Genomic DNA, 133990 nt, shown 5'->3' with positions numbered 1-133990 from the left:
TATGTATGTATGTATGTATGTATGTATGTATGTATGTATGTATGTATGTATGTATGTATGTATGTATGTATGTATGTATGTATGTATGTATGTCACAGTGTAGCATTACAACCAGCCAGCATGTATGTATGTATGTATGTATGTATGTATGTATGTATGTATGTATGTATGTATGTATGTATGTATGTATCACAGTGTAGCATTACAACCAGCCAGCGATGTATGTATGTATGTATGTATGTATGTATGTATGTATGTATGTATGTATGTATGTATGTATGTATGTATGCATGTATGTCACAGTGTAGCATTACAACCAGCCAGTATGCATGCATGTATGCATGTATGTATGTATGTATGTCACAGTGTAGCATTACAACCAGCCAGTATGTATGTATGTATGTCACAGTGTAGCATTACAACCAGCCAGTATGTATGTATGTCACAGTGTAGCATTACAACCAGCCAGTATGTATGTATGTATGTATGTATGTATGTGTCACAGTGTAGCATTACAACCAGCCAGTATGTATGTATGTATGTATGTATGTATGTATGTATGTATGTATGTATGTATGTATGTATGTGTCACAGTGTAGCATTACAACCAGCCAGTATGTATGTATGTCACAGTGTAGCATTACAACCAGCCAGTATGTATGTATGTATGTATGTATGTATGTATGTATGTATGTATGTATGTATGTATGTATGTATGTATGTATGTATGTATGTATGTATGTATGTATGTATGTATGTATGTATGTGTCACAGTGTAGCATTACAACCAGCCAGTATGTATGTATGTATGTATGTGTCACAGTGTAGCATTACAACCAGCCAGTATGTATGTATGTATGTATGTATGTATGTATGTATGTCACAGTGTAGCATTACAACCAGCCAGTATGTATGTATGTCACAGTGTAGCATTACAACCAGCCAGTATGTATGTATGTCACGTGTATGTATGTATGTATGTATGTATGTATGTATGTATGTATGTATGTATGTGTCACAGTGTAGCATTACAACCAGCCAGTATGTATGTATGTGTCACAGTGTAGCATTACAACCAGCCAGTATGTATGTATGTCACAGTGTAGCATTACAACCAGCCAGTATGTATGTATGTATGTATGTATGTATGTATGTATGTGTCACAGTGTAGCATTACAACCAGCCAGTATGTATGTATGTGTCACAGTGTAGCATTACAACCAGCCAGTATGTATGTATGTCACAGTGTAGCATTACAACCAGCCAGTATGTATGTATGTATGTATGTATGTGTCACAGTGTAGCATTACAACCAGCCAGTATGTATGTATGTGTCACAGTGTAGCATTACAACCAGCCAGTATGTATGTATGTATGTATGTATGTATGTATGTATGTATGTATGTATGTATGTATGTATGTATGTATGTATGTATGTATGTATGTCACAGTGTAGCATTACAACCAGCCAGTATGCATGTATGCATGCATGTATGTATGCATGCATGTATGTATGTATGTATGTCACAGTGTAGCATTACAACCAGCCAGTATGTATGTATGTATGTATGTAACAGTGTAGCATTACAACCAGCCAGTATGCATGCATGCATGATGTATGTCACAGTGTAGCATTACAACCAGCCAGCCAGCCAGCCAGCCAGCATGCATGCATGCATGCATGCATGCATGTATGTCACAGTGTAGCATTACAACCAGCCAGTATGTATGTATGTCACAGTGTAGCATTACAACCAGCCAGTATGTATGTATGTATGTATGTATGTGTGTCACAGTGTAGCATTACAACCAGCCAGTATGTATGTGTCACAGTGTAGCATTACAACCAGCCAGTATGTATGTATGTATGTCACAGTGTAGCATTACAACCAGCCAGTATGTATGTATGTATGTATGTATGTGTCACAGTGTAGCATTACAACCAGCCAGTATGTATGTATGTATGTATGTGTCACAGTGTAGCATTACAACCAGCCAGCCAGCCAGCATGCATGCATGCATGCATGCATGCATGCATGTATGTATGTATGTATGTATGTATGTATGTCACAGTGTAGCATTACAACCAGCCAGTATGCATGTATGTATGTATGTATGTCACAGTGTAGCATTACAACCAGCCAGTATGTATGTATGTATGTCACAGTGTAGCATTACAACCAGCCAGTATGTATGTATGTCACAGTGTAGCATTACAACCAGCCAGTATGTATGTATGTATGTATGTATGTATGTATGTATGTATGTATGTATGTATGTATGTATGTATGTATGTATGTATGTATGTACAAGCATGCCATGTATGTATGTATGTATGTGTCACAGTGTATGTATGTAAATAGTATGTATGTATGTATGTATGTATGTATGTATGTATGTATGTATGTATGTATGTATGTATGTGTCACAGTGTAGCATTACAACCAGCCAGTATGTATGTATGTCACAGTGTAGCATTACAACCAGCCAGTATGTATGTATGTATGTATGTATGTATGTATGTATGTATGTATGTATGTATGTATGTATGTATGTATGTATGTATGTGTCACAGTGTAGCATTACAACCAGCCAGTATGTATGTATGTATGTATGTGTCACAGTGTAGCATTACAACCAGCCAGTATGTATGTATGTATGTATGTATGTATGTATGTATGTATGTATGTCACAGTGTAGCATTACAACCAGCCAGTATGTATGTATGTCACAGTGTAGCATTACAACCAGCCAGTATGTATGTATGTATGTATGTATGTATGTATGTATGTGTCACAGTGTAGCATTACAACCAGCCAGTATGTATGTATGTGTCACAGTGTAGCATTACAACCAGCCAGTATGTATGTATGTCACAGTGTAGCATTACAACCAGCCAGTATGTATGTATGTATGTATGTATGTATGTATGTATGTATGTATGTGTGGCACAGTGTAGCATTACAACCAGCCAGTATGTATGTATGTGTCACAGTGTAGCATTACAACCAGCCAGTATGTATGTATGTATGTATGTATGTATGTATGTATGTATGTATGTATGTATGTATGTATGTATGTCACAGTGTAGCATTACAACCAGCCAGTATGCATGTATGTATGCATGTATGTATGTATGTATGTATGTATGTCACAGTGTAGCATTACAACCAGCCAGTATGTATGTATGTATGTATGTAACAGTGTAGCATTACAACCAGCCAGTATGCATGCATGCATGTATGTCACAGTGTAGCATTACAACCAGCCAGCCAGCCAGCATGCATGCATGCATGTATGTCACAGTGTAGCATTACAACCAGCCAGTATGTATGTATGTCACAGTGTAGCATTACAACCAGCCAGTATGTATGTATGTATGTATGTATGTATGTATGTATGTATGTATGTATGTATGTATGTCACAGTGTAGCATTACAACCAGCCAGTATGTATGTATGTATGTATGTATGTATGTGTCACAGTGTAGCATTACAACCAGCCAGTATGTATGTATGTATGTCACAGTGTAGCATGTACGAACCAGCCAGTATGTATGTATGTCACAGTGTAGCATTACAACCAGCCAGTATGTATGTATGTATGTATGTATGTATGTATGTATGTATGTATGTATGTATGTATGTATGTATGTATGTATGTATGTGTCACAGTGTAGCATTACAACCAGCCAGTATGTGATGTATGTTGTGCACAGTGTAGCATTACAACCAGCCAGTATGTATGTATGTATGTATGTATGTATGTATGTATGTATGTATGTATGTATGTATGTATGTATGTATGTATGTGTCACAGTGTAGCATTACAACCAGCCAGTATGTATGTATGTATGTATGTATGTATGTATGTATGTATGTATGTATGTATGTATGTATGTATGTATGTATGTATGTATGTATGTATGTATGTATGTATGTATGTGTCACAGTGTAGCATTACAACCAGCCAGTATGTATGTATGTATGTATGTATGTATGTATGTATGTATGTATGTATGTATGTCAGTGTAGCATTACAACCAGCCTATGTATGTATGTATGTATGTATGTATGTATGTCACAGTGTAGCATTACAACCAGCCAGTATGTATGTATGTATGTATGTATGTGTCACAGTGTAGCATTACAACCAGCCAGTATGTATGTATGTGTCACAGTGTAGCATTACAACCAGCCAGTATGTATGTATGTATGTATGTATGTATGTATGTATGTATGTATGTATGTATGTATGTATGTATGTATGTATGTATGTATGTATGTATGTATGTATGTGTCACAGTGTAGCATTACAACCAGCCAGTATGCATGTATGCATGCATGTATGTATGCATGCATGTATGTATGTATGTGTCACAGTGTAGCATTACAACCAGCCAGTATGTATGTATGTATGTATGTAACAGTGTAGCATTACAACCAGCCAGTATGCATGCATGCATGTATGTCACAGTGTAGCATTACAACCAGCCAGCCAGCCAGCCAGCCAGCATGCATGCATGCATGCATGCATGTATGTCACAGTGTAGCATTACAACCAGCCAGTATGTATGTATGTCACAGTGTAGCATTACAACCAGCCAGTATGTATGTATGTATGTATGTATGTATGTCACAGTGTAGCATGTACAACCAGCCAGTATGTATGTGTCACAGTGTAGCATTACAACCAGCCAGTATGTATGTATGTATGTCACAGTGTAGCATTACAACCAGCCAGTATGTATGTATGTATGTATGTATGTCACAGTGTAGCATTACAACCAGCCAGTATGTATGTATGTATGTATGTAGTGTATGTATGTATGTAGTATGAGTAGTATGTATGTATGTATGTCACAGTGTAGCATTACAACCAGCCAGTATGCATGTATGTATGTATGTATGTCACAGTGTAGCATTACAACCAGCCAGTATGTATGTATGTATGTCACAGTGTAGCATTACAACCAGCCAGTATGTATGTATGTGTCACAGTGTAGCATTACAACCAGCCAGTATGTATGTATGTATGTATGTATGTATGTATGTATGTATGTATGTATGTATGTATGTATGTATGTATGTATGTAGTATGTATGTATGTATGTATGTATGTCACAGTGTAGCATTACAACCAGCCAGTATGTATGTATGTATGTATGTATGTATGTATGTATGTAGCATGTAGTAAGCCAGTGTAGCATTACCCAGCCAGTATGTATGTATGTCACAGTGTAGCATTACAACCAGCCAGTATGTATGTATGTATGTATGTATGTATGTATGTATGTATGTATGTATGTATGTATGTATGTATGTATGTATGTGCACAGTGTAGCATTACAACCAGCCAGTATGTATGTATGTGTCACAGTGTAGCATTACAACCAGCCAGTATGTATGTATGTATGTATGTATGTATGTATGTATGTATGTATGTATGTATGTATGTATGTATGTATGTATGTATGTATGTATGTATGTATGTATGTATGTCACAGTGTAGCATTACAACCAGCCAGTATGTATGTATGTCACAGTGTAGCATTACAACCAGCCAGTATGTATGTATGTATGTATGTATGTATGTATGTATGTATGTATGTATGTATGTGTCACAGTGTAGCATTACAACCAGCCAGTATGTATGTATGTGTCACAGTGTAGCATTACAACCAGCCAGTATGTATGTATGTCACAGTGTAGCATTACAACCAGCCAGTATGTATGTATGTATGTATGTATGTATGTATGTATGTATGTATGTCACAGTGTAGCATTACAACCAGCCAGTATGTATGTATGTGTCACAGTGTAGCATTACAACCAGCCAGTATGTATGTATGTATGTATGTATGTATGTATGTATGTATGTATGTATGTATGTATGTATGTCACAGTGTAGCATTACAACCAGCCAGTATGCATGTATGTATGCATGTATGTATGTATGTATGTATGTATGTCACAGTGTAGCATTACAACCAGCCAGTATGTATGTATGCATGTATGTCACAGTGTAGCATTACAACCAGCCAGTATGCATGCATGCATGTATGTCACAGTGTAGCATTACAACCAGCCAGCCAGCATGTATGTATGTCACAGTGTAGCATTACAACCAGCCAGTATGTATGTATGTATGTATGTATGTATGTATGTATGTATGTATGTATGCATGTATGTCACAGTGTAGCATTACAACCAGCCAGTATGTATGTATGTATGTATGTATGTGTCACAGTGTAGCATTACAACCAGCCAGTATGTATGTATGTATGTATGATGTGTCACAGTGTAGCATTACAACCAGCCAGTATGTATGTATGTCACAGTGTAGCATTACAACCAGCCAGTATGTATGTATGTATGTATGTATGTATGTATGTATGTATGTATGTATGTATGTATGTATGTATGTATGTATGTATGTATGTATGTATGTATGTATGTATGTCACAGTGTAGCATTACAACCAGCCAGTATGTATGTATGTATGTATGTATGTGTCACAGTGTAGCATTACAACCAGCCAGTATGTATGTATGTATGTATGTATGTATGTATGTATGTATGTATGTATGTATGTATGTATGTATGTATGTGTCACAGTGTAGCATTACAACCAGCCAGTATGTATGTATGTATGTATGTATGTATGTATGTATGTATGTATGTATGTATGTATGTATGTATGTATGTATGTATGTATGTATGTATGTATGTATGTATGTATGTGTCACAGTGTAGCATTACAACCAGCCAGTATGCATGTATGCATGTATGTATGTGATGTATGTATGTATGTCACAGTGTAGCATTACAACCAGCCAGTATGTATGTATGTATGTATGTATGTATGTGTCACAGTGTAGCATTACAACCAGCCAGTATGTATGTATGTATGTATGTATGTATGTCACAGTGTAGCATTACAACCAGCCAGTATGTATGTATGTATGTGTCACAGTGTAGCATTACAACCAGCCAGTATGTATGTATGTATGTATGTATGTATGTATGTATGTATGTATGTATGTATGTATGTATGTATGTATGTATGTATGTATGTGTCACAGTGTAGCATTACAACCAGCCAGTATGTATGTATGTATGTCACAGTGTAGCATTACAACCAGCCAGTATGTATGTATGTCACAGTGTAGCATTACAACCAGCCAGTATGTATGTATGTATGTAGTCACAGTGTAGCATTACAACCAGCCAGTATGTATGTATGTCACAGTGTAGCATTACAACCAGCCAGTATGTATGTATGTATGTATGTATGTATGTATGTATGTATGTATGTATGTATGTATGTACAACCAGCCAGTATGTATGTATGTATGTATGTATGTATGTATGTGTCACAGTGTAGCATTACAACCAGCCAGTATGTATGTATGTATGTATGTATGTATCACAGTGTAGCATTACAACCAGCCAGTATGTATGTATGTATGTATGTATGTATGTATGTATGTATGTATGTATGTATGTATGTATGTATGTATGTATGTATGTATGTATGTATGTATGTACAGTGTAGCATTACAACCAGCCAGTATGCATGCATGTATGCATGTATGCATGTATGTATGTATGTCACAGTGTAGCATTACAACCAGCCAGTATGTATGTATGTATGTCACAGTGTAGCATTACAACCAGCCAGTATGTATGTATGTATGTCACAGTGTAGCATTACAACCAGCCAGTATGTATGTATGTCACAGTGTAGCATTACAACCAGCCAGTATGTATGTATGTATGTATAGTATGGTATGTGTGCACAGTGTAGCATTACAACCAGCCAGTATGTATGTATGTGTCACAGTGTAGCATTACAACCAGCCAGTATGTATGTATGTATGTATGTATGTATGTATGTATGTCACAGTGTAGCATTACAACCAGCCAGTATGTATGTATGTCACAGTGTAGCATTACAACCAGCCAGTATGTATGTATGTATGTATGTATGTATGTATGTATGTATGTATGTGTGTCACAGTGTAGCATTACAACCAGCCAGTATGTATGTATGTGTCACAGTGTAGCATTACAACCAGCCAGTATGTATGTATGTATGTATGTATGTATGTATGTGTCACAGTGTAGCATTACAACCAGCCAGTATGTATGTATGTGTCACAGTGTAGCATTACAACCAGCCAGTATGTATGTATGTATGTATGTATGTATGTATGTCACAGTGTAGCATTACAACCAGCCAGTATGTATGTATGTCACAGTGTAGCATTACAACCAGCCAGTATGTATGTATGTATGTATGTATGTATGTATGTATGTATGTATGTATGTATGTATGTATGTGTCACAGTGTAGCATTACAACCAGCCAGTATGTATGTATGTGTCACAGTGTAGCATTACAACCAGCCAGTATGTATGTATGTATGTATGTATGTATGTATGTATGTATGTATGTATGTATGTATGTATGTATGTATGTATGCATGCATGCATGTATGTATGTATGTATGTCACAGTGTAGCATTACAACCAGCCAGTATGCATGTATGCATGTATGTATGTATGTATGTATGTCACAGTGTAGCATTACAACCAGCCAGTATGTATGTATGTATGCATGTATGTCACAGTGTAGCATTACAACCAGCCAGTATGCATGCATGCATGTATGTCACAGTGTAGCATTACAACCAGCCAGCCAGCATGTATGTATGTCACAGTGTAGCATTACAACCAGCATGTATGTATGTATGTATGTATGTATGTGTGTATGTGATGTATGATGTGTCACAGTGTAGCATTACAACCAGCCAGTATGTATGTATGTATGTCACAGTGTAGCATTACAACCAGCCAGTATGTGATGTGATGTCACAGTGTAGCATTACAACCAGCCAGTATGTATGTATGTATGTATGTATGTATGTATGTATGTGAGTGTAGTGTATGTATGTGATGTGTGCACAGTGTAGCATTACAACCAGCCAGTATGTATGTATGTCACAGTGTAGCATTACAACCAGCCAGTATGTATGTATGTCACAGTGTAGCATTACAACCAGCCAGTATGTATGTATGTATGTATGTATGTATGTATGTATGTATGTATGTATGTATGTATGTATGTGTGCACAGTGTAGCATTACAACCAGCCAGTATGTATGTATGTGTCACAGTGTAGCATTACAACCAGCCAGTATGTATGTATGTATGTATGTATGTATGTATGTATGTATGTATGTATGTATGTATGTATGTATGTATGTATGTCACAGTGTAGCATTACAACCAGCCAGTATGTATGTATGTATGTATGTATGTATGTATGTATGTATGTATGTCACAGTGTAGCATGTACAACCAGCCAGTATGTATGTATGTATGTATGTACGTGTAGCATGTACCCTCCGTATGTATGTATGTATGTATGTCACAGTGTAGCATTACAACCAGCCAGTATGCATGCATGCATGCATGTATGTCACAGTGTAGCATTACAACCAGCCAGTATGTATGTATGTCACAGTGTAGCATTACAACCAGCCAGTATGTATGTATGTATGTATGTATGTATGTATGTATGTATGTATGTATGTATGTATGTATGTATGTATGTAGTGTAGCTGTATGTATGTATGTATGTCACAGTGTAGCATTACAACCAGCCAGTATGTATGTATGTATGTATGTATGTATGTATGTGTCACAGTGTAGCATTACAACCAGCCAGTATGTATGTATGTATGTATGTCACAGTGTAGCATTACAACCAGCCAGTATGTATGTATGTATGTATGTATGTATGTATGTATGTATGTATGTATGTATGTATGTATGTATGTATGTATGTATGTATGTATGTATGTATGTCACAGTGTAGCATTACAACCAGCCAGTATGTATGTATGTATGTATGTATGTGTCACAGTGTAGCATTACAACCAGCCAGTATGTATGTATGTATGTCACAGTGTAGCATTACAACCAGCCAGTATGTATGTATGTCACAGTGTAGCATTACAACCAGCCAGTATGTATGTATGTATGTATGCATGTGTCACAGTGTAGCATTACAACCAGCCAGTATGTATGTATGTATGTATGCATGTGTCACAGTGTAGCATTACAACCAGCCAGTATGTATGTATGTCACAGTGTAGCATTACAACCAGCCAGTATGTATGTATGTATGTATGTATGTATGTATGTATGTATGTATGTATGTATGTATGTATGTATGTATGTATGTATGTGTCACAGTGTAGCATTACAACCAGCCAGTATGTATGTATGTATGTATGTATGTGTCACAGTGTAGCATTACAACCAGCCAGTATGTATGTATGTCACAGTGTAGCATTACAACCAGCCAGTATGTATGTATGTATGTATGTATGTATGTGTCACAGTGTAGCATTACAACCAGCCAGTATGTATGTATGTATGTATGTATGTATGTGTCACAGTGTAGCATTACAACCAGCCAGTATGTATGTATGTGTCACAGTGTAGCATTACAACCAGCCAGTATGTATGTATGTATGTATGTATGTATGTATGTATGTATGTATGTATGTATGTATGTATGTATGTATGTATGTATGTGTCACAGTGTAGCATTACAACCAGCCAGTATGTATGTATGTATGTATGTATGTGTCACAGTGTAGCATTACAACCAGCCAGTATGTATGTATGTCACAGTGTAGCATTACAACCAGCCAGTATGTATGTATGTATGTATGTATGTATGTGTCACAGTGTAGCATTACAACCAGCCAGTATGTATGTATGTATGTATGTATGTATGTATGTGTCACAGTGTAGCATTACAACCAGCCAGTATGTATGTATGTGTCACAGTGTAGCATTACAACCAGCCAGTATGTATGTATGTATGTATGTATGTATGTATGTATGTATGTATGTATGTATGTATGTATGTATGTATGTATGTATGTATGTATGTAACAGTGTAGCATTACAACCAGCCAGTATGCATGCATGTATGCATGTATGCATGTATGTATGTATGTCACAGTGTAGCATTACAACCAGCCAGTATGTATGTATGTATGTCACAGTGTAGCATTACAACCAGCCAGTATGTATGTATGTATGTCACAGTGTAGCATTACAACCAGCCAGTATGTATGTATGTCACAGTGTAGCATTACAACCAGCCAGTATGTATGTATGTATGTATGTATGTATGTATGTATGTATGTGTCACAGTGTAGCATTACAACCAGCCAGTATGTATGTATGTGTCACAGTGTAGCATTACAACCAGCCAGTATGTATGTATGTATGTATGTATGTATGTATGTATGTCACAGTGTAGCATTACAACCAGCCAGTATGTATGTATGTCACAGTGTAGCATTACAACCAGCCAGTATGTATGTATGTATGTATGTATGTATGTATGTATGTATGTATGTGTGTCACAGTGTAGCATTACAACCAGCCAGTATGTATGTATGTGTCACAGTGTAGCATTACAACCAGCCAGTATGTATGTATGTATGTATGTATGTATGTATGTGTCACAGTGTAGCATTACAACCAGCCAGTATGTATGTATGTGTCACAGTGTAGCATTACAACCAGCCAGTATGTATGTATGTATGTATGTATGTATGTATGTCACAGTGTAGCATTACAACCAGCCAGTATGTATGTATGTCACAGTGTAGCATTACAACCAGCCAGTATGTATGTATGTATGTATGTATGTATGTATGTATGTATGTATGTATGTATGTATGTATGTATGTATGTATGTATGTATGTATGTATGTATGTATGTGTGTCACAGTGTAGCATTACAACCAGCCAGTATGTATGTATGTGTCACAGTGTAGCATTACAACCAGCCAGTATGTATGTATGTATGTATGTATGTATGTATGTATGTATGTATGTATGTATGTATGTATGTATGTATGCATGCATGCATGTATGTATGTATGTATGTCACAGTGTAGCATTACAACCAGCCAGTATGCATGTATGCATGTATGTATGTATGTATGTATGTCACAGTGTAGCATTACAACCAGCCAGTATGTATGTATGTATGCATGTATGTCACAGTGTAGCATTACAACCAGCCAGTATGCATGCATGCATGTATGTCACAGTGTAGCATTACAACCAGCCAGCCAGCATGTATGTATGTCACAGTGTAGCATTACAACCAGCAGTATGTATGTATGTATGTATGTATGTATGTATGTATGTATGTATGTATGTATGCTATGTAGTCACAGTGTAGCATTACAACCAGCCAGTATGTATGTATGTGTCACAGTGTAGCATTACAACCAGCCAGTATGTATGTATGTCACAGTGTAGCATTACAACCAGCCAGTATGTATGTCATGTCATGTATGTCATGTCATGTATGTATGTATGTATGTATGTATGTATGTATGTATGTATGTATGTATGTCACAGTGTAGCATTACAACCAGCCAGTATGTATGTATGTATGTATGTATGTATGTATGTATGTATGTATGTATGTATGTATGTATGTATGTGTCACAGTGTAGCATTACAACCAGCCAGTATGTATGTATGTATGTATGTATGTATGTATGTATGTATGTATGTATGTATGTATGTATGTATGTATGTATGTATGTATGTCACAGTGTAGCATTACAACCAGCCAGTATGTATGTATGTATGTATGCATGCATGTATGTATGTCACAGTGTAGCATTACAACCAGCCAGTATGTATGTATGTATGTATGTATGTATGTATGTATGTATGTATGTATGTATGTATGTATGTATGTATGTATGTATGTATGTATGTATGTATGTCACAGTGTAGCATTACAACTAGCCAGTACGTATGTATGTCTCAGTGTAGCATTACAACTAGCCAGTATGTATGTCAGTGTCACTCGTGCTTACATAACACTGCAGCCTCAGACACTCTCCGCTCCCTTTTACACGCTCACTGCGTGTCCCACTCACACATTCTCTGATACTTGCTCTTCCACATTTTTTTTTTTTTTTACAGGCACAAACACTAATGCATGTAAACACTAACTCTGCCATACTCCAAGACCTAAAACGTGCTTTTTAGTCCACCAGCCACTGCAGATTAAAAAAAAAAAATCTACCATCCACTCAGATTTTTTTTTACCAGCCGGTGTTGTTTTTGCTAAAATTACATGAACACCAAACAACTGATGAGCATGTTTTGTAATGTTTCTAAAACAAAATGTAAGAAGTGGTATTGTTCAATTCCTTTCCTTTTTATGACCAAAGTCTTTTAACGAAAATATCGCAGATGAGAAAACATTTCACCTGCCCCTTTAGGGCGGGTGGTTACCGTGGTAATGTGATGCGAGTCATGTTTTGTGCCTGTGAGATTGAGTCCGACTAGTATCCGTGTTGCTTCTCTTCCCTAGCAGTTGAAACTCAACATAGCTTGTGAACAGATAAATGTAAATAGCCAAGAAACAAGGACAAAGTCTCACTTCAGTAGACTTTCATCTCAAGTAAATTAGACCAACTGTTATGCCTGTGCACAGCCCCCAGCCAGGCAGTGTTGCAGTACGACACAGAAATACTTTGAAAACAGCTACTGCAGCATTTATTCTGCTAGAAATGTGATAATACTTCACTATTTTTATTCACAAATACGAGTGAAATGCTCACACTGTGGAGCCCTGACCACCCACCCACCAATGTGGCTGGTGAAATAGACATCTTACCCGCGGGTATTCATTTTAGGCCCTGCTTACTCACTTGCTCCCCCCCCCCCCCCCCCAATTACACACAGCCTTTCTTTGCATCCAGTGTGAAAGAGTGCAACACAAGCAAACCACACAGTTGAGTAGAGTATGGGAGAATATACTGGCTCAGAGACAGTGCTTGAAGAAAGGGTTTCTTAAGGTGCTGACTAACAGTTGGTGTTTCCAAAGAAAGACCATCCTTTCTCCTTTCACTACTGAGAATTTGTGCGTTAAGAGCTCGCAGACCCACTCCCAACTCAGTCATCCTACTAACCCACACAGTTAGAAACCAAATATGTGCAGTTTGAAAGCAATTTCCTGCAATTCTACCCATTTTTCCATGGCAAAGAGGCCCAATGATTGTTTTGGATTTTTACATCCTCCCTGACTGTATAGTTTGGCCCGTTTATTAGGTACACCACCCAGTTCTCAAAAATGGTTCGTTCTAACAGACATTGAGTCACGTGGCAGACAGGCATCGAGGCATTCAGTTACTGTTGGATTGAACGTTAGAATAGGCACTTTGAGCATGGTATGATCGTTGGTGCCAGGCTCGCCGGATCCAGTACCTCAGAAACGGCTGCCCTCCTGGCTTTTCACGCACGACGGTGTCTAGGGTTTATCGAGAATCAAAAAAAAAAAACATCCAATCAGCAGAAGTCCTGTGGCCGAAAAACAGCTCGTTGATGAAAGGTCGAAGGAGAATGGCAAGAATCGTGCAAGCGAACAGGCGGGCCACAAAGAGCCACATAACCACGCAGTACAACAGTGGTGTGCAGATCAGCATCTTGGAGCGTAGAACTTGTTGAGGATGGGGTATTGCAGCAGATGATCACACCGGGTTCCGCTCCTATCAGCTAAAAACAAGAAGCGGATCCAGTGGGCACGCGTTCACCACTGGCCAATTGAGGAGTGGAAAAACATTGCCTGGAACATGACAGCGAGTTCAGTTTACTTGAGTGGCCTGCACAATCCCCAGATGGAACGGGCTGTTCGCAGCATGAATGTACCGCCGTTCAATCCGCAGCAACTGTGTGATGCCATCGCGTCAGCATGGACCAACATCACTGGAATGTTCCCGACACCTTGTAGAATGCCCCGAAGAATACAGGCTGTCTGGAGGCAAAGAAGGGTCCGACAGAGCATTAGATGGTTGTACTTAATCAATTGGTTGGTAAGTGTGTCGCTTAAGTTTACTCTGAAACATTACCATCCAGAAAATTACTTGTATTTATTTTATCAGTGGCGGCAGCGATTTAGCAGCAGTGGCTCGCCTTTGCTAAATTAATATAGTGGAATCACAACATTAACACACACATCCAAAATCTCCCACCAATGTCCATGTCCATTAAGCCGAACTGTCAGTGACTAGCACAATGCATTACATGTCATGTTTTTATAATGACTAACTGAGCCTTGGGCTTCAACAACACTCTGCCCACACTAGCAAAGGTCAGCGAGCACACACACAAATTCACACCACACACAAACCTGCCAAAAGGACTCACGGCAAACACCAACAGTGCAACCATCTTGCTAGCTGCTACAATATTTTACATTGTATTTGATTCCTTGTAAAAGAGACCTTGGTCTCAATGGTGACTCCCTGTTAAAACAAAGGTAAAATAAATGCAATCAATAATTCCATAGGTATGCATGTTAAGAGCACATCACATGCTGGGTAAGCTACACTGTAGTCCAATGGCACAACAAGGGTCGTGCAGCCCTCTGCATAGGCTACAACATGAACCTCTATGCTGAAATTCAGACGTAATGGATTGATTGGCAGTTTGACAAATTATGGCATTTATTAGTTGTAAACCGTTGTCATCAGCTTTATCAACATGCTTGTGAGAATTCTGACAGTTTAGAAGCAAAACACATTTCTGAGGGCCCCAGATGTTGTACTGGTACTAAGTGTGATAATAGTTGCTACAGGTAAGTTCACTACGTACTACTGGTACTAGTTTATATATGCACGAGTTGCTACTAAATACTACTGGTAACCATTGTGCTATGGGTAACACTAGTTAACATTGGCTCGCAAAACTACCTCCAACTTCCTTCATACTGGACACAGAAACATAAAAATGGTATCCATGAGTTCATCTGACTCTGGGGAAGTAGATAAGGGGCCTCATTGAGTTTGGTGGAGGGTGTAACACAGCCAACTAGTCCACATGTTATCCCCACGCCAGAGACCGGAGTTCACTTCCTGGTCCCTCATTCATTCATTGAATATATATATATATGCGCGTGTATATGCGCGTGTGTGTGTGGGCCAGTGATATATATCTATCTATCACTGGCCTACACATAATGTCAAAGGCACCTATTGGTAGATGGGTAAAAATAAAGCAGATATTGAATATCCCTTTGAGCATGGAGAAGTTAATAATGCATCTCATAACATTTTTATATGGAAATAGCTGTTCTATCACTCAGCCTAAAGTAGCAGCCAATGTTAGGCTTGACATTAACCTGTTTATCCAGGAGGTGACTGACAATGTTGTTGTGTTTGATGGAAGAAACCACTTTACAAAATAAAATACATTATTCCCATACCATTACTACAGAGAATCAGACAAATGATGCTACCCTCTGCCTATTGGCTACTTAGCTTATTCAAGCAAGTCTCAAAATTCAACACTGCCCCTTTAAGACAAAAATAAGCTATTTACCTACTCGCTTTTCAAAGATGTCTTCACTCCCCTATTCCTGATTCCAAATGATCTGTACCTGGCCTAGTAACTCACTAACTAGTAAAGGATATGAACTAAATGTGCACACATGGCTACATGCTGCTCTCACTTTGATCTCAACACAAACACATCTACTCATGACCACAGCTGTAAACACAGTCCAGTTCAAAGTAAATGGCACAGAACCATATTTGGCAATGGCCTACTTGCATATAGGCCTACTGCAGCGCTGTTTGGTTATAGGCAGAGTCCTGTGTAATAGAATCCTGTTATTGCCACCAAAGGTGCTTCTACAAAGTATTGAATCAGGGGTGTAAATACTTATGTAAATTAGATATTTCTGCATTTCATTTTCAATACATTTGCAAAAATGTCTAAAAACATGTTTTCAATTTGTCATTATGGGCTATTATGTGTAGATGGCTGAGACAATAAAACAAAAAGATTTAATCCATTTTGAATTCAGGCTGTAACAACAAAATGTGGAATAAGTCAAGGGGTATGAATACTTTCTGAAGGCACTGAATATAAAACATTTTTGGGAGAAAAAAAAAGTGAGCATGATTGTTAAGGGGGGGCTCACCTGGAAGTCAGCGCAAGCGTTGCCGATCTGGTTGACGTTGGGCAGGGAGCCTCCATAGTACTGGGCCCTGGTCTGGGTCTGACGTAGCTGTTGGATCTTCTGGAACTGCACCTGTTGGTCAACAACAAAACAACATTGCAGTCAGTAACCAAGGAGCCACAGGGGAAGGAGGAGCAGGATTTATTAGAGGGATGTCCAATAGCAGTCCTGCCTGGAGGTGTGCAGTACAGGCTTCTACAACAGTGTCGTGTCTTTGGCATCATTAAAACGGAAGACATGTTTATCAAATAACTCTGTAATTATTATTATGCGATTAAACTGATTAATCGTGTAACTGTAATTAACTAGGAGGTCGGGGCACCAAGGAAAATATTCAGATTACAAAGTTATAATTTTCCTAATATAACTTTCAGATATCATCATATCTGATCTCTGAGTCTTCTGATTTAATGACGTATTCTTTACCTCACGTCAATCTCATTTCAAACGTCGTAAATTGTTGGCTATCTGCACGAACCCAGTCTTCACTATGAGTCATCCATACATCAATTGTCTTAAAATCCTTTATTTACTAAACAATTCACAGATTTCTGGCTCTCACAGACCTGTAACTTCTTCTTTAAGAGGCTCCTCTGTCCTCCACTCGTTACCTGTATTAATGGCACCTGTTTGAACTTGTTATCAGTATAAAAGACACCTGTCCACAACCTCAAACAGTCACACTCCAAACTCCACTATGGCCAAGACCAAAGAGCTGTCAAAGGACACCAGAAATAAAATTGTAGACCTGCACCAGGCTGGGAAGACTGAATCTGCAATAGGTAAGCAGCTTGGTTTGAAGAAATCAACTGTGGGAGCAATTATTAGGAAATGGAAGACATACAAGACCACTGATAATCTTTGGAGGGAGTTGAAAGTCCGTGTTGCCTAGCGACAGCCCTAAAACATCACTGCTCTAGAGGAGATCTGCATGGAGGAATGGGCCAAAATACCAGCAACAGTGTGTGAAAACCTTGTGAAGACTTACAGAAAACGTTTGACCTATGTCATTGCCAACAAAGGGTATATAACAAAGTATTGAGATAAACTTTTGTTATTGACCAAATACTTATTTTCCACCATAATTTGCAAATAAATTCATTACAAATCCTACAATGTGATTTTCTGGATTTTTTTCCCTCATTTTGTCTGTCATAGATGACGTGTACCTATGATGAAAATTACAGTCCTCTCTCATCTTTTTAAGTGGGAGAACTTGCACTATTGGTGGCTGACTAAATACTTTTTTCCCCCCACTGTATGTATGTATGTATGTATGTATGTATGTATGTATGTTTACGGTCTTCGCATTCAATGATACCGAATTCCTAGCTGCAGACTAGTAATTAATATCAAAGACTTGTTATTATTCAGTCCGTTTCAATAGTCTAAGAGTTTAACCACGTGGTATGGTTAAAGTTCAGAACGAGGAATGCATGGTCAAACCTTGGCCCTCTCTTCGAGGTAAGCTGGTCTGGTGATAGAAAATCTGGGTGGGGTTTACATTCGGAACACAGAAAAGGCTGGCGTCATGACGCCAGGTCCTGTCTGTGTCCCTGGGGGCGTGCCGATGACATGTAAGTCTCACCTACCAGCTTCAGTTTGAAGTAATTACGTTAGCTGTGTAGTTGGTTAGCTCCTATGAACAGTGCCCTGACGAGAGAGCACATTTTCTATGGCAGGCAAAAATCACACATCATTAGCTCATTGTTATGAATGTATCCAAAACATCTTAAACAAATGCAATTGCAGCTACTTTGCTGTTATTTTAGCTGCACTGTTTGAGCTGACTGTGTTAGCCGTAGTTTGCTAGCTAGCAAGGGATAAGAGCGTTGCCAGCCAGGACGGACAACTGGGTCGGGTCCATAGACATAGAACAAAAATATTTAACGTATGGGTCGCGTCTCTGGCAACCAAACCGATAGAGTCAACAACCAGCTGGCTTGGCTAGCAACCATAGATGTCAGAACTACGCCTATATTTTCGTTGAGTGATGAAAGTAGCCTATGAATAAATGTATCAAAATAACATTTAAAAACATTTATGGTAACCCGTTGTAGAAAAGCTATTGTACACTTGAGGTTGTGCAAAACAACTTTTTTTACTCTGCTCCGCCCTGTACCTACGACCACAGCACAGCCGTGCTAAAAAAAAGTTGTTTAGCATGCCCTCTGGAGTACAACCGCTTTATTTTGCTCCAGCCCAGCATTGACTCCTCTCCTACATGATTAAGATTTGCCAATGGTCACCCCTGGGCTATAATTGTATCCATTACAATGCCGGTCAACACAGCACCTGCATGGGCAGAGCATGGGGATAATAAGGGCAAGATATGGACAAGACAGCAAGAGTGACAGAAAGTTGTACATCAGAAAAATAAGACGTAATGGAAGTTGTTGCTGGTTTAGTTTATTGGCTCAAATCAAAACATTGCCTTGAATGTTGGCTGTATGGTTCATATAATACTATCAATTTCTTATTTAACTTCTTTGGAATAGCTGGCAGTATTTTCACGGCCGGATAAAAAAACGTACCCGATTTAATCTGGTTACTACTCCTGCCCAGAAACTAAAATATGCATATAATTAGTAGATTTGGATAGAAAACACTCTAAAGTTGCTAAAACTGTTTGAATGGTGTCTAACAGAACTCATATGGCAGGCCAAAACCTGAGAAGATTCCATACAGGAGGTGCCCTGTCTGACAATTTGTTGTCCTTCTGTTGCATCTCTATCAAAAATACAGCATCTGTGCTGTAACGTGACATTTTCTAAGGCTTCCATTGGCTCTCTAAAGCCGCCAGAAAGTGGAATGGGGTGTCTGCTGTCTCTGGGCGAAGAACAGCAGGAGAATTTGTGAGGTCAGCCTGGGGACAGTGACACTGGAGATGCACGGTCACGAGACTTCTCCATTTTTTTCTTTCAGCCTTTGAATGAATACAACGTTGCCCGGTTGGAATATTATCGCCATTCTACGAGAAAAATAGCATAAAAATTGATTTTAAACAGCGTTTGACATGCTTCTAAGTACGGTAATGGAATATTTTGAATTTATTTGTCACGAAATGCGCTCGCGCGTCACCCTTCGGATAGTGACCTGAACGCACAAACAAAATGGAGCTATTTGAATATAACTATGGATTATTTGGAACCAAAACAACATTTGTTGTTGAAGTAGAAGTCCTGGGAGTGCATTCTGACGAAGAACAGCAAAGGTTATCCAATTTTTCTAATAGTAATTCTGAGTTTAGGTTGTCCCAAACTTGGTGGGTGTCAAAATAGCTAGCCGTGATGGCCGAGCTATGTACTCAGAATATTGCAAAATGTGCTTTCGTCGAAAAGCTATTTTAAAATCTGACACCGCGATTGCATAAAGGAGTTCTGTATCTATAATTCTTAAAATAATTATGTATTTTGTGAACGTTTATCGTGAGTAATTTAGTAAATTCACCGGAAGTTTGCGGTGGGCATGCTAGTTCTGAACATCACATGCTAATGTAAAAAGCTGGTTTTTGATATAAATATGAACTTGATTGAACAAAACATGCATGTATTGTATAACATAATGTCCTAGGTGTGTCATCTGATGAAGATCATCAAAGGTTAGTGCTGCATTTAGCTGTGGTTTGGGTTTATGTGACATATATGCTTGCTTGGAAAATGGCTGTGTGATTATTTGTGTCTATGTACTCTCCTAACATAATCTAATGTTTTGCTTTCGCTGTAAAGCCTTTTTGAAATCGGACAATGTGGTTAGATTAACGAGAGTCTTATCTTTAAAATAGTTGATTGTTTGAGAAAATTGAATTGTGGTATTTTAGTTGGTTTTGTATTTCGCGCCGTGCGATGCCATTGGCTGTTGGCTAGGGGTTCCGCAGGCGGAACGGGGTTCCGATAGCGGAACGTCTGTCCTCAACAGGTTAACCTCTATGGGACCGGCGGGACAAATTCGTCCCACCTACGTAACAGCCAGTTGAATCCTGTGGCGCGATTTTCAAAACCTTTGAAATGCTATTACTTCAATTTCTCAAACATATGACTATTTTACAGCTATTTAAAGACAAGACTCTCGTTAATCTAACCACACTGTCCGATTTCAAAAAGGCTTTACAACGAAAGCAAAACATTAGATTATGTCAGCAGAGTACACAGCCAGAAATAATCAGACACCCATTTTTCAAGCTAGCATATAATGTCACAAAAACCCAGAAGACAGCTAAATGCAGCAATAACCTTTGATGATCTTCATCAGATGACACACCTAGGACATTATGTTATACAAAACATGCATTTTTTGTTCAATCAAGTTCATATTTATATCAAAAAACAGCTTTTTACATTAGCATGTGACGTTCAGAAAAAGCATACCCCCCGCAAACTTCCGGGGAATTTACTAACAATTTACTAAATTACTCACGATAAACGTTCACAAAAAGCATAACAATTATTTTAAGAATTATAGATACATTACTCCTCTATGCAATATTCTGAGTAGATAGCCCGGCATCACAGGGCTAGCTATTTAGACACCCGGCAAGTTTAGCCTTCACCAAAATCCCATTTACTATAACAAAAATGGTCTTACCTTTCCTGTTCTTCGTCAGAATGCACTCCCAGGACTGCTACTTCAATAACAAATGTTGGTTTGGTCCAAAATAATCCATCGTTATATCCGAATAGCGGCGTTTTGTTCGTGCGTCCCAGACACTATCCGAAATAGTAAATAACGGTCGCGCGCATGGCGCATTTCGTGACAAAAAAATTCTAAATATTCCATTACCGTACTTCGAAGCATGTCAACCGCTGTTTAAAATAAATTTTTATGCCATTATTCTCGTAAAAAAGCGATAATATTCCGACCGGGAATCTGCAATTAGCTAAACAGCCGAAGGAAAATGTCGAATCGGGCACGCGCCTAATTCCATTGTCCTCTGATGGGTCACTTGGAAAAGGCGATAATGTGTTTCAGCCTGAGGCTGCCTCGTCATCGTTCAGGTTTTTCCCGGGCTCTGAGAGCCTATTGGAGCCCTAGGAAATGTCACGTTACAGCTAAGATCCTGACTCTTCAATACACAGAAGCAAGAACAACAACACCTTGTCAGACAGGCCACTTCCTGCATGAAACCTTCTCAGGTTTTTGCCTGCCATAGGAGTTCTGTTATACTCACAGACACCATTCAAACAGTTTTAGAAACTTTAGGGTGTTTTCTATCCAAAGCCAATAATTATATGCATATTCTAGTTACTGGGCAGGAGTCGTAACCAGATTTAAATCGGGTACGTTTTTTATCCGGATGTGAAAATACTGCCCCCTAGCCCAAAGAAGTTAAGGAAATGACAGAAATCCATTGGGTTTTAGACAAACAATACTAAGGTTAAGCTTTTGCTCATGGGTGTGGGGAGGTGTGTCATTTCTGTCCAATGACGTAGTCTGGTTTCTCGAGAATACATCTGTCCATTAAAGGGAACCGCCAGAAGCAAACGTTTTGTAACCTATCCATTCACCAATTCATAGAAAGGAGTCTGGTATAACAGACTGTCTCCACACCGGGGCCCGTATCCATAGTGTCTCAGAGTAGGAGTGGTGATAATGAATTAGAGTAGGCTATATGGACAGATCCTAGAGCAGCACTCCTACTCTGAGACACTTTGTGGATACAGACCCTGTGCTCCTCCAACACAGGACCAACTCAGGGACCACACAGAGCATGGTTTGTTCGGCTAAGGTAAACAGTTCCAATTATCAATTCTGATCAGGAAAAGGCAAATCCGTGGGGCGTTTCTTCCTCACACTAACCAAAGGACAAAATTTGAATCTCAAAGACTGACCTCATATGATGCAATCAATGGGTTTAGACAGAAGAGGAACTCTCAGAGAAGAGAGGACAGTAAAAGAGTTGACAAGGAGCTAAGCTAGGTTTAATTTAACACTATACAGCCTCAGGGACATTCAGGAGACCTTTAGCTCTTGTTGTGATTAAATGTCATTCAGATTTAACACGTGGCTCGTGCTCCAGGGAAAGCTGTTTTCTCTCTGTGTCTGACAAGCCGGCAACATCCTGCAGGTGTAAGATGAGCCAATGTCTGTCTACAAAGTGAGAGAGAACGCCATTGATGTTGGACTAAGGCTGAGCGATATGGCTAAAAATCAGATGGACACCAGTCTCAACGTCAACAGTGAAGAGGCAACTCCGGGATGCTGGCCTTCTAGGCAGAGTTGCAAAGAAAAAGCCATACCTCAGACTGGCCAATAAAAAGATTAAGATGGGCAAAAGAACACAGACACTGGACAGAGGAACTCTGCCTAGAAGGCCAGCATCCCGGAATCGCCTCTTCACTGTTGACGTTCAGACTAGTGTTTTGCGGGTACTATTTAATGAAGCTGCCAGTTGAGGACTTGTGAGGTGTCGGTTTCTCAAACTAGACACTAATGTACTTGTCCTATTGCTCAGTTGTGCACCGGGGCCTCCAATCCTCTTTCTATTCTGGTTAGAGCCCATTTGCGCTGTTCTGTGAAGGGAGTAGTACACAGCGTTGTACGAGATCTTCAGTTTCTTGATAATTTCTCGCATGGAATAGCCTTCATTTCTCAGAACCTGTAATAGAACCCACAAATGCTGATGCTCCAGATACTCAACTAGTCTAAAGGACAGTTTTAGTGCTTCTTTAAATCAGAACAGTATTCAGCTGTGCTAACATAATTGCAAAAGGGTTTTCTAATGATCAATTAGTCTTTTAAAATTATAAACTTGGATTAGCTAACAGAACGTGCCATTGGAACACAGGAGTGATGGTTGCTGATAATGGGCCTCTGTACGCCTACGTAGATAATCCATAAAAAAATCTGCCGTTTCCAGCTACAATTTCCAACATTAAGTCTACACTGTATTTCTGATCAATTTGATTTTAATGGATAAAAATAAAAATGCTTTTCTTTCAAAAACAAGGACATTTCTAAGTGACTCCAAACTTCTGAATGGTAGTGTGTACACACACACACACCCGACAGAGATTAACGTTCTCTAAATAAAGCTTTGTTCCACAATTTAAGGTCAAAACACCCCATTTCAAAACAGTCAGGAATAATCTAATGAATTCAGGGCTTGTAAAATTATACCTTGGCTAAAAATATGACTTCCACAACCATAAAGACCTACTAATAATTTCATAATTTTATCAAAATAGTTTCACCTGCATTTTTTTGCAATTATCATTGATCTGGCTTTCAAGTCTATGAAAATGCAATTTCGTTAGAAATTTTACCGGAATATGCACATTCAGCAATCGTGCCCAACTTCTTGTAGCCGTCATTATAAAATATTAACACAGGTCTCATAAACAATCACTCAAGCCCACCTTATAGTGGGTAGCCAGCTAATCTTTATATTTCAAGTTTAGCCAACTTGGGTGTATTTGCTTGCTAACATGGTATAACAGTTGAACTGCTTTGAATACACCCTCCTGTCCATCTCCACCTGTTTGTACAAACTGTTCACTTTGTTTAGATATTGAAATAAAGTGGCCTACCGGGATAAGATGCTTATTACAAAGAATCAGAAGGAGTTGCCAATTTCTTATAAAAATTAGGTTTGGGTGATATATCGTTTATATGGTATATTTCTAAATACCGACAGTATGATTTTCTAAACTTTTTGGGTTTTGTTTTTTGGGTTGGGGGCATCCCCCTATCACGGGAGCGTCGCACTACGCCACTGCTTATAACCATAATAAATCTAAGACGTGTCAAACAAATGACATCCAGCTCAGGACTCCAGGTAAGCATTTGGTTTGCTAACTTGCTAGCCCAGTGGCTAGATGTCAAGATCAAGTGTCCTGGTTACAGCAGAGACATACAACCCTCTCCTGGATCAAGATCCCTGTTACCTAAATTGTTTTGTGTGTGGTTGTTGAAATAGCACCCCTTGTGTGCACATTCAGTAATACCGTATAGCCCAGTATGGTACAGACACGGAATGAACATCTGGATACCACCCAACCCTATTATAAATCAGTATTTGTATGCTCACTGCACATTTATTAAAACACAGACCAGACAGCTAGCACATAAGTCTGTTGCTAAAATGCTGCTAGCTGTATTTGGTACCACAATGCTGCATTAGATTTTCCAAAATCATGTTTATTGATAGATACTCTCATGTTAGTAGGGTCTGCTCTATTCTACATTTTGGGAGTTGAGACTTAAAAAAAGTATGGTTAGAAAAGTTCATTATTTAACTGTACGACGTTTCTAAGCGTTTCAGTGTCCATTTGACCGATTCTGTTGGACCAAACCTCAAATGCAAAAAGAGAGTTTAAACTGCTTGTTGTAAGTGAAGAAGAAGTGTTCTTTAGTCTTTGTTGTTTAGAGTGTCAAGGGGGCCTGTATAGAAGTGGGAAAGTGCACAGTGAACACAGAAGGAGACAAGACCAAAAAGACAGTCATAAAAATTGGAGAGAATTTTTTTTACCTTGAATCTTGCGATATAAGCATTTGGAACATCGCACTAAACATACATTGAAATTAATTTGATATATCGCCCAGCCCTATGTTGGACTGAGCATTTAAAAACCACAATCTCTGTTCTGAATCCAACATCCCCTAAAGATCAACCTCGAGAGGGAATTTCCCTTTAATGCATAGCAATCTCATTGCCAAATCCAAAACTCCCTCTTTTTCCCAGCTTCCCAGATAGGAAGCCTACCTAACATGGCATAGCCTAACTTGGCATAGACCACACCTTAATATAAAAACAACCTATCACAAGACCGAGACCGTACCGCCAAAGACAAAACGCAGGACCATTTCAAATACTCCCAGCCAATCGGGTAAAACAGTGCTTAACGAATGGTGTTTTGGAGGACGGGATAATGCAACAAGACAACACCAAAATACATCCATCATAAACACAACACACATTCCAGCGCCTCAGAGTATCCAAAAATAGTATTCATAAAAAAGGTAGAGGGACAAAATGTCAAAGACCTTGCGGTGACATCAATCCCACGGGTTAAAAGAGGAAATCCAGGCGATTTCCACAACAACTCATAGGAGGGCCTTCGTGACAAACTGCAGATTAACAACATAGGAGAAGCAGATAGCTCTGCAGACCATGAAGCACCGGTGTAAACCTTTTTCACAAAGCAGGAAGACACTTTGCTAGTTTACTTTCCTAAAGAGTGTGCAACAACAACAACTTCCTAAAGACATGAACACTTTGCTTTCAGTAGAAACAGAAAAATCTGTAGAAGACTACATGTAGGCTACCCTATGCATTTATCCACATTAGCTGGCAAACTCCTTGACCATTCAGTGAAACAGCCTAGGTCTACTACGCACAATGGTGGGAAAGCAGTTTACTCTCAGGTGAAAACAGACTAGTGAGGTGCAAAATTAAAATAAAATTAAAATAATTGCTAATTACATATTGAGATATTATTTGACAATATCGCAATATGATTTTTGCACAAGTTGGCTGGACCTGCACCAAAACATTTCCTTCGTTGCTCGTTCTCCATATTTTTTTTTAAAAGGATCTAATTTGTTTTAAGTACTTAATTCCATGACTGATCAAAACTTGTTGTTTTCTCGTCCCTCTGCAGGAGCAATATGTTTGGAAAATCAAACTGCAATTGTTTGGCTCTGTACTCTAGTACTTTGGACTTGAAATGATAAACGATGTTAAAGTGCAGACATCTTTCATTTGAGGGTATTTTCACCATATCGGGTGAAGCGTTTAGAAAATTAAAGCACTTTTTGTACATAGTCCCCCTATTTTAGGTGACCAAAAGTATCGTGACAAATTCACTTATATGTGTATTAAATCTGGTCCCATATTCGTAGCACACAATGACTTGATCAAGTTTGTCACAAAAAAAATGTGGATGCATTTGCTGTTTGTTTTGGTTGTGTTTCAGATTATTTTGTGCCTAATAGAAATGAATAGTAAATAAAGTATTGTGTAATTTTGGAGTCACTTTTATTGTAAATAAGAATAGAAGTGCTGGAGTACAGAGCCAAAACAAAAAAATGTGTCACAGTCCCAACACTTTTGGAGCTCACTGTATAGAATTGCAATTCATATCGGCACCAACATTTCTCGACAATATCGTATTGTGAGGTCCCTGGCAATTCCCAGCCCTGAAACAGACCCAAACACAGATGTTGAAACGGTGAGTTTTAATTACAGCCGTTTTCTGGCAGCGTCTCATGGACTCCGACAACTGCAACCCACTCACTGGGCCTCGGTCTCTCATGGGTCATCAACAGTTCATACCTTACAAGCAACATCACTCAGAGTAGCCTCCAACCCACATCAAACTCTGGCCTCATAAAAGAAGACATTGTGAAGCGATGGTATGAAAATAACGCGAATGGAACCTTTACATTTTTTCCCAGGAGATCATGTTAGTGTTCTTGAGTGTGCGTGTGTACAGAGTGCCTTCACATTTCAGAAGGCAGAAAATGAATCAAATCAAGAGATTTCAATTCAGCTTGTGATTGCGTGGAGGTGGGCATTCTTAATACCTGCCTTTGACCTTGTTCATTAGGGCACAAAACGTTTTGAAATGCTTTTCAACAGAAAATGAGAGCGTTTCTTTTTTTGACAAGTACAGTTAATACCTCCCTGTTTAATTCAGTTCTCTCCTGTTTGGTGCCTAATGAATGCAACCGTTGTCAGCTCCCAATCCACAGTAGAGGATAAATGTAACTGAAGGGTGGAAGAGGAGAGAATGAATGAGATGTTATTGATATTCTCCACATCTGAAGTAGGTCAATATGGACATTAGGAGTAATGTTTAACAGGTCACAGACAACAAGCCAGTTAGACGTCTATAGAAGCATTGGTTTAGCCAAGTCACTAATTGGGATGTAAACAAATTTGGGCACAAAATTGGCGAGAAATAAGCATTATGTGCGTATGGTACGTTTCTGGGATCTTTTATTTCAGCTCATGAAACAAACAGTTTACATGCATTTATAATTTGTTGCAGTATATATTTGTTTCTTGATGAATGCAGTGAGGGAAAAAAGTATTTGATCCCCTGCTGATTTTGTACGTTTGCCCACTGACAAAGAAATGATCAGTCTATAATTTTAATGGTAGGTTTATTTGAACAGTGAGAGACAGAATAACAACAAAGAAATCCAGAAAAGGTCCCCCTGCTCAAGAAAGCACATATACATGCCCGTCTGAAGTTTGCCAATGCACATCTGAATGATTCAGAGGACAACTGGGTGAAAGTGTTGTGGTCAGATGAGACCAAAATGGAGCTCTTTGGCATCAACTCAACTCGCCGTGTTTGGAGGAGGAGGAATGCTGCCTATGACCCCAAGAACACCATCCCACCGTCAAACATGGAGGTGGAAACATTATGCTTTGGGGGTGTTTTTCTGCTAAGGGGACAGGACAACTTCACCGCATCAAAGGGACGATGGACGGGGCCATGTACCGTCAAATCTTGGGTGAGAACCTCCTTCCCTCAGCCAGGGCATTGAAAATGGGTCGTGGATGGGTATTCCAGCATGACAATGACCCAAAACACACTGCCAAGGCAACAAAGGAGTGGCTCAAGAAGAAGCACATTAAGGTCCAGTCTCCAGACCATAATCCCATAGAAAATCTGTGGAGGGAGCTGAAGGTTCGAGTGGCCAAACGTCAGCCTCGAAACCTTAATGACTTGGAGAAGATCTGCAAAGAGGAGTGGGACAAAAATCCCTCCTGAGATGTGTGCAAACCTGGTGGCCAACTACAAGAAACGTCTGACCTCCGATTGCCAACAAGGGTTTTGCCACCAAGTACTAAGTCATGTTTTGCAGAGGGGTCAAATACTTATTTCTCTCATTAAAATGCAAATCATTTTGACGTGTTTTTCTGGATTTTTTTGTTGTTGTTCTGTTTCTCACTGTTCAAATAAACCTACCATTAAAATTGGACTGATCATTTCTTTGTCAGTGGGCAAACGTACAAAATTAGCAGGGGATCAAATACTTTTTTCCCCCTCACTATATATGCTTCATGAGCGGAGTTCAATTGTCGTACCCAATCAGAACCCAAAATATAAGCTTGTTTTAATCCTTTGTTTGGGACAGTTTTAGGTTGTTGATTTTGGTCACTATCAATGAGCATTTCTCCTTTGCCAAGGTAATCCATCCACCTGTTAATTTCTCTACCAGAAGTCGCCTCCAATGTTGTTAGAGAATTTGGCAGTACGTTCAACCGGACGCACAACTGCAAACCATGTGTAACCATGCCAGCTCAGGACCTCCACATTCGGCTTATTCACCTGTGGGATCGTCTGAGACCAACCACCCTCACAGCTGATGAAACTGAGGAGTATTTCCTGTCTGTAATAAAACCCTTTTGTAGGGAAAAAAAGAATTACTATTGGCTGGGCCTGGCTCCCAAGTGGGTGGGCCTATGACCTTCCAGGCCCACCCATGGCCCAGTCATGGCCCAGTCATGTGAAATCCATAGATTAGGGGCTAATTAATTTATTTCAATTGACTGATTTCCTTACATGAACTGTAACTAAGTAAAATCGTTGTTGCGTTTATATTTTTGTATATACACAGTACATTCGGAAAGTATTCAGACCCCTTCACTTTTCCACATCGTTACATCCTTATTATACAATGGATTTAATTTAATCAATCAATCTACACACAATAGCCCATAATGATGAAGTGAAAACAGTTTAGACATTTTTGCAAATGTATTCAAAATAAAACACTCAAATACCTTATTTACATAAGTATTCAGACCCTTTGCTATGAGACTCAAAATTGAGCTCAGGTGCTTCCTGTTTCCATTGATCATCCTTGCGATGTTTCTACAACTTGGAGTCCACCTGTTGTAAATTCAATTGATTGGACATGATTTGGAAAGGCACACACCTGCCTATATATGGTCCCACAGTTGACCGTGCATGTCAGAGTAAAAACCAAGCCATGAAGACAAAGGAATTGTCCATAGAGCTCAGAGACTGGATTGTGTCGAGGCACAGATCTGGGGAAGGTTACCAAAAACTGTGCCGCATTGAAGGTCCCCAAGAACACAGTCGCCTCCATCATTCTTAAATGGAAGAAGTTTGGAACCACCAACACTCTTCCTAGAGCTGAGCAATCGGGAGAGAAGGGCCTTGGTCGGGGAGGTGACCAAGAGCCTTATGGTTGCTCTGGAGTTCCTCTGTGGAGATGGGGACACCTTCCAGAAGGACAATCATCTCTGCAGCACTCCACCAATCAGGCCTTTATGGTAGAGTGGCCGGACAGAAGCCACTCCTCAATAAAAGGCACATGACAGTCCAAAAGGTAACTAAAGGATTCTCAGATCATTAGAAACAAGGTTCTCTGGTCTGATGAAACCAAGATCAGATGTTATGCTTGGCATTCAGGTAGAGGAAGCCTGGCACCATCCCTACGGTGAAGCATGGTGGTGGCAGCATCATGCTGTGGGGAAGTTTTTCAGCAGCAGGGACTGGGAGATTAGTCAGGATTGAGGGTAAGATGAACAGAGCAAAGTACAGAAAGATCCTTGATGAAGTCCTGAGCGTTCTGGAGCAGGTTATCCGACGGGCTAAGGTTCACCTTCCAACAAGACAACACAGGAGTGGCTTCAGGAAAAGTCTCTGAATGTCCTTGAGTGGCCCAGCAAGAGCACCGACTTCAACCCAATCAAACATCTCTGGAGAGACCTGAAAATAGCTGTGCTGCGATGCTCCCCATCCAACCTGACAGAGCTTGAGAGGATCTGCAGAAAGGAACAGGAGAAACTCCCAAAATACAGGTGTGCCAAGCTTGTAGCGTTATACCCAAGAAGACTGTTGAAGCACCTTTGGCAGCATTTACAAAGTACCGAGTAAAGGGTCTGAATACTTATGTAAATGTGATATTTCTGTTTATTTTTTTATAAACTAGCAACATTTTCTAGCAACATTTTCTCTTTGTCATTAGGGTATTGTGTGTAGATCACATCAAAATCGCAATATTGACATGTGCAATATCCACATCACAAGAGACTTATATCGCATGCAATATTCTGAAACACATCTTAGCCACTTGCAACATTTGCTATAGTTTACTCCATTTTTTTTCTCCTCTAGCAGCTGCATCCAACACACACCAAGTGCCTCCCATAGACATTAAAAACAGTAGATGGTGATAGGAATAAGTGGATGACGTCAGCGCTATGGAAACTCCCGATGGCGCATTAAGCCGGAAGTATTTGAATTTGAAGTGCCTTAATTCTTAATGACAAAAAAATAAATAAATCATTTTTGTTGGTAAGTGAAAGTGGCCGTAACGAGCAAAGTATTATTTTCATCCTGCCTGAGAGACACGTGCATGAGGGCGCGAGCATCCTCGTAGCCTGCCGTGATTGTCTGTCAGCACGTGGTCCTGTGTCACAAAATGTAGTAGTCAGAATGGATCACTATTTAATTAAAATATCCTGATTTGTAGCGAACTTTATAACAATTCACCATTGGGACTTGATCAAAATAAAACACATTTTAGAGCACAAAAACAGGCGCCTAAATTCTTCTGGTTTGGCCATTCTGGCGATCGTAATTAACATAGGCTTTCTAGGGCAGACCAGGGCTTTTGGCACCGCTAGGTTGCTATGCAGTAGCCAACCAGCAGAGCTAATGACTTCACCCGCCAGACTGTACACTGGGGACCTTGCGCCGCCCCTGTCACTTAACTGGCACAGTTCCTCATCCTCGCTGTTAGATTCACTATAAGTTTGCTTGCTGTTCTGTTAGGTCAATGCAGTCAACCGATTGTTCCACACTAGAGGTCGACCGATTTAAATCAGCATGGCCGATTAATTAAGGCCGATTTCAAGTTTGTAAAACAATTGGTAATCAGCATTTTTGGACGCAGATTATATTGCATTCCATGAGGAAACTGCGCGGCAGGCTGACCACCTGTTACGCGAGTGCAGCAAGGAGCCAAGGTATGTTGCTAGCTAGCATTAAACGTATCTTATAAAAAAAAAAAATATCAATCTTCACATAATCACTAGTTAACTAACATGGTTGATGATATTACTAGGTTAACTAGCTTGTCCTGCGTTGCATATAATCAATGCGGTGCCTGTTAATTTATCATCGAATCACAGCCTACTTCACCAAACGGGATATGATTTAACAAAAGCGCATTCGCGAAAAAAAAGCACAATCGTTGCACGAATGTACCAAACCATAAACATCAATGCCTTTCTTAAAGTCAATACACAAAAGTATATTTTTTTAAAACCTGCATATTTAGTTAAAATAAATTCATGTTAGCAGGCAAGATTAACTAGGGTAATTGTGTCACTTCTCTTGCATTCATTGGGTATATGCAACAGTTTTGGCTGCCTCACTTGTTGCGAACTCATTTTCCATAATTATGACATAACATTGAAGTTTGTGCAATGTAACAGCAATATTTAGACTTACCATGCGTTCTTTAAAATACGGAACAGATCTGTATTTCACTGAAAGATTAAAACGTTTTGATTTACAAATTATAGTTTCTTGGTTTGACCATATTAATGACCAAAGCCTCATATTTCTGTGTTTATTATATTAGAATTAAGTCTATGATTCGATAGAGCAGTCTGACTGGTGGTAGGCAGCAGCAGGCTTGTGAGCATTCATTCAAACTTTTCTGTGTTTGCCAGCAGCTCTTAGCAATGCTTGAATCACAGCGCTGTTTATGACTTCAAGCCTATCAACTCGAGATTAGGCAGGCAATACTAAAGTGCCTATTAGAACATCCAATAGTCAAAAGGTATATGAAATACAAATGGTATTGAGAGAAATAGTCAACGAGTCATAATTCCTATAATAACTACAACCTAAAACTTCTTAACTGGGAATATTGAGGAACTGGGAACATTGAACAACCAGCTTTCATATGTTCTGAGCAAGGAACTTAAAAAATGATTAAAAAAAAAAAACATTGCACTTTTACTTTCTTCTCCAACACTGTGTTTTTGCATTATTCATTTGAGAGTAAATAGATTTTATTTATGTATTATATTAAGTTAAAATAAGTGTTCATTGTTCATTCAGTACTGTTGTAATTGTCATTATTACAAATAAAAAAAAAAATATATATATATATATATATATAAAATTTAAAAGCCTTTTTTTAGTCATCCAATAATCGGTATCGGCGTTGAAAAATCATAATCGGTCGACCTCTATTCCAAACTAAAACAAAGTTGCTTTCCACTCTGCTTCTTAATATAAATCATTTTACTTCTAGGATTCCAAAAGTTATACCAAGTGTTATGACCTTTGTCAAAACACAATATTTGGTAAAGAACTACATTTAAAAAATATAAATCACTATTGGATTTCTCCCATATCGTGCAGCCCTAATACACATCATTAAAGTCTAAATGAATGTAGCAACTGCAAGAAATGCTACCCTTGTAGAGTCCATCTGGGTGGAGTTGTGAGAAGATTGACTAAGTCCCTAAGAGTGTCTCTACATAGCAGCTGTGGTGCTAGTTGTTTGGTATTAAAATAGTCTCAGAAGTAGTCGGCAACAAGAAAAACATGACATTGGATGCAAAGCTGGTACATTTCAAGTGAATCAGACACACAAGAAGTTTCCTTCCTAGCTAGCTGGATACACATGGTGAACTTGTTATGAGTAGTTAGCAGATGAGGCGGGGCTGGTATGTCTACACATGGTTCCTAGCAAGCTTTGGCCATTCATTTTATTTTACACACACACATTAAAACACAGTCATGGTAAGTGCAATTAAAACCTCACAAATCACCCAGAAAAACAGTTACATTTCTCAACAAATAAGTCCCCAATACAAGGATGCCCTTGTCCTCTTTATAGTCAACCTGCCAACCTCCAACGGTTGCAGGCAACCAACACTGAGCAAAACCAGGCATGAGTCACCCAACGCCCCCAATAACTGTGCCTTTTTACTCCATTAAGATACATGCAGGAGATAAAGCCCTTGAGGGCTCAATTGAAGATAAGAGCAGCATGACTGTGTGTGTGTCCCACTGTAAAGCAATGTGAGAGTTGCTATTTCACAATAGAGGGGATTGATTTGAGACCTTGATGCAGCCTAACACAGTACACTGGGCTTGGGTGTTTTAGAATGCAATTGTCCCCACAAATGAGAAGGACTGCCCAATTTACCCTAGCTACATTAACATTAGTAGCTGTAAGTTGCTTTAGATAAGAGCGTCTGCTAAATGACTCAAATGTAAATTTAATAAACAGTTAAATGGATGAGATCGGCACATAATTAGCGGTTTGGGTCCCATTCAGTGCAGAAAAGTCAGGCCCGAAGATCTCACTTCTCGGTATAAATTTTTTTTTAAACAACAACAGTTTAGACAAATTCTTATGATTAGAAATCAACTTACAAATCAGGGAGTGAATATTCAAATGGATGATTACAGGGGAATGTAGTTAAGCCACAGTTTATTGTGCAGGCAAAATTAAAGGCGCCATTACAATTGCCATCTATACATCATATGACAACAACACATTGCTGCTAGTGATGACTCATAGAAGAATATGCAGCAGCTGGCTGGTTATTAACCAATCATTTCATTCAAAAAATAGGCAGACAAGTGCAAGAGTGGGTGGTGCAGAAAGCATGTTCACTGGTGATGTTTCTGTTCATATCACACACACAGCAGTGATCAATGCTGACCTGTGTCTAATTAGTGAGTGTGAACTGTCAGCCACTAGTCACCCATCGATTGATAGCCCCCTGTTTAGGCTAAATATATTTCCAAACAACCCTGATGAATTTAACTTTGATTTAAGGATTATCCTTGTTGTAAGTATTAAAAACCTTATTGTTAACTACAGTCATTGTAGTTATATAGTAAACAATAACCACTGGCTTTTTTTTTTTTTTTAAAGCTAGTCTTATTTCGAAGTAACCTGCCTAACCATAACCTCAATGAATTGTGACACTGGTTTGACAGGTGCCCCGCTGCTTGACAGCAGAGAGCATTCACACCCTGCTGGCTTGCCTGTCCAACTTCTTTGATCAAACCAAACATGGCATTCCTATCTAGCTTGAGACCACTCATGCACTAATAAATCACACTTAATAATTCGATATTTATAGACAGGGATCTGCTTACCCTTGAGACAGTGAGATCTGTCATCAGCTGATCGAAGGCCCGCGTCTCCTCTGCTTGTTTCTGGTTGTGCAGCGCTATCTTTTCGCTGAACTTCCTGGGGTTTGAGCCACCCGAGCCCGGGGATCCGGACATGGTGTGGGCCGCACAGTTTCAAAACTTTACTTAAAAAATGTAAAGCGAGTGCTTGGGGCACAAATATCGATAGTGTGGTTTTGATTGTCAGTCCACTTTGAACGAATCCATCAGTGCTGCTTCAAATCGTCGCGTTGGCAAATCTTCGGTGCTACCTAACGTTAGCTTGATAGCCACATAAGTTAACAATAGTGAACAGTTCAGCTGACAAGTGTTTGTAAACAATCAAATTCCAAAATATGTGTTTACGGTGCCAGCAAGTAACGCTTACCGAAGTTATTGAGTTTTATACATCCCAACGTATTGTCAATGCATGTGAAAACATTTACATTTGTAAATAGTTAGCTAAACTAATAACAAGCCAACAACTTGTTTGAAAGCCAACAACTTGTTTGAAACTCAATCAGTAGCTAGTTATGCTAACTAGCTAGTGTGAGAGAGTACCAGTGCTAGCTAGCTACCTGTCACTTCCATTTTCTTCATTAACAATTTAGCTTAAAATAGTAACGTTATTTGAGGACGTATCCAACAATGCATTGTCAAGTGAGGCAATACGCGTAGCTAAATACCTAATAAGTACTTCAACCTCTTCAAAGCTATCAAAACTGTCATTTTATGCAGCGTGTAAAAATGTTCATCGATAGAAATTACAGCTACGCAACTAGCTCGTACAGTAGCTACCGCGTAATGCGACACGAACAACAGAGAAGCGCAACTAACGTTAGTTTACAAATCTTTAGCTATCTAAAACCATTTTTGCTACGTTGCCCTCGGCAGTTAGTTTGAATTACGCCCAAATATAGTTGTTAGCAATGTTTTCATTAGCGAATACTTCCCTTGTGGAGAAGATTTCGAAATGTCATTTCAACAAGTGTCGGAAAGATCTTACAGTAGCAGCGCGAGCGTTATCCAAATCAGCATGTAACATAATCCACTCTCTCGATCTCAAAAACATTGCTTTCGATTCTGGTCCTCTGATTTGGCAGACAGGCAGGTCGACTGTAACAGTTAGAACTATTTTTTTTTACGGGCTATATTTAGTTAGCATGTAAACATTAATATCCATGCGGCAAAGTCGAGCTTCCTCTCTTGTCTCCTCCTGTTGCATATCGCTCCATAGTTTGTCGGCTCTCGTTGGTGAGATCCCTTTCCCCACTGATCCTGCCACATAAAAAAAAACAGCTTGAAACTGTCAAAAAAAACCTTACCGGTTATGTCCACAGGAGGGCAATGAAGAACTCTTAAAGGGGATGTGTACCTGGCCACATTATCCAACTGAATATGGCAGCATGGAAACACTTCAAAGGAATCCTTTTCACTGCAGCCAATAACAAGTTTCCATTCCGTTTTTATGCGAGTTAAGTCATACAGTATAAATACAAAGTCAAGACAGCTGTGATAGAAACAGCCAACAGAAAAAGCCAACAGATAAATTGTTTGTTGACCTGGTGGGATCTTTTTGTTTCGATAAAATAAATGATAAAAGAAATGTCGGTCAAGCACCTTTATGTGCAAACATTTAAATAATAACCATCATATCGAAGTAAACTTGGAGTCACATGATGATATGGTGTGTGGTCCTCCCACTACTACTCAGGAAACCATGTAGTTTATTAGGCTACAGATGAAATAAATTATGAAGTTCACAGGGTGGTGAAAGTGCACGATGATGAGCTTGATGCTTCTTTCCACTAATTATCGAGGGTTTTATTCTGAAGATATGATTGATGCTTAACTGCCATTTGACAAATACAAATATTCTCGTTCTTATCCATAATCTTATCACGTAGACTAGCCTACCCGCAATGTATCTGTGAGCTGTTGGCTAGAGCACATGTGCCAAGACCACAGTTTTTGTGACAAAACTATTGGTAGAGATGAAAATGCACTGGATACACAATGAACTTTAGATTTTTATTCGGGACATGAAAACTTAAGCGAAAAAGTACATTTTGTGTGCACTACATCATCACACACTGATTTTTATCCGCAAGAAGTCAGATTTTCTTTATGCAGATTTTAAAATATTTGTATGAAAATCTGCCCTCAATTGGATGGAAACCTAGTTCAATAGTAGAGATGGTTGCCAAACTGAGATTATTTGACACTGGGGATCACTTGATACACTGAAATATGACTGTAACCACTTCTGAATATAACCTAGGAATGAAAATATAGCCTTAGTCTGAAAAAGTGTTTTTGCTTCATTATGTACATCATTTAATCATAGCATCCACTAAGATAAGAAACTGCATATTACATCATTTTGTGTATTTGAAACCATGGGGAACATGTTGCTATTTCTGTTGGTGTTTTGCTTGTGACACCTAGGCCAGGATTTAATCAGATCAGCCTGTCAACAATGGGCCTTTTAAAAGCAATGTTACCATGTTCACATTCTAGGTAAACTCTGCAGATATTTTCATCTCAATTGGAAATAGCATTTAAATAATAATACAAATTAGGTGGGTGCTTATATTTGTCCAACTTCCGGCCTAGCCTTTATCATACGGTTGTTCAGCCTCATTATTTAGTGAACTGAATGGTAATTGACCTGGATACAAATGTCTACTAAATAAATGGAAACATTTAAGTGCTCATAACAATCATAAATATGTATTTTACCACAGTGGAATACACGTGAAAGTAAATTAGCTTGATTTATTCAGTTTCTTAAATTGTACTTTTCATTCTCAAACCTATCCAATCATCCATGGACATACAGTACTAGGACCTGCTGGCTAGTGTCCACATGGATAAAAAAATATTGAATATAAAAGACATCATACAATGCAAATGAAATTATACTGACATTCTGCAAAACAATACATTTTAACTAATAGGACCAGTTTCCCAGACACAGATTAGGTTAATCCTGAATCTCTATTGAAAATATTTTTCAGTCCAGGACTAGGCTGGATCTGGTTTTGGGAAACCTTCCTTTAAAGTTATTTTACTATTCATAAATAGTGTGCATAATAAATGTGTATTTCACAATTTATAAAACATTCATGTATATTCATGTGTAAGCATTCTAAGCATTTAATCATTTAAAAAGCATCTTAATGTTTTAAAGTGTCACCATTTTTTTATAAGTCACAGGTAATCTCACAAAATATTGCTTGTGTATGATATAAAAGTGAAATAAATGACATTGCATTATTAAAGCTTTATTAGTTTTAAAACATGTAAAACATTCTATGGACTATGGGCAAAACATAGCACAGAAAGAGCCTAGGCTCCTAGATAACTATATCCTGGTTAGGCCCAGTGTAAATTAACCTGTGTACCCTTGTATTGAAGTTAAAAAAAACAAACATTTCAAATCATTTATGACAGGGCAGTACTGTATATAACGATTTCCAGTCTTCTGAAATGGAGCCGATTGTCATAAGGATTCTGTGCCGAGACGGTTTGTTTAGTGCACAGTGAGTGACATCTACTGGAACCTAAAGCATCGCTCTTCATTGTTATATAACACTGCACTCTAGACTGGAGTGTATGAACGGTTTCCTTTAGAGTGGTGAACGGAGTAAAATCAACTGAAGTCACCGTATTTTCAATTAATAGTGAATGTGTACTAAAGCGCTACGAAACGTGATTTGTTCTAAGACAACTATGCTCCTTAAAAGGAAAATAAAAGAAAGTAATGTTAACGCTACTTGGAGGACTGACAACACAAAGAATAAATAAGGACAGTTTTCGTTTATAAATTTATTTAACACAAAGCATGATAACACATCTTTTCTACATTGATTGTTCAGTTTAGTCTACTCTTGAAAGGCTATTTCCTATGCCAATAGTGGATTTGCAAGTTTCTTAAAGCTATACTGTATGACAAAATTGCTTGTGTGATGTCATCAACATGCAACTGTTGAACTGTGTTTCAAATAACTGGAAAACAAGCACCTGACACAGACAAATCCATATCTTATACCTTTGACAGTCTTACAGTAACATAGTAACACAAAACGCAACAAGCACTCTGGATCCTGACGAAGATACACTTGGAGCATCCAGCAGGCTTCCGGTGGATTTTTCCTTGGCGAATAAGGCACATACCGTACGGTGAATATTCCATCTCAATAAGGCACATAATGAATACATATACTTAAAGTAGTGCGGAAGAGGGGGAAACCGAGCTAAGGTAAGACAGCATAGAGCCAAGGCCCTCTGTTAGATGTTCTGTTCCCAACAGTGTCTGTAGCCCCCTCTCATCTTTCCCTCCCTCTCCCCGTCTCATCCATCTATTTTCCGTAAAACTTCTTGTTGAGCAGGAAGATGAGCAGGTTGACATTGATGGTGGCCCTGTCGAAGAGCTTCATCACAGCCACACCCTCGTACTGCAGCTGCAGGAGGTCCTGGGAGAGAGAAGAGAAGGAAGAGATGGAGGGAAGAGTAAGAGAGAGATGGAGAGGGGGGAGAGGGAGGGAGAGGCAGGAAGAGGAGCAGAGAAAGGAGAGAGCGAGGGAGATGAGGAGAAATGGAGAAGGAATCATTCGAAAAAGTATTAAAGACAGAAATATCATCAACAAAACATAAAATCCCATTTGACCACCACCTTTCTCACATCCCAGCATCACTGTACATCCTTCATTAATATATGTATACCTGGTATTCCAACTGTAACGTCTCCAAGTGCACTCCCATGAACTTGGCCTTCACATCGAACACTCCAACCGCCTCCGACGGAGAGATCTCAAAGATAACGTTCTTAAACCTGTGTGTGGGGGAGGGGGATGTCACACAATGTACACTACCAGCTATATGACATACAGTACATTGAGTTTGGTGTGGTCTCTGAACAGGTGCCCACTCAGTTAGGGTTTGTGTGTACGCCACTATGCAGGTATGGGAATTATACGGGCAGGTACAAATTATGGGTAGAGTAGGCTACGGCCACACAGACTAAATCTTGTAGGTTGTCGACTTTCAAAAGATCAACCCAGGTCAACTACTATCATTCATCAACAGATGACTCCCATTAAAATAAATACTGTCTCAAACCAGATGTTTCAGACACAAATGATCTGTGTGTAGCCACAGACTAGAGTACATCATGTTTAGGTTCTTTAACGGCTTGGATACCGAACAACTGTAAACTGGATCTGATGTCTCGGTGCAGTCGATTGTATGACTTAAAATGTTTACGTGAAAGTGTTTTATTTTGACTGATCAGATTTGTCGTTGATAGCCTTGGATTGATTGGTTGATTGATTAAAATAGGACAGAAAGGGGCACAGCTCCCCTCACACATTGAGCTAAAACATTAACCTTTGCCTAAAACTAAGGATTTGTGTGATGTCATGAGATGTATCCATGTTACATATATATCCCATACAGCTAACATTCAAGACAACATTTGGTAAACAATTATTAACTAAACATCCAAGGTGTATCTTTAACTTACTGGTTTGTCTGCAGGTCTTCCAAGGTCTATCTTTAACTTACTGGTTTGTCTGCAGGTCTTCCAAGGTCTATCTTTAACTTACTGGTTTGTCTGCAGGTCTTCCAAGGTCTATCTTTAACTTACTGGTTTGTCTGCAGGTCTTCCAAGGTCTATCTTTAACTTACTGGTTTGTCTGCAGGTCTTCCAAGGTCTATCTTTAACTTACTGGTTTGTCTGCAGGTCTTCAATCTCGATCAGCACACCCTTCTCATGGAGGCGAGCGGCGGTGTACTTCTGAGACACCTGTTTACTCTTCTTGGCCTTGGTGTCACCTGGCTTCTTTGACAGCCTGAGGAGGGAGGGAGAGAAGATAGTGTTATGGACACTGTCACACATCGTAACAGAGGAAATAGCAGTCCATGTAATGATGTTCCCTCAACCTGAGTTACAGTTGCCTTCTGCTAGAAACTTAACATTTCGGTAGTTCCATTCCATTTCAGGGTCGTGTTCACTAGGCATGGAATTAAAACTTAATAAAAAATGGAGAGGTACTTCCTAGACTTGTCCAATAACAAACGCTTGTTACGTTTTTCAACGTGTGTCCTAATGAACACAACCCAGATGTAAAAAGTATGACGATGGCTCCACCCAGCCCTCAAATAGGTTCAAACCCTTGACGTCTGCAGTGCAAGTTTCCCCGTCTATCTTATTCACTTACACCCTGCACCCTACAACAGTTCTGTAATAACAATTCAGAGTTGAGCTCTTGATCCTTTATTCTACTGACACACAAAACATCCTCCAGCAACACTGGGATTCCAACCTGCATCCCTCCGGTCACCGGCCCACCTCTCAAACCTGGAGGCTAGCGTCTTCCCTCTGGTATGAAGAGAAAGGCCACTCACTTTCCCTTGTTGCTGGCCAGGTTGTCCATGCAGGTCTTGATGTACTGATTGTAGTAGTCAATCTGGACGTTGTAGAAGGCGGTCTTAGAGTTGAGGGCGGTGTTGGTCTGTTGGAGCTTCACCAGCTCCGCCTTCCTCCGCTGCCGATACCGCCGCTGGTTTCGGATGTCCTGGAACACACACACACACACGTTATATTTAATGTGGCACATCCACAATAACACGTATACTATAAGTACCACACACACATCACGTGACAGACACAGAAACACTGACACTCTCTCACACAGTACCATGGCGATGACATTGATGAGATCCTGGAAGTGGTTCAAGGGGTGGACACACACACACAGCTTCAACTAGCGAGCTGTACAGTACCTTGGCGATGTCGTTGATGAGGTCCTGGTAGCGGTTCTCAGGGTGCACCTTGCCCAGCTCTGCCAGGCGCTGCAGGTTGCTCCTGATCTTGTCCTTCTTGCCCTGCAGCGTCAGGCTGTCATCCACCACCGGCTTGGCCTGCTTCATCTTCTCCGGGGTTTTGGCATCACGGATGGCCCGCCGCTGCATAGCACGCTGGTACTCCACATCCTGGAGGGAAAACAGGGGTGGTGTCATGTGTTGCTGTGGCGTGAAGATTCCCCAAGGCACAGATCTAGGATCAGCTTCCCTTCACCCAATTCTAACCTAAATAGTGGGGAAAATGCTAAACTGACTCAAGATCAGCATCTTGGAGGCAACTTCACCCTTTTCTGTCACTCTGCATAAATCATAGTTGAATAAAGCCAAGCAAAAGTGATCACTCCCGAACCCAGAGGAAGTCCTACTCAGTTGACAACTTTAAACTGGTGCATGCTATCAGTCTTTGTTATGTGCCCTCTCTGCTTTATTTAACTCTATGGCACAACCATATAATCAAAAACAAAGATAAAGTGTTAGTGTGTGAGCTGCTAACTAACATTACAGGTTTGCATCCTTCCCTCGCCCTCAATTCAAATACATTTATTTGCATGGGAAACATACAGTGGATATAAAAAGTCTACACACCCCTGTTAAAATGCCAGGTTTTTGTGACGTAAAATAATGAGACAAAGATAAATCATGTCAGAACTTTTTCCACCTTTAATGTGACCTACAACGTGAACAATTCAATTGAAAAACAAACTGAAATCTTTGAGAAAAAAACAAAAAAACCTCAATAACCTGGTTGCATAAGTGTGCTCACCCTTAAACTAATACTTTGTTGAAGCACCTTTTGATTTTATTACAGCACTCAGTCTTTTTGGGTAGGAGTCTATTAGCATGGCACATCTTGATGTGGCAATATTTGCCCACTCTTCTTTGCAAAAGCGCTCCAAATCTGTCAGATTGCGAGGACATCTCCTGTGCACAGCCCTCTTCAGATCACCCCAGAGATTTTCAATTGGATTCAGGTCTGGGCTCTGGCTGGGCCATTCCAAAACGTTAATCTTCTTCTGGTGAAGCCATGCTTTCATGGATTTGGATGTGTGCTTTGGGTCGTTGTCGTGCTGAAAACTTCCTCTTCATCTTCAGCTTTCTAACGGACGCCTGAAGGTTTTGTGCCAAAATTGCCTGGTATTTGGAACTGTTCATAATTCCCCCACCCTGACTAAGGCCCCGGTTCCAGCTGAAGAAAAACAGCCCCAAAGCCTGATGCTGCCACCACCATGCTTCACTGTGGGTATGGTGTTCTTTGGGTGATGTGCAGTGTTGTTTTTGAGCCAAACATACCTTTTGGAATTATGGCCATAAAGTTCAACCTTGGTTTCATCAGACCATAACACATTTTCCCACGTGCTTTTGGGGGACTTGATGTTTGTTTTTGCAAACTTCAGCTGGACTTGGATGTTTTTCATTGTAAGAAAAGGCTTCCGTCTTGCCACCCTACCCCATAGCCCATTCATATGAAGAATACGGGAGATTGTTGTCACATGTAGCACACAGCCAGTACTTGCCAGAAATTCCTGCAGTTCCTTTAATGTTGCTGTAGGCCTCTTGGAAGCATCCCTGACCAGTTTTCTTATCGTCTTTTCATAAATTTTGGAGGGACGTCCAGTTCTTGGTAATGTCTCTGTGGTGCCATATTTTCTCCACTTGATGATGACTGTCTTCACTGTGTTCCATGGTATATGTAATGCTTTGGAAATTCTTTTGTACCCTTCTCCTGACTGATATCTTTCAACAATGAGATCCCTCTGATGCTTTGGAAGCTCTCTGCGGACCATGGCTTTTGCTCTGAGATGCAACTAAGAAAATGTCAGGAAAATCCTACTAGAACAGCTGAACTTCATTTGTGATTAATCAGAGTCACTTTAAATGATGGTAGGTGTGTAATGACTTCTATTTAACATGAGTTTGAATATGATTGGTTCATTCTGAACACAGCCACATCCCCAGTTATAAGAGGGTGTGCACACTTATGCAACCAGGTTATTGTAAGGTTTTTATTTTTCATTTTTCCCCCTCGAAGATTTCAGTTTGTTTTTCAATTGAATTGTTCACATTGTAGGTCACATTAACAGTAGAAAAAGTTCTGACATGATTTATCTTTGTCTCATTCTTTTACATCACAAAAACCTGGCATTTTAACAGGGGTGTGTAGACTTTTTATATCCACTGTATGTTTACATTGCCAAACCAAATGAAATAGATAAACAATCCGAAATGAACAGTAAACATTACACACAAGTTAAAAGAATAGAGACAATTCAAATGTTATTATGGCTATGTACAGTGTTGTAAAAATTAGCAAATAGTTGAAGTACAAAAGGGAAAATAAATAAACATAGTAAATATGGGTTGTATTTACAAATGGTGTTTGTGCCTCACTGGTTACTCTTTTCTTGTGGCAACAGGTCACAAATCTTACTACTGTGATTGCACACGGTGGTATTTCACCAAATAGATATGGGAGTTTATCAAAATTTGATTTGTTTTCAAATTCTTTGTGGATCTGTGTAATCTGAGGCAAATATGTGTCTCTAATATGGTCATACATTTGGAAGGAGGTTAGGAAGTGCAGCTCAGTTTCCACCTAGTTTTGCAGTGGTGGAAAAAGTACCCAATTGGTAGTTAGTCTTGTCCCATCGCTGCAACTCCCGTACGGACTCGGGAGAGGCAAAGGTCGAGAGCCATGTGTCCTCCGAAACACGGCCCTGCCAAGCCGCACTGCTTCTTGACACACTGCTCGATTAACCCGATGTGTCGAAGGAAACACTGTACAACTGGCGATCGTGTCAGCGTGCATGCGCCCGGCCCGCCACAGGAGTCACTAGAGCGCGATGGGACAAGGACATCCAGGCCAAACCCTCCCCTAACCCAGACGACGCTGGGCCAATTGTGCGTCGCATCATGGGCCTTGCGGTTGCAGCCAGCTGCGACACAGCCTGGGATCGAACCCATATCTGTAGTGACGCCTCAAGCCTTGCAGTGCCTTACACCGCTGCGCCACTCGGGAGGCGCCTAAAGCCTTTTTGAAATCAACAAAGCATGAAGACTTTGCCTTTGTTTTGTTTCTTTGTCAATTAGAGTGTGCAGGGTACGAAAATTAGGCGCACAAGTATCATACCCCAAGACATGCTAACCTCTCACCATTACAATAACAGGGGGTATGATATTTAAGCCGCTTACCTTTTCACTCATCATTATTCATTCGGGACTATCCGTAATCATGGTAGCATCCACATTAATGTAAAGTGTTTAGAAACACTCTATTCTTATTTACAATAAAGCGACTTAAATTATTTACCATTAATTTCTATTGGGCACAAAATAATCATAAACACAACCAAAACAGCAAATGCATCCAACAAGGTTGTAGAGTCCCAAGCTTGATTTTATCATCGCATGCTAGGAATATGGGACCAAACACTAACGTTTTGACTACTTTAATAGGTCCCCTAAAAATGGGGGGACTATGTACAAAAAAAAGCGCTGTAATTTGGATGAAAATACCCTCAAATTAAAAGCTGACAGTAAGTACTTTAACCTCAGTCATTGTATCATTTCAAATCCAAAGAGCTGGAGTAAAGAGCCAAAACAACAACAAAATGTGTCACTGTCAATGTACTGTTTAGGCGTTAAGTTTCCACCTTCACTATTGCACTGAAACGTTTTGTCCAGGTCTCCCTCTCCCTCCTCAGTGTCTCACCTGTTCAGGACTGGCAGCACCTTCCAGAATCTCAGTGAGAGTTTCTCCAGGTTGGAACCGGATCACGTCCACGATCAGCCGCTTGGTGCTGGAGAGAGAAAGACAGGGGGAAAGAGACATAGGAGCTATTCTAGGGCGTCGAGACAACAGTAGGGGTTTTTAGCTGCTAGACTGTTAGCGTAACTTTTAGCCGGTGTGAGCAGAGCGAAAGCCACTTTATGCTATGGTTCTTGGGTGTGAGCTGTGAGTCGAAATCTTGAAAATACAACCAGAGCGGAAAAACATTTGAGCAGCGTGAGCCTCCCGCGGAGCCGGCACTCACGCCCAGGTTTCATTGAAATTAATTGGAGCGTCTCACGCTCTGCAAAGGTTACGCCTCTGGTGTAGCAGGCCAGAAAGAGGAGGTTCAGCTGGGAACGCACAAACAACTGAGGAGTCTGGGAACTAAATTTGGCCTCCTTTTGAACACCTTGGATCAAATTGCTTAAAAAATCTGTCCTCTCCTTCATCTGCAATGATTGGAAATGAAACTTGGCAGGTGAAAACAATATGGTGGCATCTCATCATTAGGCTGGCTTACACCTGGTCAGTTCTTTCAAATAAGAGCAGTCGAGAAGGCAAAGAGAGGACCGATTTAGACAATTGAGAAAGAGCACTAAGGAAGTGTGTATTTTTTATTGTATACAAATATTACTCTTACTTAAGCAGTAGAGTCCTGGCATCCATCTCGGCATTGGCCTCTCCGGGGACGTCAAACTTGTTGGCAAGGGTGAGGGACACCTCCGTCTTCCCCATCGTCTCCCTGTTGGGGTCCCCTGGAGGGAGGGGGTTCTCACCTGGAGGGAGAACGGGGGACAGTTAGGGGTTAGGAAGTTGGGATTCTACAGTGGACGTGAATGACACATGAAATTGTGGGGAGGGTGGAAGGAAGCTCTAAGAGGGGAGACCGATAACAGGCGAGACATTTAGGAGACTATGGTTTCTTCACTGATGGGGTAGAACAGAGCAGATACACCACAGACACATGAAACATTTAATAGGCCTGTTCCTTTCTCATCTTGCCCCTCTACATTTTACATGTATGAATATATGAACAGCATACTTTTGTCTACGGTACTGACCGATGGGGAACTCTATGGAATATCTACGGTACTGACCGATGGGGGACTCTATGGAATATCTACGGTACTGACCGATGGGGGACTCTATGGAATATCTACGGTACTGACCGATGGGGGACTCTATGGAATATCTACGGTACTGACCGATGGGGGACTCTATGGAATATCTACGGTACTGACTGATGGGGGACTCTATGGAATATCTACGGTACTGACCGATGGGGGACTCTATGGAATATCTACGGTACTGACCGATGAGGGACTATGGAATATCTACGGTACTGACAGATGAGGGACTATAGAATATCTACGGTACTGACCGATGAGGGACTATAGAATATCTACGGTACTGACCGATGAGGGACTATAGAATATCTACGGTACTGACCGATGAGGGACTCTATGGTGGGCACCTCTCCCAGGTCCTCCAGCAGCTCGTGGATGGGGTCGTTGTGCTCCGAGGCGATGGCATCCTGGTGGTCCAACAGCAGCTGGTGGTCCAACATTACAATGTGAAAATCTTTATTGTCCACACAATGTGGACATTTGCCTTTGGCTTCATATGGGAGAAAACACTAAAAACACATTATCCCTCTGTGGTACTGGCTATGAGAAAATACACTAGTACTTAGTCACAAATTGTACAAAAATGACTCCACATATAATTTGGGTTTTTCACAACAGAGAAAAAGTAAACTCACTGAGATAAGTGTGTAAGAGAGTACTCATTTTTATTTGGGCAGAAACAAGCATGTCTTCCTGTGTGTGTGACTGACCGTGTGCGTGTGTGTGACTGACCGTGTGCGTGTGTGTGTGTGTGACTGACCGTGTGCGTGTGGGGGGCGCCGTGTGCGTGTGTGTGTGTGGACTGACCGTGTGCGTGTTGATGACCTCCCCTATAGAGATGTAGATGACAGGTTTCTGAAGTGTGACCAGGTCAGAGTACTGATCCACGTTGAACTTGTCCTCCAATGACGGGACGTCACACGCCGCCAAGAAGAAACGCCTGCGGCGGGACAACAGAGATACAAGGAGGGTAAGAAGCTATGCACATGCCCCGCCCACCTCAGGACACCCTCTTACCAGCCATTATTTCCATGTTTAAGTTGGGTGTAAATTCACGCATCACAATTTTTGGTGGACGATTTATTTAAAAAAAGAGAAGCAATGCATATTCTACCTCATGCTTGTACAAAGCACATTTTCATGTTGTTTTTATGATCCTGTAAATGTCTTCTGACCCGTCAAACACGCGCCAGTCCCCGTCAAACACGCGCCAGTCCCCGTCAAACACGCGCCAGTCCCCGTCAAACACGCGCCAGTCCCCGTCAAACACGCGCCAGTCCCCGTCAAACACGCGCCAGTCCCCGTCAAACACGCGCCAGTCCCCGTCAAACACGCGCCAGTCCCCGTCAAACACGCGCCAGTCCCCGTCAAACACGCGCCAGTCCCCGTGTCAAACACGCGCCAGTCCCCGTCAAACACGCGCCAGTCCCCGTCAAACACGCGCCAGTCCCCGTCAAACACGCGCCAGTCCCCGTCAAACACGCGCCAGTCCCCGTCAAACACGCGCCAGTCCCCGTCAAACACGCGCCAGTCCCCGTCAAAGGATCAACAATGGCACGTGTTTTTTGATCTGCATCCATTTCAATGTTGATGCTTAGATGGGGATTAAACGCATCAAGATAATATTTATGGCACAAGACAGAGGTAAAAGTGATAAATGTTTTCCATTTGAACATTTTCCATAGCATGCCCTAATGAACACGACCCATAAAGAATGTCCTCTACTGCACCTGAACTTCTGGTAGGAGCTGCTGAGGTACTCGTTGATGGGGTTGAGGTGGGCGTTGTCCCCCAAGAACATCTTATTGGATGCGGCGTGCTGCAGCATCTTGGCGATGGAGCCCAGGTTCCGCCGTTGGTCTGTGGTCAGCTGACCTCCGGCCGACAGGTCGATGATGTCGAAGGCATCGGGCGCCACGATGGCCGGATTCATGTAGCGGTAGTACAGCAGGTTACCCACGATCTGAACACACACACACCCCCGTTAGATACAGTACCTCCTGTAGGCATCACAGGCAACACCAAGCCTGGCAAGGGACACCAATGAACAGGGTTTTACTGTTGCTGTGTCCCAGTAGTCTTGGAACACTTTTCTTTATAGCCAATACATTATAGCCACTAATCTTGGACTTGAAAAAGTTAAGTAATGTTCAGAGATTCAAACTTAGTAGTCAGGGAGAAAAGGAGACGAGGGAAGTTTGCAGCGAAGAGGAAGGAAGGTTTTTAACAGAATTGGTATGCAGCCTGGGTGTTTGTAGAGGGGGGACTGTCTCACCTCGTCTCAGCAGGACTACAGAAAAACATGTTCCAACAGAGGTGAGAAGACAAGGGAGGAGAGCATAGCTGTAGAAAGGGGAGGAAGAGAGAAGGAGAACAAGGGAGAGAGGAGAGATGGAGTTAAGGAGAGGGAAGAGGAGAAAGAAGGAAACCACATTCAGTAAAAGAGTGATACCAAGTCAAGCTCACCAGGATAACAGTGCAAGTAGCACAGTAGAGCAGAGCACAGTAGAGCAGAGCACAGTAGAGCAGAGTTCTAGTAGTACAGTATAACAGTTGACTGTGGTATAAGAATGATAGAATGACACCTTTAGAAGCTCATCCTCTGTAGCGTCGGGGAACTTCTCATGGAGTGTGTCCTTCAGCACCTTGGAGGTGAAACGCATCCCATACCTGACACACACAAAGACCAATTTCTTTCCTTTTCTAGAATGTATTTAGAACTGGTTTATTCCCTATATAAGTGACCCCATCTCATAGAAGTGATAAGCGTATAACCCACAGTAGCTGGTCATGTTCTGTAGAGCAGGGATGAAAAACAGAGTCACTCAGGCTACATTAATGTCTGCTGCTTCTCCTTTACAACATTTAAAACTATCAATTCATGTCACAGATTCCAGGTCTAAATCACCTGTTGATAAAAAGGCAAGGTTGAGAACTAGTGGATGTGGCCCTCGAGGGCCGTAGTAGTTTGGACCGAGCCCTATTAGAGAGCAGCATGGAAATATAAATGACTATATATAAATGACGTTCAGTGACAGGTGGACAGGCAGCCATATTGAGTGTAGCCATGAGTGTTCCAATCAAATCACTGTGGTCTGAAGGGCTCTGTCACTTCTCGTAATTCCATTGAGAACAGAGCTAGAGACACTTACGGGATTTTGTCCACAGAGACAATGATAGCGGACAGGAACTTGTCTGTGACCATCCTCATGTTCTTGATGGACGCTTCCAGACGAGTGCGCACCTCCTCGTGACTCATAGCCTGCTCTGGTGTTACCTCATAGGGTAGTTTACTGTTGGAGAAGAGAGGGGGAGGAGAGGCAAGAGGTGGTACAGAAAGGGGGGAGGGAAAGAGCGAGAGAAAGGTATACAGTCATACAATTTCACTCAGAAATTGTTACGACAGCTCTAATACTTTCCATCTTTGAACAGTTGACGCCAAACTCCAACTCCTCTCTGACAGTCTCCTTAGAACTCCATTACCCAGACTCCTCCTCCTCTCACCTGGCCTCTCCAGTTTGTGTCTCCATCTGGTTGACCCAGCTCTTGTAGATGTCCACCGGGTCAGTCTTGATGTTCAGCGTCTTGTCGTCCATGATTTCCTTGACGACAGGTGCCAGGATCTGACGCAGTGCATTCTGGCCTCGGGCGCCGCGGTTGAAGCTCACCACCATCTTGATGACCGTGGGGTTGCCCGTGACGATCTCCTGGATCTGGTCCACTTTGGATCTGAGAACACAAGGTTAGGAACATGGTGAGACACTGCTAGACTGTATAAGTGTTTGTGTGGCTCAGTTGGTAGAGCATAGCGCTTCGTCGCCAAGGCTCATGTGTTCGAATCCCGCTAGGGCTACCTATATGAAATATGCATGACTAAGTGGCATATGCTATGTGGTTCAATCCCTGAATGCTGATTGGCTGACAGCCGTGGTATATCAGACCGTATACCACGGGTATGACAAAACACTTATTTTTACTGCTGTAATTACATTGGTAACCAGTTTATAATAGCAATATAGCACCACGGGGGTTTGTGGTATATGGCCAATATACCATGGCTAAGGGCTGTATCCAGGCACTCCACGTTGCGTCATGCGTAAGAACAACCCTTAGCCGTGGTATATTGGCCATATACCACACCTCCTCAGGCCTTATTGATGAATCCCATTGTTTCAAGTATTAGCTCCTCACTTGATCTCCTCCTGCAGGGCAGTCTTGAAGAGTTTGAGCAGCAGGTACTCCTCTCTCTGGTTGGAGGCGTAGTTATACAGGGTGAAGATCACAGAGTCCATGAACTTAGTGGACTTATTCTGGGGCATCTGGAAGATCAGCTTGGCCAGGTAGGTGGGGTTGGTCTGCCGGGAGGACAGAAAGGAAACAAGTTAACTACGGTTAGATTGGATGTTTTCCTGTTCCGTTTGTATAGTCTGTCTAGCTTACTGTCACCTACAGTATTTTATGTTTCTCAACTGTTTGCGAGTGGGATTCTCTTTGCAGTACAGCTTTGCTAACTGTTTGAGGAGATGGATAGATGTGCGTTGACACACAGTATCTACAGTACCTGCAGCAGGTAGAAGAGATACTGATAGGCCTCCAGCTTGAGCCTCTTCTCCTTGCTCAGAGCCTTCAGGCCTCCTCTCTGTTTGTTCATCATCATCAGGTTGGACAGCTCGCCCTTGTTCTTCTTGGTCAGCTTGTTGCTGTGGGACACCACCTCCTGCAGGGTGATCTTGTTCTTGACCAGCAGGCCGATCTTGATGTCCATCAGGTTCAGGTCATTCTCCAGCTGCTGGTTGGAGCGGATGTTGGTGATCACCTCCTCCCGGAGCCTCATCAAGTCCAGCTCTTCCTGGAAGTCCTGGTCGCTGTGGTCCAGGAGGTGGACGAACTTGCGCACCACCGCCATGGGAGGGTCGTCAGCATTGACTGTGTGAGAGAGACAGTGAGAGAGACAGTGAGAGAGAGAGAGGGATTCAGTCAGGATGGAGTCGTATGTGGCAGAAAGAACAGCTGGGAGATGAGACTCCGTACAGAGAGAAGACGGTGAAAAGAGAAAGCCAGTGGTGAGTGAGGGTTCTCATCATCATCATCATCATACTACTCACTGAGTGTCTTGTAGTCATCTCTGGCTTTGTTGGCTCTGATGAACGCCTGGATCTTCACCACATCATTGATCTGCCAGAACAGAGCAAACAGCAGTCACTTCACTGATCAAGAACATGACTGTGTCCCAAATGGCACCCCATTCATTCCCTTAATAGGGCTCTGGTCAGAAGTAGTGCACTATATAGGGAATAGGGTGCTATTTGGGACGCAAGACATATGTAAAGAGAAACATTACGTTGGTAATCTGCAGTTAGTCGGACATTTAATATGTCCCAAATGGCACCCAAATTGTGTCAGGCGAGGATTAAAGAGTTAGATGTGACGTCATACAGTGATTACAGAAGACTAGAGAACAGACAGCCCTGGGCACACCATATAACTACAACTCACCTCAATCAATCACATTTATATAGCGCTTTTTACTAAATTGACAGCGTGCTTCGCTGTTACCTGGGCTAGAGTCAAGTAGTAGCATAGTAACAAGGCAACATTCCCTGGGAGCAGGAAACCTCGACAGGAACCAGACTCTACAAGCTACTGGACCGTCTAGATTTTATTGTTTTTCGTCAAAGATTCATACTCATTTTACATACATACCTTCTTTTCTTTAACTTAGAAATTGCACTGTTGGTTAGAGCCTGTAAGTAAGCATTTCACTATAAGATCTACACCTGTTGTATTCGGCGCGCGTGACAAATAAACTGATTTGATTTATAGTAATTCACCCTCAAACTCAACTCTGGACCTGGAAGCCAGTTCCACTGCGTTTTTTCATTGTTCCCCTCTAATCAGGGACTGATTTAGACCTGGGACACCAGGTGGGTCGAATTAATTATCAGGTAGAACAGAAAATCAGCAGGCTCCAGATCTCGTAGGGTAACAGTTGAGTACCCCTGATATATCAAATGGTTAACATTTGTTCAACCTGGGATTCAAACTACCCACTACTAATACGCTACTAATACATTCAAATGACGTGCGTATCTTGTAAAATAAGGGTTAACTAAATAAATCAACTCACATGGTCCTTGAAGTGCTTCAGGCGGTCTCTGTACTTCTTGCGAGCTTGGTGCATCCTCACCATCGACTGGATCTAAAAAATAACAAAACTAGGTCAATACTAAAAAAAGCTCTGAAGTTCACCAAAAACCTCAGACTTAAAGGAAAAGCAGCACAGCCTCATGTTCATTAAGGCCCAAAAGAGAAGAAAGTGGACTAAAACCGGGAGGGACAACCTGGACTTGTCCAATAAGAAAAGGACTTGTTTATTTTGCAAAGCGTTTTAGAACGCTGCATGCCCCAATGAACAGGACCCACCAATCAAGGTCATGTATTATTGTTTTATTATAAAGAGGGCGACACGTACAGTAGGTGGAGACCTTACCTTTACAGCATCCTCGCTGTGGTCATTCAGGTACTCCTTCCTCTTTATATACACCTTCCTCTGCTTGTAGCCTCTAAAATGAGCCTGTAAGATAGACAGACAAATATACAGGAGCAGTGTTAAGAAGCACAGGAGCATTTTTAGGGCCAGATTCACAGACAGTTTGAGTCCTAGACAAAAATCATGCTCAATGGAGAATCACCATTGAAAGTGCTCTAAAACAAGGCTTAATCTGGGTCTGGGAAACTGGCCCTTAAAGTTCAACATGGCAATAAAGTGGTAGAATGTTTTCTTTAAAATGTCAGCTGATCCACTTGGCCCAAAACCTTCAGTGTTTGCAGAACTGGATAGATGTACAGTTGAAGGCTTAGGGCTAAGGGAATGATTTGAGACTGGCTGTGTAGCACTGGGGTTGTATAGGTTCTATCACATCCAGACATGATTTTTATTTATCCTTTATTTAACTAGGCAAGTCAGTTAAGAACAAATTCTCATTTACAATGATGGCCTAGGAACAGTGGGTTAACTGCCTTGTTCAGGGGCAGAATTACAGATTTTAACCTCGTCAGCTCGGGGATTTGATCGAGCAACTTTTTGGTTACTAGCCCAAGCTCTACCTGCCGCCCCTGGAGTCCCATAGGCATACAGAATTTGGAGTCCCATAGGCATACAGCATTTGGAGTCCCATAGGCATACAGAATTTGGAGTCCCATAGGCATACAGAATTTGGAGTCCCATAGGCATACAGAATTTGGAGTCCCATAGACCGTCATTGTAAATAAGAATTTGTTCTCAACTGACTTGCCTAGTTAAATAAAGGTCACATTTAAAATATCTATATATTTTTAAAGTGTGTACTGTGAAATGTGTAATGTCTATGGGTGAATCTCAATTGTATTTCCTTGATTGCTCGCGCCCCCTCGCCACCTCCTCAAAGCGCATTGGAGGAGAAGATCCGAGGGGAGGAATCTCAAGTCTTCTGCTCCAATGGACTTTGAGAAGGAGATGAGGAGAAAGGATGTGTGGAATCAAGGAAATATTGAGATTCACTCCATGTCCAAAGGGAAGAGTTTGACCTCTGACCTGTATGGTGGTAATGGCTGGGTCCTGGGATTTCAGGAAGTCTTTTCTCTCCTTCAGGCCTTTCCTCACCAGGTAGCCACGGCATCCGGCCTGCAGCTTGGCAATCAGGCTCTCATTGGCCAGCCACAGCTGCTCCCGGTTGTAGGTGGTGGTCACCCCAGAAACCACAGACTGATTGACAACACAGAGAGCCAGTCACACACAGGCCCACTTACATAATGACATACTGGCAGTGGAAGGTGTGTATGTTTTTAGCAAAAGAGATGGGAGTTAAGTGAGAATGCTAAAGGAAAATCTCACTCAAATGGCAAATTGACCAAATCGTACAGATACCAAGAAAGTAGTCTGTATGGACCATGACAGTATTCACACTTGGGATCATTGCACTTAACTACTATTGATATTATTGAATGATTTATATTAAAGTCTGAGTTGTGCACAGTGATCAACTACACATTCGCCCGCATGAGCATAAACAATGTTAAGACTTGAGGTTGTCCGCTTAGCTACAGATGAGTTTAGCATTAGCATTTTGTTTAAAAACAATGGGAGTGGTAGGAGGAGCGCTGTTAGCATGCTCCAAAAAGCTAAATCACTACACCACCACAGTACTGCGGCCTGTTCAGAAGGGTGCAGCGTTACAGACCGTCCACACAGACATGCATTTTGTAGAACAGATGAGTCTCATGTAAGAGGGAACCATGCATGTTCTATTCATTACAATTCTATCTGCAAGGTTCTGAATGTTTCACCTCAATGAATACAGCCAGAGAGGAAGAGGCAAAGCCCTGTATGGTGTAGGGTGAAATCCCTAGACACGGTCAGTCTTACATTTTCCCCACTAATGGTTGACGTTACGATTTGGGCAGGAGGAACTGATCCTAGCTCTGAATACAGGGGAAACTTCACCCCCAGGGTGCCCGGTCTCCATCTTAGTCTACCTGGATGTCCTCCTTGTTGAGCTGGGTGTTGTTCTGGAGGAAGTCTGCAGGTTCAGTCCAGGAGCCCTCTCCTGTCTTCAGGTTGTAGTAGTAGTGGTGTCCTCCCTTCACCCAGTGCTTCATCCAGTTACTGCCATTGTCACCTGGAGCATCAACACAGAGACAGGACATATTTCTCACCAATTTATTTACACACTGTACATCTTGATATATCTAGCTCCATCCATCTGTCAGTCAAGGAACCATGGATACCTTGTCTGTTGTACTAAAGCAAGTGATCAAGCTCCTTTATATCTGCCGTTCCTGGTTAAGAAACATCTTTTACTATGAACATTAACTTGCTCTGGCTGATGCCATTTAGTCACAACTACTAATGGAACCTATATGTTACTGCACTAACTCCATTGTAGAAGAAACTAATTGCAGGTAATGAACACAAAACAATACAAGTAATGAAAGAAAACTGGCAAAGTGTATGACTGTGGCCCAATGGCACCCAATGCCCTATATAGGGCATATACAGTATATCCCCCTCCATAGGGGTCTGGTCAAAAGTAGTGCACTATGTAGGGAAAAGGGTGCCATTTGGGATCATCCTCCTCACCATCCTGGGTCTTGTCCTGTTTGATCTTGGCCAGGTCGTCCTGGTAGTTCTGGGCACACTCAGGGGTGACTCCGTAGAGGCCGGCCCCAGGGGAGCGCAGCGCAGCCAGGGTCTTAGGCGCCTCGCCACTGTCCACCGCTCTGTTGATGGCCTGGATGGCCTGGGAGACTGACGAGGAAACAGGGAGACTAGTCATCATTCTTTTTTTAATCAAGGATTATTTATTAGGTTTTTCAGTATTTCATCATGCTCTACTTACTACAAGAAATAGCTTGGAACCAAACGTGTGTTCAAATAGTATGTGTTCTTTCAAATACCCTAGCTGTGTTTGATTGAGATTGCCTGACACGATGGAACAGTCCCAAATGTGCTAAGCTTGCCCATATGACACGATGGAACCAATGGAATAGTCCCAAATGTGCTAAGCTTGCCCATATGACACGATGGAACCAATGGAATAGTCCCAAATGTGCTAAGCTTGCCCATATGACACGATGGAACCAATGGAATAGTCCCAAATGTGCTAAGCTTGCCCATCTGGCACTTCAGGCAGTCAATAAAATGTATTTGAAAGAAAACTGATACTATGTGAACCAGGTCTGCTTGGAACCCTGAGAAAAAGGTGGTTGTGGGACAGCTAGGGTGTGTACTATTCTTACACTGCAAAGCCTCCTGGGTATCCTTATTGGACATCAGTATGGCGTTCTGGATCTCATCCAACCAGAGCACAGCGGAGGGGTCCTGGGTCTCCTGGAAGAACACACAGAGGCGGTCAGTCTCACTCCAAAACAGCACACACCCACTGGGTCTGCAGCATATTTACTGCCATTCTACTGTATTACCACTGGGGGGCGATCTCTTCCTGCTGAATGAGAGTACTTGGGTCTAAATGGCATGAGACCACAGGAAAGGCAACTCTATAGACTAGTACAGGGTGTCACGCCCACACAACTTATAACAGAATTCCCTATGAAAATCCGGGACATTGGTCATTCCACTTATATCAACAGAAATCCAATCTCAGGAGATGGAGAACAGAAGTCAATAATGGCTGACGTTATAAACCAAACATCTGATAGCAGTAAACACCTGCTTAGTGCAAAGGCCTACAGAAGGCAGTGACACTACATCTTTAGTCTGATATCTAAGCTGCAGAAGTATGCAATAGCCTCTCATATCAGTCCACATTCCTGCAACAGCATGTGTACACTCTTGACCATCATGACAAGTCAATTAGATGAGCACATTAGCTAACTGAAACTATGGCATGCCAGTTCGAAACACTTTGTCAAGTCTCTGCGTTTTAAGAACGCTGTAGCACAGACAGCTAGCCAACTCTCTCTCTGCTAGCTGTGCTGGTTTCCGGAGTGAGCAGGGCTAGCTGCTAATAGGCCAACAGTACAGGCCCCTCTTTGTGCCTCCCCCACCTACCTGCCCCTCCCTCCTCCTGCCGTGTTTCAGGGGAGGGGGGCTGGGGGAGACCGATACCATAACTCAGGGTAGGTGTGGTTCCTTGTGCAAGCCAGGTAGGCAGGTAGTGGCTGCTCTAGCAACATTCAAGGTGAAGTTGCTCCTAGATGCTGATACAGGGTCAGTTTTGTATTTCCCCCACAAATGGTTAAGGTTAGGATTGGGGTTGTGGAGCAGATCCTAGAGCTGTACCTAAGGGAAGCACTGGCTCTCAATCCGTCAGTGGCAGGATAGCTTTACTGACAGTAAATAAGGGGTTAGTGCTAATTCATATTGGTTTGGAAATAAGCCTTGCAGCTGGTGGCCGGTAAGCGATACAGAAAGGGTGTGGTGCCAGGGAGGGGATGGGAGTAGAAGGACGCATCTTATTAACCAGGACTCCTGACAAACACACAACTGCTGGGTTGTGTTCATTAGGCACCAAACGGAAGAAAACAGACTAAAACAGGAAGGGTCTGAAACGCTCAATTTGTTACAATAGGTTTTTAAATGTTTTTCGTTGTGTGCCATTATGAACAGACCCCTGATCAGAATAGAGGAAGTGAAAGCCGATAGGGTGGTGTTCTTAGCCAGTGAACACTCCCTTCATTGCCTCAGTAATGCGGTCTAGTCCCTACATGTCCTTATATAAAGTCTTCCTACACAGGAACTCCTCTATTCCAGGATGTTGACTGGTATCAGAGTGGAGTCAGTGGTCACAAAGCAGCTTGTGAACGTTGACATAAAAATATCACAACACAGAGTGCACACGCACCCCATGGACACACACACAGTGAGCATGAGTCACAGACACACACACACACACAGTGAGCATGAGTCACGCACACACACACACAGAGCCGTGCATGCTTTAATGATGATGTGAGTGATGAAGCTGGACTAGTACAGAGCACCAGGCTTGTCCCCCCACCGTGTTTACTTTGGCCATCAAACTGAACCCTCAGACCACAAGACTGGCACAGAAAGATATCACAGGCTGTACATGGATGTCTGGCATCACATGAACACTCCCTGATGAAACATCAGCGTCTGAGAAAGAAATCTGGGCCGTGTTCAGAAGGCACGACGTGGCGTGAAACAGGGACACACCATCTGAACTTGTCCAATAAGAAACTCGTTTTCTTTTTCTGTTACAAATGTTTTGCTGCTGCGTGCTCTAATGAACAGGGGCCTATAGTCACACTATAAACCTAGTTGTGTCTACAAAACTATATCTCAAACCTATTGCTCTGTGGTCCACCAAAAGGCTAAAGAATTCATTAGTGAATCAATGCACAAAAGTATAGATCTACAGCAGGTCTAAGATCTGAAATCAGATTCTATGTATTAACCTGGGGCCTGTTCAGGAGGGCGTGAGGTTACAGAAAAGAATAGAACAGATACAGCCAGATATGATCTAAAAGTTCCACCATAATGAATATACCCCTGTGTTCATTCTCCTTCCCATCTGCTACCATCCCCATGCCCTATCAACCCCCTCCACCTGCAGCTGTGGAGCACATGAGCGGCATCAGGCCTTTGAAATCCAGCCGGAACTTCTTGTTTCTAACAACTTCCTGTGTCTGTGCCGTGTGTCTGACTGAGTCATCCAATTCTGAACGCACCGTAGTGGAGTCGCGCCTAGAGCAGGACTTTCAGCCATGGATTTGATCCTTTGGAGACAATGAAGATATTTGACCCCTACCCCTGTGTGTGTGGTGTGTGTGTGTGTACACACGGAGTATACCAAACACTAGGAACATCTTCCTAATATTGAGTTGCACCCCCCTCCTTTCGCCCTCAGAACAGCCTGAATTCATCGGGGCATGGACTCTACAAGGTCTAGAAAGCGTTCCACAGGGATGCTGGCCCATGTTGACTCCAGTGCTTCTCACAGGTGTGTGAAGTTGCCTGGATGTTCTTTGGGTGTCGGACCCTTCTTGATACACATAGGAAACTGTTGAGTGAAAACCCAGCAGCGTTGCAATTCTTGACACAAACCGGTGCACCTGGCACCTACTACCATACCCTGTTCAAAAGACACTTAAATCTTTTGTCTTGCCCATTCACCCTCTGAATGGCACACAAACAATGTCTGAATTGTCTCAAGCCTTAAAAATCCTTCTTTAACCTGTCTCCTCCCCTTCACCTACACTGATTAAAGTGGATTTAACAAGTGACATCAATAAGGGATCACAGCTTTCACCTATCCAGGTGGTCAGTCTATGTCATGGAAAGAGCAGGTGTCCGTAATGTTTTGTACATTCAGTGTATGTCTGTCGGTCTTGTCCAACACGAACCCACCATAAGGAGAATCGTCCCCTCAGCTAGCAGATCCATGGAGGGGCCACGAGAGCCCAGGTGAAACCAACTAAACGGTCTACTGTGAAAAGTCCCCTTCTGATGTAGTGTTCAGCTTCGTGCCCTTTTAAGGAAGCAGACAGTAGTCCTGGCTTGTTATTTCCTATGCCTGTGAAAAAGATCGCCAGGGAAATGGCTTGCTTTCTTTACCGCCCCCCCACCACTCCCCTCCTCCCTCGCTCTCATTCTTTCTTTCTTTACCGCCCCCCCCCCACCACTCCCCTCCTCCCTCGCTCTCCTTCCCTCATTCTTTCTTTCTTTACCGCCCCCCCCACCACTCCCCTCCTCCCTCGCTCTCCTTCCCTCATTCTTTCTTTCTTTACCGCCCCCCCACCACTCCCCTCCTCCCTCGCTCTCCTTCCCTCATTCTTTCTTTCTTTACCGCCCCCCCCACCACTCCCCTCCTCCCTCGCTCTCCTTCCCTCATTCTTTCTTTCTTTACTGCCCTCCCACCACTCCCCTCCTCCCTCGCTCTCCTTCCCTCATTCTTTCCCTAAAAGCGTGATTTGATAAAAGGTCTTGGCAAACAAACGTCACATTGCCACGACGGGAAAGCTTGAGATGTGACCGGCCCATTGTTGACAATTAAAACATTCTCCGTACACTGGCTGTGAGAGTACAAGGGCGGAGGCCAAGCTAGTCTATCATCTCACATTGATAAAACACATTTAGTTTTCCATCTATAGGCCAACTTCTAACAGGAAAAACTGAGCGAGAAATAGATACACTGGACACTTTATTTAATGTTTCTGGCCTTAAGTTTTAGCAATGACGAGTCATTCTGGTTAAAAACGAGGACAAGCCAGCTTCTGTGGAAAGTGCAGCTCACTGAGCTAAACTAAAGCTTTGGCCCAATAATTATATCAGGATTTCCTAATATGTGACTTCTCTGTGTGGTTCTACATCTACAGTCCTCCCCACAGCAGTTCACATCATCGGCACTTTTGTCTGTGGTAAACCATGGCCCTTACCCTTTTGATCCCACCTGCATCGTCTACAGTCTTGTTAACCTTTCTGTTTCACCAGCAAACACAACTAAATGTGGGACTAGAGCGGTGACATCATATGGGACCATTACATAGATGTGCACATACAAGGACAGTGACACTCATCACCCCACCCAGGCAAGATAACACAGTTAAGTTAGTCAGAGACAGTGTGTGTGTGTGTGTGTGTGTGTGTCAGGTCTAATGAGTTTATGGCTTGTATCTACACTAATCTACTTCCCAGTAACAAGACTGACAGTCTCGGTCAGCCCGTTTGGCTTTGGATTGGGCTATACAGTTTGACTGCTGTACATAAAAGCTATTTTAGTCAGTCCTTTTGTTGTTCAGTTGAAAGGAGGATGAGAAAGAAAGAGGGAGCGAGATGAAAGAAGAGAAAAAGGAGGGAAAGAGAGAGTTCACTTGCATTGGCAATATTAATGTTTCCCATGCCAATAAAGCCCTTGAATTCAATTCAATTGATAAAGAGGGGGAGAAGAAAGAGAGGGAAGGAGAGACAGTCAAAAAGAGAGAGAATGAAAATGAAAGAAAAGACAGACAGGAAGTGAGTGGGAGGGAGGGGTAAGCAGGACCACACCATGACATCACTGAGGGGGTTAGTGGGAGTCATGTGGGGGATGATCGGGCTGAATCACATGGAGTCCGTCCACTGTCCCTCAGGACATCAGCCAAGAAAACACCACTCAAATTATATTTATACACACTAACAATTATGTTTACACATGACCACAATAATATTATGGCTGTTTAGCAGACGTGTATATTAAAAGAAACTTACAAAGATAAATGTTTACTTATAGCAGGGGGCCTGTAGTCCTTAAGGTAGCCACGTCCCACTTCTGACACCAATGTTGCCAATTTTTATACACCATACTTATAAAGCCTAGGTTGGAACAGAGGTTAGGCACGAAATCTGAAGGTCTGTCTTCGAGACACACTCAACAACCTACTGAAAAACCCCTGTCAACTAACTGTAGATGAGCTATATTTGCATACAGTGCCTCGGGTGTTTGCATAACGCCGACGTAGCATTGTGTACTCCAACACACCCCTGCCTACCTCGGGACCTATCCATCACCAAGCAAACAGACGCTTTGACGAGAAACTGCTTCTCTACTCAATTGTAAACAAAAGTGTCTGTCAGTTGAAAATATCTACAGAACCAAATGATCTGCTTCTATTTTGCATTTAAATGTAAATAGTTGGGTCAAGTGTGTTTTTGCACCAAATTTTTTTTAATTTTCTGTGATTTCAGGTAAAGAAAACCTAGCAGATGAAAACATCTGCAGGGCTAGCTCTATGCTAGTGTGATTCAAGGGCATCCAACACCGATGCTCAAAGTCCCATCAGTCAGTAATGCTCTGAAACCAGACAGACTCCCATCAGTCAGTAATGCTCTGAAACCAGACAGACTCCCATCAGTCAGTAATGCTCTGAAACCAGAGACTCCCATCAGTCAGTAATGCTCTGAAACCAGACAGACTCCCATCAGTCAGTAATGCTCTGAAACCAGACAGACTCCCATCAGTCAGTAATGCTCTGAAACCAGAGACTCCATCAGTCAGTAATGCTCTGAAACCAGACAGACTCCCATCAGTCAGTAATGCTCTGAAACCAGAGACTCCCATCAGTCAGTAATGCTCTGAAACCAGAGACTCCCATCAGTCAGTAATGCTCTGAAACCAGACAGACTCCCATCAGTCAGTAATGCTCTGAAACCAGACAGACTCCCATCAGTCAGTAATGCTCTGAAACCAGAGACTCCCATCAGTCAGTAATGCTCTGAAACCAGAGACTCCAATCAGTCAGTAATGCTCTGAAACCAGAGACTCCATCAGTCAGTAATGCTCTGAAACCAGAGACTCCATCAGTCAGTAATGCTCTGAAACCAGACAGACTCCCATCAGTCAGTAATGCTCTGAAACCAGACAGACTCCCATCAGTCAGTAATGCTCTGAAACCAGAGACTCCATCAGTCAGTAATGCTCTGAAACCAGAGACTCCCATCAGTCAGTAATGCTCTGAAACCAGACAGACTCCCATCAGTCAGTAATGCTCTGAAACCAGAGACTCCATCAGTCAGTAATGCTCTGAAACCAGACAGACTCCCATCAGTCAGTAATGCTCTGAAACCAGACAGACTCCCATCAGTCAGTAATGCTCTGAAACCAGACAGACTCCCATCAGTCAGTAATGCTCTGAAACCAGACAGACTCCCATCAGTCAGTAATGCTCTGAAACCAGACAGACTCCCATCAGTCAGTAATGCTCTGAAACCAGAGACTCCATCAGTCAGTAATGCTCTGAAACCAGACAGACTCCCATCAGTCAGTAATGCTCTGAAACCAGAGACTCCCATCAGTCAGTAATGCTCTGAAACCAGAGACTCCATCAGTCAGTAATGCTCTGAAACCAGAGACTCCCATCAGTCAGTAATGCTCTGAAACCAGAGACTCCCATCAGTCAGTAATGCTCTGAAACCAGAGACTCCCATCAGTCAGTAATGCTCTGAAACCAGAGACTCCCATCAGTCAGTAATGCTCTGAAACCAGAGACTCCCATCAGTCAGTAATGCTCTGAAACCAGACAGACTCCCATCAGTCAGTAATGCTCTGAAACCAGACAGACTCCCATCAGTCAGTAATGCTCTGAAACCAGAGACTCCAATCAGTCAGTAATGCTCTGAAACCAGAGACTCCAGTCAGTCAGTAATGCTCTGAAACCAGAGACTCCATCAGTCAGTAATGCTCTGAAACCAGAGACTCCCATCAGTCAGTAATGCTCTGAAACCAGAGACTCCATCAGTCAGTAATGCTCTGAAACCAGAGACTCCATCAGTCAGTAATGCTCTGAAACCAGAGACAAGCACAGAAGGAGAAAGTGGGGGAGTCTAACACCTACACCCAGGTGACTGGTCCAGTTCATTACAATGAGGTGAGAAAGACACCGTCTCAGTAAGAGCAGAAAGGAGAGGGTGTGTAATGTGTTTGTGTGCTACGTAAAGTGTGACATGAGTCAAGCAGCTCTGTGCCAAAATCCACCCAGTCAAGCAGCTCTGTGCCAAAACCCACCCAGTCAAGCAGCTCTGTGCCAAAACCCACCCAGTCAAGCAGCTCTGTGCCAAAACCCACCCAGTCAAGCAGCGCTGTGCCAAAACCCACCCAGTCAAGCAGCGCTGTGCCAAAACCCACCCAGTCAAGCAGCGCTGTGCCAAAACACACCCAGTCAAGCAGCGCTGTGCCAAAACACACCCATTGTGTGTGTGTAAATCAATTGGTCCTTACATGTGCCTTCTCCCTGCGGGCCTCAAGCAGTTTGTCGTAGTAGTGCTGGGCGACGGAGGGGTCTACGTCTGTTAGCTTGGCTGCAGAGTGCAGGAGGGCTTCTAGGGTGTTCTGTGGGTCTCCCCCATCCAGAGCTTCGTTGATCTGACCGATGGCCACAATACCTACACACACCAAAGGGTTGATTAAGACAACACATCTTTATTGTTAACAAAAGGACAAATCCTTTGAAGCATTTATGAGCACAAGCACAATGGCATACAATACATCACAAGTGACAAACATAAGGATTAGCCTGAGACAGATATGGAAAGGTAGAAGAGACAATCTGGTATGTTAGACACTTTAAAACCCATATGTTAGCATTGTCCATCTATTACGTGGAAGAGTTCTGTTTGACCAAGTAATGCTATATTTTTAAAGATCTTATGACATCACTGTTTATGACATCACCTTTATGTTCTCTTTTTCAACTCAGAATTCAGACTGATATGGGAATGTTTCAGACTTTCAAACATGTTGAGGAATACTGAGGTCAAGTGATCTTGAAAAGCCAAATAAATGAGGTGGAGTGACTCATTATCAGTGGTCTCCTTCAGACCTATTTTAGGGATACAAGTCTTGGAAGTAGAGTTCTGCTGTGTGTGTGTGTGTGTGTGTGTGTGTGTGTGTGTGTGTGTGTGTGTGTACATGCATTCTGGCAAGTATGTGCATGTGTGTTCCTGCAAGTGTGCACACGTGTGTTTGTGTACATGTTTGTACGTGTGCATGCAAGTGTGTGGTCCACTCACGTTCGTGCTCCTCCTGTATGGTCAAGTTGACCTGGTCAACACAGGCCTGGATGTCGTTCCAGGTCAGATAGTCACTGCCTTCCTCCCTGGCCAATGCCTTCAGCCTCATCAATTCATCCATGTACCTGAGATACCAACACCAGGGTTAATGAGTGCTGATCCTAAATGAACGGGAATTATCGTTACCATCTTATTTCTTCTAATGAACCTCATACTTAGACTAACCAGTCAACTGAATAAACAATATTAAACCTGGACATTTATTGGAGTGCCAGAAAATGAATTACTGTAGATTACAGACGTACATGTTTACTACAACGTAAATGTAGTTGTCATCAGCAACAACAAAAACATGACAGGCGTTTCCATGATCTGGTTAGCCGGGTAGAAAACACGTTAATACATCATTTATAGTTTCATATCTGAGGTTACTGTAGACGGTGCCCGTCTTTCCCAATCTGGGATTGAGGCCTGAAGATGTCTTCAACGGCATACAGCAGGATGTACACAACTAGTGGCAGACAAGTGTCGGTCTCTGTGCGTACCTCTGTGCGTATTCGTCCTCCACGTTACTGAGTCCAGTAACGGCGCTGGCCAGTTGTCTCCACATGGAATTCCGGTCGCCCACGTCCAACGCCCTATTTATCAACACCACCGACGACAGCATCTCCACGGCAACCAGTAGCTCCGGATGGGACAGAGAACCCTTGGGGAACACAAGCAGAACGTTCAACTAATCCATACTTCTGATGATACATTTATCAATATATTGTACTTAACAGTCATCAATATAGTTGACTTCTAATGCCCAACCATGTTGAACCCTGTGGATTACTGACAGTTTAGCTAACCAATACGTCTTTCTGAAAATATATTTGAAGATGTATTGTCAATAAGTTTGGTAACATGTACAATCATCAATACAGTTGTAATGCCTGACAATGTCCAACTGTGGCTCACATCGATTGAGACAGTGTGTGTGTGTGCATTAGTGTGTGTGTACGTACATCAGGGCTCTGCTGCTGCAGGCTGGTCAGCTCTCTCTGATAGAGGTCGGCAGCGCTGGGGTAGACTTCGGGCAGCTGGGCATCAGGGTTCATCAGCTCTGCTGCCGTGTTCTCGGGCACACCCGCTCTGACGGCCGCGTTTATCCTCTCCACCGCCTGCAACACTACATACACACAGAGACAGGGTGAGGAACATGACTAACTACACAGAGAGACAGGGTGAGGAACATGACTAACTACACAGAGAGACAGGGTGAGGAACATGACTAACTACACAGAGAGACAGGGTGAGGAACATGACTAACTACACAGAGAGACAGGGTGAGGAACATGACTAACTACACAGAGAGACAGGGTGAGGAACATGACTAACTACACAGAGAGACAGGTTGAGGAACATGACTAACTACACAGAGAGACAGGTTGAGGAACATGACTAACTACACAGAGAGACAGGGTGAGGAACATGACTAACTACACAGAGAGACAGGGTGAGGAACATGACTAACTACACAGAGAGACAGGGTGAGGAACATGACTAACTACACAGAGAGACAGGGTGAGGAACATGACTAACTACACAGAGAGACAGGGTGAGGAACATGACACCACACAGAGAGACAGGGTGAGGAACATGACACCACAGAGAGACAGGGTGAGGAACATGACACCACAGAGAGACAGGGTGAGGAACATGACACCACAGAGAGACAGGGTGAGGAACATGACACCACACAGAGAGACAGGGTGAGGAACATGACACCACACAGAGAGACAGGGTGAGGAACATGACAACACAGAGAGACAGGGTGAGGAACATGACACCACAGAGAGACAGGGTGAGGAACATGACACCACAGAGAGACAGGGTGAGGAACATGACAACACAGAGAGACAGGGTGAGGAACATGACACCACAGAGAGACAGGGTGAGGAACATGACACCACAGAGAGACAGGGTGAGGAACATGACACCACAGAGAGACAGGGTGAGGAACATGATTAACTACACAACACAGAGACAGGGGGACTAACACACTAGACAGAGAGATACAGGGTGGCAAGTCTTTTTTGAGCATGTTCTATAGCAATACTAGTGGAAACAGATTGAATCAGCAAGTGGTTGTATATAGGGGAAGAGAGGTAGAGGGGAAGTGTAACCCAATCCTTGCGGCAGTTGTGAAGTGAAAAATAAGCTAAAACTTCAACAATCAAAAACAAATCTCTTTAAATACACAGCACAAAGAGAGAGCAACAAAGGGTCAAAGACCACAAACAGAACACAGAGTAGGCGGATTGTCAGTAGGGTTAACAACCATGTGGAAAAGACATGTGATAAGCATACTGCAAATCAGCACAGGAACATAAAACAGCCAGTAATGTGGGTAACTAAAGGGTAAACTGCAGTGTTCTACTGCAGGCCATGTCATCATGAGGATAACGTGAACACCAGTTGGTAATGAGTGAGGAGGGAAGAGTAAGGTAGTTGCCCCTAGATGCTGATCTTGGGTCAGTTCCCCCACTAGTGCAGTCAAAAATGTGATTATCCTTTGTTGTCTGTGTGTGTACTGTGCATTCTGGAAGTATTCAGACCTTTACTTTATCCACACTTACATTACAGCCTTATTCTTAAATAGATTACATTCTCTTTTTTTTTCACTCAACAATCTACACACAATACCCCATAATGACAAAGCAAAAACAGGTTTTTAGAATAAAATGTTTTTTAAATAACACATTTACATAAGTAATCAGAACCTTTACTCAGTCCTTTGTTGAAGCACCTTTGGCAGCGATTACAGCCTCGAGTCTTCTTGAGTATGACGCTACAAGCTTAGCACACCTGTAGTTGGGGAGCTTCTCTGCAGATCCTCTCAAGCTCTGTCAAGTTCGATGGGGAGCGTCCTTGCACAGCTCTTTTCAGGTCTCTCCAGAGATGTTCAAGTCCAGGCTCTGGCAAGGCCACTCAAGGACATTGAGACTTGTCCCGAAGCCGCTGTGTGCTTAGGGGCATTGTCTTGTTGGAAGGTGAGCCTTGTCCCCAGTCTGAGATCCTGAGCACTCTGGAGAAGGTTTTCATCAAGGATCTCTGTACTTTGCTCCGTTCATCTTTCCCTCGGTCCTGACTAGTCTCCCAATCCCTGCCGCTGAAAAACATCCCGACAGCTTGATGCTGCCATCACCATGCTTCACCTTAGGGACGGTGCAAAGTTTCCGTCAGACGTGACACTTGGCATTTAGCCCAAAGAGCTCAATCTTGGTTTCATCAGACCACAGAATCTTGTTTCTCATGGTCCAAGAGTCCTTTAGGTGCCTTTTGGCAAACTCCAAGTGGGCTGTCATCTGCCTTTTACTGAGGAGTGGCTTCCGTCTGGCCACTCTACCATAAAGTCCTGATTGGTGGAGTGCTGCAGAGATGGTTGTCCATCTGGAAGGTTCTCCCATCTCCCCAGAGGAGCTCTGTCAGAGTGACCATTGGGTTCTTAGTCACCTCCCTGACCAAGGCCCTTCTCCCCTGATTGATCAGTTTGGCCAGGCAGCCAGCTCTAGGAAGAGTCTTGGTGGTCCCAAACTTCTTCCATTTAAGAATGATGGAGGCCACTGTGTTCTTGGGGACCTTCAAATGTTACAGAAATGTTTTGGTACCCTTACCCAGATCCTGTGCTTCGACACAATCCTGTCTCAGAGTTCTACAGACAATTCCTTCGACCTCATGGCTTGGTTTTTGCATTGACATGCACGGTCATCTGTGGGACCTTATGTAGAGAGCTGTGTCCCTTTCCAAATCATGTCCAATCAATAAAAAAATGACCACAGGTGGACTCCAATCAAGTTGTAGAAACATCAAGGATGATCAATGGAAACAGGGTGCACCTGAGCTCAATTTCAAGTCTAGCAAAGGGTCTAAATACTTATGTAAATAAGGCATCTTAATTTTTAATACATTTGCAAAAATGTCTAAAAACCTGTTTCATTCTGTCATTATGGGGTATTGTGTGTAGATGGATTACATTTTTAAAAATCTCATAAATGTTAGAAAACGTCTAACGTAACAAAATGTGGACAAAGTCAAGGGGTCTGAACACACACTTATATTTATGAATATAAAAGTAAAAATAAAGCAAAACCCTTGAATGAGGGTTCAACTGTATGTAAAAAATATATATATATACAGTACCAGTCAAAAGTTTGGACACCTACTCAGTCAAGGGTTTTTCTTTATTTGTACTAGTTTCTACAATGCAGAATAACAGTGAAGACATCAAAACTATTAAATAACACATATGGAATCACGTTGTGACCAAAAAAAAAAAAGGTGTTAAATCAAAATATATTTTATATTTCAGATTCTTCAAAGTAGCCACCCTTTGCCTTCAAGACAGATTTGCACACTCTTGGTATTCTCTCAACCAGCTTCATGAGGTAGTCAACTGGAATGCATTTCAATTAACAGGTGTGCCTTGTTAAAAGTTCATTTGTGGATTTGCTTTCTTTCTTAATGCATTTGAGCCAATCAGTTGTGTTGTGACAAGGTGGGGGGGTATACAGAAGATACCCCTATTTGGTAAAAGACCAAGTCCATATTATGGCAAGAACAGCTCAAATAATAAAAGAGCAACGACAGTCCATTACTTTAAGACATGGTCAGTCAAGCGTCAAAATTTCAAGAACACTGAAAGTTTCTTCAAGTGCAGTCGCAAAAACCATCAAGCACTATGATGAAACTGGCTTTCATGAGGACCGCCACAGGAAAGAAAGACCCACCAGAGTTACCTCAGCTGCAGAGGATAAATTCCTTAGAGTTGCCAGCCTCAGAAATTGCAGCCAAGATCAATGCTTCCAAGTTCAAGTAACAGACACATCAACATCTACTGGTCAGAGGAGACTGCGTGAATCAGGCCTTCATGGTCAAATTGCTGCAAAGAAACCACTACCAAAGGACACCAATAAGAAGAGACTTGCTTGGGCCAAGAAACACGAGCAATGGACATCAGACCGGTGGAAATCTGTCCTTTGGTCTGATGAGTCCAGATTTTAGATTTTTGGTTCCAACCGCCATGTCTTTGTGAGACGCATAGTAGGTGAACGGATGAATTCTGCATGTGTGGTTCCCACCGTGAAGCATGGAGGAGTGGTGGTGAGGAGGTGCTTTTCTGGTGACACGGTCTGTGATTTATTTAGAATTCAAGGCACACTTAACCAGCATAGCTACCACAGCATTCTGTAGCGATACGCCATCCCATCTGGTTTGCGCTTAGTGGGACTATCATCTGTTGTTTAACAGGACAATGACCCAACACACCTCCAGGCTGTGTAAGGGCTATTTGACCAAGAAGGAGAGCGACGGAGTGCTGCATCAGACGACTGGGCCTCCAACCACCGGACCTCAACCCAATTGAGATGGTTTGGGATGAGTTGGACCGCAGAATGAAAGAAAAGCAGCCAACAAGTGCTCAGCATGTGGGAACTCCTTCAAGACTGTTGGAAAAGCATTCTAGGTGAAGCTGGTTGAAAGAATACCAAGTGTGTGCAAAGCGATAATCAAGGCAAAGGGTGGCTACTTTGAAGAATCTCAAATATTTGTTTAACACTTTTTTGGTTACTACGTGATTCCATATGTGTTATTTCGTAGTTTTGATGTCTTCACTATTATTCTACGATGCAGAAAATATAAAAATATGGAAAAACCATTGAATGAGTAGGTGTCCAAACTTTTGAATGGTACTGTGTATGGGATGGATGGATGGATGGACACAAAATGAGGTTGGAATAATACTGTGGATATTATGATAATGCCCTTTTAGTGTAAGAGCTGTTTGAAAAGAGCGTCTGAAATTTCAGCTTGTTTTGGTTAGTGGGATGGAATCTTGGCCTGCCTGGTGACATCACCAATAAGACAGTTCCAAACCTCTGACAATAAGAGCTAGTTTTCCCCTCCCCACTCAGACCACTCCCAGACAGTCAATTCTTTTTTGAGAAATGGCTCTTTGCCCAGAAGATATTTTTGACAATGTTAATAGAACAGTAAGGCAGTTAATTTGTTACCCAATTAAGACATTATTTAATTTTGAGATAAAAAAAACATCTGCACTGGACCTTTAAGGTTAGGATTTAGCGAGGGAAGCACATCCTAGATCTGTACCTAGGGGACACCTCACCCCAGACCGAGCAGTGACTGCTGCTTACTTTTCTGGTAGCCTGCTGCAATCCCATTGGCTGCATCTACTCCAGTTTGCAACTCATCTTTAGTCAGCGCCTCCCCTGGAGAATTCTGGGAAAGACAAAGAAGACAAAGAACCAGGGTTGTGCTCATTAAGCACCAAAAGGAAGAAGACGGACTGAAACAGGGAGTGACTACCTTGTCCAATAACACACACATTTTTTTCATTTTCTGTTTCAAAACATTGTCAAATGTCTGTTGCATGCCCTAATGAACACAACCTGCTGTAAGCAACGGCATTCCAGACATCCCAACGTGGGATGAATCAGAAATAACCTGGAATAACTCCACCTACTGTACCTGTTCTTTGTCCTCGCGGGCAGCCATCAGCTGTTTGAGGTACCAGCCCTTGTTCTGGGCCTGCAGGCGGTGTAGGCCCAAAGCCTGGGACCGAAGTGCTTCATACAGCCGGTCTTCATCACCACTCAGCAGGGCCTGCTCGGCTGCACTCAGGGAACTGGTCACTGATGGGGGAGGAAAGCGTTAGAAAAACCTACTACAACACTCTGGGATTAAGTTTTCTAGGTACAAATCTAGTATCAGTTTTAAAACTGACCCCAGATCAGCTAGAAGCAAAACTCACTTCAGTGAATCGAAAAACGAACAACGCAGGGATGTTAGATCTGTTGACTACAAACTCAATAAACATTTAAAAACACATGTCTGCATTCTCATGTGGATTCATCAACATACAGAATAAAGTGTGTGTGTGTTACTCACAGTTGACCTTGTTGACGTTGCCCTGGATCTCAGCCTGTGTGAGGAGCTCTTCATAGACATCTCTCTCTGCGTCGGAGTTCTCCCCCAGCTACAGTAGGAGGGACAGCGCAACATCAGGGTAGTGTTCAATAGGCATGAAACGGAACAAAACACTCCGAAACCGGGAGGTACCATCTGAACTTGCTCAATAAGTTGCACACATTTTAGTTCTGTTGCACATAGAAGCATGGATTTGTGACTTCAACATTGTACATTTAAACCAATGATCCTGAAGCCTGCTCAAGGAGAAACAATGTATTGCAGGTTTTTGTCCTAGCTCAGCAGTGAAACAGCTGATTCAGCTAATCAGGGTGTTGACCATCAGATGAGTATTTAAAAATCAGGTGTGCTGGCACTTAGCTGAGGCCAAAACACTACTGTAGTCCAGCTCGCCAGGATAAATATTGAGGGTCACCACTTTACAGGAACTTTACAGCTGGAGAAAGCCAAATACACTTTTCAAAGAAAACACTACTACTACAACAGCCAATATTGGGGTGGATTCCAATTCAAATCAGTCAAGTCAGAAAGTGGATTCCAATTCAATTAATTCAGACAGTCAATTGAATTAGTGAAAACAATTGGAATTTGACTTTTGGTTTACTTTCTGAGTTGAAATTGACTCCCCAACCCTGCCACTCATTCTCTATCCCAGTATTTACAGCAAGCTCTCATACCCGTTTGCGTGAGTTGGCCACCTTCTCAGCCTTGGCACTGTGCAGCATGTCCTGGTAGTGCTGGGCAGAGCTGGTGTTCATCTGAAGCAGCATGGCGTTGGGGTTCTGCATGGCAGCCATTGTGCCCTCGGGGACCCCCTGGTCTATGGCCTCATTGATGGCTATCACTGCTGCATGCACTGGAGGAGAGGAGTTCATTACCAGAAATGTGTGTAATATTTTCATAAATGGATTTAAAAAGGAAAGAGAAGTTACGTAATATTAAACCATCATTTTCAATGTTATAAAAAAAGTGTTGAAATCAACCAAGGTCTTAGTCCTGCCACTCAACCAAACAGGCAGTTAGACCCACCCCTCTGATATCTGATAGGTGCTTACATGCAGCCTCATCCACTGACAGCTCATTGGCCAGGATGCCACCAATCTTGCTGAAGGCGGGCATCTGGATTCCGTACTTCTCCAGTTCACTCTTCATGTTGTTAATCTCCTCCTCTGAGTGGTGGAAAGGAGGGAAAGAGTGAGGTATAAAGGAGGGGAGGGAGAGGAAGAAAGAGTTGGTTAGGCATTAGGTCTATCAACAGTTGTTTGGTGGGAGTACTGAAAGAGCAGGGGTTGTTCTGTAAACATAATCATGGTACAAAAGGGGAGTGTATTTCTTGCACTTGGAGGGAAATGGTATCAGGCACTGGGGAGTGGGTGTTCCCTGAGCTGTAGGTGTCTCTGCATAGCTTGGCTAAGACTGAGGCTAGCGAGCGAGAATATGGATAAAGCTAGCGAGCGAGAGAAGCTAGAGTCTGGAGAGAGAGGGGGTAGAGTCTGGAGAGAGAGAAGCTAGAGTCTGGAGAGAGAGGGGGTAGAGTCTGGAGAGAGAGGAGCTAGAGTCTGGAGAGAGAGGGGGTAGAGTCTGGAGAGAGAGGGGCTAGAGTCTGGAGAGAGAGGGGGTAGAGTCTGGAGAGAGAGGAGCTAGAGTCTGGAGAGAGAGGGGCTAGAGTCTGGAGAGAGAGGGGCTAGAGTCTGGAGAGAGAGGAGCTAGAGTCTGGAGAGAGAGGAGCTAGAGTCTGGAGAGAGAGGAGCTAGAGTCTGGAGAGAGAGGAGCTAGAGTCTGGAGAGAGAGGAGCTAGAGTCTGGAGAGAGAGGAGCTAGAGTCTGGAGAGAGAGGAGCTAGAGTCTGGAGAGAGAGGAGCTAGAGTCTGGAGAGAGAGGAGCTAGAGTCTGGAGAGAGAGGAGCTAGAGTCTGGAGAGAGAGGAGCTAGAGTCTGGAGAGAGAGGAGCTAGAGTCTGGAGAGAGAGGAGCTAGAGTCTGGAGAGAGAGGAGCTAGAGTCTGGAGAGAGAGGAGCTAGAGTCTGGAGAGAGAAGGTAATGGCCAAGGTAGAGACAACCAACTCTGGTCCTGGAATACTAGATAGTGTGTAGGTTACCGTTCCAGCTCTGCGCCCAAATGCATGATTCAACGTCCTATCTGATTAGGTCATTAGCATCACATTAGAATCTGATTTTTTAGTGCTGGGTTGGAACCACACACTGCACACACTGGACCACGCTGGCTAGAGTACAGTACCCTTCAAACTGTAGATTATAGACAGACTGGAGAGATTCAACTAATTATCTCTTGATGAGTATGCGAATCGTAGAATCAGACTTTTTAGTGCTAGGTTGGAACCAAACGCTGTACATAATGGACATAGTACCCTTCATACTGTAAATAGTAGGCTAACTGTAGAGGCTAAACACAGACAGGAGAGGGTGATTGTTCCTGGTTTGAGAGTAATACACATACCCCCTGGTCAGGCGCTTGGCAGACAGTAGAACAGAGCAGCAACAGGAAACACTAATGACTTTCACATTGTTGCTAGCTGCCTGGTAAAACCCCTTCACTGTGGAACTAACTCAGGACTGGAGCCAACACTATGCCTGCTTGTCACTTAGACACTTTATCTAAAGTCTCTAAGAGTACGGTACATGTATCCATGTTTAGTATGTGTATGGGATCCCTGCGGGAGTTGAACCCACAACCTTGGCTAGCAACTGAACCACAGAGGACCACATATCATGTTTAACATCATATGTTAGTCGTGTTAACTGTTTGACTTTAAAACAAAAAAATGAACAATGACAAACTGAATGAGTTGACTGAAACAAAATTGAAAACTGTGTGGTATTGGGACACACTCACCTGTGAAGTCCACCTTGCCATACAGGTCCTGGATCTGAGGGGCTAGACCCAGCTTGAACAGGTACAAACTGTGTGGGGGGGAAAGAGAAAGAGATAAACATGTTGTTGGAGCTGTGTTCTGGCATGTGTGTGGCCCCAGGGGAGGGGGCCAGAAGGCATTGTAGTCAACAGCCATTCATCTAGCGTGGACTGGAGCTGGGGGTTACACACACACACCTCCTACCCCCCTCTGCCACCCTGTCACCCAGTCCTGTAGTGTTGACTTCCTGACTCTAAAGGCCAAGGACCCTTCCCAAATGGCACCCTGTTCCCTATATTGTGCACTACAAAGGAAATATGGTGCAATCTGGGACATGGGTCAGTAGATGTACAACCTCTGGACTGAACAGGATCAGCATCCATTTTACATGCAGCTGGAATGTTCTATTAACACAGACTGTATATGTCCCAAATGGCACCCTATTCCCTATTTAGTACACTACTTCTGAGAGTAAACATGCACAAATCCAGTCTACATTTTCAACTTCACATACCGGCAGTATTGAGTACGACAGAGCAAAGCAGAATATGTTGAACATTTTCACTGAGATAACAAAATATTACGATAGACAATTGGTCTTTTGTGACTTTTCTGTGAGAGTTCAGGTAGCACTGAGGCAGATCAGGGTTTAATATCATTTTAAAACCTCTTAAGGATCTACGGGCTCGGTGTCCCTATACCGGGACGGTTGTTGCTAAAGTGCACTAATATGACTAGAATGACGTTGTTAGCAACAGCAACATTTCCAGGACATAGATGTGTCTTATACGGACAGAAAGCTTAAATTCGTGTTAATCTAACTTACAGAAGCTATTATAGTGAAAAAAATAGCATGATATGGTTTGAGAGTGCACAACAACAAAAACCTTATCACTTAAACTGGTTTGATACATTCACCAAGAAAGGGAAATAACATGTACTCAGTAATCTTGCTCTGATTTGTCATCATGAGGGTCCCAGAGATAAAATGGAACATAGTTTTGTTTGATAAAATACATTTTGATATTCAGATGTAGGAACTGGGTTCTACAGTATGAACCACTGCTATCTCGGGCCCCACACCCACCCCGCACAGCCATCTAGATGTGTGAAGGTCACTGTTTTTTTCTGTAGGGAAGTTAATTATCCATCATGCATGACATTCCTGGGAGTGTGTAAACTTAAATGTTGTATTACCATATAATTTTTGTATGTTCTCTATAGTAATGTACTTGAAAAAAGCATCAATTGACCAAGTCGGCACATTTGGGCAGACTTGATTGAAAATATTGTGCAGTATTGCAATGCTTCACTGGATCAGTCTGAAACTTCGCATACACACTGCTGCCATCTGGAGGCCAAAATCTAAATTGCACGTAAACTCCTATATGATATTATGGCCTTTCAAGAGAAAGTTTGTATTATCTTTTACCAGATCTAATGTATTATATTCGCCTACATTAATTTCACATTTCCACAAACGTAAGTGTTTCCTTTCAAATGGTACTGCCAGTTAGATTTGGGTATGTCATTTTAAGATTTGGGTATGTCATTTTAGGCGAAAAATGGGGGGGGGGGGGGGGAAGGGTCCGATCCTTATTAATAGGAATATAATTTTAATAGGAATATAATTTTAATAGGAATATAATTTTAATAGGAAAATGATTAATCAATAACCAATTAAGCAAACAGACCAGAGAGAAAAACCAGATGTCTGATTTGTGATAAATGGTTTTCCTAGAGTATTCAGAAAATCTATACAAATATCAATTCATCGTGTGTGTGTGTGTGTGTGTACCTGAGAGCATGTATGCAGTAGATGCAGCGCGGCATGTTCTTCCTATCGTAGATGTCTGTAGTCTCTGGATAGAAGATCTGAGGACAGACGGACATCTTCATTAGGCACGAAACATGCTAAAACGCTAGGAAATTAATTACATATTACCTGGACTTGTCCAATAAGAATGTGAATGTTTCAAAACATGATCTTCCATTTGTTCCTATTGAACGTGACCCAGGGCTGAGGGTTCAGTAGTCTGGGAGTGGGATCCAGGCAAGCCCCGGCTTGTTACACAGGAGTGGTACGGGGGAAATACGCTTCCCTGGTATTAAGAATACAGTGACTGAGATATATATATATATATATATATATGTGTGTGTGTGTGTGTAAGCCCATCACTCACCTTTGGCAGGCCCTTCTCTGTCATGGCGTTGAGCCACTGGATGACGTTGTCTGTATGTCTAAAATGAAGCCCAGTGGCCTGCAGGAATGAAACACAAAACATAGCGAGTTACAATGTGACACACACCTACACACATAAACAAACAAGCAATTACAGTAACACACACATCATTCATTCCTTCCCCATTGAGTAAATCAAGCCTGACTCAGTGAGTCACAGTAACCTGGGGTCTTATTCAACTAAAACATTTCCAAGGTAAGGAGATGGGGGATTTCTTGCAGTGTAATAACAATGTGTGTTTTTGGTTATTTAACTTAAGTCAACCTGTTTTGATAGAATAGGACCATAGATGCATGTCTGTTCCTCGTGGCGTTGATAGGTGCTCCGGGGTGAAGTTTTCCCTAGATACAGATCTAGGATCAGCGTCACCTCCCCCAATCATAACCTTGACTATTATTGGTGAAAAATGCTAAACTGACCCCAGATCAGTGTCTCGGTGCAACTTGCCCCTACACCTTGATGGATAGTCCGGTGTGAGTTAGGCGGGTTGGGCAAAAGGGAGTTTGTCTCCTCTGGTAACTGACTGAATAGAAGAACATCTTTGTCCCTTTGACCTGCACTTATCTGGAGCGTGTGTGCGCGCGTGCTTCTGGTTGCGTGTGCGTTAGTCTGCAGTGCATTTCCTCGGTCCTCACCTTGTAGCGGGTCTGCTCGCGGTCATAGATTTTCTTGATGGAAACGGTTTGTGGGGCGAAGAAGTTCCCGAGTTTGGCCAGGTACACCCCGTTCCTAAGCCCCTCCTCCAGCTCTGTGGTGGGCGGGAGCTCCTCATCCAGACACGCCTCCATCCACCTGGAGGACACAACGAGGTTTTATTTAACCTTTATTTATCCAGGTTAGTCTCATTGAGAAAAAAACGTTTTCAAGAAAGACCTGGTCCATCCAGGATGGCAGCAGAAGGGAACACTGTTTGAGACAAATAGACTAACAACTTAGACATATATTTTTAACGTAAACACACATTCATTAGAATTCTAGAACCATACAAGCGTCACAGATAGATTTTTATCATAAGTAGCACCAGGTAAAGTCCTAATGACTATGTGTCTCAGTAACATGTGAGTCAACCAAACCTTTAAACTCCAAGGAAACAAGATCCCGGGGTTTCAAGCTGGTCTGGAGATGATTCCAAGACGACAGAGCTGAGTAGCTAAAACCCTTTTTCCCCCATGATCCATTCTGATTTTAGTAACAGTTAAAATTAAGGAGGAGTGAGACCGTAACTGGAATTTATTTTCTGACCTTGTCAAAGAACAGAGATTGGCAGTTTTCCCAAAAATGGCCTCTTATAGATGGCTTAAACATAGTATAGTATAGCATATGTAGAGTCAACGAAGAGCAGCCAACATCATCACTATAGAGATCCCAGCGGTGTGAAGAGCAGCCAACATCATCACTATAGAGATCCCAGCGGTGTGAAGAGCAGCCAACATCATCACTATAGAGATCCCAGCGGTGTGAAGGGCAGCCAACATCATCACTATAGAGATCCCAGCGGTGTGAAGAGCAGCCAACATCATCACTATAGAGATCCCAGCGGTGTGAAGAGCAGCCAACATCATCACTATAGAGATCCCAGCGGTGTGAAGAGCAGCCAACATCATCACTATAGAGATCCCAGCGGTGTGAAGAGCAGCCAACATCACTATAGAGATCCCAGCGGTGTGAAGGGCAGCCAACATCATCACTATAGAGATCCCAGCGGTGTGAAGAGCAGCCAACATCATCACTATAGAGATCCCAGCGGTGTGAAGGGCAGCCAACATCATCACTATAGAGATCCCAGCGGTGTGAAGAGCAGCCAACATCACTATAGAGATCCCAGCGGTGTGAAGGGCAGCCAACATCATCACTATAGAGATCCCAGCGGTGTGAAGAGCAGCCAACATCATCACTATAGAGATCCCAGCGGTGTGAAGGGCAGCCAACATCATCACTATAGAGATCCCAGCGGTGTGAAGAGCAGCCAACATCACTATAGAGATCAGTGGTGAGTCAAATGGTTTTGGTTGGTAATAAACCTCAGAGCTGCATGATACACAGAATCTAGTGCCTTCAGAAACACACCAACAGTACTCAAACACACAGTACACAGAAAATTAAGGATTCTAGTTTTACTACCATATTTTCATTATGCTCCTACATTTTTGTGTGCGCCTACATTTATCAACTTAGGAGCACACATGCGCCTTGTAAAAAAGGTCAGCTTAAAGCCCTGACACATGCAGTACACACACACACACTAAACCCAGTGACATTCAACTCCTCTCCCCTCCAGAGTTTGTAAATCTCTGAGAGGACGACTATTCTTCTCTCCTGTTGCCTCTAGTTACCAGTGTAGCATTTCATTTCCTAGGAGCTGAAAGTATCCACTCTGTTACTGTTAGACAACTGTGTTTAGTACACTAGATTTTAACCTATACACGGTATATCATCAAATCATGTGTTCATATCACCATAGATAAGATGCCACTTAGCAGTCGATTTCATCCAAAGTTAGTGATTGCATAAATGTGTATTAATATGTGTACTAATACTAATATGTATCCCTGCAGGAATTGAACCCATGACATTGCTAGTGCCAGGCTCATACCAACAGAACCTCAGTTACAGCAGCAAGAAAAAGTATGTGAACCCTTTGGAAGTACCTGGATTTCTGCATAAATTGGTCATACAATTTGATCTGATCTGCATCTAAGTCACAGTCTGCTTAAACTAATAACACGTTTTCATGTCTTTATTAAACACACCGTGTAAACATTCACAGTGTAGGGTGGAAAAAGTATGTGAACCCTTGGATTTAATAACTGGTTGACCCTCCTTTTGGCAGTAATAACCTCAACCAAACGTTTTCTGTAGATCAGACCGTTGTGCAGGTCTGGAGGAATTTTGGACCATTCCTCTTTACAAAAACGGTTTCAGTTCAGCAATATTCTTGGGATGTCTGGTGTGAACCGCTCGAGGTCATGACACAGCATTTAAAAAATTGGGTTGAGGTCAGGACTCTGACTGGGCCACTCCAGAAGGCATATTTTCTTCTGTTGAAGCCATTCTGTTGTTGATTTACTTCTGCCTTTTGGGTCGTTGTCCTGTTGCATCACCCAACTTCTGTTGAGCTTCAATTGGCGGACAGATAGCCTTACATTCTCCTGCAAAATGTCTTGATAAACTTGGGAATTAATTTTTACGATGATAGCAAGCTTTCCAGGCCCTGAGGCAGCAAAGCAGCCCCAAACCATGATGCTTCCTCCACCATACTTTACATTTGGGAAGGGATTTTGATGTTGGTGTGCTCTGCCTTTTTTTCTCCACACATAGTGTTGTGTGTTCCTTCCAAACAACTGTAGTTTAATCTGTCCACAGAATATTTTGCCAGTAGCGCTGTGGAACATCCAGGTGCACTTTTTCAAACTTCAGACATGCAGCAATGTTTTTTTGGGACAGCAGTGGCTTCTTCTGTGGTGTCCTCCCATGAACACCCTTCTTGTTTAGTGTTTTACGTATCGTAGACTCGTCAGAGATGTTAGCATGTTCCAGAGATTTCTGTAAGTCTTTGGCTGACACTAGGATTCTTCTAAACCTCATTGAGCATTCTGCACGGTGCTCTTGCAGTTATCTTTGCAGGACGACCACTCTTAGGGAGAGTAGCAACAGTGTTGAACTTTCTCCATTTCTAGACAATTTGTCTTATCGTGGACTGATGAACATCAAGGCTTTCAGAGATACTTTTGTAACCCTTTCCAGCTTTATACAAGTCAGCAATTCTTAATCTTATGTCTTCTGAGATCTCTTTTGTTCGAGGCATGGTTCACATCAGGCAATGCTCCTTGTGAATATCAAACTCAAATTTTGTGAGTTTTTTTTATAGGGCAGGGCAGCTCTAACCAACATCTCCAATCTCATCTCATTGATTGAGGACTCCAGGTTAGCTGACTCCTGACTCCAATTAGCTTTTGGAAAAGTCATTAGCCCAGGGGTTCATATACTTTTTCCAACCTACCCTTTTAATGTTTAAATGATGTATTCAATAGACAAGAAAAATATAATAATTTGTGTGTTAGTTTAAGCACACTGTCTATTGTTGTGACTTGGATGAAGAGCAGATAAAATTTGATGACCAATTTATGCAGAAATCCAGGTAATTCCAAAGGGTTCACTTACTTTTGCTTCCCACTGTAGATGTCAACTAGAGGAGCAGATTACATCCAGTCCAGTACGAAGTACAACAGAGATTACTCTCACCTCTAACAAACCACACCTAAACATTCTCAGCATTCCTCTTGGCATGTAAATCCCCTGAGGTCAGACCTGAAGACAGATTTTTACAGTGTGTTTGTGTAGTGCTAAGCCACTGAGGAACCATACTGCAGTTCTGGGTACAGAAGAGATGAGAGAAAGCCACTTTATAACTATAGACTATCAACAGCGTGTACGTGACGGTGCTCGGCCCCCGTTACTTCGTGTACGTGACGGTGCTCGGCCCCCCGTTACAGCGTGTATGATCGTGCTAGTCCACTGAAGAACCAGAGGGACTGGATACCAACTGCCTCCCAGTAACCCTCCCAGTAACCCAGTAGTTCCATGCCTCCCAGTAACCCTCCCAGTAACCCAGTAGTTCCATGCCTCCCAGTAACCCTCCCAGTAACCCAGTAGTTCCATGCCTCCCAGTAACCCTCCCAGTAACCCAGTAGTTCCATGCCTCCCAGTAGACAACCTTCCCAATAAGTCACCATTCTAGTAACGTCCCAGTACCCATAGCAGTGTGTGTTCTCTGCTGTGAAAGCCCAGAGTCTATCCTTGGGTATAAGCCATTTCACAGTTCCAGGACAAAGTGAGTATGTCAAAAATCAGCTTTGAAGGAAGGAAAACACTTTCTTTCTGTACTTCCCTTTTCAAAAAGGGGACCCTCGTGTTCTCCCAGAAGTTTGGTTGGTACGTAAAACGGGTGAATTCAGATAAGCAAAAAGGTGTGATGGTCAAAGAGATGTAGTATGAAGCTCCCTTACTGAACTCTTCTGTTCTGGTCTGTATTGTTTTCACTGCAGCAGGGATACAGTACACAAACACTTCAGCTTACAGCCTTGTTCAGTGTGGAGGATCCCTTTACTAAAGAAAAGCTACACTCCCACTTTGGCACACAGCTACAAAAAGGGTTAACTACATCCTGTATTAGGCGCGCGCACACACACACACACACACACACTATTTGCAGTACACAGGCCAACAAACCCAAACCCTCCAGCTGAAACAACTCCTCCCTGCCAGTAAGTCATGACTCTGGGTCTCGCGACACGGGCCCCCTATTCAGCTCAGTGTGGCCAGGCCACAGGTAACGGGTCTCCTGACACGGGCCCCCCATTCAGCTCAGTGTGGCCAGGCCACAGGTAACGGGTCTCCCGACACGGGCCCCCCTATTCAGCTCAGTGTGGCCAGGCCACAGGTAACGGGGCTGTGGTGGGCAGAGAGGAACAACTCCTCCTTTCACTGCTCCACAGTAAAGGCTTCATAAAGGTGCCATACTAATGGGTATTTTATCAGAGACACACAGGGGCCAGCCCAGAGCACAAACACACCCTCCACACCACACACACGAATGGGACTGCAGAATGTCAATGACAATTGAATTCCGCACGCAGGAGAGATGCCAGAAGAAATGTCAAAGTTGTGAACATGACACACACAAGCAATTTTCTGGAGATAAAATGACAACCTGAAATATGACAGTGTTGTCAGGAATGCAGAGAGATAACATTGGAGGCTAGCCTATTATTAGATCCATACTAGAACTATTTTATCTAGCATGTCTTCTCTCGGTCTTCAACAGGGTACTACTGCAACAGTGGAGGCTGGTGTCATTTTAAAATCAGACTTTAAATCAGACTGGAATGGCTGGAATGGATTCAATGGAACGGTATTAAACAAATCATTCATTCATTACAATGAAATGGTCTTTCAATGCCTTCTTCCACCAGCCTCCACTGTACCGAAAACAGTCAGTGTTTCTCCACAAGAGGCATCTGTATGTCTTCCTGAGGAGACAGTCGTCAGGTAGCAGTCTCTTCCTATTGGATTGACCCCTGACCTCTGTGCTGTGGGAAGCTTCCTGACATACGCTACCAGGAAGTGTGAGAGCAGGGGACTGGACTCTACTGGACACTATGGCACCACTAGCTGTTAGCCTAGCCAGCCCTCTTTAATACCATTTTCACACTACAATACTAAAGCTGTGCTGAGCAGAGCTGCATTGTGCTGGCCTGGCTACACAGCCAACAAAGATGCTGGAACCTTGCTGGAAGAAAGTTACTAGTACCTCCCCCTTTTGAATCAGGTGGCGGATACAGTCTGTAGCGCTAGCTGCTGTGGCTATGGAGAATCCCTAGAGCATACTCCCTCTATCCTTCCTCTCTCCCAGGATTAAGTTGCCCCTAGACACTGATCCTGGGACAGTTTAGCATTTTCCCCTCTAATGGTTAAGGTTAGGAGACTTGAAGATGATTCTAGAACTGTACCTAGGGAAAACTTCACCCCAGAGTGTTTCTCCCAGAGCAGCAGACCACAAACACACTTTCTGCCTCACAGCCTGTTTCCAAACAAGCAGGATGATAGCCACTATGATCAGAGCAGGCCGCCGGTGCCATTCCAATACTTCAAAAGTGCATCCTTTCTTCCCTTCTTGCTTTAATTAATGTCTCCCTTTGATCCGGTCAGACTGCAGGCTCAGTTCCAACACTTCGAAGATCCATCCTTCCTTCCATCTGTATGATTTGATCAGGCTGTGGACTTAGAATTATGCCACCCCTTGTCTCCTATCTTAATGAAATCACTGATCTGAATGGGTATGATTAGATAAGTGACGGGAACAGTCCCCTACTCAACTCTGTTAGATGAGGTTTTCCTTCAAAAGGCCCATTCATTGAAAATGACAACTGCTGGCCTTCCGAAACATCAAAAGGAGGCCATGGAGTTGTTAGCTATAGTAACAGGCCTTTCAGCATGAGGGGAGGTAAACACTCACTACCATACAGACATTACACACTGATGTGACCAGTTCCTTTCTGCACAATGTCAAGTCTGTGTGGGCGTGTGTGCGTGTTTGTGTGGACAGGTGTGTTTATAGAGGGCTGAGACGGGAGGAAAAGGCAAATCCATGGTGCTCCTTGTCTGGTTACAGAACAATGTTGGGGAGGTCTAGAAACATTTCTCTATTCACTCTCTCCTCTTCCTCACAGTTGTCTGTATTCTCCCTCTCCTCCCCCTCCTCCTCCCAGCTATCTGTTCTGTTTTTTGATGGGAAACGGGAGGAGAATATTATTCAATATTGTGCAAATAATTTTACAGTGAGTAACCCAATCTCTTCCACTTGGATGGCCCCACACAGTGGGCCTTTATCACCAGGACCTTGTAGTAATTACACAGTGATTCACCAGAGAGAATGTGAGAGAGAAAGCGAGATGGAGAGAGCGACCGAGATGGAACGAGAGAGAGCAAAACGAAATGGAAAGGGGGATACCTAGTCAGTTGTACAACTGAATGCATTCAACTGAAATGTGTCCTCCGCATTTAACCCAGCACTCTGAATCAGAGATGTGCGGAGGGCTGCCTTAACTTAAGGTATAGGGGGCAGTATTTTCATTTTCGGATTTAAAGCGTGTCCAGAGTAAACTGCCTAATACTCGGGCCCAGAGTCAAATATTAGCATATTATTAATAGATTTGGATAGAAAACACTCTGAAGTTTCTAAAACTGTTTGAATGATGTCTGAGTATAACATAACTCATATGGCAGGCAAAAACCTGAGAAAAATCCAACCAGGAAGTGGGAAATCTGATACTTGTAGTCTTTTCAAGTCATTGCCTATCTACCACACAGTGACTTAGGGTTCATTTTGCACTTCCTAAGGCTTCCACTAGATGTCAACAGTCTTTAGAACCTTGTTTCAGGCTTTTGCAGTGAACAGAGAGCGAACGAGAAGGCCGGGAAGTTGGTGACTCAGAAAATGACATGAGTTCAGTGGCACGCATTCACGTGATGAGGTAGGTGTGTTCCATAACATTTTTCAAGACATTGGAATCATCCGGTTGTTTTATGTTAAAAATGCCCTAAAGATTGATGCTATACAACATTTGACATGTTTCTACAAACGTAAATAACTTTTTTTTACTTTTCGGTGCGCTTCCTACATCTGCAAACAACAAGGAGGTATTTGGACATAAATTATGGACTTTAATCGAACAAAACAACATTTATTGTGGACCTGGGATTCCTGAGATTGCATTCTGATGAAGATCAAAAGGTACGTGAATATTTATAATGCTATTTATGATTTTAGATGACTCCAAAATGGCGGGTATCTGTATTGCTGGGTTGGTTTTCTGAGCGCTGTACTCAGATTATTGCAAAGTGTGCTTTCCCCGTGAAGCTTTTTTGAAATCTATCACAGCGGTTGCATTAAGGAGATGTTTATCTATAATTCTTTGAATAACAGTTTAATATTTTATCAACGTTTATGATGAGTATTTTTGTTTGTTGTGCTCATTCACCGGAAGTTTGAGGCAAAATATTTTCTGAACATCACGCCAATGTAAAATGGGTTTTTTGTATATAAATATGAACTTTATCGAACAAAACATACATGTATTGTGTAACATTGAGTCCTAGGAGTGTCATCTGATGAAGATCGTCAAAGGTTAGTGCTTAATTTTAGCTGTATTTCTGGTTTTTGTGACACCTCTCCTGCTTGGAAAATGGCTGTGTGGTTTTTCTTGTTGACACTCTGTCCTAACAATCTAACTTTATGCTTTCGCCATAAAGCCTTTTTGAAATCGGACAATGTGGTTGGATTAAGGAGAAGTGTATCTTTAAAATGGTGTAACATAGTTGTATGTTTGAGAAATTTGAATTATGAGATTTTGTTGTTTTGAATTTGCCGCCCTGATATTTCACTGGCTGTTGATAGTGTGTACCGCGGGTGGGACGCTAGCGTCCCACGTAGCCCATAGAAGTTAATCAACGTCCACGTCGTCGGGGCCCGGGGAAGCGAGCGAGCGCGAGGGGGAGAGAGAGCGAGCGGGGGGGGGAGGAAAAGAGGAAGCCAAATAGCCCATTACATGCCTTGCTGCAACACTGGAATCCTTCTGACCTGACTGACCTCCCCTTGTCACAAACTACCAGGATGAACTGATCCTCTTCTCATCACTGATGGGGGGGGGGGGGGTCATCTATTCATGGGTTTTCCAGCTGTTGGTTAGGACAGAGAGATGACACCTGACTGACACTCATGGAGGCTAGTGACTGGGAAACATTCAACAACACACATTAAGCCACACATTCAAACGCTTACAACTCTCTCACATACACACACACACACACTCCAGATCAGAGCAGTTCAAAGGGACAGAGCAGTTCTTCTATTCAGTCAGTGTCTCATCTGAAATCTCCCCTCCACCCAACCTGCCTGACTCACTCCAGACCACCCATCAATGCCAAGAGGAATACTACACACAGTTAGTCCTACTCACTCCAGACCACCCATCAATGCCAAGAGGAATACTACACACAGTTAGTCCTACTCACTCCAGACCACCCATCAATGCCAAGAGGAATACTACACACAGTTAGTCCTACTCACTCCAGACCACCCATCAATGCCAAGAGGAATACTACACACAGTTAGTCCTACTCACTCCAGACCACCCATCAATGCCAAGAGGAATACTACACACAGTTAGTCCTACTCACTCCAGACCACCCATCAATGCCAAGAGGAGTACTACACACAGTTGTATGTCCTACTCACTTGTTACGTGTGTCAGTGTGTGTGTCTTTTCAGAACAGGGAGGAGGCAGGACCAGGCAAAGCTTGCTGATTAAGCAAGAGGAAGAACAGACCAGTCACCACATGAAACCACAGCTCTCCATCACACACTTTGCAGCAACATCTCTACCCCCCTCTCTCCCACACCTCCCTTCCTGGTCTTATCAACACGTCTTGTTCAAGCTCTGAGGTTTACCCCTGACTGATATCTAAACTGGAAAAGTCACTTCTAGTCTTTGGTTTCATTGACGGGCTGCGGGCGGGCAGCAGCTTTTCAATAGAGCTCTACGGACGGCTGTGCTGGGCCCTCCCTCGCTCATCTCTTTTCTCCTGCCCTCTGTCCCCTTCTCCCTCTCACCATCTCGCAGTTCCTCTCTCCCTTCATATCTCTCCCTTGGATGCATATAATGTAGGGTGGACACTGTCAGAACCAGTCATCACGACAGTTAGGCTTTCACCATTGTTGCCAAGCAACCAGTGACACCCACAGGTGACCAACAGAGGCGGCTCTCCTACAAGGACAAATTTAAGGGCCAATCAAACAGGACAATATTACCAGGCCAAGTTTAAGGGCCATTCAAAAAGGACTTCGTTGCAGCTTGTAATTTATGGGCCAATCGAAAATGACTGTGGTACCTTCAAATTTGACAATAAAAATGATACTATGAGGTGACCATTGTTTAATATGTGTGGTGGCTATTTGTACAGACTGCCTTTACTGAACAATGACTAAGGATTTTATTACCTCAATTTGATTGTCAGAATAATACATCACGATGATATATCACAACAGTCACCTGGGGACATCATGGTATTTTATTAGGATCCCCATCAGCTGTTGCAAAAGCAGCAGCTACTCTTCCTGGGGTCCATACAAAACATGAAACAGCTACTCTTCCTGGGGTCCACACAAAACATGAAACAGCTACTCTTCCTGGGGTCCACACAAAACAGCTACTCTTCCTGGGGTCCACACAAAACAGCTACTCTTCCTGGGGTCCACACAAAACAGCTACTCTTCCTGGGGTCCACACAAAACAGCTACTCTTCCTGGGGTCCACACAAAACAGCTACTCTTCCTGGGGTCCACACAAAACAGCTACTCTTCCTGGGGTCCACACAAAACAGCTACTCTTCCTGGGGTCCACACAAAACAGCTACTCTTCCTGGGGTCCACACAAAACAGCTACTCTTCCTGGGGTCCAAACAAAACAGCTACTCTTCCTGGGGTCCACACAAAACATGAAACAGAACATTAATAGACAAGAACAGAACTACATCAATTAAAAAAAATGTATTAAAAAAGGACCACGTAGCCTACATATCAACACACACACAAACTATCTAGGTCAAATAGGGGAGAGGTGTTGTGCCATGAGGTGTTGCTTTATCTGGGGGTTTTAACAAACCAGGTTTGCTGTTTATTTGAGCAATATGAGATGGAACGGAGTTCCATGCAATAATGGCTCTATATAATACTATACACTTTCTTGAATTTGTTCTGGATTTGGGGACTGTGAAAAGACCCCTGGTGGCATGTCTGGTGGGGTAAGTGTGTGTGTCAGAGCTGTGTGTAAGTTGACTATGCAAACAATTTGGGATTTAACACATGTTTCTTATAAAGAGAAGAAGTGATGCAGTCAGTCTCTCAACTCTTAGCCAAGAGAGACTGGCATGCATAGTATTTATATCAGCCCTCTGATTACAATGAAGAGCAAGACGTGCCGCTCTGTTCTGGGCCAGCTGCAGCTTAACTAGGTCTTTCCTTGCAGCACTGGACAATAATCAAGATAAGATAAAACTAGAGCCTGCAGGACTTTCTTTACAACCATTGAATATATGTTTTGACCATGCTAGTTTATAATCTAAGGTAAATTACAATCTAAATTTACAATGTACTCTGGCCATGTACTCCTATAATCTCCACCTGACACAGTCAGAAGAGGACTGGCCACCCCTCAGAGCCTGGAATCCATCTAGGTTTCTTCCTAGCCACCATGCTTCTACATCGCTTGTTGTTTGGGGTTTTAGTCTGGGTTTCTGTATAGCACTTTGCGGCATCTGCTGATGCAAAAATGAGTTATAAATACATTTTATTGATCATGTCATCATGATATCACAACAATCACCTGAGGAGATATGTCATCAAAATGTTTGATTTCATCAAGGCCCTAGATGTATTCTTCTACTTGCTCTCTGTTGTCTAGAACAGCCCAGCCATTACATCATCCTCTACACAGCTGCTCTGTTGTCTAGAACAGCCCAGCCATTACATCATCCTCTACACAGCTGCTCTGTTGTCTAGAACAGCCCAGCCATTACATCATCCTCTACACAGCTGCTCTGTTGTCTAGAACAGCCCAGCCATTACATCATCCTCTACACAGCTGCTCTGTTGTCTAGAACAGCCCAGCCATTACATCATCCTCTACGCAGCTGCTCTGTTGTCTAGAACAGCCCAGCCATTACATCATCCTCTACGCAGCTGCTCTGTTGTCTAGAACAGCCCAGCCATTACATCATCCTCTACACAGCTGCTCTGTCTAGAACAGCCCAGCCATTACATCATCCTCTACACAGCTGCTCTGTTGTCTAGAACAGCCCAGCCATTACATCCTCCTCTACACAGCTGCTCTGTTGTCTAGAACAGCCCAGCCATTACATCATCCTCTACACAGCTGCTCTGTTGTCTAGAACAGCCCAGCCATTACATCATCCTCTAAGCAGCTGCTATACTCCAGTGAGCATGGAAAAGACAAACAGGAAATGACTTGAAAATGGCCTCAGTAAAGGGGAACTTGGGCTGACTGAGCAGCACTGGGTCCTGTTCATTTGGGATAGTTCTGACTTAGAATGTGGACAACTTTAAATACCTAGGTGTCTGGCTAGACTAAACTCTCCTTCCAGACTCACATTAAGCATCTCCAGTCCAAAGTTAAATCTAGAATCAGCTTTCTATTTCGCAACAAAGCATCCTTCACTCATGCTGCCAAACATACCTTCGTAAAACTGACTATCCTACCGATCCTCAACTTCTGCGATGTCATTTACAAAATAGCCTCCAACACTCTACTCAACAAATTGGATGCAGTCTATCACAGTGCCATCGTTTTGTCACCAAAGCCCCATATACTACCCACCACTGCGACCTGTGCGCTCTCGTTGGTTGGCCCTCGCTTCATACTCGTCATCAAACCCACTGGCTCCAGGTCATCTAGAAATATTTGCTAGGTAAAGCTCCGCCTTATCTCAGCTCACTGGTCACCATAGCAACACCCACAGCTGCTCTTTTGCACACCAGTATTTCTACTTGCACTTCATCTGCACATCCATCACTCCAGTGTTAATTGCTAAATTGTAATTACTTCACCACTATGGCCCATTTATTGCCTTACCTCCTTATTTCATTTGCACACACTGTATAGAGATTTTGTATTGTGTTAGTGACTGTACGTTTGTTTATTCCATGTGTAACTGATATTTTTGGTCTCACTGCTTTGCTTTATCTTGGCCAGGTCGCAGTTGTAAATGAGAACTTGTTCTCAACTGGCCTACCTGGTTAAATAAATGTGAATAAATAAATTGTAAAAAAATTGTGCTGAGCGATTAGTTCCTTTTAGGTCGGTTCGGGTAAAAAAAAAAAAAAAAATTCTACAAACATTGACGAGATGGAATTCAAATGATTGAACCAACGTTGGTGAATTCGTTGTTTAAAAACTGAAAATGTACAGTAATTTCAGTGAATCACTCAGCACTAATTAGGGAACATAGCAAAACGTTTCAAAATGTTATGCACTGAAATAAAAATGTGAAACATAACATGCTGCTTAGTGGTTAGTTGTCTGTTCATTACATGTAAACACTGGCAGATGAAACATAACATGCTGCTTAGTGGTTAGTTGTCTGTTCATTACATGTAAACACTGGCAGATGAAACATAACATGCTGCTTAGTGGTTAGTTGTCTGTTCATTACATGTAAACACTGGCAGATGAAACATAACATGCTGCTTAGTGGTTAGTTGTCTGTTCATTACATGTAAACACTGGCAGATGAAACATAACATGCTGCTTAGTGGTTAGTTGTCTGTTCATTACATGTAAACACTGGCAGATGAAACATAACATGCTGCTTAGTGGTTAGTTGTCTGTTCATTACATGTAAACACTGGCAGATGAAACATAACATGCTGCTTAGTGGTTAGCTGTCTGTTCATTACATGTAAACACTGGCAGATGAAACATGCTGCTTAGTGGTTAGCTGTCTGTTCATTACATGTAAACACTGGCAGATGAAACATGCTGCTTAGTGGTTAGCTGTCTGTTCATTACATGTAAACACTGGCAGATGAAACATAACATGCTGCTTAGTGGTTAGCTGTCTGTTCATTACATGTAAACACTGGCAGATGAAACATAACATGCTGCTTAGTGGTTAGTTGTCTGTTCATTACATGTAAACACTGGCAGATGAAACATAACATGCTGCTTAGTGGTTAGCTGTCTGTTCATTACATGTAAACACTGGCAGATGAAACATAACATGCTGCTTAGTGGTTAGTTGTCTGTTCATTACATGTAAACACTGGCAGATGAAACATAACATGCTGCTTAGTGGTTAGTTGTCTGTTCATTACATGTAAACACTGGCAGATGAAACATAACATGCTGCTTAGTGGTTAGCTGTCTGTTCATTACATGTAAACACTGGCAGATGAAACATAACATGCTGCTTAGTGGTTAGTTGTCTGTTCATTACATGTAAACACTGGCAGATGAAACATAACATGCTGCTTAGTGGTTAGTTGTCTGTTCATTACATGTAAACACTGGCAGATGAAACATAACATGCTGCTTAGTGGTTAGTTGTCTGTTCATTACATGTAAACACTGGCAGATGAAACATAACATGCTGCTTAGTGGTTAGTTGTCTGTTCATTACATGTAAACACTGGCAGATGAAACATAACATGCTGCTTAGTGGTTAGCTGTCTGTTCATTACATGTAAACACTGGCAGTTGAAAGCCAAATAGCAGTAGACAATACAATAGTATGTATTGACGTTCTTGTACATGCCTGCAAGACGGTGCATTTAACCCTCTAAAATCCATAGGGTATCAAAGACCTATGTACATTGGACTCAGCAGGAGGGCAGTACGCAACACACAGATGGGACCTAGCCCCAGCAGAGTTATGGGAAGACATGGTTGGCTGGAGCTGTGTGTGTGTGTGTGTGTGTGTGTGTGTGTGCCCTGCCCTCTAAAAAGACCAGTTTTGTGTACGAGCACCAGGCACCAACTCTTCACCACTGAGGGGAGGGCAAATACCACGAATAGCAGCGGCTTGAGAGAAATAACACAGAAATAAGGCGGTAAATAAAGGGCGGTTGTGGAGTGAGTTTACTGTAGTGAAGGGAGGAGGATTCAGACCACTACATCGTTTTCTGACATGTACTAAGGAATGATCTCTCTCTCAGTTGTACAGCTCTCTGGTTCAGCGTTGGTCTGTGCTGCTAGGTCAGGTATACACAGGGTAGATCTCCCAGTAGACTCATGTGTCATCTATCCAAACCTCTCCTTAAATGTTAAAGGGAGGTCGGCCCCTCCACAATTACTGCTGATACATGTAGAGGGTGCATGGGTGGGCTAAACACACACGCACACAAAAAGGGGAAGGCAAACTGGTCCTCATCTTACACATTCTAACAGTCACAAGTACACAACAAAAATGATGAAAGTGTTAGGCTGTCAGTTCACAGGGCCAGCTTGCAGGCTTAAGATGACAGAGGGAAGTTCTTCAATTCAGGGTTAGGAGCTGGTTTACCAAGGTTGTGTTCATTAGGGCACAACAGAAACATTTTTAAACAGAAAACTAAAATGATCGTTTCTTATTGGACAAGTCCATGTTGATCCCTCCCTGTTTCAATAGGTTTTCATCCATTTGGTGCCTAGCGAACACGACCCAATCAAAACCTGACAAGACCAGAACCTAGTGTTGTCTTCTGATTTCACCCACCTGATGTTGCATGCCCCCATACCAGGATGGGATTGGACAATCAGACACTAGTAATACTGAACACACTGAGCAGAACCAGTAGGTGGAGCCTTAAACAAGTCCCCTTTTCAATTAGCTTTGTTTTTGTTCAATGTATATTAGTCATGCTATTGTAGCATGTGTACAGTTGAACTGTAAGTATCCATTTGTCATGTCTATACAGACTAACATAACTAATGTTATTCTGGTCACAGGTTGCCTAGTGGTCAGAGCATTGGTTACCAGCGTTAGGACTGTAACCCAAAAGGTTGTTTGTTCGAATCCCCGAGCCAGCAAGGCCGTTCTGCCGTTGAACAAGGCAGTTAACCACCAACAACAGCCGCCCCCTGGGCGCCGATGACGTGGGCGTGGATTAAGGCATTCTGATTCAGAGGGGTTGGGTTAAATGAGGAAGACATTACTGTTGAACGCACTCAGCTGTACACCTGACTAATGTTAGGCATCAGCCTTATTTTCTTTATATCCAAGGGGAACCCTCTTACAGAGCGTCTTCACCACTTTACCCTAGAAGCTGACTGCTAACTACCCTCCAGATGTAGTATCAGATTGAATTGGAGGCAGAGAAAGCTCAGCCAGCCCCTCATGTAAACCAATAAATAACATGCAGGAAAGTCCATTCCCACAGAGAGAGAGAGAAAGGGAGAGAACGAGAATAAAAAGAGGACAGAAGTTGAAGAGGAAAAAACAGGTTGACATGGTTGTTGTGTCATAAAGAGAAGAACAAACAGTAGTACTGTACTCCTGAATCAAAGTCCTGAACAACTCTCCAAAAAACCTGCAGCCGTAGGCCTATTTCACACAGTGTGTCTACATCTATTGGTCAGTTGTCACTGGCCACCTAGGAAATTCCTCAAATAGTCAGTGAGAGATGAGCAATAGTCAAATATCTCCTCTGATACCATCATAATCTACAGGCAGAACTGACAGCTATAGAACTAAACACTGCAATGCATGGAAATGACTGGTACCGATAACAAAGGCCTTATTTGCATATGAGAGAGACAGAGAGAGAGAGAGAGAGAGAGAGAGAGAGACAGGAGTGAGAGCGAGACAGCGTAATTACTCACATGTCCACATACAGTGTGTGCTTATCTGTGTACCTGTGTGAGAAGCATCCCGTCATACCTCACATTCCATGAGCATAAGCTCCAAGCATTCCATGCCTCCAGGCTGAGGTGTTTACAAGCTAATAGTTCTCACCTGGTTGCCTGTCTGCCGCTCTCGTTCACCTGACACTCACTTTCTCGCTCTCTCTGGTGCCATCTCTCCCAAATGGCACCATATTCCCTACATTAGTGCACTACTTTTGACCAGAGCCCTACATAGTGCACTACTTTGACCAGCGCCAGCCTGACACTGTACAACAGGCACCTGACTATCAGGTGCTGGATGTATCAGTATATATATATAACAGAGTAAGTCCAGTCTCTGTCCTGGGAGTCAACGCGGGACTTCCTGCACTTCACAGAACATCACAATTCACTCACTTAGCAGCGTTGTATCTTCTAACCAATCGCTACAACAATCTATAGTCTTGGTTGAGGAAGGGTGACACCACCTTAATTCTCAGGCAGGGTGACGTCACCGCACAACGCTCATTCTGGTGCTAGGCTAACCAGCTAGCGATACCTCATCTGCTAAAGATACTGTAGGGACGGAACTGCATGAGAACCACAGACAACTTCAGAGGTGTTTGGAAAAACGCTGTATGTAGACTTAACATAGGGCCTATGCTAACCATGACATAAGGCTCTTCTCACCTCTTCAGCAATAACATTGTCAAGCCATGTTTAGAGAACTACTAGACAGTGGTAAAACACAGGAGAGGAGGAAGACCCAACAGACCATCGTACCACTGCCGTTTTATCTTCACAACATACAGTCAAACACTCACACCGGAACCCGTTACTATGACGGCCAGGGGTTTCTGTGGCAACAGCGGAAGATACTAAACTCAACAGGGACTTAGTCACTTCCTGTCTCGTTCACTCCTTCCTCTTCTGAGTGCGAGTCCACTGGGGGACCTAGGGGATATCTGTGTGTGTGTGTGTGTGTGTGTGTGTGTGTGTGTGTGTCAGAGCCCTCTCAACCTTGGCCACTAGCGACTTTAGGCATCATTAACCTGTAGACCTGATCACCACAACAGACAAAACACACTTATTTTCAATACTTCTACAATATCAAACATCACATGACAGTGAGCAGGTATTAATGAATGAGTACCGCATGTTAGTTCTGGTACCGCATGTTAGTTCTGGTACCGCATGTTAGTTCTGGTACCGCATGTTAGTTCTGGTACCGCATGTTAGTTCTGGTACCGCATGTTAGTTCTGGTACCGCATGTTAGTTCTGGTACCGCATGTTAGTCGGACCGCAGGCGGACCGCAGAGCGGACCGCTGAACAGGGGGCAGCACATCCAATGCGGAAACTGCAGCATTGCAAGCAGGTTTCAACACACATACAAAAACCTCAACCTCAAGAGGGGTTGCTAATACACATAGCAGAGTGATAATGACCAAATAAGGCAGTCCAAAAATGATAGATAACTAGGGAGCACTATGACTGAAATGGACATAAAAACATGTCTAACCTTACAGAAGTTAACCTTTGATAAAATACTGACATCTGTACTACCAGGTCAGCATAACAGGTATTCAGGTGCTTCATATGGTGGAACGGAACTGGGATATTCACACACTTTTACCCTGCATGACCGTTCATTAAACCTTGTTTTAATCTACAACACTATTAAGCTTTTCTATTCAAGATCACATTGCCAACCATTGTTGATCTCAGCAGTAGGTGAGAATTCCAACTATCTCTTCCTCAACAAAAGAATAACAAGGCAATTCAAGTCTGAACACTGAAGTCCGATAGAGACTAGTTCACCCACATGTTATGACACTCTGATGTAAAGCCCATGCAAGCAATTACAACAAACACCATTGCAATAGCTGAGATGCAACAGTGGAGCTAGAATACGAAACAGGGCCCCTGTTTCCTTATGGGGCCCCAGACTCCCTAAGAACACTTCTGTATTCTCTCACTTTGGTAGTGTGGATCAACGGCAGACTATTTGCATACTCTGTCCTTCACGGACTGTGGTGAGATCCATTTCCCTTCCTTTCCCACTGTGGGTTGAAGTCTCCCCAGGTACATATCCGGCAGAATTTGTATTTGTCTGCTTTTATTCATTTTAATACCAGCCAAAAGAAAAGGCAATTACCAACTAATGAAAAACACACTCTTACCGTTTAGCCTCCTCGAGATGACAGAGGTACTCGTAGGCCATGTTCTGCTGCCTCCTCTCATCCATCTCCTCTGCTGTGAGGCGCTCCACACCATCCAGAACGGCTGGAAAACAACACTCACTAGGTGAATACTAGCTCGCTCATAACAGCATAGCTGTACAAGAAACTCAATTTACAAACATACACAGTACACACACTGAGTTGAGTCTAGCTCACACTCAGATTTATAGTAAACACACACACACACGTAGGGAAGATTAACAAAATAAAATGCAAGAACCTTCAAATGAACAGTGAGACAGACACTTCTCTCATTCTGCATGTAGGAGGGGTAGAGACTGTCCCATCCATCCTGAATATCACAACTGACATAGTTGTGTTGGCCGCCATCATAAGCACAAAGATGTAAACAGTCTCAAGAAATCATGTGTTCATTCATTGACAGGCTGATTCAGCTCAGCTGTCATGTTGAACGGTCCTCAGTGCTAGGCTACTCCATCCCCTCCCAGGCTGGTTAGAACTTGGCCTCACCGCCAGCTCCACATAATGAGATGATTCAAGGGTTACTGATCGGGGAGGCCAACTTAGCTTTAGTCACTCACTACACAGTAGGTAAACGTAGGCTAGGTAAACGTAGGCTAGGTAAACGTAGGCTAGGTAAACGTAGGCTAGCCTATGCAAGCTTTGTTTAAACATCTCCAGCATTTGTTTGAAATTTTTCATTTCTGTGGAAAACGTATTTCTTATCACTTCAAGTGATCCAGCAAATACGCCAAATGAAATGCATGGGCATTCTTTCAAAGAACTCGGAAGAGACAGTAATAAATCAAACCTATTCTGCAGGTAAACAAAGCTCGTAGCTCACAGTTCTGTGGTCTAGGCTAGGGCCAAGCCCGCTGGTTCCCAACCTTTTTCGGTTACTCTACCACCAACTGAATTTCTCTCTGCCAGGAGTACCCCTGAAGTACCCCCTCGTGTGCATTTTACCAGTAGACCTATGGTCTCATGAGTCTACTCAAGTACCCCCTGTGGGTAGGCCAAGTACCAGCAGGGGTCTAAGTACCCCTGGTTGGGATCCACTGGCCTAGGCTACAGAGACCTGCATGGTAATGTTGCTGAAAGTATATTTTTAGAGCTGGGAGGGAGAGAAAAGAAAGTGTGCACAAGCGCTCGCATTACAAGAGCTAATTGTTTCAGGCTCCTTCTGGTGATGTCTAGGCCTTCTGAATAACAAGCATATCCATTATAACCTAGGCTGTGTGACCATTAGAGAATGGAAAAGTCTAAAAATTGTCACTTACAATTTCCAGGATTTTATTCTACTGACTATGATTAAAATTATTATTATTGAGCGGCCTTAATCTCATTTATTAGCCTAGTAAATTTATCAAACAACTTGGTAATTTACAGTGGCAGTAATCTTGAAAGCAGTTGACAAGCCAGTAAGTACAGTGGTCTGGTTACCACTTAGGCCAAGACTACTGACTGCCTCAGGAAAGTCTAGTTCAGTAATAAATTACATTTGTAAAACACTTTTCATTACAGAACCATTTCAAAGTGCATAAAACCACAAATGTAAACCAATACAAAAATGATATAATTATTTTATAAAATATAATTGAAAAAGACAATATCTGAATGTAAATGTTTTTATTGAGATCAATGGCTACTAGTTTACATATCAATAGACTATAGCAGGCCATCAATAGATTCCGATGAATCGACCAGGTAAACCACTCAACTATTACATCGTCTTGCTACTTCAGATTCCCTATAAGAACACAGTGTAGCGCCTTATCCTTTACTGTGAAAAATGCAAACATGTCAAAATTCAATGAGTTGGTGCTATACGGGATCCTACCAGACGTCCCTACCTTAACTGAACCCCTACCTTTACCCTTGACTAAACCTAACCATTTGAAAGTCTATTACTTCAATGACGTCCCAAGGATCCCGGATTGCATCGACCAAATTCAATGTAGGCTAATTTAATTCGATGTAGCCTCGTAAAATTGCAATATTGTAGCCGATGTAGATGAAAACGCGGAAGTCAAAGCCTACCTACCACGCTGTCAAAAGTCAAACCAAAGTCAAACCTATGAATATAGATAGAAAGAAAAAACGCCTGTGAAAATGTATGTATTGACTAAAACAATTAACTAAATTGTTAAACTTCTGTAAACGGAGGTAAAATATGATCCAAGGCGAGCGAGCAGGAAAAGTTTTTAGATACTCACACCCATATCTCGGCCGAAGCCCGTCTGCCTCGTCTGAGGTTGACATATTCTCTGAATACGTGTTATAATCCTCACTCCCCGGGTTGACGAGGTCAAATTATAGTAGTTGAGATGATAGCCTACAGTTCCGTCCAGTTCTCTTAGCGGGCTATATAATTGAAAAGGTCGGGAAGGCGCTCTCGGCCCCCTTGTTACTCCACTGCACGGTTTGAGTCGAGAACTGAGACTTTTTTTCTTCTTCAAACCTAACTGATGTCACTGGGGAGTGTTCCTTCCTAAATCCTAAAGTATGCGTTCGAGGAAACACCCATCAGCAGCCACTCGGCGAAACTGCAGGCGCAGCGCCCTCTGCTGCCTACTACAGGCACTGAAATAACCTTCCTGATGGCACACTACGCTACGGTGAAATTGTCCCGACACTGATTAAACTCAGAAAAAAAGAAACGTCCCTTTTTCAGGACCCTGTCTTTCAAAGATAATTCGTAAAAATCCAAATAACTTCACAGATGTTCATTCTAAAGGGTTTAAACACTGTTTCCCATGCTTGTTCAATGAACCATAAACAATTAATGAACATGCACCAACAGCTTACAGAAGGTAGGCAATTAAGGTCACAGTTATGAAAACTTAGGACACTAAAGAGGCCTTTCTACTGACGCTGAAAAACATCAAAAGAAAGATGCCCAGGGTCCCTGCTCATCTGCATGAACGTGCCTTAGGCATGCTGCAAGGAGGCATGAGGACTGCAGATGTGGCCAGGGCAATAAATTGCAATGTCCGTACTGTGAGACGCCTAAGACAGCGCTACAGGGAGACAGGACGGACAACTGATCGTCCTCGCAGTAGCAGACCACGTGTAACAACACCTGCACAGGATCAGTACATCCGAACATTACACCTACAGACAGGTACAGGATGGCAACAACAACTGCCCGAGTTAAACCAGGAACGCACAATCCCTCCATCAGTGCTCAGACCGCCATCAGTGCTCAAGGTGCCTTGAGGTCAGGGCTTTGTGATGGCCACTCCAATACCTTGACTTTGTTGTCCTTAAGCCATTTTTCCACAACTTTGGAAGTATGCTTGGGGTCATTGTCCATTTGGAAGACCCATTTGAGGCCAAGCTTTAACTTCCTGACTGATGTCTTGAGATGTTGCTTCAATATATCCACATAATTTTCCTTCCTCATGATGCCAACTATTTTGTGAAGTGCACCAGTCCCTCCTGCAACAAAGCACCCCCACAACATGATGCTGCAACCCCCGTGCTTCATGGTTGGGATGGTGTTCTTCGGCTTGCAAGCCTCCCCCTTTTTCCTCCAAACATAACGATGGTCATTATGGCCAAATAGTTCTATTTTTATTTCATCAGACCAGAGGAGATTTCTCCAAAAAGTACGATCTTTGTCCCCATGTGCAGTTGCAAAACATATTCTGGCTTTTTTATGGCGGTTTTGAAGCAGTAGCTTCTTCCTTGCTGAGTGGCCTTTCAGGTTATCTCAATATAAGGCTCGTTCTACTGTGGATATAGATACTTTGTACCTATTTCCTCCAGCATCATCACAAGGTCCTTTGCTGTTGTTCTGGGATTGATTTGCACTTTACGCACCAAAGTACGTTCATCTCTAGGCGACAGAGGGCGTCTCCTTCCTGAGCGGTATGACGGCTGCGTGGTCTCATGGTGTTTATACTTGCGTACTATTGTTTGTACAGATGAACGTGGTACCTTCAGGCGTTTGGAAATTGCTCCCAAGGATTAACCAGACTTGTGGAGGTCTACAATTTTTTTTCTGATGTCTTGGCTGATTTCTTTTGATTTTCCCATGTTGTTAAGCAAAGAGGCACTGAGTTTGAGGCCTTGAAATACATCTGCAGATACACTTCCAATTGACTCAAATGATGGAAATTAGCCTATCAGAAGCTTCTAAAGCCATGACATCATTTTCTGGAATTTTCCAAGCTGTTTAAAGGCACAGTCAACTTAGTGTATGTAAACTTCTGACCCACTGGAATTGTGATACAGTTAATTATAATTGAAAGAATCTGTCTGTAAACAATTGTTGGAAAAATTAATTGTGATCTGCACAAAGTAGATGTCCTAACCGACTTCCAAAACGATAGTTTGTTAACAAGAAATTGTGGAGTGGTGGAAAAATGAGTTTTAATGACTCCAACCTAAGTCTATGTAAACTTCCGACTTCAACTGTAGATAGACACAGGAACAACACCATTAAGTTCACTGGAGTACTCTTTTTAAGAAATTGCAAATCATTTCCATAATGTGTCCAGAGAGACTCTGGGTGAGCCAGTTAGAGCCACTAACACACTGATGAAGGCTCAGACAGGTTATATTCATGTGAGTACTGGACATTGTCATACTGGACATTATCATATCACACACCTTTAAGCCAGGGAATCAATAGGAGATGACTGGACTAGAACAGATGAGTGTTTCTCTATAATGCCCCAGTGGATGTGTGTGTGTGTGTGTGTGTGTAATGGCTCTCTGTGTAATGGTCTCATTCAACGAGAGAAATGGCCCCTACAAGGAACATTTTATTTAATAGCCTACAGTCGCCTTACGCGGTTTAATTGGTATATATTGAGGTGGGACTTGCAACGGAGTGAAAAACAACTTCATAATCTACAATTATAAATAGAGGGGTTTTAAATCTGAATAATGGACAAAATAAGAAGCTATGGGATGCAAGTGTAACGTGTGGGATTTGAACCCACCAGTTCAAATAACACAATTAAGAGTCATCCTTCAAACCATTCAAGATGCATTGAAGACTGGAGTTCCTCGTTATGGGTCTTGCAACCCAGCTAAATTACCTTACAGGCGGGGCTACTCGCTAGTATAAATGCAGAGGTCCGGCAGTCCGTTGCACATTTACTCACTCTGAACTTCCGACCCTCCACTTCGATCCCCTGCGCTCTCTTATTGCCGCCACGACTGCACAGCATTTACCACGCACCGCATCGGAACCATGGATAGCTCAGGAGTGCTGCTCCGACTGCTGTGCATCGGCCTGATATCGGTTATGTGCCGAGGACAGGCGTCACATGAAGTTTCCGCAGAGGACTTTGGCGGGCAGAACTCTGCCGCGGCCGCAGAGAAAGAACTTGTAAGTTCATATACGGAATCACTTTTGTTGTTTCAGGCTAACCTAGCATGTTGGTCCTGTTCTATATATTCATGCACTACAGGTTCTAAATGTAATATCTCAATCTAAGTCAATATAATTCGAAATATAAATGCAATCTAAATGTTTGCTCATGATTGGATTATGGGCAACATAACCTTATTCAGCAGTTCGTCCTGATAAAGGCGTCCTTGAGAATCCGTTGTTACCATCAGTTTTATCCATGGTTGAACACAGGGATGGAGCGAAAGATTTTGTCCACTGGCCAGCCGGGCTAGTAAACCAACATTTTTACTAGCCTGTCTGAAAAGTACCGGCCTCGCTCTAGCTGGCTATCTTAATTCATGTCCATCCCTGGTTGAACCCCTGGAACATGTCCCTAAATGTCAAATGAATGACACCTGAAGAGATAAAGTTCCACAAGAGGATCTTCTGGAAACAAAAATATAGCCTCTATAACACTGACATTGTCATTAGGTAGTACATAAACTCATTGGGAAATTGCACTCATATAGGAGTATAGATTTTAAATCCCCCCTTCAGAAAAGCAATGAGAAATTCCATTGACCCTGTTTCCTTCACTCCGTGTCACAGGTGGGTGCGATGGAGGCTCTTATAGTGAAGATGCAGAGCCATCTGCCTACCAATGAGAAGAGAGGCATGATCCCTCCTGTGAGTCCGAATATGTTCCTGTTTTAAACTAATAACTTTTACCAATGCTATTTCTGACCAAATGGAGGCTATAACTGCATTTAAAATCATCAGTACTTTTCAAGGATCAAAGGGGTGTTATAAACTGGGTGGTTCGAGCCCTGAATGCTGATTGGCTGAAAGCTGTGGTATATCAGACCGTATACCATTGGTCTGACAAAACATGTATTTGTACTGCTCTAATTAAGTTGGTAACCAGTTTATAATAGCAATAAGGCACCTCCCGGGTTTGTGATATATGGCCAATATACCACAGCTAAGGGCTGTGTCCAGGCACTCCGTGTTGCATCGTGGATGCCTGTTATTAAAGGGGAAGTTTAGGATTTAACAACTTTATGTTAGATAGTTCCTCACCCTGAAAGTAGTCCATGGTTTGGTTTTCTTTAAATATTCCCTATTTCAGCAAACTTTAGCCACCACAAGCTAACAATCAATAATAGTGGCATGTGAGCTTTTTTTTGTTGTAATGGCCAAATCACCTGAAATCAACTCAAATCAACTCCATATTTTATTTGATGTTACAGGCATTTGGCTTTTTTTGTAAAATCCTGAACGTCCCATTTAAGCGCCCCATGTTTCTCCCACTGTATTACAATCTGTGCACCATTTCAATGCAGTTCAATTGAAAGTTTTTGTAAAACCAATTAACGAGTATAAGTTGTCAGTATAATTAAATGCAAGCGGAGAAATGCCAACAGTCTTTGATTTGAGTGCAATTATACTGCCTATTCAAGATAGCGTCCCTAAGTCTAATTAACTGAAAGGAGGAAGAGTCTAAAGAACCAGCGAACACCGCTTCATTCATACAGCAAACTAATCAGAGCTTTCATTACCATCGCTGACTAACTCTTTCTGTCCTAATTAAATGTGTTTTTTTTTGTTATTAAGGACTGTGTTTTGCGATAAAGCTACTTTGTGTTTCCTCTCTATCTCTTTCTCTCTCTCCCTCTATCTATCTCTCCCCCCCCTCACTCTCTCTGTGTCTCTCAGTGTGGTATGGGCGACCGGTGTGCCTTGAGGCATGGACCCCGCATTGGGAAGCTCTGTGACTGCGGCAGGGTCAGCAGCTGCAACTCCTTCCTCCTCAAATGTCTCTAAAGTCCCTCAAGGAGAAACACTTCACTAGAACCACCACATCCAACGCTCCAGCCAAGACAGAGAAATATCATCATCAACTTGTATCATCATCTGTATCCCAAGTGACACCCTATTCCCTTTACGGTGCACTACTTTAGACCATGTTCCCAAGGGCTCTGGTCAATATTATTGCAATATATAGGGAATATGGAGTGTTCAAGGGATATGCAGCATCCACAAGCTGTAGGCCAACATTATGGCACTTGAATTTTTTCTTGTTTTGTTCTTGTGTGTTGATAAAGTCGTCTCTATTTAAAGAGGAGCATGGAGGGCTTTTGTAACCCAGAAAGCATTTACAGCATGTGCACTCTAGACTGTCAAACAAATAAACATGTTGGTCATCTCACTTGTTTTGGATTTAGAGTTCTTATTTGAATACCTCAGTGCAAAAATATGCAAAAATCGAAAAGGTAATTTTGGGATCAAACTGTGACCTAAAGAAATCATTCACTTTAAGATATGATGCCTTCCAGCTATCATTAAGAACACAATTACAAAATAGTTCAACACATAGACCTACTATAGTCTGTTAATGTCATAGCTGGAATTATCATGTAACACAATCTATCTACATTCTAGTGTCCTGTGTTGATCCGGGACATCTTCACCTCAGGGTTGTGTTCATTATGAAGAAAACGGGAGGGAGGGACTACCTGAACATTTTGCTATGATGTGCTCCAATGAATACGACCCATGGTGGTGTTCATTAGGTACGAAACTGAAGAAAACAGAGTGAAACGGGGTGGTAGGACTACCTGAACTTGTCCAATATGAAACGTTTTCATTGCAAAATGTTTTGCTATGGTATGGCCTAATAAACACAACCCAGCCTTTTAGGACATCTTTCAGCACACAGGGGAAACCAACCATTATGTAAACTAATGAGGAGGTTGGATATGATTCTGTTTGCTAGTAAACGTCAATACAACTCAATGCCATTGTTCCATAAGACAACTGTAACCCGAAGGCTGCTCCTGGCCATAGCAAATATTTACATGGGTATCACAAACAAAACACATTTGCATCACCTATTTGCTTGCCACTGTAACAAAAGGCAGTACAGCATGACTGATAGCCTGAGCTATGTGTAAAGGAGGTGTCGTTTTCAGTGCCAATATTCTGTCAGTACTACAGCTTCCCACCTTAATTTAAACATGTGAATGAGTATGTGACATGGGAGGTCGTCTTCTTGGCATCTGAACTGAGGGAAAGATGGCAGAAGCGGAAGCACTGAGTCAGATGACGCATTTAGTAACGTTCATGGAAATGAGTGGACAACTGAGGAATGGAGAAAAACTGGATAAAGTTGTTCATGAAGACAGGCCTTGCTCTAATAATGCCTTGTTCCTTGTTGGAGTTAGTTTCATGGATAAAGATGCGTTTTTGGGAGCCCATTTGCATTCAAGGAGATGGTGGAGGACCCACTGGGAAAGGTGGTGTCAATCAAAGTGACCAGGAGCGGTATGGTGTTAATTTACTGTGTCAGAAGAACAAAAGGAAAGTGCATTGTGACTCTTGGAATTATCAAAGTATAATTCAAAGTTCTTATTTTCTGAACAGGGCACAGGTAAAATGTGTCATCTCTGGCGTTGCGGTGGAAATTGAGGCTGAAAACATACCATGTACCAGGAGTAGAGGATGTATGATGATTGAACTGCATGGTGAATGAAAGGAAAGAGCAAAGCCTATCGGTGCTATTGCTATTTGATGGAAAATCTCTTCCCACAGATGTAAAGCTGAGGTATATAATAAGATACGCAGTGAGAGCTTCTGTGAACAGACCATTGCAGTGTTGTTAATCTAAAAAGTTTGGCCACGTGGCAAGTGTGTGCAGATGGAATAAATATGTTGTGGAAGAGTCGGTGGATACACGGTGCTGCAATTGGGGTGGGAACCACGTTTCAGGAATGCCCTAGTAAGGGTGAAGGAGGTCAAAGTAGCAAGAATCTGGGCTGTTCACCAGGTCTCTTATGCAGAGGCAGTGCAAATAGCGGAAGGAGCGAGTGCAAATGAGGAAGAAATGGCAATGGATGCCCCGCAGCCTGGAGAAGGTGTTGTTTATCATTTGAGGGATCCTGAAGTTCTGATAGTGAAGAAGGTGGATTTTGTTGCGTTTATTGCAGGGGCGAAAATCTGATATCAACTTTGGAGGGGACAATTACATGACATTTTCTCAAGAGCAATTCCTGAGGGGGACACCAAAAGTAGTGCTGTAACACATAGCCTACATTGTAATATGGTAAATGTATATTGAGGAACCAAAGAAATAAGGTGATTGCCGTACTCCTAACTACCGGTACCCAAAACTACACAACTAATCACAACAGCAATACCATTGCCTTTAACAAATCTTAGTTCAGTCACCAGTTTAAGTTGAGAGTGGGGGTATCCATGGCATTTTCCAATTATGTTCCTATTTTACAAGTAAAAAAAATTGAGAACCTTTCATAATGTTGCCAAAGACTCAACAAACTTACCTGAGACTCCCTGTCTCTGCCAGTCTGTCCCTGCATATCTGTCCCCAACTCTGCTGTCTGTGTGCCATCTGTTGCCTGCTCTGCCTAATGACATCATTGTGAAACATTTCCATTAGAATTTCATTTCTTTCTTATGAACATTTTATCAACTAGTCTTTGAGATATTAGGCTACTAGGGTTCTTACTTTGCGTTTTGGTGTACTGAAAAATACTCTGATGTCCGTCTTTTATTTTTCTGCCATTTTTCTACCTAGCTGGCTGGCTACACACACACACAGTGTGTAGGTTATTTACAGTAGGAGATGGGCTTCTATCATCTTATCTTTTATCATTCTATTTGGGCTTCGATCTAAAAGGTAGCTAGCAAATGTGAAACGGATTAAAATGACAAGAGTTGACAGCTGTATGAGTTCACCATTTACACAACATATGCTGCAACCTTTTGTAATTTTAATAGTTTGTTTCATATTGGCTGGCTTCCAACAATAGCTGAATTTGCAAAGCTAGCGAGCACCAATTCCGTTTCAGTGGTGTTTGCTATAATCTTTGCTATCCGGGTTAAATAAAGGTGAAATAAAATAAATAAATAAAAGTTTCCTTGCGACAATTTAGCTTTTGTAACGAGACCGTTAAATATATTTAAGACAATGGTAGAAGAGAGTGTAGTTCTGTTCAGTTTGGACTTCAGTTTATCGCTAACCTTATCACAGGGACTTTGAAGCACTAATTTACATAATCTGCATGCTGATCTTGGAATAAATTGACAATAGCAAAGATTCCATCTTTGACGAGGCCACATAAATGGAATAGGTACTAGTTAGCTTAATAGTTAATATTTGCGCGCTAGCTCTGCATAATCAGCTAGTGTGTGTGCGCGATTGACTGGATTAACCTCACGTCAGTTACGTTCATTGAGTGCCTTTCAGACAGTAGATACGACCCCTCTGTTACCTTGCCAACTAAGGAACTGGCAGTGGATCAAACCATTGTGAGGCAAAGGGTGGGGGGGTCGCAATCTTTTGAAACTTAAAAACGCGCTATTAAGTGTCAATAATCAGCACAATTGCTTTCATTGCGTATTATTAATATTATTTAAATTACATAGTTATGTTTCAGTGATATATTGGGGGGGACAAATCATATTTTTCCCAGGATGGGGGGGTCGTGTCCCCCCCGTCCCCCCCGGGATTTCCGCCCCTGGTTTATTGCACAGGTGATCAATTGTACAAGTCAAACTAACAAGAAATCAAAGAAACTTTACAAAATTGTGAATGCAGCGAAAATGTTTTGGGATCTGCTGAAAACTTCTTGAGAATGTTGTCTGAAGATGCAGTTCCCTTTCAGGCCCCAGATTTGAATGATAGTGTCCCTTTCTCCCAGGCTGTTGGCCTGGGATAGGATCAGATAGGGCCAAAGTAGTGAAATAGTGGTTTTAATGGATTAGTTGGTAAGGAATTTTTTTCTCTCTCAAAGTGTAATGAATTCATATTACAGAATAGTAGGCTGATATACAGCCGAAACAGTAGATGGCGGCATGCACCTATATCATTTATTTTCAGACCGCCATAACACCAAAGAAAAAGAAGTATGTGACATGGGGAAAGTCGGCCATCTTGTTTAGCAGCCTGGCTCAGGTAGTGAAGTTCAGTGTCATCCTTCTCTTTTGAGTGAAAACACTACTGCGCTCAATAGCCTTAGGCCGGTATTCAATCCAAACCATGTTATAGAGCAGCACATTGCACTTGACCTTTAAAGGTAATTTATGCTTGAGCCAACATGCGCATTGTTTTCCGTGAATGCGATCTCCGCAAACGTCTGTAAAATTGCCTTTAAAAGGCACATTGTCAGTGCGTTGCTCTATAACGCACCTTGGATTGTATCCCAGCCTAATTCAGTTGTCAATTTAACTGAATTTGGTGTCAATTAGTTTAATTTGTTGTTGTTGTTGTGAAAATGACGGTGTCATGTCTACTCATATTTACAACAGTGGAAAGTATGGAAGCTTTCTTATGGATAATGATAAATGACTGTCCTTTTTATTCCTGGTTGATACCACTCATTCCACACAAGACCATGGTGACTGAGCCATGTGTACATGGCTCTGCACACTGTATAATGTTTGTTAATTCACACAAAACTGTTTCACTTAAGTACTACACACTGTGACCAGAAATGGACCCATATCCTCCCGCTGTGATATGAGTCAAACCCTCTTATAATGCATCATTACTGTAAATAGTCAGGTCAAACATTGAAATGCACAACATCTTTAAACAGAAAGGACTTGGGTTCAAATAGTCTTGGTTTCCTTTCAAATACTTTAGCGGCACTTGATTTAGTTTTTCTGGCTTAATGGAACCAATGAAATAGTCCCAGAAGTGCAAACCCTGTGGCCTCTGCCATCTGGCACTCCAGCCAAGCTCAATCAAACCCTCAACATATTTGAAAGAAAAAAAAAACTACTTGAACCCAGGTATAAAACACAGTGGGTCATAACCTAGCTGTCGGACTGCATTGAATGCACATCCCAGCAATTCAGAGTGTCTCCATCCACAAGTCCATAAAAGGACAGTAATGTTAGAGAGCATGGCTCATTTAAAGATCCCCTGGTTTCTTGCTTTGGGGGAAAATGATAGCGAGTCAAGCACAAACCCCATGGTACTGCCTTTCCAACCACGATGCACCATTTCAGTGTGCAATAAAAAACATGTCAATATGGATACATGTTTATGGCTGAATGTCGCTCTGTTTGGGATATTTGTCGCTGTGAGCGATACATTATTAAGGGGTGTCATTGTAATGTATGTGTCTGCGGGGTGGCACATCTGGTGTGTGTATGTGAAGAAATGTATTTGTTGGGATTGGAGGTGTCAATAAAAATGTGAATCTGGTTAATGGGAAACTAGGCATCCTGATATTCAGCTTGGATATCTTAAAGCAAATGAGAATCTCTTTCTCTCTCTCGCTCTCTCTTTCTCTCTTTCTCTTTCTCTCTTTCTTCATCTTTCTCTCTCATTCTCTCTATTGCAAAGGATATGTACAAAAACTAAAAAAATCTAATACAAATCGAATGTTTTATGTAAGAATAATCTATTTCATATATGATAGTCATATAGGATAAAAGTAAGATCCATTCTGTTTCCTGTGAAGACATAGCATGCAAATGGGATGGTGAAATCTCTGACTCCCTCACCGTCAATCACACAAACTGCCCAACCAAAAGGGTTGGTGCAATACCTCACTGAAATGCAGACGAATGTCTCCAGGCATTCTGTAGAACCTTCTACAACGCCGGGAGCTCCAGGCTTCTTTATGAACATAGGATTTTAATGCACCTTTTGTAATAATCAAAATATATGATTTTAATGCACTTTTTGCAATAGGTCTCTCTCTTCTTCTCTCCAGCAATTCTCACTTTGAAAGTATGTGAAAATTCACTGCCCACATGTTGGCCTCACCTCAACTTATCTTTGGTGAAACAGTTGGCCTTGACTTATCCTCACATGGCCGACAGACAACTACTACCCTCGTTTGTCTAATTTGATCCTGTTTGTCTTCAGTTAGCCTCACTACACAGTGTCTATAGACGTGGCTCCAATCTGCATGAACACAGCCTGGGTCTCTTTTTCTCCCAACCCCTCTTATTACATCCGTGTTCTAGTGATGGTTTGGTGACGGTCGGGTGATGGGACACAACAGGACCTGTGTGCTCACTAACGTCTGTCACACCCATCACGCCGCCGCCTGGGCTCCTGTCAAAGCAATGGAGACAGGAAGGACCAGACTGAGACTCTGTGTTAATCATGTAAAAGCAAGGAGAGGCTATCATACTGACGGTGGGGGCAGGGTTCCATCCTCTCACTGTCTGTCAGACTAACACTAATGTAGTGATCAAGGGGGAACCGCCATAGTAGAGTTTCAACCAGCAAGCCTGTAGTTACAGGGCAAGTACACTGCTTCCTGTGCCATAAAGGTCCAGACTTCTTGGCAGAAGCAGTATTGTGTCTACAGGAAGGTTAAACTATTGCCTGCTTAGAAACAGAATGGACAGTAATTTCACTTTTTACGGATACAGTACATTTAATGTATTTGTACCTTTGATTTTCATACAATCTGTATTGTATGAAATGTGTATCATCATACAGAAACCAGAATTCCAGTTAATGAACTGGTAGTTATTTTAAATAGCTCAGATATTGAGCAGGAGGAGTTTGTTATGATGAGAGCAGATCTACTCCTGAAGACTGGCTGGCTTTAAGTTGTGTCATAGTACACAGCAGATGTTATTATTATTATATTTGTGTTCTGAAGCAGGGTTTGTGTACACTTTATGTACAGTGTTTGTTTACAATTACATTGTTAAAAAACAATGGGGTAAAACAAGCTAATATTCTGGGTTCTGATGGGGTAAGACAGTAAACTAAGTTCATGAGGCATCTTGAAGAATATCAGATATTCTTCAAGAATCAATGCCTTGCAAAAGTATTCATACCCCTTGGATGTCTTCACATTTTATTGTGCTACAAAGTGAGATTAAAATTGATTTAATTGTATTTTTTGATGAACAATCTACACAAAATACTCTGTAATGTGAAAGCGGAAAAAATATATATTTATTTTAAAGACTGATAGAAGTGAAATAACTAAAATATAGTTGTTGAATGTGTAACGGTTGTCGTCGGGAATGGAGGACCAAAACGCAGCAGGAATGTGGATGCTCTTCTTGTATTTTATTTTAAATCAAGAAAACACCAAAATAACAAAATGAAGAACGAACAACAAAACAGTCTTGTCATGCTCATACAGGCAAAACAAGAAATAATCTCCCACAACACTACACCAAACAATTACCCATATATAGGACTCTCAATCAGAGGCAACGAGAAAGCACCTGCCTCCAATTGAGAGTCCAACCCCCCATTAACCTACACATAGAAATACCACAAACCAGAAAGAACATAGAAATACAAAACATAGAACATAGACAAAAACCCGGAAATAATAAATCAAACACCCTACTACAAAAATCACCACCCCGAACCACATAAACACAATACCCTCTGCCACGTCCTGACCAAACTACAATAACAAATAACCCTTATACTGGTCAGGACGTGACAGAATGAGGATTCAGCTCCCATGAGTCAATACATGTTAGAGTCTTCTTGGGTATGTCTCATAATGCTTCATGCTCTGTCAAGATGTTGGGGATCATGGCTACACAGTCATTTTCAAGTCATCCCATAGATTTTCAAGCAGGTTTAAGTAAAATCTGTAACTTGGCCACTCAGGAACATTCACTGTCTTCTTGGTAGGGAACTCCAGTGTAGATGTGGCCTTGTGCTGTAGGTTATTGTCCTGTTGAATGGTGAATTCCTCTCCCAGCCTCTGGTGTAAAGCAGACTGAAGAAGGTTTTCCTCTAGGATTTTGCCTGTGCTTAGTTCCATCCCGTTTCTTTATATCCTGAAAAACCCCAGAGTATTTGACGATGTCAAGCATACCCATACAATGATGCAGCCACCACCATGCTTGAAATTAAGGAGGCAGTTACTCAGTGATGTGTTGTGTTGGATTTGCACCAATCATAGGGCTTTGCGTTTAGGCCATGTTTTTTTGCAGTATTACTTTAGTGCCTTGTTGGATAAAAGATGTGTGTTTTGAAATATTTTGATTGACAATGCCACCAGCCATATTCCTTGTTCTGTGCGTGATTTCCTGCAAGTCAGGAATGCCAGTGTTCTGCCATGGCCAGCGAAGAGCCCGGATCTCAATCCAATTGAGCACGTCTGGGACCTGTTGGATCGGAGGGTGAGGACTAGGGCCATTCCCCCCCAGAAATGTCCGGGGACATGGTGCCTTGGTGGAAGAGTGGGGTAACATCTCACAGCAAGAACTGGTGTGAGATCTGGTGCAGTCCATGAGGAGGAGATGCACTGCAGTACTTAATGCAGCTGGTGGCCACACCAGATACTGACTGTTACTTTTGATTTTGACCCCCCCCCCCCTTGTTCAGGGACACATTATTCAATTTCTGTTAGTCACATGTCTGTGGAACTTGTTCAGTTTAGGTCTCAGTTGTTGAATCTTGTTATGTTCATACAAATATTTACACATGTTAAGTTTGCTGAAAATAAACGCAGTTGACAGTGAGAGGACGTTTCTTTTTTTGCTGAGTTAAGATATGTATTAGACATGTACAGTGCCGTGAAAAAGTATTTGTCCCCTTTCTGATTTTCTCTATTTTTGCATATTTTTTATACTGAATGTTATCAGATCTTCAACCAAAACAGACATGGGTCCCATTATGCCTGGCATAATTAAACACTGCATTCCACAGTAAGAACCTTATACCAACGGTCAAGCATGGTGGTGGTAGTGTGATGGTTTTGGGATGCTTTGCTGCCTCAGGACCTGGACGACTTGCCTTAATAGAAAGAACCATGTATTCTGCTCTGTATCAGATAATTCCACAGGGAAATGTCAGGCCATCTGTCTGTAAGCTGAAGCTGAAGCTGAAGCGCAGCTGGGTCATGCAGCAAGACAATGATCCAAAACACACAATCAAGTCTACATGAAAATGGTTAAAAAGCAACAAATTTGAAGTTTTGGAATGGCCTAGTTAAAGTCCAGGCCCAATCCCAATTGAGATGTTGGATTTGAAACGAGCAGTTCATGCTTGAAAACCCACAAATGTCATTGAGTTAAAGCAGTTCTGAATGCAAGAGTGGGACAAAATTCCTCCACAGGTATGTGAGATACTAATTGACAACTACAGGAAGCATTTGGTTGCAGCCATTGCAGCTAAAGTGGCACAACCAATTACTTTTTCACACAGGAGACTTGTGGGAATTCTAAAAATGTTAATAAATATTTATTTTATATTCTATAAAAAAAATGTGTGCTTAGTATTAAATGTCCAATGCAGACGTTATTTACCTCAATATCATATCATTTCTGAGTAACAATTATGTACCTTACTGTGATTGTTCTGAATTAAAATGGTCAAAAATAAACAAAAATAGCTTCTTTGCAAAAAGCAATTTCTCAAGCAAGAATTTTGCTAGGATCTCTCTGGTTTGGATCTCTCTTTTTTTATTGGTATATTAACTAATGTACCGCCTGGTGATGTCACCAGGCAGGTCAAAACTCCATCCCGCCAAAACAGGCTGAAATAAATTACATATTTTACACTAAAATGGCATTGTTATCATATTCACAATTTCACAGTATTATTCCAGCCTCATGGTGTGGAAATATTAAAAAAAACACAAGGATATCACATTGACTGCACTGGGCCTTTAATGAATTCCCAATAGAAAGTTAAAAACTCTGGTTTAAAGAACAGCAAGGTGTAACCACGAGAATGGACCTGTTTTAAGGTCCATTCTCTTTCACCTCTCTAGGGTATCTGAATAGTTATACCGACATCCCATTTCCCCAGTGAACTATACATAAAGAACTGTGTCTCTGAATTCCCCCTACCCCTTCATTGAGTCTATTGACTTTGCACCAGTATAACTCTTCCCATGCTGTGCTGTAGTAGCACAGAGCAGGTCAGTAGTGTGTGTATTCTGTCTATTGGGGGTCAAGATGTACAGAATCCTTTGAGTCATGAAAGACACTGACCAGGAGGATTGGGACCTCAGCTCTGCACTATGGCAAAACTCAAAGCCAGTCAGTCTACAGGAGTAGATCTGCTCTCATCATGACAAACTACTGGAGGTTTACTGTCGTACCGATCAGCAGTGTATCTGTTATCTGTGTACGATGGATAAACATAAGGGTCATGATGAAACAGTCTCAGCCAGAGCAGAAAAGGCAGTGTAACAGAGGCATGATAACTCAAATGTCCCCCTGTAGGCACTGATTGCACACACATAGAAGCAGGAAGTTACATAACAATTATGTGGAGGCCACTACTATTCCTTAGCACAAACAAGGAAAACAAAAGTGCTCTCCTTCTCGGCTGCACAGTTTGTTAGTGTGGCGTTTCAAAATGGCAGAGTCATTTTTTGAAGATCGGGATTCCTTCAGCTGTTCAATCTGCCTGGATCTACTGAAGGATCCGGTGACTACTCCCTGTGGACACAGCTACTGTATGGGCTGTATTGAGGGCTGCTGGGATCAGGATGATCTGAAGGCTGTCTACAGCTGCCCAGAGTGCCGACAGACCTTTGTCCCAAGGCCTGTTCTGAGCAGAAACACTTGCTAAAATGCTTGCTAAAATGGTGGATAAACTGAAAACTATTGGCCTTCAAGCTACTTCTCCTGCACACTGTTATGCTGAACCTGGAGACGTGGAGTGTGATTCCTGCACTGGAAGAAAACACAAAGTTGTCAAATCCTGTCTGGTGTGTCTGGCCTCTTACTGAGAGATTCACCTCCAGCCACACTATCAATCTACTGCCTTTAAGAAGTACAACCTGGTCGAAGCCTCCACACAACTACAGGAGAAGATCTGCTCTCACCATGACAAACTGCTGGAGGTTTAGTGTCGCATCGATCAGCAGTGTATCTGTTATTTGTGTATGATAGATGAACAGTCTATCATACATGGTACAGTCTCAGCTACAACAGAAAGGACCGAGAAACAGAAGCATGTGAGGGGAAATCAACAGAAATCCCTGCAGAGAATCCAGAAGATAAAGAAGGAGATGCAGAAGCTGAGACAGGCTGTGGACTCTCTGAAGGTGAGTGTTGGGACCATCTACAGAGAGAGCAATAGTAATGGCATCTTTTTGTAGGCACTAACTCTGCCAGGTTTGTTGGACAAAGCCTATGGAAAAATGAATATAGGGGTTTTGTATGTCTGTGGTAAACAGACTTAGGGGATCTTATAAGTTTAGTTCTATGAGATAATCTTCATCAGCTAACTTCACTTTTTGGGAATTTAAGCCTTTATGTAATCAGAAAAAGCACAAAGCACGTAAAGGCTTCAAAATTCATAAAAGTTAATGTTAACTGACTAGTATTGTCTCATAGAACAAAACTATAACGTTTCAGGTATGACCCAGATGCAGACAGTGTCGAAGAAAAAAAAGTTAATACAGGGGCAGGCAAACGACAGGTCAAAGGCAGGCAGAGGTCAGTAATCCAGAGGAGGTGCAAAGGGTCCAGAACGGCAGGCAGTCTCAGGGTCAGGGCAGGCAGGGGTCAATAATCCAGCAGGGGTCAAAACCGGGAAGAACTAGGAAACAGGAGCAAGAAACAGATAGGAGTAGGGGAACACACGCTGGTAGGTTTCACAAACAAAACAAACTGGCAACAGACAAACAGAGAACACAGGTATAAATACCCAGGGGATAATGGGGAAGATGGGTTGACACCTGGAGGGAGTGGAGACAAGCACAAAGACATGTGAAACAGATCAGCGTGTGACAAAAACCTGTAACATCTCCTAAGTCTGTGCTCAAACCTTATTTTTGGCGTTTATTCTTTCCGCATTCATTTTCCCCATAGGAAAGACTGAACAACCCAGAGGTAACTCATTTTTAGAACTACAAGCTGGGGAGCTCTATTAGACTCAAGCAATAAGGCTTGAGGAGTTTCGGTATATTGGCCAATATATCATGCCTAAGGGCTGTTTTTAGGCACAACTGTAAGCGGGGAGCCTGGATAGAGGCCTGAGCAGTGGTATGTTGGCGATATGCCACAAACCCCTGAGGTGCCTTATTGCTATTATAAATAAGTTACCATCATAAATATAACAGTAAACAAGTAGTTTTGTGTCATACCCGTGGTATTTTGTCTTAGTGAAATACACGGCTGGAATGCTGTTTCAGCCAATCAGCATCCAGGACCCAAACTACCCAGTTTATAGATATGTATTTTTTTTAGGGACAGAAACAAGGAAAATATAACATTAACACATTGAATCATCAACCGTCAGATGCTTTGCACCATCAAGCTTTAGCAATGCGCTAATTTGCAGCATCAGTCCCACTCTCTAGATTTGCTTTTTAAAAAAGTTAAAAAGAACACATAACTAAACAACAAACAAAAAAAAGGTTCACAAATGGTTACATCCTTGCTGTTCTATAAAACCAGTTTTTCACTTTCTGTGGGAATTCATGCATACTAGGCACACATTTATAGTATAAATATATATGTCTATCTACACTGCGTGTGCATTAGGAACACCTGCTCTTTCCATGACATAGACTGACCAGGTGAATCCAGGTGAAGCTATGATCCCATATTGATGTCACTTGTTAAATCCACTTCAATCACTGTAGATGAAGGGGAGGAGACAGATTAAAGAAGGATTTTTAAGGCTTGAGAAAATGTAGACATGGATTGTGTATGTGTGCCATTCAGAGTGTGAATGGTCAAAACAAAATATTTAAGGGCCTTTGAATGGGGTATGGTAGTAGGTCCCAGTTGCACCAGTTTGAGTTGATGGGATTTTCATACTCAACAGTTTCCAGTGTGTATCAAGAATGGTCCACCACCCAAAGGACAACCAGCCAACTTGACACAACTGTGGGAAGCATTGGAGTCAACATGGGCCAGCATCCCTGTGGAACGCTTTCGACACCTTGTAGAGTCCATGCCCCGACAAATTGAGACTGTTCTGAGGGCAAAAGGGGTTTAGGAAGGTGTTCCTAACGTTTTGTACACTCAGTGTATTAAGTCTATAATATTTACATGTCCAGGGGGAGTGAGTGGGCTGGTTGAAATGTATCCATCTTCAAGGCATTTAATAAGAAAAGACCCTGCAGAAGGTAAGCTGATGCTGAAACGTTGGTGGTTTACCCAATACATTACTGGGAGTTTATACAAAGAGTGTACGACTCTCTTTATTTTTAATTAATTTAACAAGAACTGCTTTGCTTGGATTGCACAGCCCTCGGATATTGAGGTGCGTGACTTGGATAATATGGTTATTCAATTTTCAAAGCCATTTCTACAGCACAGATACATGTGGCAAGTTTAATTACATGTGTTATTAATTTCCATAGGGTGAGATAAGCCAAGCTTTCATAAACATTGTAATGGAATTAAAGAAGACTGTGAGTACGTCCCAAATAGGGGATATGGAATAGGATGCCATTTGCAACAAAGCCTGTAATTCAATGCCATGTAGAGTCTAATTAGGTTAATGAGTTTTAATGTAATCTCAGAAAGCCAGAACCATAATCTTGCGTAACTGCGTCACAAACAACTGTCAACAAAGAGAAAAGTTTTAATACAGCAGAATTTCTTCAGGAAAAGATAGACCCTTAGTTCTTCTTGTCTAATGTTTTAAAGTTTATATAATAGTCATATAACCAAATTATATGGAATTATACAAAATAAATACTTAAGGAAAGCAGATTTTGTCCTCTGCTGGTGGTCAAGGGAAATGTACACTCAGTTGCTAAGCATGTCCTAATATTGGATTTATGGTATACATTTTTTACTATTCATTTGGGATGGCAAGGCCTGCTGGTGTACATCTACCTACACAATAGATGACGTGCATATGGGCTTCACTCTTTAGATAAGGTTTGAGGTCTGAAAAGCTTCGACAAATGTAAATGATCCCTTTAAAACGTTTTAACTTTTAATCACAAGTCACGCTGAAAAATTTCTAGAAAGTATTATCTTACACATCGATCTGAGATTAAACAAACATTATGTATTAATATACCTGTTAGAGTTGGTTTCCCATCATGCACTGCCTTTCGATGTTCCAATGTACTCTCAGAGCAAACGTTAAACCATTCAAATGACACCTGCTGGGCGCTTACGCAAATGATCCATCAGGTACTGACTCTGAGTCTAAAAAGTAATTTAATACCCTTCTGTACTATCATAGTGAGCAGATTGAGCTTTGAAATAACAAAGAATGCATCCATTTGAAAAATCCAATTGGATTTGAAAGTGAATGGACTGTAGGCATTTTGAATACATTTCCCTTTCTTGTTTCTTCGGTAGCATAGATAGGAAGAATTTGTCATGTGATTGTGCCTGAGGGACAAACCTCTGTTCACAGTGTGACATAAATGCAATATAAAGCACCTTAGATTACAAATGTGTATGTGAGGTATGATGCCACAACAGGGTGGCTCAGCAAGATAATCTTTCATATTTTATGGTTTGCGTCTTTTAGTGTTTTTCACAGATGTAATAATTTGTAAGCTATCCCAGTCCACCTGAGGGGAACAACAGTAAAGAGGAAAAAGAGGCTTCATGTCTTATACTGATGAGGTAATAGACTACGACTACAGTACACAGTACATAGCTTTAAGATTGGTAGGCAATGAAGGAATGATGATCTTAATGCTAAACATGATCTTTAGGTTTTTGGGAAACTCACCCCTGATCAGTACGAGCCAACATTCTTTTGATTGTGTTTCCTGGTCCGGATCATTATTGTTTTTTAATAAAAGTGTCACGTCCTGACCAGTAGAGGGAGTATTTGTTTTTTATTTTGGTCTGGACGTGGCAGAGGGTATTTGTTTTATGTCGTTCCGCGTGGTGCTTTATTTAATACGGTGTTTGATTTATTATTTCCGGGGTTTTGGGTACTGTTCTATGTTAGTGTATTTCTAAGTTCTGTCTAGTCTTTTGTATTTCTATGTTTTGTTAATTGTGGTTGGACTTCTCAATTGGAGGCAGGTGTTTTCTCATTGCCTCTGATTGAGAGTTCTATATATGGGTATGTGTTTGGTTTAGTGATTGTGGGAGATTGTTCCATGTATAGCTTATGGCTTTATAGGACTGTTTATTTGTCGGTGTATTTCTTTTGGTGTATGTGTTTATTTTTGGTTCTCATTCTTAACCAAATAAAAGAAGATGAGTGCACATATTCCTGCTGCTTTTTGGTCCACTTTAGCCGACGACAATCGTGACAAAAAGCTAGTTGGTTTTTACTCAGTCACTCCATTCAGAGCTGATATTTTACCACTCTATGGCCGAGGTATTCAACCAGGGGTCCGCGAAAATATAGATAAAAAAAGAAACATATTTCAATGTTTTTATGAATATCACTAGCAACAACAGAATTAACACATTTTGACTTGCATACCTACAGTAGAAAATAAGAGAATATCTTCTTCCTCAACTTTATTTCTCAACTCCTAATATTGACCAAATTACACTCGTTGGAGCCAATACACTCACTGCAGTATCTAACATAGGCTTTGTAAAAGCACCCATGAAAAGGCTGCTGGTAAGCTTTCTTGACTTGAACATACATTTTTGCTAACACATTTGTTTAACCAGCTATAGCTGCTCTTAGTGGAAATGTGTTTGTTGTTACCTTTCCAGCTAATAGACTATGTTAGAGTTTACACTTCCTCTTCCAATTATAACACAAATAGAAGTAGGAGACAGATGTTTCAATGGATGTATAAATCTGAAGCATCCATTTAGAACGTCCACTCACCACCAAATATGGTGAGGAGAGGAAGTTCACTGGCGTGAAGTGGGAGACGGAGCTAGATTAAACTTGGCCAACATTCTGCAAATGTTTTCTGCTCCCAAAACTAGAATCTGTTGCGAACAGAGTGCACTATGTTTTGTAGACTTGACCCTTTCTAAAGTTAGCTTTTTGGGGGGGAGTGATGTGGCGAATGGAGTTATTGCACATGCACACTTCAGAGAGTAGGCTTTCCCTAATGGTAATATGCAAATACCTGCTAGAACACACCAATAGGATCGCACTAGCTCGTGCTTGGCTCTGTCCACCTCCTTGCTTGTTCACTGGTGGTGTATCTTGGGTTAGTTACCAGTATCTTTGATTATAATGTGGGGAGATCAAAATAATGGGAAACTATCTACCAAATGTATTCATTCTAAATGGTTAACTACTTCTCCTTGTCATTATCATTCATCTGATGATAATACAAGACGTGAAATTGTTTTGCTAACATAATGATGGCAGTCCCTGGGTTGCCAGTTTGCCTGGGAGGGGTCACTGGGCAAGAAAAGGTTGAAGAACCCTGCTCTTTTGCTATCAGGGCCATTTTGATGTGCTGTGCTTCTAATCTCTCATGACAATCATTACTTTTACATAAATGTAACTCAATCTAAATGGTAAATAAAAACACATGACTGACTAATGTATGCTCATGTTTGTTTGCCTCGGTTGGGGTCAATTCCTTTTCAATTCAGTCAATTCAGGAAGTAAACTATCATTTAAATTCCTATTTTCCTTAATGCCTCTCTAGGAGTACGTTTAGAATTGGAATTTCAGTTTACTTCCAGAATTGACTGAATTGAAATGGAATTGACTGCAGTTCTAATGTATCCATATCAGTATGAGTGAACAGCAGTGACTACATCCCTCTTTTTTCTGGCTGAGGGGGCTACTGAGGAAGCGCTTGGGTGAGCTGAGGTCTCCTCCTTCACTCTGGCTGGCTGCTCTGTTGCCAGACACCTCATCTGATGTACTGGTGGTGGGCTTCTTCCTCTGTCACTGCTGCTTCTGTGGTCCGTGATAACCAGTTCAGGCCTTTTGGGCTGGCTCACTTTTCTGATTGGCAAGACTATCCATCAGCCACTTCCAGGCCTCCACATGCTGCACAGCACTCTGTGACAGCTGGTTCAGCTGGAGGCACAACCTTCTGTTATACGGTATATGAACGCTTCAGTCTAATGAATGTACCCTTTCTGTGACACCACTGCCACTTTTTTAAATGTAACCTTTATTTAACTAGGCAAGTCAGTTAAGAACAAATTCTTATTTACAATGACAGCCTACCCCGGCCAAACCCGGACGATGCTGGGCCAATTGTGCGCCACCCTACGGGACTCACAATCACAGCCGGATGTGATGCAGCCCAGATTCAAATCAGGGACTGCAGTGACACCTCTTGCACTGAGATGCAGTGCCTTAGACCACTGCGCCACTCGGGAGCCCTGCATTGTATTGTGTGTATTGTATTTAAGTTCTCAAGTTCTTCACTTTATGTCAACTTTTATGACATAACTTTGTTTCTTTCTAACCTGACATACTGTAAGTAGAGTAGATAGTTGCAATCATATTCAATAGTCCTATATACTGTTCTTATTGATATATATAGAATAACATATCCTTTCAAGCTCATTGCTCTAATATCTAGTGCTGAGCGATTAACCGAAACGTTGGTTATTTTTCGGTTTATAAACAGCTAATTGACCAACGTTGGTTAAATTATTTGAATTCCATTTTGTTCTTTTTTTCTGTGAGCTCATTGCATACGTTACACAGTTTCTCTATGGATAAATCAGATCGAGCCTGAACTGTGTGATGTAGTAGGGAGTTGTAGTTTCTCTAGAGATAAATCAGATCAAGCCTGAACTGTGTGATGTAGTAGGGAGTTGTAGTTTCTCTAGAGATAAATCAGATCGAGCCTGAACTGTGTGATGTAGTAGGGAGTTGTAGTTTCTCTAGAGATAAATCAGATCAAGCCTGAACTGTGTGATGTAGTAGGGAGTTGTAGTTTCTCTAGAGATAAATCAGATCAAGCCTGAACTGTGTGATGTAGTAGGGAGTTGTAGTTTCTCTAGAGATAAATCAGATCGAGCCTGAACTGTGTGATGTAGTAGGGAGTTGTAGTTTCTCTAGAGATAAATCAGATCGAGCCTGAACTGTGTGATGTAGTAGGGAGTTGTAGTTTCTCTAGAGATAAATCAGATCGAGCCTGAACTGTGTGATGTAGTAGGGAGTTGTAGTTTCCAACAGGCCAATATTCTACATAGTTTAGCGCATAACACGTGGTAATTAACCTTGTGCATCTACTTGTCTGTCTGTGTTTCTTTTACGCCTGCTACGGAAGAGACAATAACGCAGCTTTTCCTTCACTAGGTGTCTCTACCTGAAAATACATTATCAAAGTGATTGATAGTTGGTATTCAGCAGTCATAAAAGTATGCCTTATTTACTTTGAAGAAATACAACATTTTGTCAGACTGCATAGACAGCAGCTCTATAAAGACTTGGAATGAAATAATAAAGTCATCAAATAAAACAAATGTAATATACACAGCAACTGAAATATTTTATTAAAGTAAAGTAATGTGAATAAATGATGGTTAATAAGTGATTCACAGTAATTTGCAGTCACTATCATCATGTTTTTTTTTGTGTCAACCAGAAAACCATGATTCATTTTGTGTAATCTATTCTAACCGAAACCGAACCCACCTCAAAAAGCACTAATTGCTCACCACTACTAATATCTTAAAAAGTAGGAGATTTATAAACAAGGCTTTACAAACCAAGTAATTTCTCTCAAATATTAAGAACATTACATTTTGGTTGATCCATCTTCAAAAGTGGTTGGTTTCAATTCTACTGCTGCTGCTATTCACTGTATAGTCTTGACTGAGTTGCTGTATTCTGTTTTTTGACCAATAGAGGGCGCTGTTTGTTTATTAAATATACCTTAGACCTGAAGGGAAATCACCAGACGTTAGTGAACTTAGAAAGTACTGATATCATCCTGAGACCCAGCAATTCATTTATGTCCTCTCTAGCGGACATTCGTTGTTGTTCCGCGTCTCTAAGGCCATACATGCCACTGTGTTAAGTACTGCTGTACCTTTGAGAGGACATTCTGGGCTTTTCAGTGATATCACGTGTGACCTGGATAATTTTCTCCTCCTGGTTTTTCGAAATGGCTGCCAACACAATTAGCATATTTTAATGGTATGAAGAAAGGTGTGTGTTATTGTGTAATTATATTTTTTGTGAGTTTGTTATTCAAATTGCTTTTAGTAAGAAATTATCCCAGGAATAGTTTGGTGAATTTTCAGAGCAGTGTAATCTTTTTTTCACATTAAATGAGAGCTAAATAAAAGCTTGTTTATAAATGTCTTCTGTAGTGGACAGCAGAGCTAGCAACTATGTTTATGCCTACTGTACCCACAGTTTTCAGATTTCCTATCAAACGATTACTTATTTCTGCTACGGTGCTCATACAATACAAAATAAATAAATATATGTATAAAAAAAAAAAAAACACCCCAAACATTTCTAACCTGGGTCTCATCAGGTTAGAAAGATGTCAAATGTTGAGGAAAACTACTTTTGACAAGAAAGGACAAAGATTGACATAAGAGCTACTCATTTGGACAAAACAGTTTTGTCATGCTTTAGGTACATTTAAGTTTTTCCCTGCTTAAGAAAGGAGCTGGCTAGTAGATACCCATAGACTTTCAGCAACTTTTAAGAACATAAGAGAATATAACGGGATACAGAATCTATATCACTGACACTGGAGAAATTCGTTTTAGGATTATGCTGTGACTCTGCATGCCTGTTTAAGGTTTCCCTTACTGTATTTTAAATGATTTTCTGTATATACCAATTATAATAGGCTCGGCAGAAGTTTTGGTCTACCTTTTCTCAGGTTTTATTTAATTTATTTTTGTTAAACTTTAAATTAATGGCGATTAGCAAAGTCCAATTTGTTGCTTTTTTCACTCGCCAAAAGCAAATTAAGACATTTTGGGTTTAATCATGTGGTTCACTTTAATCAATGGCCACTTTGTTCTTGTGTTTCTCTCTCTGGGCGCCGTCCGTCCGACTCTATTTCCCACCAGACAGAAAGCTTCTGCAGTCTGAAACGTGAACTGTGGCCCAAATGGCATTCTATTCCCTAGTGCACTAGTTTTGGCCGAGATAAAAGTAGTGCACTATGTACGTAATAGGGTGTCATTTGGAACGTGCAGCCATGGTCTTCCATCAAAGCCAAGTAGAGGAGATTAAACCAGGTCACTAACAACCTCTGGGGCCAGAGGTAATTCCCCAAACCCAGAAATGATTCTAATGTGACTGTAAGACATTACCTCAATACCTGGGTCTATGTGAATAATGCAAGTCATTATAGGAACTCTAATAAACACCTCTCCCTCGATTATAAATGATTTACTGTCTCTAATTACTTTGGAGGCTTGTTGGACGGGGACTTTATAATGAGGGCTTAGGTTTTTCCTAGTAAATCAGTGGAGAATGATCGATAAAGTGAGAGAATGGAGTAGATATGAGGTGGCTGCAGGCAATTGATTGTTGCGGTTTTACCCCTGTGGTCGGTCCAATGGTATTTCAATACTCTAAATGGCTCCATGTCTAATTTCCTTCAACTGCATTGCTAAGAAGGGACTGGACTGGAATAAATGGGAAAGAACAGGAGATCTTTTTCTTGAGGAGAGGAGAGATTATCATTTTTTTTATTTAGAAGATCTACATTTATAGGATATAAAGTGCATACTCTTTGCGTCCTGTTTCCTCTTCAAAACCCTCTGACCTCCTCCAATGGGTTTTGTGAAGGAGACGATGAGAGAGAGAGGACGTGAGGAGCATGCAATTGAGAATCTCAGTGTGTAGTGAGCAAGTCTTCCAGTTTGGCAGAAAGTCACATGACCTGTCTGTTCTCAGATCAGATTGATATCATGACCTTATCCAATGGGTGCTTATATTTGTCATATTTCGCACATGTGCAAGTGTGTATTAATATGCATGAGGAAATTGGAAATGTGTTTTTTGCAGATCCCAACTCTCCCTTGCCAGGGTCAATGAACTAATGTCAATGTGACTTTATAAATGGGTGAAAGATGACACAAGCATCTTAGTCAGAGATAACCCATTCAAATGGCCAGTCAGAGCCTTTAATCGTGGAACAAAAGTAAACAATTATGTTAGTGTGAATTGGTCACATTATCATAGCAACAACATTGTGGTAATTGAATGAAGGTACCGGTAGCAACGGAAAATGAAAACAAGTGTTTCTAATTGGACAACATTAGGTTGTCCCTCCCCTTTTCAGTCTGTTTTCTTTGGTGCCTAATGAACACGATCCAGTTCAACTGCCTGTCACAGTCTACCTTCAGGGGAAAATAAGTCCAAAGGCAATATCTGAGTAGATGGTACTTCCTTGAATTTAATCAGAATTACAATGACTCAGAATGACATTTCCAGAAATGCTTTTTATTTTAAGGGATGGGAGGTAAGGTAATTAGTGGGAAATAAAGTTTATATTCATGGTATTACTCAACGCAAACACCTTCAGTGTGATTAGCAATGGAGCTCTCAGGGGAAGTTTCATTACTTAAATGTCAAATGAAACTTGGCGTTAGTCAGTTCCTATGTCTTGGGGTTGGCTAATGTTTGTCCTGGTCTACTTACGGCTCACTTGGTTTATAACTGACTCAAACAGGGGTTTGAAGGATTGCTATTATAAAAGTGGGAGGACATTTTATTTGGAATTGCCTAGAATTTTTGTTCTGACAATTTTATATGGGTGAATACAACCCTGGTTTGTGGGAAACGTTTTAGGGGGTAATCAATGTTTTCCAGACCCTTTCTGCAAGCTTAAGATGTTTTCTGATTAAAGAGGCACAGAAGTGATACTGGGAAGAGCATTGTGCAGGTTTCTCCTTTTCTTTAAATGATTCCCCCACACTTGCAACAAGCTAACTCAGATGTGAGAGTGCTTTTTAGAATTTTGACAGAACTGATAAATCTTGAGGGGTGTTTCTAAAACCAAATAAATGAATTAAGCAGTAAAGCACAAGAGGCAGTGTGTAAGGGCTGTCTGAAGAGAGAGTGGACCAAAACACAGCGGAGTTAGTGTTCATCATATTTAATTATAAAACGGAACACTATACAAATACAAAATAAGAAACTGACAGCCAACAGTCCTGTCAGGTGAAACACTGAACAGAAACAATTACCCACAAAACTCCAACGGAAAAACATGCACTTATGTGTGACTCCCAATCAACCACAACGAACTTCAGCTGTGCCTGATTGGGAGCCACACACGGCCCAAAACAAAGAAATACATAGAACGCCCACCCAATAGAATGCCCACCCAATGTAACACCCTGGCCTAACCAAAATAAAGAACAAAAAACCCCTCTCTATGGCCAGGGCGTTACACAGTGCTATATCATGGATATAGTCATAGGTAAACAGCGTTATTCGGCCTGACGCAAATCGGAGAGCCAGTCAATGAATTTACCTGTGACTCACAGGATGTTGGTGGCACCTTAATTGGGGAGAACGGGCTCGGGTAATGACTGGAGCAGAATCAGTGGAATGGTATCAAATACATCCAACACATGGTTTCCGGGTGTTTGGTGACATTCCATTCGCTCCGTTCCAGCCATTATTATGAGCCGTCCTCCCCTCAGCAGCCTCCACTGACTATATTCATGGTAAAGAAAGCCTTATTGCTTTTATAAAACGGTTACCAACATGTTCAAATAACAATAAATGATATACAGGTAAATGCCCAAATAAAGAAAACATCAACAGAAAGTGTCTTAAAAGGGCGTTGGGCCACCACGCATCTTGGCATAGATTAAACAAGTGTCTGGAACTCTATTGGAAGGATACGACACTATTCTTCCACAAGAAATTCCTTCATTTTGTTGTTTTGTTGATGGTGGTGTAAAACGCTGTCTCAGGCACTGATCCAGAATGTCCCATAGTGTTCAGTTGGGTTGAGATCTGGTGACTGAGACACACACACACCCTTTAAACCCCCTATGCTCCTTTGAGACCCCTCTTTCAAAGTCACTGAGATCTCTTCTAGCCATGGTATCTAAATAATGGCCAATTGGGAATTTTTAAATATGACGCTAAGCATTATGGGATGTTAATTGCTTAAAGGAAAGTTCCACCCAAAAACGATATTTTGGTAAATGTTTAATTAGTCCATTGTTGACATAGTCCCAAAATGTTTTGCTTGTCAGCACTTAAGTTTCCAAGATAGTTTTTGGGTGGAGTTTTCCTTTAATTAACTCAGGAACCAGCACCTTCTTTAAATATACGTTGTATTCCTCATTTATTCAAGTTTTTCTGTTATTTTGTCAGTTACCTGTATTTTCATTGAAAACATTATTTTGATAGTAAATCCATATTATTTTATTCTGTGTGTGTGTGTGTGTGTGTGTGTGTGTGTGTGTGTGTGTGTGTGTGTGTGTGTGTGTGTGTGTGTGTGTGTGTGTGTGTGTGTCAGTCTGTGACTGTTTGTTATCTTAACCACAACACATTGTGTTTATCATGTTATGATATTTTCTTCCGTGTCACTTCTCCTGTCACATGTGTTTAATGTGCTGTGGAGAGCCCTAACCTTTGAATGTGAAAGGTTATGTGAATTAAAAAAAAGGTTGCGGTGTGTGGGTGTGCACGTGTGTGCATGTGTGTTTTGTGTGTCTGTGCACAGGTGTGTGTGTGCATGTACAGCATGTGTGTGATTTTGTGTATGTGTGTGCATGTACGTACTTCTGCGCAGGTTGCAGCCAAGGAAAGGAGAGGAAGATTTTCACCAATATTACAAAAGTTTCATGTCACACTCAACGCCAAGCACAGGAGGCTCTGAGGGGAGGACGGCTCATTATAATGGCCTGAATGGAACAGATGGGACTAAACATTTAGTCAACAATGGACTAATGAAACAAATATCAAAAGAATTTGGGTGAAACTTTCCTTTAAGCAATTAACATCCCATAATGCTTAGGTGTGTGTGTGTGTGTGTGTGTGTGTGTGTGTGTGTGTGTGTGTGTGTGTGTGTGTGTGTGTGTGTGTGTGTGTGTGTGTGTGTGTGTGTGTGTGTGTGTGTGTGTGTGTGTTTACTACTGTCCATAGCCACTGGAACTAGGGGTGGTGAGGGTGCTGGAAACCATGTGTTTGACGTATTTGATACTTATTCCGCTCCAGCCATTACCACGAGCCCGTCCTCCCCAATTAAGGTGCCACCAACCTCCTGTGACGCCAAGATTTCCATATAGTGCAAATAGAGAAATAAGCGTGTTCTTTTTAGGAACAATAATAATAATACCAAGATGTGGAGGCTGACAGAAAGGTTCTGAACATGGAACCCTCAATTACCTCAAGATGACGCACAAGGCCAGTGCTGAGGGACTGCAGGGCTGACAAGGGGAGGTGGTCTGAGTGTACACATGTGCACTGATCCAATGAACCCGGCACTGCTCCGTTTGCCTCAGGGCTGATGAGAGGACAAGGAATGGGTGGACTGAGGTATCGCTCCCGTTTTCTCTCTCGCTGTCCCTCTTTCTGTTTCTCTTTCTCTCTCTCTGTCATGAGTTGCTGCTTGTTTCTTCTTTGCCATTATTAGAAAGAGGCCAGGGAACAACTGTTTAACCCAATTTAACAAGTCTATCTATTACAACAAGGCAGGCTCTTATGATATGCCATTCCATTCTTGACGAGTATTATTCTGAATAATAAAGCATTGTCAAACACACAGCTATAAACACACTTTACCTCCCCACGCATTTAGCATCTCAACAGATGGTGTTTGGCTTTATTAAGCAGGCTTTAAAGATCTCAATGTTATGATTTAATGTCGGTAGCTGTCAAAGCTAAGCATTAATCATAGCCTCCACCCACTCGACTGTGAAAGAGGCCATCTTTTTCTTTCTTTCTGAACTATGCATCAGCACTGATGATGCAGATAATGTCAAATATACAGAATGTTTTAACGAGAGGGGAGAGAGAGAGAGAGAGAGAGAGAGAATACAGAAAGAGATTACCAGATTTTGACAGGACAGAGAGAGAAAAAAACATCTTCCAAAAGTGAGGAGATTGGTTTTGACAGGAAGACCTTACCAGCAGCCTGAGAACATGAAATGGGTCAGGATTCAAGGCAAAGTTATTTGAGAGAAAAGATAAAAGGGGGAGTTGGAGAAAAATAAGAGAGTAATAAACATAGTCGGGGCATGTTACGCAATCTAAAGTTGACCTCCCTCGCTTTCAAGGTCAGTTGTTGCAGAGCGCTGAGGATGTAATTGGATTAGTTCTCATGACATCTTCTTCATGTTTTCTTTATGTTTTCTTTCTTTTCTATTGAAAAGACGTTTGATGCTTTGCATTCAATCATTTTTTTACGTTGAAGTTATTCATATCTTAAAGCCACAATCTATTATATGTTTTCCAGAAAAACAGGAGCCCCCATATTCTTCAGGAATCAATTGGTATATCTTTATCATTAATTGAAATGACCATTGAACATCAGTAACTAATATAGATTGAACCTTTAATAACAGAACAATGTTAAAAATGTTGTCACTCGTCAGTAAGATAATTCAAGGCACAACAAGCGAATCAGTCAGCAATAGTGGATGTAATCTTCTTCCCAAATGGCACCATATTACCTTTGTAGTGCACTACTTTTCCCCAGGACCCATATGGCTCTGGCCAAAAGTAGTGAACTATGTAGGGTGCCATTTGAGACACCACCCTTGTCATCATTTGCTGTTCATTAGCTATGTTCCAGCTGTTCATTAGCTATGTTCCAGCTGTTCATTAGCTATGTTCCAGCTGTTCATTAGCTATGTTCTAGCTGTTCATTAGCTATGTTCCAGCTGTTCATTAGCTAGGTTCCAACTGTTCATTAGCTATGTTCCAACTGTTCATTAGCTAGGTTCCAGCTGTTCATTAGCTATGTTCCAGCTGATCATTAGCTATGTTCCAGCTGTTCATTAGCTAGGTTCCAGCTGTTCATTAGCTAGGTTCCAGCTGTTCATTAGCTATGTTCCAGCTGTTCATTAGCTAGGTTCAAAACGTGTACCCAGGGAGGCTGTTTAAACTCAACGAGTAGCCATACTGAATACGGCCGCGCAAAATGACTTTCAAAGCTGAAATCTAAATTTAGTTGTCTTCCGTATCCGTTCTATTTGAACTACCATTTTATGGAAAAATAAATAAATAATGAAATGTTAATTATATAAAGCAGCCCGTGTAATCATCTGCCAGAGAGTAGGCACAATCGGCCCAAGCCCCAAGTAATACATTTGGGCCAGATAACTCACACCGGAATCGGCATGAGCTCAATCCCCGCATCCTAACCATAACTAATACTGCCGAAGGCGGGCCAGACTCTGGCCACATGACGTCGGCCGAGTCTGACTCTCAGCCGGAATCAGCCCAGATCCACTGTGCTAGCTGGGGGTGCCCAGGACCGACTTTGGGAAACCCTGCTCTAGCCAACAGCTAGCAGATACAGTGCAGGTATTGCCTACTTCATGATGAAATGATTATGGACAAAAGCGCAAGATCATTTTTATTTGTCAAATGGCAGCCAAGCACCAAACCCTTTTCCTAACCTTAATCTAATTATCCTAACCTGTTGCTTAATTTCTCCTAACCTGCTACGAAATGTCTAATCTGACATTAATTTGACAAAGTTGCATCTCATCGAGCGATGACCATACTTTCCCGAGTCGTATTGTGAGGATCATACAACACATCATCGAGTGACTTCAAGTTTACATCGATATGATGGTTATTATATCAATATTTGCTTATAAACCTGTTTCCACTGCCATTTCTCGCATAATTTTACAGGCAAAAAACAATAAAGATCCCACCTTGTCTAGCCTATTTTGTTTTGTCCACAAGGGAAGGTGACCAACAGATGTCCTGCTTCCATCAGGCCTGTCATGTCATTTTTTATCCAACATCATGCAGTGTTGCCAACTCCTCAGTAAGGAAAGTAGCTATTGGCTGTCCTAAAAGTCGCTAGAAGTCGCTAAATGACGTCATCACCTAATTTGCATAATTGGCCACGTGCATGTAATTGTGGTGGAAGCTGTAGGAGAGAGGAATAACGTCGTGAGAGAGACAAAAATTGAGTAAAACACCCTAAATATCTTTAGAACTACAAATGAACTTTCCTCTGTTGATTCTTGTATTTTTAATGTCACAATTACAACCCTCCTCCTTTAGCCCGTGGGACCGGCAAAAGTGACCCAAAAGAGACACTCTGGCAGAGTTACTTAGTTTTTTATTTTATTTTTTATTTTATTTATTTTTAAAAAAAAAATGGTTTAGTTTTCTTAACCTTTTAGGGACAGACGTTCCGCTAGCGATTTCAAAAAGGCTTTACAGCGAAAGCAAAACATTAGATTATGTCAGGAGAGTACCCTGCCAAAAAGAATCATTTTCAAAGCAAGCATATATGTCACAAAAACCAAAACCACAGCTAAATGCAGCACTAACCTTGATGATCTTCATCAGATGACACTCCTAGGACATTATGTTATACAATACATGCATGTTTTGTTCAATCAAGTTCATATTTATATCAAAAACCAGCTTTTTACATTAGCATGTGATGTTCAGAACTAGCATACCCACCGCAAACTTCCGGTGAATTTACTAAATTACTCATGATAAACGTTCACAAAAAACATAACAATTTTCGGCGAAAGCACATTTTGCAATATTCTGAGTAGATAGCTCGGCCATCACAGGCTAGCTAATTTGACACCCACCAAGTTTGGTGCTCACTAAACTCAGAATTACTATTGGAAAATTGGATTACCTTTGCTGTTCTTTGTCAGAATGCACTCCCAGGACTTCTACTTCAACAACAAATGATGTTTTGGTTCCAAATAATCCATAGTTATATTCAAATAGCTCCGTTTTGTTCGTGCGTTCAGGTCACTATCCGAAGGGTGACGCGCGAGCGCATTTCGTGACAAAAAAAATTCAAAATATTCCATTACCGTACTTCGAAGCATGTCAAACGCTGTTTAAAATCAATTTTTATGCTATTTTTCTCGTAAAATAGCAATAAAATTCCAACCGGGTGATGTTGTATTCATTCAAAGGCTGAAAGAAAAAAATGTGAGAATTCTCGTGAACGCGCCTCTCAGTCTCAATGTTCCCAGGCTGACCACTAACAAATTCTCCTGCTGGTCTTCGCCCAGAGACAGCAGACACCCCATTACACTTTCTGGCGCCTTCTGAGAGCCAATGGAAGCCTTAGAAAATGTCACGTTACAGCACAGATGCTGTATTTTCGATAGAGATGCTACAGAAGGACAACAAATTGTCAGACAGGGCACTTCCTGTATGTAATCTTCTCAGGTTTTGGCCTGCCATATGAGTTCTGTTATACTCACAGACACCATTCAAACAGTTTTAGCAACTTTAGAGTCTTGTCTATCCAAATCTACTAATTATATGCATATTCTAGTGTGTGAGCAGGAGTAGTAATCAGATTAAATCGGGTACGTTTTTTTATCCGGCCGTGAAAATACTGCCCCCTATCCCAAACAGGTTAATTTGGTTTGGTTTTTAACCTTATGATCCACTTAGGAGCCTACAACAAGTCACAGTAAAAAATGAACATTTTTAACCATAACATTTTTTGAACTTTTTTGTATACAATCTACATTAACAATCTAAATGGACCAAAAAGAGACAATAGAAAAAACTTTCAATGGCAATGTGAGAAAATTTTGGTAACTAGTCTGGCCCTAATTCAGGTTAATCGTTTTTTTTCCACACCCCCCTCCACACACACACAGGCTATGCTGGCTCACAAAAAGAGTGGGTCATCATCATTTTGGTCAAGGCTCTCTATGGCAGGTTCAGCAACTGAGGGAGCTGACTTAAATGAGTAAGCAGCTGATGTGCCAAAAAGCTGCAAAACATTATCAGGCAGCTGGTGCTCATAGCAAGCCTCACCAGACAGCTTCAGTCCATATCGAATGTACAGGATGGAGTTAAGGGTCTGCAAGGACATCCGATTTATAAGTTTGCTTTTTACCACACTCATCTGGCTGAATACTCTCTCGACTTCAGCATTCGAGTGTGGCAAGGACAAAACAGACACAGCAGCCATGGCAAGTTCTTGAAACGGGTTGATATCAGCTGCATCCCTGAACTTCCAAATCTCACTCCAGAAGCCCAGTGTGTTTTTTGTCTCATTCCATTTACTAAGATGGATGGCACGCCATTGCTGGACAATCTTGTCTATCTCTGCAGGGGAGTAGCCAAGGAGCTTGGCTATTTTTTCTATTTCTCCAGGGCTCTTATTGTGCTTTAGAGTTTCCTCCATATTGAAAAATGTACTGCAATGCTTCGATGTTGTCCGGCAGTCTCACCCTCAACTCATTAGTGAGGGAGATGGTGAAGGCTACACACCACTTTCGGACATTGTTTTCATCCTCAGGTGCAAGGTGGAGCTCAGCTGCCTTTGTCTCAAAAAGGTAACCAAGGTACGGTTTGGGACTGATGTATCACTCTATTGACCCTTTGAGTACATCAACATTTGCCAGTGGATTCAGCACCCTGCTGCTCACAGACTTGATCAGGCTAACCAAGCTGTCAAGTAGCTTAAGAGGATCTACTTGCTCTCCCTCAAAAGCCTTGATGGCCAACTGTTCCTCACCCAGCACTGACTTCAAAAAAGTCAGATACAATATGTTTTGAGGATCACTATACATGGAGTATAAAACCTCAGCCATGTAGCAGTGTTCACTGGACTTGGTGACTGCGAAATGCAGCCTAAGCTCCTCCCACTGGTCCAAAATGCGTGAAACCGCGGGTTCAATTGAGAGCCAACGTGTGGCACACACCTTGGTTATCTGTAAAGGTTTCTCCCCACAGTTGATGGTCTCATATATGGCCTTGTAGGCCTCCCTGCTCTTTGGAGACACTGAAAACAAGTTATAAGTCTCTCGTACCAAGTACTCCACACTACAGGGGATGGTGTCATTGGAAGCATGACTTACAGCAAGCTGCAGAGAGTGGAACACACAGCAAATAAGAACCAGATATTTGAGGCCATACTCCTCCTTCAGCACTTTATGGAGCCCATTGTTAATCCCCGTCATAACAGAGGCATTGTCAGTCCCTATCCCCAGGAGTTTCTCTTTTTTAAGATAACACTTCTCGAGGAAAGCCACAACAGCATGGGCTATAAATGTGGCATCTCCCCCTCCAACTCAACCAGAAATGTTGATACAATTGTCTGCTTGGTGTCACTAAAGTACCTTATCACAACCCCCAGGTACTTAGAAACACTTACATCCGTGGACTCATCGAGGAGGAGGCTGAAACGCTGGTCACCCACATCTGTGACCAACTGTTTCAGAAAGTATGGTGCTAGAACACCATTAATCATTTCTGTGCACTTTGTCCTGTGCATTTTGAAGTGGGTAGCAGCAGTGGAGTCTGAGAAAGCAGCTCTACATGCTTCTCCAATGTGATCACATGCCAGCATGGAACAGTGTTCAGCGATAGCTAATGCCATGGTGGCCTCAGCCTTTTTTGCAGAGTCAATTTTTTTAACCATAAATGGCAGCTTGTTTTGGGTGGAACTGTTA

General features: G+C 41.9%; 2 protein-coding genes and 1 pseudogene across 2 annotated transcripts; 2 read left to right on the top strand and 1 right to left on the bottom strand.

Annotated features, from left to right (window-relative positions):
* Positions 1-39046: 39046 nt before the first annotated feature.
* LOC100380768 (ras GTPase-activating-like protein IQGAP1) lies at positions 39047-98749 on the bottom strand. Its single transcript, XM_014127433.3, has 37 exons — positions 98460-98749; positions 96223-96325; positions 77739-77895; positions 77044-77121; positions 76659-76735; positions 74842-74909; positions 73046-73159; positions 72668-72846; positions 71952-72039; positions 71532-71695; positions 71198-71282; positions 66011-66174; positions 65549-65709; positions 65004-65128; positions 64213-64376; positions 56774-56864; positions 56115-56282; positions 55511-55653; positions 54570-54740; positions 53487-53570; positions 53124-53195; positions 52102-52171; positions 51558-51922; positions 51188-51351; positions 50501-50725; positions 50149-50289; positions 49582-49666; positions 48727-48959; positions 47804-47936; positions 47319-47421; positions 46510-46645; positions 45810-45897; positions 42020-42229; positions 41642-41811; positions 40963-41085; positions 39959-40067; positions 39047-39708 (listed from the first exon to the last, which is right to left on the bottom strand). The coding sequence occupies exons 1-37, from the start codon at positions 98503-98505 to the stop codon at positions 39595-39597; spliced, it is 4971 nt and encodes a 1656-aa protein (XP_013982908.2). The 5' UTR covers positions 98506-98749; the 3' UTR covers positions 39047-39594.
* Positions 98750-101337: 2588 nt separating this feature from the next.
* Positions 101338-103799, top strand: cartl (cocaine- and amphetamine-regulated transcript-like). Its single transcript, XM_014127320.3, has 3 exons — positions 101338-101587; positions 102200-102277; positions 103307-103799. The coding sequence occupies exons 1-3, from the start codon at positions 101450-101452 to the stop codon at positions 103412-103414; spliced, it is 324 nt and encodes a 107-aa protein (XP_013982795.1). The 5' UTR covers positions 101338-101449; the 3' UTR covers positions 103415-103799.
* A 9921-nt stretch (positions 103800-113720) lies between these two features.
* Positions 113721-114675, top strand: LOC145858882 (E3 ubiquitin/ISG15 ligase TRIM25-like; annotated as a pseudogene).
* The last annotated feature ends 19315 nt before the right edge of the window (positions 114676-133990 follow it).

This window comes from Salmo salar, chromosome 11 (genome assembly GCF_965601325.2).
Source record: "Salmo salar chromosome 11, fSalSal1, whole genome shotgun sequence".
Classification (NCBI taxonomy): Eukaryota; Metazoa; Chordata; class Actinopteri; order Salmoniformes; family Salmonidae; genus Salmo; species Salmo salar.
This window is presented reverse-complemented; position numbering and strand designations above follow the sequence as displayed.

Excerpts from the sequence above, each read along its gene's own strand:
- LOC100380768 (XM_014127433.3), bottom strand. The coding sequence starts at position 98,505 with ATGTCAACCTCAGACGAGGCAGACGGGCTTCGGCCGAGATATGGGT. Across the intron at positions 77,122-77,738 it reads GCGAGCAGACCCGCTACAAG|GCCACTGGGCTTCATTTTAG; the intron begins GTGAGGACCGAG and ends TCATTCCTGCAG. Across the intron at positions 72,847-73,045 it reads GTCAGTGGATGAGGCTGCAT|TGCATGCAGCAGTGATAGCC; the intron begins GTAAGCACCTAT and ends CCTCTCCTCCAG.
- cartl (XM_014127320.3), top strand. The coding sequence starts at position 101,450 with ATGGATAGCTCAGGAGTGCTGCTCCGACTGCTGTGCATCGGCCTGATA. Across the intron at positions 101,588-102,199 it reads CGGCCGCAGAGAAAGAACTT|GTGGGTGCGATGGAGGCTCT; the intron begins GTAAGTTCATAT and ends TCCGTGTCACAG. Across the intron at positions 102,278-103,306 it reads AGAGAGGCATGATCCCTCCT|TGTGGTATGGGCGACCGGTG; the intron begins GTGAGTCCGAAT and ends TGTGTCTCTCAG.